At 46.3% G+C, this 121,896-nt stretch overlaps 6 protein-coding genes across 11 annotated transcripts in view; 4 read left to right on the top strand and 2 right to left on the bottom strand.

Moving 5' to 3' along the window:
- Positions 1–261: 261 nt before the first annotated feature.
- LOC309526171 (uncharacterized protein) lies at positions 262–37,932 on the bottom strand. Its single transcript, XM_082212086.1, has 14 exons — positions 37,460–37,932; positions 33,841–33,936; positions 32,629–32,859; positions 30,932–30,954; positions 28,943–29,055; positions 28,471–28,524; positions 24,077–24,590; positions 18,476–19,248; positions 11,658–12,718; positions 9,907–10,002; positions 8,894–9,124; positions 7,945–7,967; positions 4,237–4,364; positions 262–2,156 (listed from the first exon to the last, which is right to left on the bottom strand). The coding sequence occupies exons 1-14, from the start codon at positions 37,886–37,888 to the stop codon at positions 1,633–1,635; spliced, it is 4,296 nt and encodes a 1,431-aa protein (XP_082068212.1). The 5' UTR covers positions 37,889–37,932; the 3' UTR covers positions 262–1,632.
- LOC309525063 (uncharacterized protein) lies at positions 16,199–21,405 on the top strand. Of its 2 annotated transcripts, none has more exons than XM_082210419.1 (2): positions 16,199–16,329; positions 18,157–21,405. In XM_082210419.1, the coding sequence occupies exons 1-2, from the start codon at positions 16,320–16,322 to the stop codon at positions 19,272–19,274; spliced, it is 1,128 nt and encodes a 375-aa protein (XP_082066545.1). In that variant the 5' UTR covers positions 16,199–16,319; the 3' UTR covers positions 19,275–21,405. The 2 variants fall into 2 exon arrangements, with proteins under 2 accessions (XP_082066545.1, XP_082066546.1); XM_082210420.1 differs by lacking the exon at positions 16,199–16,329 and adding an exon at positions 16,355–17,073.
- Positions 37,933–46,258: 8,326 nt separating the features above from the next.
- On the bottom strand, positions 46,259–57,404 carry LOC309524924 (E3 ubiquitin-protein ligase TRIM39-like). Of its 2 annotated transcripts, none has more exons than XM_082210160.1 (7): positions 56,731–57,404; positions 54,333–54,428; positions 53,832–54,050; positions 52,139–52,161; positions 51,756–51,871; positions 48,215–48,334; positions 46,259–46,998 (listed from the first exon to the last, which is right to left on the bottom strand). In XM_082210160.1, the coding sequence occupies exons 1-7, from the start codon at positions 57,145–57,147 to the stop codon at positions 46,490–46,492; spliced, it is 1,500 nt and encodes a 499-aa protein (XP_082066286.1). In that variant the 5' UTR covers positions 57,148–57,404; the 3' UTR covers positions 46,259–46,489. The 2 variants fall into 2 exon arrangements, with proteins under 2 accessions (XP_082066286.1, XP_082066287.1); XM_082210161.1 differs by having other exon boundaries at positions 54,333–54,416.
- A 1,530-nt stretch (positions 57,405–58,934) lies between these two features.
- LOC309524961 (zinc finger protein RFP-like) lies at positions 58,935–70,766 on the top strand. 2 transcript variants are annotated; one of them, XM_082210227.1, is made up of 8 exons: positions 58,935–59,887; positions 62,627–62,722; positions 64,235–64,465; positions 64,926–64,948; positions 66,358–66,473; positions 67,684–67,716; positions 69,273–69,725; positions 70,513–70,766. In XM_082210227.1, the coding sequence occupies exons 1-8, from the start codon at positions 59,462–59,464 to the stop codon at positions 70,527–70,529; spliced, it is 1,395 nt and encodes a 464-aa protein (XP_082066353.1). In that variant the 5' UTR covers positions 58,935–59,461; the 3' UTR covers positions 70,530–70,766. The 2 variants fall into 2 exon arrangements, with proteins under 2 accessions (XP_082066353.1, XP_082066352.1); XM_082210226.1 differs by having other exon boundaries at positions 58,937–59,887; positions 69,273–70,766.
- Positions 70,767–72,643: 1,877 nt separating this feature from the next.
- On the top strand, positions 72,644–100,465 carry LOC309526170 (uncharacterized protein; the record flags this gene model as incomplete). Its single annotated transcript, XM_082212085.1, has 15 exons — positions 72,644–73,171; positions 76,186–76,281; positions 77,066–77,296; positions 80,251–80,273; positions 80,637–80,761; positions 82,510–82,566; positions 84,940–85,455; positions 90,457–91,466; positions 93,706–93,801; positions 94,802–95,032; positions 96,766–96,885; positions 97,121–97,143; positions 98,194–98,309; positions 99,224–99,280; positions 99,517–100,465. The coding sequence occupies 15 exons, from the start codon at positions 72,644–72,646 to the stop codon at positions 100,098–100,100; spliced, it is 3,813 nt and encodes a 1,270-aa protein (XP_082068211.1). The 3' UTR covers positions 100,101–100,465.
- Positions 100,466–104,534: 4,069 nt separating this feature from the next.
- The window catches only part of LOC309524893 (E3 ubiquitin-protein ligase TRIM7-like), a 254,550-nt gene continuing 237,188 nt past the window's right edge, over positions 104,535–121,896 (top strand). For 2 of the 3 annotated variants that reach the window (XR_014216028.1, XM_082210103.1), the window contains exons 1-2: positions 104,536–105,398; positions 114,662–114,757. Coding sequence is in view for 2 of the 3 variants with exons in the window: in XM_082210103.1 (XP_082066229.1) it covers positions 104,832–105,398; positions 114,662–114,757 (663 nt within the window). In the remaining variant the exon portion in view is untranslated. Of the gene's footprint in view, positions 105,399–114,661; positions 114,758–121,896 lie in introns of all 3 variants that reach the window. The other variant, XM_082210104.1, reaches the window with a different exon arrangement.

Here is a 121,896-nt window from a genome sequence, read left to right as displayed (position 1 = left end):
CGAGGTACCACTGTATAGACACTTCCTCCCTCCCTCCCTCTGTGTGTGTCAGAGAAAGAGAAAGAGAGAGAGAGAGAGAGAGAGAGAGAGAGAGAGAGAGAGGTGTTGCCATATTTCAAAAAGTAAAAAGCAGGATACTCCACGCTTTTCTTAGGAAGACCCAGAGGTTGTATGGCAGCCCTAAGAGAAAAAGAACACACTACACCTTGCCATTCCCCCCCCATCCATTTTCAATATTTGAACAGACCATAAACACAAGAGTTCACTTGTAGAATTGTATTTATTTACTCAACTTTTCCCAAAAAACTAGATCTCCATTGTAAGTCTTTTTTACATATATAGCGAAAAATAGTTCAAAAGGAGCTCTGTAATGCCAAAAAGAATTGAGGGGGCGGGGGAACCAACACATAACAGCTGGCACAGCTAAGGCCTCCAGTGTCTTGCAGTCAGGAGAGAAGAGACTCCACACTGCAGATCCTGGGGCGTGAGAGGAAAAAGCAATTAAAAATAAGTTAATTTAGTCCTACAAGGGTGAGGGGTGTGTGAGGCAGCAGTGATGAAGTTTGATCACCAAAGCTCCTAGTGGGATTACATTCATCCCAAGAGCCACAGCACTCCAGTGGTGCCCCAGAAAATAACAACCACCCCTGGACCTGTCATTTCTCCACCCCCTCCTCCAAAATGGCCGTTATATCTATCTTTCTATCTTACTAGTAGTATTGATGAATACCTCCCTCCAGGTATAAGAGATGGGGATAACATAAAGGAAAGAGGGACAAACAGGGGCATCCAAACCACACCTGGAACAGAGGGGCAAAACCGGCTCCTATGCGTTCCGTAAAAATAAAATGAAATCTGATGTGTGTGTAAACACTGGAAGATGCAAAACAGGAGATCATCAGGAGACAAGACACTGAGGAAGTTGAAGAAGGAACCATACCCGAACAGGAAACCAGGCTGGACGATTCTGTGTAGAGTTGAATTTAGATGTACTCACCACTATTAGGTGGTTTCAGGAGGTGACTGGTGCCTTGGGACGGCAAGGCAGGGGGACGGGGGGGGGGGGAGAGAGAACGAACTGATTCACAGCATGGACTGGATACAGCTCCAAGAACATGTTGGGACTAGCTATCTTGTTTGGGCACCAAAAGTTAACACAATCCACAAGACCTGAGGGCCTGGCGTAAGACAGTTCAAGTGTCTTTGGAATGTCAAAGATGAACCTCCGACTACTCAGCCACCACTGTCAGAGAACCACATGCCAAATGGGCCTCAGCTCGTCAGAGAAATCCAGGTCCCAGAGATCCTGGAGGACAGGAGGAAAGAGAACCCCGTGGGGGAAGAGAAAGAGATTCTTGCTAGGATGGAAGTGAGCCACAGGAAAGAAATAAAAATTTATCTGGCCGAGCACCAAAAAAAGGTTATCTGTGCAATAATAGATGTATGGAAGTGGGGGTGGGAATCCCTGCTCAGAGCGAACCCACAAGAAGACAGAAAGGTAAGGAATCCTCCAAGGTCCAACATTGAAACAGACCAGGGATCTTGTCAGGGTCAATCAGCTGTGACAGGAGGATTTATCGCTAGGGAGGGGGTTGCATTTAGCTACGTGCAAGAGAAACAGCAGCGACCGTATCAATTGCAGATTTTGATGCGGGTCCCCTTAGAAAGAATGCGGAAGAAGGGGAAGATGCGCTCGCGGAACGAGGCGTTGAAGGTATGGATATGGCCCATGCTCTCGGCATTGTAGAAGCTCAGCTGGCCCCGTTCATAGTCCAGGAAGACGCAGAAGCGGCGGAGCTTCTCAGATGGGGAAAGGGAGGTCTGCTCAGTGGTCGTCAGAGCCTGGTACTTCTTGCCGTTGGTCCCCACGCACCAGATCTCCCGTTTCTGGTGGGAGCCGCCGCCGGCGGACTTCTCTTTGCGCCGGGCCGATTCGCGGGCCACCCCCACAGCCCACCCCCGCCGGCCCCCCACCTCCACTTCCCAGTAGTGGCGGCCGTAGGTGAAACCCTGCAAGGCCAGAACGCAGTAGTCGGAGTCGAAGCGCTTGGGGCTGTCGGGCAGGTCCCGCCAGCGCTCTCCGAGCCGGACGCCGAGGCAGTCCGAGGAAACGGTGAGGCGCGGGTGGGCCGTCTCGGGGTCCAGAATCAATTCAGCTGCAGGAAAGAGAGTGAGGGAAAGAGATCAAGAAAACAAAACGCTTAAAAAAGGAGGTTGCGCATTTGGTTCCTTATACATTTAGTAGGTTCCAAGCATGGAATTCCTCCGATTCACAGCCTGCCTTATTCAAATGGGCAGGTTAATAGCAAAGTTACTCTCAAGAGTTGAATGGTTTTAATTCAGCAGTTTCTAGCCCACGTGGATGGCAATTACCGTTTTAGTTTATTATGCAAATACGCAAGAAGTCTTTAATACAGGCGTGGTCAAGTGGCAGCTCAAGATTTACACCCTATACAAAATTAAAATCTTTCATTTGCTCAATTACACACATGCAACATGACCGTGAAGACAGCTACTTCGGCCTTGGCATATTTTACACGACAGATTGGCCTCTGCTCATTCCCATACAATATAATGGATGTTTTAGGGTGGTGGGTGGCGCTGTAATCTAAACCACTGAGCCTCTTGGGCTTGCTGATCAGAAGACCAGCAGTTTGAATCCCTGCGACAGGATGAGCTTCCATTGCTCTGTCCCAGTTCCTGCCAACCTAGCAGAAAGTACACCAGTGCAAGTAGATAAATAGGCACTGCTGCAGCGGGAAGGTAAACAGTGTTTTCGTGCGCTCTGGTTTCTGTCACGGTGTCCCACCGCACCAGAAGCGGTTTAGTCCTGCTGGCCACATGACCCGGAAAGCTGTCAGTGGACCTTGGCCTGAAAGCGAGATGAGCACCGCAACCCCATAGTCGCCTTTGACTCGACTTAACTGTCCAGGGGTCCTTTACCTTTTTACCTTAATGGATGTATTATGAGAGCAGAATCACAGCGTAAAAAGTGGTTTTCCAAGCTCTAGAATTTCACCAGTTCATACAGAATGAGGAGGGGAAATCAATAAGGACATAGCCCTAGCACACCAGCCTAGTGGTCAGCTTCCCACTCAAGCCAACTCTGATATGTCAGTGTATGAAATTCTGATGGTGAGTGGAAAGAAGCTCCTATCTATATTGGTGTTCCCAAAGCTTTAACCATAAAGATGGTGAATCAGCACTGATATGATAGCAGATACAGAGCAGAAGCTTATGGAATAGTCATATGTCTCAGACTACTCAGTGAGCTAATGGTCATGGTGAAACTTCCTGGTTTTCAGTTCAGTCTCTTTACCACTGTGCTGCACTACCTCCAAAAGACAATCTCAATGCTTTTTGTCTTTTCATAGAACTGCAGAGTTGGAGGGGATGGGGGGGTCATCTAGTCCAATGAAGGAATATTTTGCCCAACGTGGGGCTCAAACTCACAACCCTGAGGGTAAGAGTCTCATGCTCTGTCAACACAGCTATACTGCAAAAGCGTTTTCTTTTGAAGCTTGCCACTGTTCTACCTCTCTCCCACACTATTATCCCGCCCCCCTCTTCCATTCCCACTTCCAAACTCCCATTACACAGCTTTATGCCTTGCAACAGCCACCGTCACCCCTTTTCACCAGAACTTTCTCCTCTCTTCAGTGCATCTGAATACGATACGATATGATACTCTTTATTGTCAGTCCCATACAGAACAATGAAATTGAAAAATCTCAGTAAGACATTCAAAACTCAACAAGCCTGCTATCCCAACCTGAATGAATGAATGTTTATCACTATGGCCAAACAGTCAGCACAGCAAAACTAGAATTTCAGCACAAACACCAAAATGGTCAAAGTGGAATTCACCAGACAACATGCCAATTAAAAAGATCTAAAGTATGTACTTCAGGACATCTTTCCCAGAACCTCCTTGTTCCGAGTCTCCCACTTACACCACAAACAGTTATTCCCCTATTCACACAGGTTGCTGATCATTCCCAGCCTCCCTCTTTTCTCCCCGCTCCACAGTCTATAAGCCCCTCTAGGTAAGGACATCTCTCCAGAATCAGCTGCTTCCTGCAATTTGTTAAGCCAACTGCACAAAAGCCAATTCCTAACCTCTATAAAGCGTGGGATAGAGAGCAGCCCTACATGAGGCACATCCCTTAAGCAGTTGCTTCAATTGACTACAGGAGCAGGAGACACAGCAGCCAGGAGGAGCCAGGAGCCTTTTACCTTGAGGGACTTGGCAGAAGATCTTCCCCATCTTCTTCATTAAGACGTCTATAAGGAAGTAGTTTCGAAATTTCTTTCCTGCATCCACTGGCACCATCTCCGGATCCTGGAACGTAATGTTCTCACACCTGGCAAGTTGATAATTTAGAGCACAAATACGTTAAGGGTGGGCTTGGCAGCCGGGGGATAAAGCATTGGGTCAGAAGAAAGGAACACGACCGCCCACACCACAATGGGACATGGGGCTATTCCTAGCTCGGCTCGTCCAACCTCCTCCATATTGCTGCAGCGGCACCTAACAGTCCACTTCAATCCTTTGCTTTTAACACAAGAACACTGCACACTGAGAGGGAACAGAAGCGAGGAGATTAAGCTAACAAAGAGGCGAGACGACAAGGTGGCTTTTCACACTTTTTGGTCCTCACCTTCAAAAACAAGGTTCAATGAATTCTGCCAAGATTCCAAGCTTACTTCTCGTACGCTGTGCTCTCCGCAACGAGCTCAAATATTGATCCATAGATTCGTGAACTTGTTAACAGTTTTGCAGTAAAAAAATGGGAACATAAGAAGAGCCCTTCTGGATCTGACCAAAGGCCCATCTAGTCCAGCATCTGGATGTCAGGACTGGTCGTTGTCCTCTTCAGATCCCCACACAAACGCTTCTTGTTCTTTTATAACTTTTATTGCGTAGTAACAAAACAATCTTATAAACGGTTCTTAAATATTATTCCTCAGTCACTTATTTCAGATACATTCTGAGCTCTGCTTCTCCGTGACCAGCCACTCTCAAAATGTCGAACATGCCCTTCCTTTTGTTTTTCCTGCTCTTTTTTCTAACCTCCTGGCTAGAGCTGGCTTGTATCTCCCCTCCTCCGAATCTGAGCTAGAACTGAACCCTCCCCTTTCCTGTGAACAGCTGGTCCCTCCCTGTTGTTCCCTTCTATTAGATTCACTGCTCTCCTTCCCCTCCTTGGGGAATGCTTTCTCCCTCTGAGAAACTGGAAACTTCTAACTCTTCCCTGACACTGGACATCACAGTGGACCATCAGATGTCCCAGGAAGGTCCACAAGCAGCACCTGAATGAAGCTCCTAGCAACTGGTATTCAGGGGCACACGGTCTTAGAGGTCAGGGGAGGGGAACCTCAGGTCTAGGGGAGCCAGACTGTTAGGCAAAGTACCAGGGTGGATTTGATTTAAATCACGATTTAAATCACTAGTCAGTAAGACTTGATCTAAATCCTTTTTTTTTACAGAAAGGCATTCCTGCTGGTATAATCTTAATATTTACAACGAGGTGAAGGTTTCATTTTTGGAATAATACATTTTCAGAGTAGTTTTTACAGTTATATCAAAAATTACTGATTTGGTTATACAGTGGTGCCTCGCAAGACGAAATTAATTCGTTCCGCAAGTCTCTTCGTCTTGCGGTTTTTTCATCTTGCGATGCACGGTTTCCCATAGGAATGCATTGAAAATCAATTAATGCGTTCCTAGGGAAACTGCCTTCAGAAGGCTGGGGGGGGGACAAGGGCTTTTCTTCCCACCCCCAGCATTTAAAAAACCCCGGGACAGCGGAGGACTTCTCCGCTGTCCGGGGGGATTTAAAAGCCCCTGGGAAGGCAGGCAGGGGGGACAAAGACTTTTGCCCCCCGCCAGCCTTCAGAAGAGGTCCTGGACCTCTTCTGAAGGCGGGCGGGGGGCGAAAGTCTTTGCTCCCCCCCCGCCTGCCTTCAAAAGGTGTCCCCGCGGCGGCGGGAGGTGTCCCCTGCCCCCCGCCCGGCTTCGGAGCACCGGGAGAAGCGATCTCCCTGCAGCCCCTTGCTGCAAAAGACGTCCGGGGGAAGCGGGGAAGAAGCGCTTCGCTTCCCCGCTTCCCCCGGACGTCTTTTGCAGCAAGGGGCTGGGGGGAGATAGCGATCTCCCTGCAGCCCCTTGCTTCAGAAGAGGTCCGGGGGAAGCGGGGAAGAAGCGCTCCGCTTCCCCGCTTCCCCCGGACGTCTTTTGCAGCAAGGGGCTGCAGGGAGATCACTATCTCCCTGCAGCCCCTTGCTTCAGAAGAGGTCCGGGGGAAGCAGGGAAGAAGCGCTTCGCTTCCCCGCTTCCCCCGGACGTCTTTTGCAGCAAGGGGCTGCAGGGAGATCGCTATCTCCCCGCAGCCCCTTGCTTCAAAAGAGAAGACCCGCTGTCCCCGGGGCAAGCTTCGTTTTGCGAAGCAAGCCCATAGGGAAATTCGTCTTGCGAGGCAACTCGAAAACGAAAAAACCTTTCGTTTTGCGAGTTTTTCGTCTCGCGAGGTACCACTGTACTATTAGAAATACATAGATAATTATGAAATTATTATGAGGTTTAATAAGTTAACTGTTTATATTTGGACAACTTTTCTGCTGTACTTTATTGGAAGGAGAAAAATAATCATTTATTTAACTAAATTTGTTTAACTAATTTAACCCAGCCAGATGGGTGGGGTATAAATAATAAATTGTTGTTGTTGTTGTTTAACTAAAGCAATAACATTATAGCATATGTATCCATGTTTGTTGACTGATGTGGTTAAACATTTTTATTTTATTTTTTTTAAAAACTTAGACTGAGTTTCAGCACACATGAAAAACTTAAAACAAATCCTTATTTTCTGATGGCCTTTGGACTATAATGTAACTTAAAGTAAAGAAATTTTACGAAACAAATAAATAAAACAATTTTTTAGCGGTGCCGGGAAATGTCATTTTTGATAGCTTACACAAACACCTGTCTGTTGACTCAAAGGAGAAATTGCTGGGTAAGATGTTACTATGTGTTTTAACAAAGCATCTTAATACCCACTCTGTAAACATTTAGCCTTTCAAGTTACTCTGCCTTCCCTTGATTTGGGAGAGTCAAACACAATTATAGACTTCAATTCAGTGTTAGAAACTGAGATATGAAAGCTAGGAGCTAAATGGTACATTAAACCTCGGTTATGGGTGCAGCAATTGAATGTCTAGGCATCCTTTTTTTATAACAATACAAAGCTGAAAATGAATGAACTGCAGCTAAAATATGAAGTTCATTTTTCACATGATCTATTCCTTCCCCCAATATTCTTAAGAGGGTCTCTTCTCCAGTCTTCAGAGAGTACCTGGAAGTGGGGAGGCAGAATAAGGTCCTCCTTTCCTTCCACTCTGCAGTTTTAATCTGAAATCTTGGGTGTAGTACTGCACCCGCAGCTCAGAAACTCCTCGAACTAATGAAATTCCCCGTCGCAAAATGCGATTAGAACAACGGGAGTTTCGAACACTGCTTCAATTAGACTCTGTGAAAAACGTTTTATGCGGATCTGGATTTTATGAAGCAGTAGCAACTATGCCACCATGCCTCGAAATACTGCAGCAATTCCAAAGGCTAACCAGCCCCAAACCTGCTTTGCTTCAGCAAGGTTGGTGCATGATGTGCCTTTAGACTATTCCCTCAAACGTATTTTTCCCTGGGGGTGGGCAGCTGATGGCAAAAATTGGAGAACCTCGGCTGACAAAGCAGAGGCTACCTTAAGATGGCCTTGAGACACCAGTGCCAGAGATTTATGGACTGTGGAAGCTGTAGATCTCTTATCATTCATGGAGTTTGATCAAATGAGCATATGGAAAACTACCAAGTATCTCAAGGCCTTTCAGATACACACAGGGTAACCGTCAAGGAGAAATTGAAAGCAAAAACCAAGATCAACCAACCTGACTAAAGTGCCTTTGAAGTCCTGGAAAAAAAGAAGAGACAAAAAAGTCAGGAAGACAGGCAAATGTGGGGAAAAACAAAATTTAAGAGTCTGTAGCCACTTAAGATGAAGATTTGATCTCATCCAGTCCTACTGAGAGGGAGCACGCAGCAGTGACTTCCTAGTACAAGGAAGGGCTGAATGTTCAGATGTAACCCTTAGGAGGACTGAATATAATGATTATTTGCCCAGGAAATTTATGAAGTCAACACCCTTAGAATCTCCAAATCTTCAACATTATTATTTCCTGCACAGGGTGGTCTTATTGGTGGTGGTGGTCTTACATTCTAGACTTTATGAGCAGAGAAAGAATAGTGTTATCTTCCATACATCACTGGACTCCATCTGCCTGCCAGCATGGCCAACAGTTCAGAAATGAGGGGAGTTGTACTCAAGCAACATATAAAAGGCCACAGATTCCCCACCCCTGCATTGGAATCGTCGAAGACAAGTCTGTCTCATGGAATTAGAGCAAGGGTAGGCAAACAAAGGCCTGGGGGCCGGATCTGGCCCAACTGCCTTCTAAATCCGGCCCGCGGACGGTCCGGGAATCAGAATGTTTTTAAATGAGTAGAATGTGTGCTTTTATTTAAAATGCATCTCTGGGTTATTTGTGGGGCATAGGAATTCGTTCATCCCCATCCCAAGATATAGTCCGGCCCCCGACAAGGTATGAGGAACAGTGGACTGGCCCACTACTGAAAAAGTTTGCTGACCCCTGAATTAGAGCTACTCGAATTCCATATAGCAAACTCACACTTAAAAAACCCCACAATCCTGCACTAAACTCTTTGTGTCCAGGATCTGTACCACTGTACCACTTGTAAATCACTGTGGCACCACAGCTGGGCAGATTCTTGGCCACTGGTCACCCTGAAGCCAGGCAAGTAGAAAAGGGATTCATTCACCTTGATCATCTGCAAGCCATCCTGCTTGCTCTTGTCCTCCGCTTCTGCAATGAGGCGGCTGAGGGCAGCAGCTTGCTCCTCGAGGTGGGAGATGTTGTTACTCTGGCTGGCAAGAAGCACCTCGTAGCGGTCCTCCAGCTGGTGCAGCATCAGCGCCTGCTCCCCAATGAGGAACTGGTGCAGCCGCTCAAAGTCCGCCTCAAAGTCTTTCATATCGAGCTTCATCTTGTTCTGCGGGAGGATAGGTAAGGGTGAGGAAAGCAAGCGCGAAGGTGGCTGGAGTAAAGGTTTCATGGCGAAGCAGAGTGGAATTATGCACCTCTTTTCTTAGCGGGTAAGCCCCTTTATGAGCGACGCGGGTGGTGCTGTGGGTTAAACCACAGAGCCTAGGACTTGCCGATCAGAAGGTCGGCGGTTCAAATCCCCGCGACGGGGTGAGCTCCCGTTGCTCGATCCCTGCTCCTGCCAACCTAGCAGTTCGAAAGCACGTCAAAGTGCAAGTAGATAAATAGGTACCACTCCGGCGGGAAGGTAAACAGTGTTTCCCTGCACTGCTCTGGTTCACCAGAAGCGGCTTAGTCATGCTGGCCACATGACCCGGAAGCTGTATGCCGGCTCTCTCAGCCAATAAAGCGAGATGAGTGCTGCAACCCCAGAGTTGGCCACGACTGGACCTAATGGTCAGGAGTCCCTTTAACCTTTACTTAAGCCCCTTTATAAGCTACAGAATTGACATTATAAGCACAGAATCTCAGTACTATCCATAGAAACAATGCAACCAATCCACAAACATTGATCAATAGGGAACATTTTTTAAAAAATATGAAATGTAATTTAGGAAATAATGGGGATGGGAGGTACCATCTTAGACATTTCCCCCTTTCTCTCGTGTAAGAAAATGCCTCTTCCAAGATTCCACCTGCTGCAACATGTGCATCCATCATCTGAAAAAAACCAAGCTCTCTCTTCTTTTCAGGTGGTTTGCAGGAGGATAAAATAAGCTTGTAACTTACCCTGAGATCTGCTATTTTCTCCTGTTCAACCGACTTCTGCTTCATAACAGTCTCCAGTTTCTTCTTCAGTGGATCCAAGTGGCCTTGAAGTTTGGCCTGAAAAATAAAATACTAGAACCTTGGAGAAACCGCCATTCAAGTTGCTTCAGTGTCTGAATTCTAAAGACACTGCTAATAGAATAAATGGTGCAATTACATTTTACAGAGCTTCCTGTTAATACATAAGGAGTAGGACAGGCATAGGCAAAATCCGCCCTTCCAGATGTTTGGGACTACAATTCCCATAATCCTTGACCACTGGTCCTGTTAGCTGGGAATGATGGGAATTGTAGTCCCAAACGGCTGGCGGGCCGGAGTTTGCCTATGCCTGGAGTAAGAGCTTGGGAATAAACTTCTTGTTACTCAAAGACATTTTCCCTTTTTTAAAAAAGTTTATATCATGCCTCCACTTTTCAGATCATTGCTTTCTGGCCACCCACTTGGCACACTTAGATGCAACTGGTATAAACAGTTGTAGCCTCCACACAACCACTTCCACAAATCCTGAAAATCTCAGCTATTGTTTAGAAAAGGGAGCACAAGTTTCTAGTCCCTATAGCTTAAGGATTCAGGGGGGTGGGGGTTAAACTATAAAAGTTTATTGCCTGTTTTTTTAATAAAGGATTTGAAATCAGATAGTGTCCAATGGAAAATATTTGCTTAATGTTATCTCTCATTCCTCTGTTCTGCCCCTCAGGGTTTTATTGACCTAGTTGCATGAAGAAATGCATACAAATACATCATCCTGAAGGAGATTGAGCTTTCTGTACTGCACATCAATGTTCACAGAGGGAAACCAAAGTGCAAAATTTAGATTCTAGTAGTAGTAATAAAACTAAAAAGAAGCTACATGCAGCATTTTTAAAAAAAGTTCAACACACATCTGCATGCCACTCACAAGTGGCATACCGAAGTTTGTGCCACTGGTGTGCATAAAGTGAAACATAAAATTCATGCATTCTTCATACAGGTTTTCTAGTTATATAACTGGATGTTAGGCACAAAATACAAATGAAATGCTTTGAAGAGTAATAGAAGTTAAACAATAGAGCTTTTATCCCTTTATTGTTTCTTACTGCATATCAGCAATTATCATACAGATCAACTGACTACAATTGTTAGAAAAGAAAACTCCTAAAGTCCTAATCCAAAAATAAAAGATTTTATGAATAGAAGGCTGCCTTAAACGGACACACCCTAAGTCCATCTAGTCCAATATTGTCAACTCTGACAACATGCAACTCAGTCAGTGGACTATCCTAGCTTTGCTACATAAAAGGCTTTCACTAGAAATGTTAGGATTTGAACCTGGGATGTTTTGCATAAGTTCTGGCACAGGGCTACGCCCCTTGCCTCTTTGCCAGTAGCAGGACACACACAACAGATGTTCCCCTAAGCAAGAGGACACATATAGTGGTACTTCAGGTTACAGACACTTCAGGTTACATACACTTCAGGTTACAGACTCCGCTAACCCAGAAATATTACCTCGGGTTATGAATTTTGCTTCAGGATGAGAACAGAAATTGTGTTCTGGTGGCACGGCGGCAGTAGGAGGCCCCATTAGCTAAAGTGGTGCTTCAGGTTAAGAACAGTTTCAGGTTAAGAACGGACCTCTGGAACAAATTAAGTACTTAACCCGAGGTACTACTGTACTATAGGTTCAGACTGTACAGTCCTAACATTCACATTGACCCCAGCCTCCTGCATACCTTGTATTCTTGCACAACCTCTTCCAGCGGCATGACGCTGTGGTGCTTATGGGCCCGCGATTCTCTGCACACAACACAGATGGGCTCTTCGTCTGCCTCACAGAAAAGCTTGAGGGGCTCCTGGTGCTTCTCGCACAGGGTTCGCTCAGCACTCAGAGCTCGTCCCGCCGCTAACACGGACGGCGATCCGGATGAATCCCCTGCTGCCGCCAGTTCCACGGCCTCCGTGGACACCGCCACGGAGTTGAACGGCTGCGGGTGCATCTGTCGGATAATCTGCACCATATTGGCCAGCTGGAGGTTGGGGCGGAAGCTGCGGCGAGGGAAGACCTTGCGGCACTGGGGGCAGCTGAAAGCCGGGCGCATCTGGGGGGTCGGCGGGGTCGGGGGCACAGTATACTCATCCTCCGGCTCCTCTTCCTCGTCCATCACCTCATCGTCGTCGTAGCTGTCGAACAGCAAGTCGTTCCCCATGTCATCGTCCCACATGTCATCGGACCCGGGGCGCTGGGCCCAGTACGCTCTCTCGTCTTCATCATCCCACACGTCGTCCTCTTCGTCGTCGAACTCCTCCTCCCGAGACACGGCCTCCTCCTCCTCCTCTTCCATGTCCCCGCCATCATCCAAGTACTCGTTGTCCTCCAGGTCGTCTTCGTCGGGGTCGGCGTCCTCCTCCGGCCCCAGGTCGTCGACCCCTCCGTCATCCGCGCCCGCGTCGGAGCCGGGCCCGTACCCTCCGTCCGAGCCGGAGGCGCCCGCGTCGTCCCCTTCCTCCGAGCCCGAGCCCCACAGCTGAGTGATGCACACGCGGCAGAAGTTGTGGCCGCAGCCGATGGACACCGGGTCGATGAAGTAGTCCAGGCAGATGGCGCACACCGCCTCCTCGTGGAGGGTCGCCACCGGGTTGGGGGCGGCCCGGGAGCCGCTACTGGCGGGCGCCGCCGCCGCCGCCATGGGGACCCCGAGTTCTTCCCAGTCGCTTCCCTCGCCTCCCCCCCCCCTGAAGGGAGGCGCCTTCCTCCCGCTCACAAGGCCGCTCCCCTCGGCCCTGCTGAGCCCTTCTCCTCACGGCGCCTCAGTTATGGGGGCGCCGCCCGAGGGGGACCCCCCTCCGCCCCCCCGCGGCTCACCTGGTCGCAGGTACAACCGCCCGAGGCCCTTCCGGGCTCCCCCCGCCCAGCCCTGAAACAAGAAGCCGCCTCGGCACGCGCTCCACTCCCGCCGCCCAACTGGCCACGCCGAGGCTCCGCCGCCACCGCCGCCGCCCGCGTCTCTATGGCGGTTAAGTGCGCCTCGGCGCCGGAAGAGAAGGGCGGGGGCTACGGCGCCGCTCTAGCAACCCACAAGGGGTTTCTATGATGCGGCGTGGGAGGGGGCCGGGGAGGCGGTGGCTGGTGGGGAGAACGGGGCCTTTCTACCCGCAGCCGAATCCTCTGGGCTACACCGAGTTCCCGGCTGGCTCGCAGCGCTTGTTTTACTGAAAGAACTCCAGGGTTAGAGAGACGCGAAGCCGCCGCGGCCGCTAAACAGGAAAGCCCTATTCCTTCGAGGAAATGCGCCGGAAACCGGAGGCCGCTCTACGTTGTTTGCGTCTCTATGGTCGCCTAGGGTGCCGCATCTGTGAGATGGGCGGGCGAGGCGGAGCTGCAGCCGGCCTGGAAGGGGAAGTGGGTGAAAGAGCCACCGAGCGGGTTTCTGGTCCCAGGAAAGGCTTGGGCTGCTTAGGCCCAGAAGGACCCATGCATTGGGGCTGGGCACCAGCTGGGCTCCTGGGATGGAATTGAATGCAGATTTCCAGAAGGAATTTCCTGAGTAGGGATGAAAAGTGCACCAGGCTTGCGATTATGGCTGCAACAGTTGCAAGGAAGGAAGGAAAGAAAACCAAGTATTTCAGGGTAGCTGAGCGGTGATCACGCAGCAGCAGATGCAAAATGCCAAAGATTTTACCAGCAAGGAAAAGAGTCGCATGCCAGAAAGAGCAGGCTCTTGTTTCGTGTGAAATAGTTAATTTTCAAATTTACAAAAACAACGCTGTCAGAATGCAGGATGCAGCCTGGGAGAGGCTTTTTAAGTGGACAGCTTGAGTAGAGTAGGCCTTTGTTGCCTGCAACCAGATCAGTGCTTTGTGTTGGGGGAGTTGTGGCTGCAGATTTAAGCCAACCCCTGACTTGTAACGTTTAAGCTGCTCTGCATCAGTCCAGCCTGCAACAGGGACAGAATATGACAGAACTACACTGCACTATAAACTACTGTCATCGACTAAGGCTCCACCAGAAAAATAGTATCACTTCCAGCATCAGCTTTCTCCTTCCTTCCTCTACCTGCCCGCCCCATTAAACCCTTCCACCAATGGATATAATTCACCATGCAATCCCACTATGGCTTTTTCAAACCAATGATGTCCAGTGAATTCAGGCAATTGATTCTCTTGGACAGCTTCTGATTTTGTGCTGAGCTTTCCATTCTCCATCCCTAAAATAACACTGTTCTTAGGGACATAATAACAAAGAGTCTTCTGTTACCTTAAACATGGGCTACAGACCATTTCATCTGATTAAATATTATCCCAGTATGCAAATTCACAATGTGTTTTTATTTCGCTACATGTGTTAATTGACTTACAAATGCCTGGATGTCTGTGTTATCAACACTTTTTCTGTGTCATTACCACTGCTAATGACAAAATGACCTCCCCACCCCATGTGAAAAATTGCAAAGCAACATAAGATCTCAGGCACTGATGCTTTTCACTTATGGTTTTTCTTCAGAACATTATGAAGCCCTTCTACTGATCAGCTTTGTTCCCATGGAAAGTTATGCAGCAGCAAAAAATTCAAAACCGTTTTTGTTCAGCCTTTCTTTCTATTTTCAGAGTATTGTAGTGTATATGAAAAGTTGCTACCCAGCTGGTTTCTGTAGTGTAGTGGTTATCACGTTCGCCTCACACGCGAAAGGTCCCCGGTTCGAAACCGGGCAGAAACAGCAGTCGGTTTTTTCCCCCCCAAAAGACCTCTTCTTTGTCTTTTTTTTTTTGCAGTTGCTAACACTGCGCACTTTATAAATAGCTTTTGCCGCAAAAATATTAATCTGGATACACACAATGGGAATATACGTAAATCACAGCCTTAAACGTGCAAATCTTCAAAATAAGGCGACGTTTGTAGCGGCAGTGAGAAATCTAATAGTGCTTTTTCTGGGGGGGGGACCGCACATTTTGTGAATCTTTGTACTTTTGTCCATTTATTGTATTTATTTTTCCTGATGTGAACTGTAAAATGATGATTTTCTTGAGTCAAAATGAGAGTACCCCTAAAGGTTTTTTAAAGAAAAAAAGCACTGCTAATAGTTAATAATAAATTGTGAGTACATGATAAAAAACAACGGAAAAGAATTTGGGATGCTTTGAGAAACGGGGCTTTACTATTTTCTATGAGAGGCAACTCGTTTACTTTTTATTTTTAAACCACCAAACAACGCGTTGGCACTGTGTCATGCGCATAATTGAGGCATGGCTCAATTCCTGCACACTAGAGTAATATGCTAAGCTAGTACTGCATTGACTATATGATTCACACTGAGCAACATATTTACGGTAATTCTATGTTGGAAAAGTTCCGAGAAGGCAATAATTGCATATTAACTAGAGTACTTGCAGCCAAAAGCATCAGCCGCCCGGCTAGCTCAGTCGGTAGAGCATGAGACTCTTAATCTCAGGGTCGTGGGTTCGAGCCCCACGTTGGGCGCATGCTTTTGCTTTTTCAGTTCTCCCGTTCTTGCTGTATTTCGTTAGGAGCAAATCCCCAAAATGACCAGTGGCCTCGGCAGTTGTGACAGATGCAAAAACACCACTCCCCCGAAAACGCGTTTCTTAAATCTATACATGCAAGTGGAGTTTACAATTGGAAGGAAACGCAAAACACCCAGCTTTTCGCTCCTAAATTGCTATTACTATTTTTCACTATGGAGCTCATACAAGAAAGTTCACGTGCCTATGTTTTCCCATCTGCAAATCATATGCACGGGGTTTTTTGTGTGTCTTTTGCTAAGTGAAGAGGAGGTGATCAAGAGGGGCGCTCTCCCTGGCCCCCATTTTTGCATTTTTCTTTTGCATGCCATCTCAGTTTTTCCAGCTCTTGTTTCAGTCGGTTTCCACCAGGTTTTTGCATTATTTGCCCGAGCCGAAGATGGAGGCATATGCGTAACCACGCAGGCTTGGAGCATGCGAACAATAGAGAAGAGTGCCCTTTAAGCATGTGCAGAGTGCATCTCGAACACCGAGCAGCACTCGCACTCAGGGCCCACGGGAAAGTGAGTTCAGGTGCAGGTCTGCTCCCTACAAAAGTGTTGGATCTTCTTCCCACATTTCCCCCACCCGTTTCAATTAAGCACCACTTTCCAACGAGTCTGCAAAGCGACGAGCCGGGGGGAAGAGTCCAGTCCGAGCCGAACTTCAATTCCCAGAATGCCTCGAGAGCGATGCGTCCCCCTCTTTGCCCACCAGGACTACATTTCCCATGGTGCTTAGCGGGGGCCGTACAAAAGGCCACAGGAATGCGGTCACAGTCTGGCTCCGGGTTGGGTGTTCGCTCCGCTGCGCTGCACCCCTGCTTCTCCCCAGGATAAAACCCAGGCAGACGCATATATACATATATACATATAGGAATGGACCCCGGTAAGTGCCTGAGGCAAGTTTGTGGGTACCCCCCCGGCCAAAAAAGAAAAAAGAAAACTGATGGTGATCCGGTTATTGCTGGAGTATTTTTGCAGGCGACTCTTGAGGCTGCAGGGCCGGCCAAGGGTTGCAGATTTAACATCAAGGGCAAACACAGAACCCCGCATCTTAAAACCTCTACCGGGAGACTTAAAATGCACGTCATTTGACATCTTTCCTTGCCCAGCCTTTGCTGGTCTTTTGATGCCCCAGGAACGCCTCCTGTGACCACGCTGTTGAGATGTTTTTACTTTAATTTTGAGTTTATCTTTGCCTACTCTCAAGACCCATGCTTGCAATTAATTTGGACTAAGGATCCTTCCGTGGCTGTGCCATTGGTGATGTGTACCTGGGTTAGAATCCTTTCTTCACCTATAGATGTGTTAGGATAATGAATACGCAGCCTTGTTATTCATCACATTAGAAAAAGTACGCTGATCCCACTAGTGATTTTCAAGGGACAAGGCAGTTTGGAGGGCGTGCCTCTGACAGCGCAGCCTTAGACGTGTCTGCTCAGAAGTAAGTCCAACTTAGTTCCTTGGGGCTTGTTCTAGGTGGGTATAGGATTGCAGCCTAAAAGCAGAAAATAGTTAAGGAGGCTATTGGACTAATCAAAAGTGGGCAAGCTTTCTGAGTAACGCAAAGCTCCTCATCAGGCAGAACAAAAAGTGGCACAGTGAGCGTCTGAACTAAATGTGTCAGCAGGTAAGAAGTTTCCAAAATGGGAGTTGTAAGTAAACTATGTTTAAGATTCCCTTTTTCATCCAAAAGGGCACATTGGGGAGAGTCAAGAAGGGCTGCGCTTGCAGCTGGTTATCTGAGGATACTTGCTGGAGACAGGCCTTTTGAGTGCCTCGAGAGCAGAGGACACTTCATTGGGAATTCACACTAGAGCATCAGCACGGGGCACTTGTCAGGCTTCTCATTAGGAACTAGAGAGTCCACTTTCAAAGCACTTGAAAAAATATTATCTGGGTCTCTTAAAAATGAAAAGCAAATCACAATATGCATCACACTAGTGATGCTTACATCTGGAAAGTGTAGTTAGGTCAAAGTATAATTAACCGAGGCAGAGCCCTCTGCTTCCGCTAGGTATCCTCCTGCCCCATCCCTTTCCCCCCCTCTGTCAACTGGCCCTCTTCTTGTTTCCCTACCATTGACTCCCTTAACTCAGTTCAGGGGATGCAGGGAGACGTGACTTCAAATCACCGCAAATAGCTTGCAGAGAGCTCCGTGAGGTGCTTTGGAAGCTTGAACTCCCTGCCCATCAGCTGGTATGTGGGAAGTTCATGTCCGACTTCTGCAGGGATGGGATGTGCGCATGAGTTCCCTGCGAGGAGCTCATGTGCACAGCCGAACCGAGCAGGCTTGCATTGGCTGCCCATCAGCTTGTAGGCAGGGCAGTTCAAGCCTGGGCTTTGCAGGGATTGGCAGACTTTTTTATCTGGCTGGCCAAATTTGGCCTGCAAACCGGAGGATTCCCACCCCACTTGTGGTGGTGATGATTTGCTGTGTTGGGGGGAAGGCAAGATGGGAGATTTAATCGTGTATCTAGAAACCAAGGTGCAAGGAGTAAAAAAATAAGTTTCTGTGCAAGAGAGAGTTTTTTATACAGGTAAAATCTGACTATTTCCTAGTGGCCCTAGAGTTGGGCACGTCAGCAAAATCTTGACCTCTCAAGTCCTCCTTGAAAGTTCACTATCTTTTCCAGTTTGTAACACCCTTTCCTCCCAGTACCTTGTGGCTGCATTGTGGAGAGGGAATGACTGATGGTAATCTTTCTTCCAGCCGGCGAAGACTGGATCAAGAGAGAAAATGAGGAACCACCTCCCGGGCGAGCGGATGCTGAACAATTGCACGAGACGTTATCAGAAGGGAGCGAGGATTTTCCCGACTCTGAGCAGCCTGAAGCCCGTAAGAGGGGCCTGGAAGCCCGCCGGGACACGTTTGCAGAAGACCTTTGTTTCGACTACGAGAACGGCCCCCCGAGGATGCGCGCGAACGACCGGCCGTTCAAATGCGACGTGTGCGAGAAAAGCTTCCGCCACAGCTCCAGCCTGCTGACCCACCGGAGGCTCCACACAGGGGAGAAGCCGTACAAATGCACCGACTGCGGGAAGAGCTTCAACACCAGTTCGGCGCTCATCGTGCACCGCCGGACGCACACCGGGGAGAAGTCCTACGTCTGCTCGGACTGCGGCAGGTGCTTCAGCGAAGGCTCGGTGCTCATCAAGCACTGGCGCATCCACACGGGGGAGAAGCCCTACAAGTGCGCCATCTGCGGCAGGGGCTTCCGGCAGAGCTCGCAGCTGCGTGCCCATGAGAGGACGCACACGGGCGAGAAGCCCTACGCGTGCCGGGACTGCGGCAAGTGCTTTAGCACCAGCTCCAACCTCTCGGCCCACCAGAGGACGCACACGGGCGAGAAGCCCTACATCTGCGCCGAGTGCGACCGGCGCTTCGGCCACAAGTCCCACCTCATCTCCCACCAGAAGACGCACACGGAGAAGCTGCACGCTTGCCCCGACTGCCCCGCCAGCTTCCGCATGACCCACCAGCTGCTGGTCCACCGCAAGTCCCACCAGGAAGACCGGCGCTACAAGTGCCTCCTCTGCGGGAAGACCTTCAGCTACAGCTCGGCTCTGCTGGCGCACCAGCGCATGCACACGGGAGACAGGCCCTTCAAGTGCCTCGAGTGCGGCAGGAGCTTCATCCGCAACTCGGACTTGAACAAGCACCAGAGGATCCACACGGGCGAGAAGCCGTACGAGTGCCCAGAGTGCGGGAAGAGGTTCAACCAGAGCTCGCACCTGGTCAGCCACCGGAGGGTCCACTTCAAAAGCGCCGCCAAAAACCCGGGCGTGAACGTCGGCGCTCCGGCTGAGCAGGAAGTTGAGTCTTCTTGAAGGCCACTTTCCGCAAGGAACTCCTTCTGTAAGTTATGAAGGCCGCCATCTGGCTTTCTTCTGAAAGAGGTTTGCACGGAGGGACTGTCAAGGAACTTTGTGTGCCGGAAAAACGAAAGTTTCTGCACCAAGGCAGCTGAGAGCCTTCGCCGAGGAAAGCAGAGTTCTGCGGCATTGGGTACCTTATGGTTGACGTGGTTAAGAGTGGTGGTCTCGTAATCTGGGGAACCGGGTTCGCTTCCCCGCTCCTCCACATGCAGCTGCTGGGTGACCTTGGGCCAGTCACACTTCTCTGAAGTCTCTCAGCCCCACTCACCTTACAGAGTAAGGGAAGGGAAAGGAGAATGTTAGCCACTTTGAGACTCCTTCAGGTAGTAATAAAGCGGGATATCAAATCCAAACTCTTCTTGTATAACTATTTTGCAGGTCATAGAAAAGGGCAGAGAGAGATGCAGGACGCAGAGGCTTATGCCCTCTGGCCCTTGGAAATCTTGCTCGGCCCTTCTGCCTTCTGGAAACGTGTGGGCAGTGTCTGTCTTTGCTGTCTTAAGGACTAGAAACTTGGGCATGCGGTGCTTTTTAAAAATGGAATGTGGCTGAAATCGGTGCGCTGGCCTGTGTCCTTGTGTGAGTGCAGAATATACTCTAGAAGTGAGGAATCCTATTTTTCTTCTAACCCAAGGGTTATGCTCCCTCCTCTGCAGTCTGTCAGGAACCCCATGCTGGTGGTGGGCGGAGCCAGAGGAAAGAGTGGGCGGAGCCACAGGTGTGCCCTCTGGCATTGGTGCAGTAGGCTACCTTGCAGGAATGCAAAAGTCAGAGGTTTTTACATACATGCAGCCCATGCCCATCTCCTCCTCCAGCTAGATAGATGAGAGGCATTTTCACAGTTCAGGGACCCACTTGAACCCTCAACACTCGAGGAGTGCATGGCGCAGGATTGGTGTGGAGGTTCCCACTCAATTCAAGAGAACTGCAGTAGAACAGTGGGACTGTAACTAAACTTAAATTAGCCATGCTTTAGTCCCATTGAAATCCATGGGGCAGGTTAGCCGTGGCATCATTTAGTTTGGATGCCAACTCAGCCTTTGAAATTTCTTGGTGGTGGGGGAAGAGAAGGGAAAGTTGACCTTCAGACCCCAGGGGGTACACAGAAACCAAAAGAGCTTTTTTACACTGCAATGAGCTCCTTTTCTCTGTGGTTCCTCTGTCTGATGTTGGTAATGCTAGGCAGTTGCTTATGAGACAGGACATGCTCCAACCAGCTTCTAATTGCCACCTTCCATTGTCTTGTATCTTAAGAGAGGAGGAGTACAGTAGTCTAACAAGGAAGAGGAACTGTACGTTTAAACAAAAGAAATGAATGGCTATGTTTTGTTACTCGGTCATGAAATAAAAGGGATGACTAGATGACCCCTGGGTCCCTTCCAACTCTGGTTCTATGACTTAGAAAGTAGGAAACAAATAATCGCCCACCCGCCCCAAGAGACTATGGCTATCGCTTAATAATTCCTGTAGAGAGAGAGTGTGTGTGTCTTTATCTATATATACAGCCATGGGACATGGGTGGCGCTGTGAGTTAAACCACAGAGCCTAGGACTTGCCGATCAGAAGGTTGGCGGTTTGAATCTCCGCGACAGGGTGAGCTCCCGTTGCTCGGTCCCTGCTCCTGCCAACCTAGCAGTTCGAAAGCACATCAAAGTGCAAGTAGATAAATAGGTACCACTCCGGCGGGAAGGTAAACGGCGTTTCCGTGCACTGCTCTGGTTTGCCAGAAATGGCTTAGTCATGCTGGCCACATGACCCGGAAGCTGTACGCCGGCTCCCTTGGCCAGTAAAGTGAGATGAGTGCCGCAACCCCAGAGTCGTCCGCGACTAGACCTAATGGTCAGGGGTCCCTTTGCCTTTATATATACAGCCGGATTCAACTAACCTGTTCACTAGCAGACACCAGCACAAGGAACGGCTAGCGCAAGGAAACTTTCCCCCCGACACACCCCAAGGGTCAGGGGCACCCCCAGAACAGCGTGCAAGGTTTTTAAAAAATCTTCTCTGGCACAGTTAGTAAAGTAAGCCAAAACTTTTGTTCTTGTATTACTCTGCTTAATAAATTTTTTTAAATAGTTTAAAATATTTTCGCACACCTTTCCTTGCTCTTAAGAACTGGACTACAGGGACTCTGCTTATCAGTCTGTTTTAAAACACAGAGTTATGTCCTTACAAAAGCACACGTTTAGAGATACGGTATTGGGGTACAGCAAGCTTTCTAAAGCAGGGATGGGAAACTTGTGGCCCTCAAAACGCTGGCAGGACTGTTAACTCTCATCATCCCTGCTCATTTGCCACGGTGGCTAGGGCCGATGTGAGTTGGGAGTCCAACAACATGGTATGTGGTTGTCAAATATCTGAAGGGCTGTTACACTGATGATGAAGCAAGCCTTCTCCTGCTCCAGAGGGTAGGACCCAAAGCAATGGGTCCATGTGGCAAGAAAGGAATTCCGATTCATCATTAGGAATAAGTTTTCTGACAGTAACAGTTGTTCAAAAGTGGAGTGGGCTTCCTCAGAAGGTTGAGGAGTCGCCTTCAAGGTTTTTAAGCAGAGGTTGGATGGCCATCTGTAAGGGATTCTTTAGCTGTGATTTCTGCATTTAAGTGGCTTAAAAAAAACCGTGAACAGAAATATTGCTGAGAGCTTCTCAAAGCATTTAGCTGCGTTGGAAGCAAGGCTTTTATTCTACAAAAAAGGGGGCAGGGACAGATCAAAGGCTTGGCACAATTTACATGAGGCTCAGAGCCTCTTGCCCAACCCTTAACAATGCCCCCCTGCCAGCAGTTACTATTCCTAGGGTAGCCACCCCCCAAACTCGGCCCTCCAGCTGTTTTGGGACTACAAATCCCATCATCCCTGACCACTGGCCCTGTTAGCTAGGGATGATGGGAGTTGTAGTCCCAAAACAGCTGGAGGGCCGGGTTTAGGGGTGCCCGTTCCAGGGTACCTTTCTAGGGTGAAGGTGCTTCATCTACATTCTTTCAGTAATTCAGTATTCCTCTTTTAGAAAGGTCGAGGGATAGCAGCTTGCGGAAGGACCAAGCTCCTGGCCTGCGCTCTCTGAACTTTTGAGCTCAGCGCTCTTGCGCTGCATCCAGCTAAGAACAGACCCATTGAAATCCATGTGCCACCGCACATACCGCTGGGTATGGGCTCACAACTGTATGGTTTTATAAGCTGCACACTTGAGGACCAATTTGCAACTGCATTCAACAAGAAGTCTGAACAGCAAGAGAAGTCTGAAATGGGACATGGGCTTGGATTCTCACGTGCCTACTCTGAGTAAAGCCAACTTCATGCTTCCTTGCAATGTACGTGAATGCTGGAGAAGCCAAAATTCCCACCAGTTCCAACACTGAAATAAGCCCCTCCCGTTATAATAAACCCCGGCTCCCTTTTCCACTTGACCATAACCCACACTTTTCTCTTAATACCTTCTATGGACACATACACGCTACTGACAAGAACGTTATAACCATTTATTTTCTGTTATGAATTGTTAATTCACTTTAACAGGACACGGTAAAGATTTGGTTGCAGAAACCCTACCCGGCTGCCCTGCTTTCGTTCTCCTCTAACCCCTCAATTGTAAAGAACCCTACAAATCTCCCTTAACGTGCTAAATCCAACCAAACAGAACATCTTTCAGAAGGTCCATGCTACGTTACTGTCACTGCATTACAGCCGAGGTTTAAACTCTTCGCCGAATCTCACACAGAAGCAAACTGGGAGTACAGGCCTTAGTGAGCTATTTCATCCTCATGGCTCAGTATCTTACATCTAGTAATTTATTTCCTAGATGGGATGTGGTGCTCCCCTTTCCCATTTGCTCTCCCCCAATTTTTGTATGCACTATTTTTTAACAGCAAGATCTGCCCTGCTTTCATTCTCCTCAAACCCCTCAATTGTAAAGAACCCTACAAATCTCCCTTAACGTGCTAAATCCAACCAAACAGAACATCTTTCAGAAGGTCCATGCTACGTTATTGTCACTGCATTACAGCCGAGGTTTAAACTCTTCGCCGAATCTCACACAGAAGCAAACTGGGAGCACAGGCCTTAGTGAGCTATTTCATCCTCATGGCTCAGTATCTTACATCTAGTAATTTATTTCCTAGATGGGATGTGGTGCTCCCCTTTCCCATTTGCTCTCCCCCAATTTTTGTATGCACTATTTTTTAACAGCAAGATCTACTTTAGTCTGGGGCTGTGTTAAAGTACAAAAGCTGTCCCTCTGGTGCAGGCTAGTTGCAAGAAGTCCACTGTTCCCAGCCAAGCTAGCAATACTAAGTATTTGAAGCAGCCTCCATAAACCTGGCTCCCTCCATACGCTTTGGACTACAATTCCCATAAGCCCCAGGGAGCTGATATATGGAGGGTTTCATGCTGGCAAAGGCTGGCCCAGAATACATGGGAATGTGTAGTATAATCCACACAAAAAACCACACCCGCCACCACCCTGTTCCCTTCCTGTGTGGGTAACATTATCCTATTCTACGCCTAACAAAAACTTCCAATAATTTTATAGCTTTTCAGATGGCCAGTAAATTCTTGTGCAATTTTTCCAGTAGTTGAAACACAAGCTGTGTTCACATTGAAACTGGAGTCTCTCACCAGTGTCTGGAAAAATACAGATTTGCAATTCATTTCATTGGGAGGGGGCAAGGAAGTGAATGAGCCTAATATGCTTTTTCTCCGCTCGCAGGCCAAACAACATCAACTTCCATTACTCCAAAGTGCATGTAAAGTTAGGGACACAGTCTGAGCCGGGACCGGAGCCCTACCCACATCCAGGGATGAATTATATCCCCCGCAAAGCGGCTGGATGGGAAGGCGAAGATCAAGTCTTCATTCTCTGCATCAAAAAAGGTCACCTGACCTGCTTCGTAGTCTAGATGCACTTGGATTCTTTTGTAGGCCTTTTTTAGGGGCAGCGGGGTTGGAGGGGATGTCAAAGCTCTGTAATGATTGGCTCCCAAATGCTCCAAAGCCCAGACCCCCTGTTCAGGCTGGAAGTTGATTTTCTTCTTCCTTTTCACAGACTCTTGAGCTACACCTACAGCCCAACTTCCGCCTGACTCCACCTCAACCACCCAGGAGTGCTTCCCCGAGGCAAACCCTTCGCAGCCCAGCACACAGGGGTACAAGTTAAACCGGCCCCGAGAGCTGGGACGTTTCTGACGGGTGTCACTCAACCACACACTTTTCCCGTCGTCCGAAAGGATGAGGTAGGGGCCCGCTGTGCCCGGATCCAGGGTCACACTGGCTGTAAATTGAGGAGAGAGGAACAGAAAGTTAAGGCTTGCCACTAACATCTCCTGTTTACCTAAAGGCGGCACATGAGACTTACGGTGACTGTTCTGAAACACTTGCCCAAAGGAATGCTCATGGGAGCGGCTGGGCGCAGGTATACCATGGGTAGGCAAACTAAGGCCCAGGGGCTGGATCCGGCCCAATCGCCTTCTAAATCCGGCCCCCAGACGGTCTGGGAATCAGCATGTTTTTACATGAGTAGAATGTGCCCTTTTATTTAAAATGCACCTCTGGGTTATTTGTGGGGCCTGTCTGGTGTTTTTACATGAGGAGAATGTGTGCTTTTATTTAAAATGCCTCTCTGGGTTATTTGTGGGGCATAGGAATTCGTTCATTTCCCCCCCCCCAAAAAAAAAAAATATAGTCTGGCTCCCCACAAGGTCTGAGGGACAGTGGACCAGCCCTCTGCTGAAAAAGTTCGCTGACACCTGAGGTATACTGAAGGATGCCAAAAACACCAGAGTGAGAAAATACAATTACGATTTACCGAGTTGGCAGGGATCACGAGGGTCACCTAGTCCAACCCCCTGCAAAGCAGTAATTTTTTGCCCAATGTGAGGCTCGACTATGACCCTGAGATTAAGAGGCTCATGCTCTACCGACTGAGCTATCCCTCTGTATGTTCAGTCCCAGTTCAGTCCCACCTTTTATTTTAAAAAAAGGTGTAAACTTAAAGTCTGCCAGGTCTCCTAGCCGTTAGACATTTGGGGTGGACACCACAGCGAGGAGATGGCTTGTCTGCACCCAAGCAAACACGCATACACTCTTTATACACTTTGTCTAGGACTTGCCAACGCTTCGCCTGCCCAGATGAGGGCATACGTGGCAAATACTCAGGTTTTACAGATTGTTCCCCTGTTCTGGGCTCAGAGCCCAGCACCCCAAGCTTCCCAGATAAGGGTAACGAATCAAAGCAAGTCTATTAGCTCATATCAATGCAAGTGAATATATGGGCTCATTGCTACAGCGACTACAGATTAGTTGTGGGTTATCCTGACTGCCAAGACGGCGTAAGCAAAACTTCCGGAACAGTTCCCCTTTGGGTTCAACACAGTGGCTTCCAGGCTCAGCTAACCTCCCTGGCCAATCCACCATTGTGGGGGAAAGAATCGGGATTCAGAACTGCAGTGGGTGAGGCTGAACAGGTAAGAGAGACCAGCTCAATATTGCAACTAGAATGAACTGAAGGCTGAGGCGCAGTAACTGGACTGTGGATAAAGAATCAAGGCAACTAGGGAAACAAGAAGAGTTCCTTCCATGCAGCTGTATCACTGTGTGCACAGAATGACTTCTGGGAGTGCAGCAGAACTTCCCGTCTCTCTCCACCCCTCACAGCACCCCAAAATCTGCTCTGTAGCGTTGGTGAAAACTCAGAGCAAGTTGGGGTATGTGTCAAAGGGTAAAGGGAAGCTCTGCTGCGCTTGTGGCAACTGTTCTGTACCTGCAGTGATTTAGTTAGCTAGAACCAGAAAAACTAGCCGCACATCACAGTATGTTACAAACAACATCTTGCAATGCTTTGCAGCCCACCTGCAAAGAGTTCCTGACCCAGAACTCTTTGTTTACCCACAATAAATGTCAAAACAAACGTCACTTTGGCACCTCCCCCAGTCTTGTGGCGTCAGCACTCGCCGGGCCAGGAAACAATGCCTTATCAGCCAAGGCCTCGTGCACCTGCGCAGCCTTCTCTGTACAGCCAAGATTTCACAATGCTTTCCGCTGCCGTCACCCATCACAGCTCATCCTGGGGTTCACTGAACCCTGCAGTCTTTCGGGCCTGGCAGACACAAGACTGACAGGAGCCACATTTAATCTGACTGCACCCACTGGCCATTCAAAGCTAGGAACCAGCCTGGCAGGGGTGGGGAATCCCAGGCCCCGGCCCCAAATGCAGGCCTACAAACCTCTCTGCCTGGCCTTTGCGACTCTTCCCCAAGCCCCTGGCCTTGCTTTGGGTTTATACTTTGAAAATATATCAGTGCGAGTGGCGAGCAAAGTAGCTGAGGTGGCAGCCATCTTGTTTTTAATGCCACGGGGCCCTAACATCTTGTACAGTGGTGCCTCGCAAGACGAAATTAATTCGTTCCACAAGTTTTTTCTTCTTGCGAGTTTTTCGTCTTGCGAAGCACGGTTTCCCATAGGAATGCATTGAAAATCAATTAATGCGTTCCTATGGAAACCGCTTGCCAGGCTGGCGGTGCGGAGAAGGGCTTTTCTCCCCACCGCAAGCCTTCAGGACAGGTACGGGAACAGATGGGAAGGGGCGCAGCGCTTCTCCTCTATTCCCGGGGCTTGCGGTGGGAGGAGGGTTTTTCCTCCCCACCGCCAACATTCAGAACAGCATTCTGAATGTTGGCAGTGGGAAGGAAAACCCTCCTCCCACCGCAAGTCTTCAGGACAGCCATTCGAAGGCTGGCGCGGAGAGAAGCTCTCTCCGCCCCACTGCCAGCCTTCGGAGCAGCCTTCTGAAGGCTGGCGGTGGGGCAGAGAGCTCTCCGCCCCATGGCCAGCCTTCGGAAGGCTGCTCCGAAGGCTGGTGGCGGGAGGAGGGCTCCCCGCCACACCGCCAGCCTTCGGAAGGCTGCCCCGAAGGCTGGCGGCGGGAGGAGGGCTCCCCGCCCCACCGCCAGCCTTCAGAAGGCTGCCCCAAGGCTGGCGACGGGAGGAGGGCTCCCCGCCCCACCGCCAGCCTTCGGAAGGCTGCCCTGAAGGCTGGCGGCGGGAGGAGGGCTCCCTGCCCCGCCGCCAGCCTTCAGAAGGCTGCCCCGAAGGCTGGCGGCAGGAGGAGAGCCCTCCTCCCACCACCAGCCTTCAGAGGAGGTCCGAGGACAGTGGGGAAGACGCGCTGCGCTTCCCCGCTGTCCCGGAGATTTCCCTATGGGCTTTCGTCTTGCGAAGGAAGCCCATAGGGAAATTCATTTTGCGAAGCGCCTCCAAAACGGAAAACCCTTTCGTCTAGCGGGTTTTCCGTCTTGCGAGGTGTTTGTCTTGCGGGGTACCACTGTACTTGAGCTTTGTCGAGTGCCCCTGCTCATACCCGCCAACGTTTCTCTGATGAAAATAGGGACGTCCTATCCTATCACAGTGGACGCTCGGGTTACGAACGTGATCCGTGCGGGATGCACATTTGCAACCTGCAGCGTTCGCAACCTTTGGCCAGGGCACAGCCTGACTCCCTCCCTCGGCAATCTTCGCGGAGCTCTGGCCCAATGGTTGCCAGTGGTTTAATTTGAATTAATTTTATAAGGAATGATTTTAGAGTGTTGGTTATGCTGTACTTTTGTACTGTTTTATTGTTGTTAGCCGCCGTGAGCCCGGCTTCGGCTGGGGAGGGCGGGATATAAATAAAACTTCTTCTTATTATTATTATGACTGTGTGACTGAACAAAAGCTAGCTGCATGCAACCCCATAACCTTTTTTTGGGGCAGAGAACAGATTAACATGGGGGAAGCTCTTCTTTCTTTAAACCAAGTATTTTTATACCATTTTGCTTTGGTTTTACTGGTTTTTTATTCCACGGGCCACCACACAGATTATACAGTGGTACCTCGGGTTAAGAACTTAATTCGTTCTGGAGGTCTGTTATTAACCTGAAACTGTTCTTAACCTGAAGCACCACTTTAGCTAATGGGGCCTCCCGCTGCCACCATGCAATTTCTGTTCTCACCCTGAAGCAAAGTTCTTATCCTGAGGTACTATTTCTGGGTTAGCGGAGTCTGCAACCTGAAGTGTATGTAACCTGAAGTGTATGTAACCCGAGGTACCACTGTATTTTATTTTTATATAATTGGATCATTCATATTATTGTTTTCTGAATTGTTTTTCTACACACCTATTTCTAAAGACTTATCGTCTTCTTTCTCTTGGAGTTCAAGTAACAAAGACTCTGGAAAAAAAGGGGGGGAAATAATATGACATAAGGCTTCCAATTTCATACTAAATATTCGAGAAAGAAGCTGAAGTTCAGAGACAGAAGGAGAGTCTAGAATCCTACATGTCAAATACCAGGGACTGAGGGGCAGAATCAATGTGCAAAATTATTATTCTCCCTTTGCCTAAGGTTCCTGATGTAAAACAGATTTATCTGTACTGTTTAATATTGATACTCAAGTATAGGTTTAGGAGAGTCTTTTCTGCATACTTCTCTCAGCTCTTTAATCTCCCCACTGACAAAACCAGATACATTCCGAATACACTGAAGGAGGAAAAGTGTAGGACCGTCAGGAGAAAAACCCAGCAAGAAAGTTGGAAAGCCCACAGCAAGAAATGATGGAGAAACAGGACTTTGGCCAATTGTCTTTTACCTTTGACTCTTTTCAGGGTTTCTGCTAGGGAAATGTTTTTCTGAGAAAATGCACTGAGTTTCTCTCTTAGGTCTGGAGTAACCTCCTCCAAAGGAAATGGTCTCTTCTTAGACCTAGTGAGAGGAAAACTCACTGAAATTATTCTGGAAGGCATTCTGTGGCAAGATAACTTTGGATTAAGGAGCAGACACAGCCTAGGAACTAGGTTTTCTATAGGCTTCCTTTGCTGCACCTTATCAAAATGCTTTCTAACATCCAATGCTCTTTTGATCAGACTTCTTACCATCAATCCCGTTTCCACTCTCTCGATCGGTTCCTCTGATCTGTTCTTGTCATCTCCCACATTTCTTCCCTTTTCTGCTCTCTGCATTGACTCTTAGGGCTCATCCACACTTAACTTTCTCTGCTCTTTCCAGGCACAGTTTGAGCTTTAAAGCTCCATGTCTGAACAACCTTTTTCTTTTTTGTTCCACAGCTTTCCCCACAAAAAAATGGTCTTTAGTGTTTCTTTTTAATTATTTTTCTATTATTTTCTATTATCTTAATTATGTCTCCTTTGTTCTTTTTTCCTCTTTATATTTTTTAATAATTGTGTTTTGTAAGGATCATGAGTACAGTGGTACCTCGGGTTAAGTACTTAATTCGTTCCGGAGGTTCTGTTCTTAACCTGAAACTTCTTAACCTGAAGCACGCCTTTAGCTAATGGGGCCTCCTGCTGCCGCCGGAGCACGATTTCTGTTCTCATCCTGAAGCAAAGTTCTTAACCTGAGGTACTATTTCTGGGTTAGCAGAGTCTGTAACCTGAAGCGTATGTAACCCGAGGTACCACTATATTTTCTTTCTCTTTATTCTTCTTTGATATAATGCGTTTTATTATCTTTTTATAAACATGTTTGGATTCAGAGCTCAGTGTGTTTAAAACATTCAATAAAATCATTAAAAAGGTTTTTTAGCTTCTCAACAACTCTCTCTTTCACTCTTTTAAATCATTTCCTATTCCTTTTTCTCTATATCATCCTTTCTCTCTCTCGCTCGCTCTTATTTCCTTTCTCCTATTTCCTTTCTCTTTTTTGCCTTTAATGTTTCAGTTGGGACAAAAAAGATATTCGATAGTAATCTTTGTATTTTTATTTTTAAACCTTAATAAAAATCTATTTGGAAAAAAGAAAACCCACTCTTTAAAGTTCACTTGGAACAAACAGCAATCCACGGAAAGCCCAAATTGACATTTGCTCCAACTGAGAGCTAAAGAGTGGTTTTCATAGAGGAAACTCCAGCACAAAAAAGGAAAAATGCTTGGACCCAGAGCTTTTAAGCAGAGCCCTGAGCCTGGAAAGTGTGGATAAGCCCTTACTTCACACATCCTGTTTATTTAAACAAATCCTGGCACTGCGGAACTGAAAGCTGAAGAACACCAGAGCAAGAGATGACCAGCCTGGCTCCAATCACTGGTCACAAAAGAAGTTGCTGCAGGGAGTTTACTTCCCATCCTGCCGGAAATCTACTCAGCTCTGGGACTGCAGAGCCGAAGAGGAGCCTATTCTTCCACCATCCATCAACCAGGGGACTCAGGACTGCTAGATTCTGTGGGTTTGTGCATAAGTATCACCATCTATTGTAAGCAACCTTTAGGATCATTTCACGCTGGGCCCCAACTCCAGCCTGATCTTAGCTGATTCGCCACCATTTCAAGTCTTTACCGACCAACATCCAAACAGCTGCTTTGGTTTTCAGCAGAGCCAATGCACACATTTAGCTGAAAGTTATCATGCATTCAGTGCTCAGATGATGGACCTAGAATTATAGCATTGCAGAGCTGGAAGGGAGGGTCATCCCCGCAATGTAGGAATCTTTCTGCCCGAGGCGGGGCTTGAACCCAGAGATGGTCTCATGCTCTTCTACCAACTCAGCTATCCTAGGACATTCACATATGAAGTCAGTCCTCAGACCCTTTACAAAAGGAGGAGATGGAAAGGACCGCATACATACCTGCTCAAGGTGTCCTTGACATTCTAGAAGGGTGAAAAAGCAGAGGAAAATGAAATTCACATTATGGACATACAATCCTTTCCAAGACCATTCTGCTTCCTTCAGCTAATCTTAAGAGCAGACATGTTGAGGATTGCCAAATCCATTATTTAAGCAACCCCTTTATCAGGCTAACCCAAACATCACATGGTAGCATGCAAGCTTTCAAGGTCTCCAGAACTCTTCATCGGGCTACATGGCAAAACATAGCAAGGGGGAAGCGTGAGAAGGGAGTGGCCGGTGGTGAAGCCATGAATATGGAAGAAACCTTCCAAGATGAAACGTGGAAGGTAGTTAAAGGTAAAAGTAAAGGGACCCCTGACCATTAGGTCCAGTTGTGACCGACTCTGGGGTTGCGGCGCTCATCTCGCTTTACTGGCCGAGGGAGCCGGCATACAGCTTCTGGGTCATGTGGCCAGCATGACTAAGCCACTTCTGGCGAACCAGAGCAGCGCACAGAAATGCCGTTTACCTTCCCGCCGGAGCAGTACCTATTGATCTACTTGCACTTTGACGTGCTTTTGAACTGCTAGGTTGGCAGGAGCCGAGCAACGGGAGCTCACCCCGTTGCGGGGATTCGAACCACCGACCTTCTGATCAGCAAGTCCTAAGCTCTGTGGTTTAACCCACAGCGCCACCCGCGTCGCCACCCGGAAGATAGTTGGAGACGTGCAAATGAGGCTCTCTGAGAAGTGCTAAATGGGTTTAGGGTTATACCAAGGCCCTCCGGGAAGGAAATTCATTTTGTCAGGTTTTTTTATGGACCAATATGGCTATGTTTACTTTTTCCATACTCTTGAAACAGAGAACCTAGCAATCTATTAACCAGAGCCATGTTAGCAGCAGTGGCTAGCATATACTTGGCAATGCTGCCATATAACACTAATTCTAAAAGAACCAAATTTTGAACTGAAACAGTATCTTGCAGCATCTTAAAGACAACGTGAAACAGTTTAATTAGAATTCTTCAAGAAGTTTAATACCATCACTTGTGGATTTAATCAAGACAAAGGTTTGCTACCACACAATATGTGTTACTAGCTTTCCAGTGCTAACCTGTATCTGTGCTATCCGTGACTTTCTTGTGAATGGCTCCCTAAGTACAGGCGGCAAAACAGTAATTCAGCAATAATCACCAATCTACTGTTGTAAAAGTTTTAAACTGTGCCCATTTAACATAAGTGGTACCTCGGGTTAAGAACGTAATTCGTTCTGGAGGTCCGTTCTTAACCCGAAACTATTCTTAACCTGAGGTACCACTTTAGCTAATGGGGCTTTCTGTTCTCATCCTGAAGCAAAGTTCTTAACCTGAGCTACTATTTCTGGGTTAGCGGAGTCTGTAACCTGAAGCGTCTGTAACCTGAGGTACCTCTGTATTTAAGCTCTCATTATCACTGACTGTAAATTTTGCACCTCACTGCCATTTCACTTCCAATTTTCTCATTTATATACCTGCTAACTAAGATTTCACTTCACACCTCTGATGACGTCTGCAAAAGCTTATGCCCCAATATATTTGTTCAGCCATTAAGGCTTCACAAAATTCTCTGCCTATAAAATAACCCACGGATTCTATTATCACCGCCAAATCCAGGACTTGCAGGACTCCACATATTTTAGTCTTCAGTCAAAACCTCTTGACAAATTCATGTTCTCACCTGCAGGAATTCCTTATCCGGCTGCCTACACTTCTCCTCCATCTCATTGATCAGGTCCTCAAGGACAGAAACTGCCTTAGAGTATTTGGCAACGTTTTCCTCCTGCCCATTCTTAATCTCCAGCTCCAGCTCATTCAGTTGATCCAGAATGGGCTGTTCCAGTTCTTCAAGAAATTGATGCAGCAGCTCAAATGCAGATGCAACTTTCCTCCTTTCAGCACCCAACTTTTCCTGTAATTAAAGGGTAAAGTAAGAAGGGTAAAGTACTAACAATGCAATCCTGTAAACACTTAGGCCTGGATAGAATGGACTGTATGCGGACTTTTGAATGTGCCCCTATATAAAATACTTCATGTCACATACACGTACAGTGGTACCTCGGGTTAAGAACTTAACCTGAAACTGTTCTTAACCTGAAGCACCACTTTAGCTAATGGGGCCTCCCGCTGCTGCACAATTTCTGTTCTCATCCTGAAGCAAAGTTCTTAACCCAAGGTAATATTTCTGGGTTAGCAGAGTCTGTAACCTGAAGCGTATGTAACCCGAGGTACCACTGTACAGTACATTGATTACTGTTTTCATTTTATGGATCAATGGTCTCCTAAAATAGTAAAATTCATGTTAAATTGCTGTTTTAGGTGGGGGTTTTTTAAAAAAGGCTGGAACGGATTAATCCGTTTTGCATTACTTTCTATGGGAAAGAGCGCCTTGGTTTTGGAACGCTTTGGTTTTGGCATGAACCTCCAGAACAGATTAAGTTTGAGAACCAAGGGATCACTGTATTGCTATGTGGCTAGAAATACTGTAATAACGTATGTGAGCCATTTAGGAAAAATGCTACATAAATGCCAGATTTTCTTATATATTTCTAATGTTGTTCAAGGTACAGAATGAGGGATGGGATGGGGTTTTTTGGCACCAAATACTTCTGTGTATAAGATGTGACCATTTGTATGTTGCAACAGCAGTCAGAATAGGCCGCACTGGTAAATAAGGACTCCTACACATCACAAGAGACTGCAGGGTCAGAACTATAGTAATTAAAAAATCACTTAGTCCCAGAGCAGTTTGTGAACGAACGCAGGAAGATAATGAAAATCATCATCAATCCTCCCAGTGGATATTATTCATTCCACAAATAACTTTCAAGATTGTTCTTACAACCCCCGCCCCACAAAGTTTGGGTTAGCGCTAATTAAAAGAGGGACTTACAAGATTTTCTTCAGTTGTCCTTTTACCGGCCTGTTTAAGCTCCTCCAGTTTCTCTCTCTCTTGCTTAAGACTCTGTGATTCAGTCTGAATTTGTTCCTGGGGAGGGAAAAATACTTATTTTTGCTAGGACAGACAAATCAGATGCTATTCATACAATTAACAACGGTATGAATGTTTTATTTTAAAAAGTAAATCCCCTGCCAGTCTGTATTACTATTAGTGGTAAGTGGCTTTTGCACTTGCAGTTTACAGACCTGATGCATCTGCTGACTGTATACACCTTTAAAGCACATTCAAAGCATATTCATTCCTTCAAAATTCTGTAGTTTGTTTAGGGCTGCTGGAAATTGTAACTCTGTGATTGGTAAACTACACTACCCAGAATTCTTTGAGGGAAAGGATGCAGACGCTGTACATCTGTAGCACACTCCTTCCCTCAGAGCTTCAGCTCTTAATAAACTACAGTGGTACCTTGGGTTAAGTACTTAATTCGTTCCGGAGGTCCGTACTTAACCTGAAACTGTTCTTAACCTGAAGCACCACTTTAGCTAATGGGGCCTCCTGCTGCTGCTACGCCGCAGGAGCACGATTTCTGTTCTCATCCTGAAGCAAAGTTCTTAACCTGAAGCACTATTTCTGGGTTAGCGGAGTCTGTAACCTGAAGCATCTGTAACCCGAGGTACCACTATACAACGGTCAAGAGATTTTAGAGGGAGCATGCATGCTTTAAAGGCACACACCCAAAGTTATTGCCCAATTCTTCACAAGGAACTGCTTCACTAAAAGGACAGGCGAACTCAAACTGGCTTATGTCACAGTGCTCCTGGCTGGAAGTTGCTTGGAAAAGTCCCACCAAAAGAAAACCTACAGAGAGACTCTAAAATAATTCGGCAGAAGTCAGCTTTCTCAGTGAGGAAATGCAAAGCAGAGGGGGAAAGCCTCACCAACTCCAAGCTCATTCAAGCCCAGCTGATGAATTAATTAGCCTCTCCCAGAAACAGCTGGGAAGGGAGAAGAGGGGTCTAGGGATTTTTAAAAATTAGTTTTTAAAGTTGTGTGTCTTTGTTTCTCAATTTGCATGGTTTTGTATGTATTGCGGTGTTTTCTGCGTTGTGCCTTGCAGTTATTTTCATTGATCATAGTTTGCTCATTATTTATTGCAACTGTTAAGAAGGAATTTCTGCTTAATTATCACTTGCTGGTGTTTTAAATGTTATTGTGTGCCATTATATTCTAATAGATTGTTGAATATTACTTTATTTGGTATTATTATCATTAAATTTGTATACCGCCCTATACCCACAGCTCCCAGGGCAGTTACAACGTAAAATCACAAGATAAAAACAAAAACCCAGTTAACTGCCCCCCTGCGACACATTGAAAACGGGCATTGAATGTCGTTCCATTTTAAAGTTATGCTTTATTATGATTTTTTTTTTTGCATGGGATCAGATTATTGTAAGGTGTGTTCTTTGTTGTGCAGTTTGTTGTTGCAAACCACCTTGTGTACAGTAACATAGAAAAATGGTATACAAATTAAAAGCGACATGAAAATGAGCGTATGGTTTTGGACTCTCTCTGTGGAATCGACTCTTTTCATACTAAATCCCATGGTATTTCTGCTGCATGCATTTTCCAGCAGTAACTGTGTACAAACCATGCATATACAGCACATCCTGTCCCTAGACCTTAAGGACAGTGGTTTGTAGCTCCTTAAAGTGCAAACCACAGTCCCCAAGATTTGGGTGTGGGTGGGTATGGTTTAAATATATAGCATGTGCACAATCCAGTTTGCCACCAACACTGTCACAGTCAGAGACGTTAGCTGCCAGTACAGTGGTGCCCCGCAAGACGAATGCCTCGCAAGACGAAAAACTCGCTAGACAAAAGAGTTTTCCGTTTTTTGAGTCGTTCCGCAAGACGAATTTCCCTAAGGGCTTGCTTCGCAAGATGATACGTCTTGCGAGTTCTTGCGAGTTTGTTTCCTTTTTCTTAAAGCCGCTAAGTCGTTAATAGCCGCTAAGCCGCTAATAGCCGTGCTTCGCAAGACGAAAAAACCGCAAGACAAAGTGACTCGCGGAACGGATTAATTTCGTCTTGCGAGGCACCACTGTACAAATCTAAATGAAACCTGCATCACGGACAGGGGAATAAATACCAAGGAATCTAAAGAGACTGTTTATGTACGCTACCATGGCTGCTAGAACGTTATTTGCCCAAAAGTGGAAAGAAGAAGGCGTACCAACAAAGGAAGAAAGGATAATCAAGATGATAAGAGCATGCCAAAATGGCAAAACTTACTGTGAAGATCAGGCATCAAGACGAGAAGAAATGTAAGCAAGATTGGGGGGGAAAGTATGTTAAGGAACACTGTAAATGTGTTAAAACATTAGCAGGATTGATGTAGCATTTTGTGCCGGATTTACGTATAAGCTAAACAACCTATAGCTTAGGACCCCACTCTCTTGCGGGCCCCCCCCCAAAAAAATTAAAGAAAAACCTGGATGTACATTTCCAAAATGTAAGATGAAAAACAAATAAAATAAAACCTACATACGGCAACAGTGGTTTGTGTTGTGTAGGCTCCTAGGATGTAATGGCCTGCTAGCCTGCTCCCTAAAATATCACTGGTTTGCTCATTTCTATGTATAGTGTGCCTACATTCTGCACGAACTGGTTGCATGGTAACTTGTGCAAATGGCTTTAGATACCTATTAGGTCCATAAATTACCAGATAGCATACAATGGTACCTCGGGTTACATACACTTCAGGTTACATACGCTTCAGGTTACAGACTCCGCTAACCCAGAAATAGTACCTTGGGTTAAGAACTTTGCTTTAGGATGAGAACAGAAACCGTGCAGCAGCAGCGGGAGGCCCTATTAGCTAAAGTGGTGCTTCAGGTTAAGAACAGTTTCAGGTTAAGAACAGACCTCCAGAACAAATTAAGTACGCAACCAGAGGTACCACCATTTGTTGTTGACAAAGGGCAGCTGGACATACTGTACAAAGGGCCCCATTCCCTTCAGTAGCTTAGGGCCTCATCAAACCTAAATCCGGCTGGGAGCATTCATGAAGTATTTTGATAATTTAGCTAAAAATAAGAACTGGAAATGAATTGGACAAAAGTAATTATATGCAATAATAGTAATAATTTCTTTTTTGTACCCCGCCCATCTGGCTGGGCTTCCCCAGCCACTCTGGGCGGTTTCCAGCCAAGATTAAAAAATACATTAAAATGTCACACATTAAAAACTTCCCTGAACAGGGCTGCCTTCAGATGTCTTCTAAATGTCAGGTAGTTGTTTATGAAAGAGAAAATAAATGTGAAACTTGGAAACGTGGGGGTGGGGGATGGGGAGTCAGACAAGATGAATTTGGTGTTAAGATGAATGGGAAAAAATGTTGTTGATTGAAAAACATCTTGGAAAATATTTAAATACATATAAAAGCAAGATACCTGGGTCTCTATAAGGATAGAGGGGTCTCTGTAGTATAGTGCATTTTAAAATGGGGTTTCAGAGTTTTTAGGGGTTTTGAATGTTTTATGTAGGTTTTTCAGTTTCATTGTTCTGCTTGGGACAATGACAATAAAGATTATATCAACTGCCTTCTTACCTTATAGTCCAGGGCTGCCTCCTTGGCAGGGACCACTGCATGAGTTTTGTGCTCCTTGGACCTGTCGCAGGCCACGCAGATCAGGCTCTGGTCATCTTGGCAGAAGAGTTTCAGAGGCTCCCGGTGCTTCTGGCACCTGCCCATCCTCTCTCCCGGCGCTTCTTCCACCTGGCTCTTGAACCGCTTGGCGATCTCCACCATCTCCGCCAGCTCCCGGTTCGGCCTGAAATCTTTCTTGCAAGACCTCCTGCGGCAGTGAGGGCAGGAGAAGCGGGTCCGGGCGTCGTCGCAGCACTGGGCGATGCAGGCCTGGCAGAAGTTGTGCCCGCAGTCTATGGACACCGGGTCTTGGAAATATTCCAGGCAGATGGAGCAAAGGGCAGCCTTTTGCAGGCCTCGCATGGGGTCCTCCTCCTCCTCGGCATCCATTGGGAGGTGGGAGCCAAGTTGTGAGTCTTTGCCTGGGCCCCTGCCTGCAGGATCAAAGGGAGCAACTTCCTTCTCCAATCCGATTGGCTGTGGTGCAAAGGGGCAGCTTTTTATTTATTTATTTTTTTTAAAAAATATTTTCATTAAAAGAGTTTCTTGGTTTACAAAAGCCTTGCTCTTTTTTTCAGGTTGTGCAGTCCTTCTTACAAATCGGTTACATTTGTTGTGAGAGCTTAGTGTTGAGTACAGTATAAAGTTGGGGAAAAAGGGAGGAGAGGAGGGGTGGGGTGGGGTAGTGAGGCTTATATTTTTATATAGTGTAGGTGTTGGGTTTTGTTGCATATGTGTGTGTGTGTGTGTCTATCTATATCTATCTATCTATCTATCATCTATCAAATCAAATATATCCTTTATTAGGCATAGCAAACCACACATTCTCAAACAGACATCGTATACAAATTGTGCAAATTACGAGCTCAACAAAACAAGGTTTGTCCCAGTCGGATCTTTAACACCAGAAAAAAATCAATTTGCATAAATTATCTATCTATCTATCATCTATCTATCTATCTATCTATCTATCGTGTGTTTGTGTATATATGTGTGTGTATATAAATAATTTTAATTAAATTTTCTGTTTTCCAATTTAAAATACACATTTTGCATCATCCTTAAGATATCAATGACTTCCCTTCTTCTCTTTCCGTGGTTCATTTTACATATCATAAATCCCTGCACATTTTGCAAAAGCTATACCATTCAGTATTCCATTATTGCATCCATCAAAACTTGTTTACACTGTTGAATTTATCTTAATGCTGCCAGCGTTTTCAGCTGTACATAGTTATTTCCCATATATTCAATAAACATTTTCCCATCTTCTTTAAACCTATATTCTTCTTGAAACAAAATAAAAAAAATTCCTTCCAGTAGCACCTTTGTTGTTGTTGTTTAGTCGTTTAGTCGTGTCCGACTCTTCGTGACCCCATGGACCAGAGCACGCCAGGCACTTCTGTCCTCCACTGCCTCCCGCAGTTTGATCAAACTCATGCTAGTAGCTTCAAGAACACCATCCAACCATCTCATTCTCTGTCGTCCCCTTCTCCTTGTGCCCTCCATCTTTCCCAACATCAGGGTCTTTTCCAGGGAGTCCTCTCTTCTCATGAGGTGGCCAAAGTATTGGAGCCTCAGCTTCACGATCTGTCCTTCCAGTGAGCACTCAGGGCTGATTTCCTTCAGAATGGAGAGGTTTGATCTTCTTGCAGTCCATGGGACTCTCAAGAGTCTCCTCCAGCACCATAATTCAAAAGCATCAATTCTTCGGCGATCAGCCTTCTTTATGGTCCAGCTCTCACTTCCATACATCACTACTGGGAAAACCATGGCTTTTACTATACGGACCTTTGTTGGCAAGGTGATGTCTCTGCTTTTTAAGATGTTGTCTAGGTTTGCCATCGCCTTTCTCCCAAGGAGCAGGCGTCTTTTAATTTCGTGACTGCTGTCACCATCTGCACTGATCATGGAGCCCAAGAAAGTAAAATCTCTCACTGCCTCCATTTCTTCCCCATCTATTTGCCAGGAGGTGATGGGCCCAGTGGCCATGATCTTCGTTTTTTTGATGTTGAGCTTCAGACCATATTTTGCGCTCTCCTCTTTCACCCTCATTAAAAGGTTCTTTAATTCCTCTTCACTTTCTGCCATCAAGGTTGTGTCATCTGCATATCTGAGGTTGTTGATATTTCTTCCGGCAATCTTAATTCCGGCTTGGGATTCATCCAGCCCAGCCTTTCGCATGATGAATTCTGCATATAAGTTAAATAAGCAGGGAGACAATATACAGCCTTGCCGTACTCCTTTCCCAATTTGGAACCAATCAGTTGTTCCATATCCAGTTCTAACTGTAGCTTCTTGTCCCACATAGAGATTTCGCAGGAGACAGATGAGGTGATCAGGCACTCCCATTTCTTTAAGAACTTGCCATAGTTTGCTGTGGTCAACACAGTCAAAGGCTTTTGCATAGTCAATGAAGCAGAAGTAGATGTCTTTCTGGAACTCTCTGGCTTTCTCCATAATCCAGCGCATGTTTGCAATTTGGTCTCTGGTTCCTCTGCCTCTTCTAAATCCAGCTTGCACTTCTGGGAGTTCTCGGTCCACATACTGCTTGAGCCTTCCTTGTAGAATTTTAAGCATAACCTTGCTAGCATGTGAAATGAGTGAAATTGTGCGGTAGTTGGAGCATTCTTTGGCACTGCCTTTCTTTGGGATTGGAATGTAGACTGATCTTCTCCAATCCTCTGGCCACTGCTGAGTTTTCCAAACTTGCTGGCATATTGAGTGTAGCACCTTAACAGCATCATCTTTTAAAATTTTAAACAGTTCAGCTGGAATACCATCACTTCCACTGGCCTTGTTATTTGCAGTGCTTTCTAAGGCCCATTTGACTTCACTCTCCAGGATGTCTGGCTCAAGGTCAGCAACCACACTACCTGGGGTGTACGAGACATCCATATCTTTCTGGTATAATTCCTCTGTGTATTCTTGCCACCTCTTCTTGATGTCTTCTGCTTCAGTTAGATCTTTACCACTTTTGTCCTTTATTATGGTAATCTTTGTACGAAATGTTCCTTTCATATTTCCGATTTTCTTGAACAGATCTCTGGTTCTTCCCATTCTGTTGCTTTCCTCTATTTCTTTGCATTGCTCGTTTAAGAAGGCCTTCTTGTCTCTCCTTGCTGTTCTTTGGAAATCTGCATTCAATTTCCTGTATCTTTCACTATCTCCCTTGCATTTTGCTTGCCTTCTCTCCTCCGCTATTTGTAAGGCCTCGTTGGACAGCCACTTTGCTTTCTTGCATTTCTTTTTCATTGGGATGGTTTTAGTTGCTGCCTCCTGTATAATGTTGCGAGCCTCCATCCATAGTTCTTCAGGCACTCTGTCCAGCAAATCTAAATCCTTAAACCTGTTCCTCACTTCCACTGTGTATTCATAAGGGATTTGGTTTAGATTGTATCTTACCTGTCCAGTGGTTTTTCCTACTTTCTTCAGTTTAAGCTTGAATTTTGCTATAAGGAGCTGATGATCTGAGCCACAGTCAGCTCCAGGTCTTGTAAGTAGCACCTTAGAGACCAGCTAAGTTTGTTATTGGTGTGAGATATCTGAAGGTATCTGAAGAAGTGTGCATGCACGCGAAAGCTCATAATAACAAACTTAGTTGGTCTCTAAGGTGCTACTAGAAGGAATTTTTTTATTTTGTTTCGACTGTGGCAGACCAACACGGCTACCTACCTGTAACTAGAACTATGTTCTTCTTGTTCTCTTCTAAGTCTGCAAGTTTTGCATATTCTGTCAACTTAAATTGCCATTCTTTGGTTGGGACCTCTCTCGTTTTCCATTTTGGGGCTTACATGTGGGGTTTTGTCTCAGCGCCAACTGGGTAGGTTCTTTTTCTGTTCGTTCATCACATTGCAAAGGGCAGCATTGTGGGGCTGTAACTCGCAGGAACTCCCTGGCTTGCAATAGTTTTTGCGAAGAGGCAGGTCAGAACATCAAAAGCAGCGTGCAATTCTAGTGCAGACAATTCTGTAACAGAACATTTGAAATGGCTGCAAGGGTAGTTTGCACGACACTTGAATTTTCTTTGGTGCACTCGATGGCTTCTGTAGAGAAAGGAGATTTTTATTTACTGCTGCGCAGAGAGGGGCGCGAACAGTTAAGAGTAACGGAACATGCAAATCACCTCCATCAGTTGGCTGCTTCCACCCAAGCTCATGTATGGATCTGCACAGCAACAGCAACATACGCTGCTCAATCGCTGTATTATTCCTCCAGCCCTGCCAAATGAATTATTTTATTTATTTATTCCATTTTTAAATATATCATATTTTTTTTCCTCCAGGGAGCTGATGCTCCCCCCCTTCCTTATTTAATTCCCACAGCAACTCCATGAGGTAGGTTAGGCTGCGAGTCAGTGACTGGCCGACTAGAGATTTGAACCCTGATCTCTCTAGGTCCTAGTCCAACACTCTAACCACTACACCACACTGGTTCATGGGCGTAGCAAGTTTTTTTGGCGGGGGGCAGAACCGATGTGATTAGTCAGCTAGTTAAGTATTTTTATTGTTTTCTTAATCTGGGGGGGGGGTGCAGCTGCCCCCCCGGCTACGCCCATGCACTGGTTCAGGAGAAAAAAACCCAAAATTTCTCTAGTACATGAGGAAGAACGCCAGGCTGCAAACCTCCTCTAACATCTAGCTTTCTCTATGCAGGAAATTTTATTTTATTTTTTATTTATTTTATTTGCTATAGCTATAGTCTATTAAGAACTTGGATGGGAGATCTCCTGGAGATATGTGACCTTAGGCTTTATGATGGAAGAAAGGTGGGGTATAAATGTAGGGGAATAAATTAAGGTGAGCTCCCAGCTCATTAAGAAACCAATTTCCCCCATGCCTGTGAGGGTAATATCACTTTAAGTGAATTATATGAGCCTGGAACAGGCCTTGGGGGTAGGAGAATGATTCAGCAATAGAGAAGCTATGGCTTCCTTTAAACAGAGATGACCCTTTTATTATTATTTATTTATTTTTAAACAGTTTCATAAAATTTGTCTTATGTTATGGACATCTGGACTTCTGCAATATGAGAATAGCAGTGTGCTTGCTGCTCTTGAGAGCCAGGTCAAAGACAGAGAGTGCAAGCCTGGACAAAAGTGTTTATGGCGTAACTCTAGAACCATCAGAATCAAGTTTATTTCTGTGCTGTTTTTCCAAATTCTGCTCCAAGCAGCTCACGACAACCGTCACGGAAGAGGCAGAGGCACTTGTAAAGGGACCTGCAACACCTCACTGTTTTTATTAGGCAACAATCCCCATAGCACACTATTTAGGACCGCCGGTGAATGTCGAGATAGTATACCACTGAAAATGCATTTCCGTCTTGTTGCCTCTCGTTTTCTAATCAGCTTAAGTAAAGCATGCCAAGGGCAGACTGACCTTCGTCAGAAGACTGGGGGCTGGCTTCAAAGCCACCAGAACAATAATTTCATTGTACACTCAGACATTCTTCATGTAGCAAGATAACACTGGCAGAGAAGTGCAATATTCTGCTTGGGACAAATTGATAACTTTGCTTAAAGATATCTCTTGCTATGGCTTTGCGTAGTACATAGGAGCATGTTTTGAGAAAGCATAGAGGCAGCCAGTGAGGATGGTTTAAGTTTCTGTCACAATTGCATTCCTTCCTGTAATATTATTAAAGCTGTGTGTACCTAGACAGCATCTTAAAAAGCAGACACATCACCTTGCCAACAAAGGTTGGTATAGTTAAAGCCATGGTTTTCCCAGTAGTGATGTATGGAAGTGAGAGCTGGACCATCAAGAAGGCTTGTTTCCTGCTTGGCAGGGGGTTGGACTCGATGGCCCTTGTGGTCTCTTCCAACTCTATGATTCTATGATTCTATGATTCTAAGGCTGATCGCCAAAGAATTGATGCTTTTGAATTATGGTGCTGGAGGAGACTCTTGAGAGTCCCATGGACTGCAAGAAGATCAAACCTCTCCATTCTGAAGGAAATCAGCCCTGAGTGCTCACTGGAAGGACAGATCCTGAAGCTGAGGCTGCAATACTTTGGCCACCTCAGGAGAAGAGAAGACTCCCTGGAAAAGACCCTGATGTTGGGAAAGATGGAGGGCACAAGGAGAAGGGGATGACAGAGGATGAGATGGTTGACAGTGTTCTCGAAGCTACGAACATGAGTTTGACCAAACTGCGGGAGGCAGTGGAAGACAGGGGTGCCTGGCATGCGCTGGTCCATGGGGTCACGAAGAGTCAGACACGACTAAACGACTAAAGAACAACAACAACCCTTTGTTTGGGGGTTCCAGCTTTTCGGAGATATCCACTGTGGTCTCTAGATTTACTCTTCAGCAATAAATTTGAACTCTTTCCACACGCTGAGTTTCTCTTCTTTTGGCTGAAGGGTCATCGTTCTTATGCCACCGTCCTTTGTAGGGTAACACAAGTTCAAAAGAGGTTTTAGCAGGTCTCATTTTTATATGTAACCCGCCTTGAGTCCCACCAGGAAAAAGGCAGGGTATATATCAGGCATAGGCAAACTCCGGCCCTCCAGATGTTTGGGACTACAATTCCCATCATCCCTGACCACTGGTTCTGTTAGCTAGGGATGATGGGAATGGTAGTCCCAAACATCTGGAGGGCCAGAGTTTGCCTATGCCTTGTATATATAAATACTGTTGTGAGTTAGGGTGTGTGTGTGTTAGGCTATATGGGGCCTGAGTCCCTTCCAATTCCTGGATCCAGTGAGGATTACATTGCTGGCATAGCCAGGCTAGCTTCCTGGTGTGGTCGTGGCTTAAGTACGAGTCCTTAAAATAACATAGGAAGTGGTTCTGTGTCAGAGGACAAATGGTGGGCCCCCCTCCTCACCTGGCTGGTATTTCAGAAGGACCAAATAATGGGTAGGCAAACTAAGGCCCAGGGACCGGATCCGGCCCAATCACCTTCTAAATTTGGCCCGCAGACGGTCCAGGAATCAGCATGTTTTTACGTGAGTAGAATGTGCGCTTTTATTTAAAATGCATCTCTGGGTTATTTGTGGGGCATAGGAATTTGTTCATCCCCCCCCATATAGTCCGCCCCCCCAAGCACTGAGGGACAGTGGACCGGCCACCTGCTGAAAAAGTTTGCTGACCCCTGGACTAAAGACACTGTTGTATGAGTTGGAAGCTAGGAGGAGGCAGGCTGAAGCCCGTGATGGAGAGACATGCTTGATTTCTGCTGGAATCCAAGGCTGTGGTTATAGGAGAAGCAAGACTTTATGGGGCGTTAATGCTGTGAGACCTGCAGAACTCAAAGTAGCAGGGTTGCCCAAAACCAAGTTTTTGTGTAAAAACGTAATCAGTCCACAGCCTCGGCCCCCACTGCATCACTGAGAGTGAGTGTTTAGTGTGCAGAACAAGAGATTTGAATGTAATGCAAGGGTAGCCACAGTATGGGGTGTGTCTGTGTGTGGAATAAGTGTGTCTGCTCAACCCCATTGCCAAAGGTGGGTGGAGATGGAGACAACCCGAAAAGCAGACTATTTAGAATAGGAAGAATGAATGGGAAAACACAGGTTTTCAGGGGTCTTTCCCCAAGTAAAACCAAAGGCAAAAAGTACCCGTGGAAATGGCCAACGCTGGACCAAACTAAAAATGGAACAACTAGGTCCAGACTTAATGTGGATCAGCCCCAATTTTTCATTTTCCCACGATCAGCCTGGCAGCAGATCATTTTATTTTCCCATTTCCTAACTGGCCAGTCCATCAATCAATCTCTACCTTTCAGGAAGGTTTTTAAAAGCAGCTTAGCCTGCAGGCATAAGAAAATGATTGGCTTCTGCTCACCTCCATGCTATGAAAAGCTTCTCACGGCTGCAGATCAAGCTGTTCATTGCACAGGAAGGCAAACTGGATTAAGATAAAATACACCCAAACTTGAATGAAAACAGGTGTCACTCTGCCTTTCTCTTTGTATGTTGAGCAGAGTTATCCTTCCACATATTGCATTGATTCATATTGTTTATTCTGAATAAAATCAGAACGACGTGAAAAAATCTTGCGCTTCGATAGCATCCATTTCCAAGTTCTTGAGGGAGTCTGTCATTCCACCACCGATTTCTACACGCAGCCACAGTCCAGTTTGCTCACTCTTTCCTCCATCCACCCAGTTAACAGGCCATGTGTAAGGGAAAGAACCCTGGTAAAAAGTTGGGGAGGGGAGATATGGGGTCCTCCCCACCCCAGAAAAATTAGAAAGAGGGGAAGGTGTATTTCTCACACTGCCTGCTTGCTTGGTCTTCCCTCATTTTGTCCTTTCCTTGCCAGCCAGCCAGCCATCAGCAGCATTCTCTGTGACATCTGTGACATCCTCGCATCTTTTTACAGGCACCTGCCGGTCTTCTTCATGTGGGGCCCAGAGGCATCCTGCAGAATTAAATGGGTGGAGAGCTTTGCTCTGGCTGCATTGTGCTCATGGTGAAGGACTGCTGTTGTTTTTTAAAGGAAGGTTTTGTGGGTGCTGTCTGATGGCGCCAGCCATCCGCAGTGAGGGGCAGGGGATGTGCCCAGCAGTCCAGGCCTAACGGTGCCGCTCCTTTAATATGAAACTTCCAGATGTTGTTGTACTACAACTCCCATCAGCCTCTGCTAGCGGTCAGGGATGATGGGAGTTGTAGTCTAGCAACATCTAGATAGCACCATGTTGGCTATCTCGACCTGATATGATGTATGTATTCTTATAACATCAGCTGTGTTTAAAAGAGCTGAAATCAGCACAAAGTTTGTGTAATTTAGAACTGATATGCACAATACAATTTGCTAGTGTTTTGTTTTTTATTGGCACAAAATGTGGGTTTTTGCTGAAGGAAATTTGGGATTTGTTTCACAACAGGATCCTTGCCTTGCAAGTGGGACATGGCCTGTAAAGCCACTCTTCCCGTGCCGTCGAGAAGATAGCTACCCAAACCTAGACAAGTGATATTTTTGCATGTGTGTTACTCAGCCTCGCTGCAGTTAGCCCAATACACTAACATCAAAACTCGCTGCTAAATCCTCAGCTTGGTTCCAGGCCAGACCCAGAGCCAAGGGAAGATTCTTTCCTGACCGAACATCGCTGATGAGAAAACGTAGATTAACACTGATGTATCGGCATCAAAAAATGCCACTCGTTCCTCTTCATAGTCCAGAAATACCCAGACTCTCCTGGGGCAGTTGCCCGACGGCAAAATAGTCGGGGGATAGGTTAGAGCTTCAAGGAGATCCCCACTTTGTTGTAGAGCCCATATCTGCTCCTCGGGGCTAGGGGTGATCTGCCCTTTCCTTTTAACAGATTCTTTTGCAAAGCCCACGGCCCAGTGCTTCCCACTGGCCACTTCAACTTCCCAATAATGCCTCCCCGACGTGAGTCCCTCGCAGCCCAGCACACAGGGGTAAGGATCAAATCTCTCAGGGTTGTCAGCTACATCCTGCCATGCATCTCCGAGTCTCACACTCTTCTGATCCGCCGAGAGGACGAGGAAGGGGTTTGCGGTGTCTCCATCCAGCGTCACGTTCACTTGGAAGGGAGGGAGGAAAAAGAGAGAGTGTATGTTACAGACAACCTATCCATTCTGAAGGAAATCAGCCCTGAGGGCTCACTGGAAGGACAGATCCTGAAGCTGAGGCTCCAATACTTTGGCCACCTCATGAGAAGAGAAGACTCCCTGGAAAAGACCCTGATGCTGGGAAAGATCACAAGGAGAAGGGGACAACAGAGGAGGAGATGGTTGGACAGTGTTCTCGAAGCTACCAGCATGAGTTTGACTAAACTGCAGGAGGCCGTGGAAGACAGGAGTGCCTGGTGTGCTCTGGTCCATGGGGTCATGAAGAGTCGGACACGACTAAACAACAACAACATGTTACAGACAGAACTGGTTCCCTATTACAATGCATCTGTGTATGTTATGTTCTCTAATACTGTATTTTGATGCACGCTTTCCCTGAATATACGTATTTTTGTGATGCATTATTTGTTGCTACGGAGAACCGCACTGCAACATTAAAAGAAGGAGTTTCAAAGGGTGGCTGTTTTGATTTGTCCGGAAAAATTTACACATCACTTGGGAAGACAGGCAAACTAATGCCAGTGTACTGGAAGATGCAAAGATCACCAGTGTCGAAGCAATGATTCTTCAACATCAACTTCGTTGGACTAGTCATGTTGTGCGGATGCCTGATTATCGTCTTCCAAAGCAACTACTCTATTCTGAACTTAAAAATGGAAAGCATCATGCTGGTGGTCAACAAAAGAGGTTTAAAGACTCTTCTCAAGGGAAATCTAAAAAAAAATGTAGTATAAACACCGACAACTGGGAAACACTGGCCTGCGAGTGCTCCAATTGGAGGACAGCCTTTACCAAAGGTGTCATGGACTTTGAAGACGCTTGAACTCAAGACGAAAGGGAGAAACATGCTAAGAGGAAGGCACGCTTGGCAAACCCTCACCGTGATCAACTCCCACCCGGAAACCAATGTCCCCACTGTGGAAGGACGTGTGGATCCAGAATTGGCCACCACAGTCACTTATGGACTCATTGTTCAAACCGTGTTTATGGAAGACAACCTTACTCGGCTACGAGTGATCGCCAAAGAAGAAGAAGAAGAATTCCAGAAAGTGCTAATTAAGTAGATTTGCCTTTCCCTGGGAACTGAATTAAAAATCTCCCCTGCCCCTACTACTGCCAACATACCCAGAAAGTGTGCAACCGCTACTGAGCACAAAAACTACTCACCTCTTGTGCCTCTTTTTTTCACTTCGGCATAAGGCAACTCAAATAATCTTGTCCTGCCTTTCCGGACTCCTAGTTCCTCTTTTGACAAAGATATGCTCTCCAGTTCAACTGACACAGCAGCTGGAGGAAGAGAGGAGAAAAATGGGGATTAGATTCCACAAAGATGGTGCACTTGGGCCAGTGGTTTTCAGAATTATACATTCAAGGAACTCTTTCCCCTTCAATTTATATAATGAGGAGCTCTGATCTAGAAACATGATCTAGAGCAGGGGTGGGCAGCAGGTAGACAGGGCACTGGTAGAGCTCAGGGTATTTTGAAGTGGATCAGCAAGAGTTGTTTTTTGATTCCAGATTGTCCATATTTTGCAGGAGGGATTCAAGAGCATATGGGAAAATTTAGCTTTACAAAATTATTTATTATTATTATTAATTAAATTTGCATGCTGCCCTATATCCCGTAGACCTCAGGGCAGTTTACATTAAATTATAACATGAAAAACACAAAATACATAAAGTGGATCTGTTGCCCTGGTGCTCCAAATTCACTTCAAAAGAAAAGACTTTTTGCAGTTAGGAAAGTAATGAGGAAACACATAGAGAAGTATGGGATGGACAAATACCCTGCCAGGCTGGCTCTGCCAGCGTGCCCACATAGCTCCAACCTCTCCACTCCCCTGACTCATCACTGCACTGTCCAGGTATAAAGCAGCAATACTGCCATCAAAAGGGTGGTATCACGGCCTTGCTCCACCATGCTGGCCACTCCTGATCACCAGCTGGGGACCCAATGTCAGTGGCGAACTTTGGGCTTTCAAATTTCAGCGCACCCTGTGCGGCACCAAAATCCCCTCCCTCCCTTCTTCCTTGTTGTGGCGCCTCCTGCAACACCCTCTTGGCTTGGCACCCAGGGCAGGTGAACCGGTCACACTACCCTAAATCACCCTCTGCAATAATCCGGGAGCACAACTTATCTTGTCGTTAAGTTGCTTTGAGACTAGATAGATGATAGATAGATAGATGGATGATAGATGATAGATAGAGAGATAGATAGATAGATAGATAGATAGATAGATAGATAGATAGAGATATAGATATGGGACGCGGGTGGCGCTGTGGGTTAAACCACAGAGCCTAGGACTTGCCGATCAGACTTCATTCAATGAATGAAGTTAAGCGGTTTCTAGCTGTAATGATATAAAAGAATATGGAAAAATTGGATTTTTAAATAGGTAAAAATTTAATGTTATAATATATTAAGATCAAAGATCAGGATAAAAGGAGGGAAAGAAATTGCTGAATTAATTAATTGAACTGGAATACAAAAAAGGGAGGTATGAGGAGGTCAGGGAAACAAGGATATGAATGTAAGATATGGAAAGGTTGATTTTTTATTTTTTATCTTTTTTCTGTAAGTGTACTTATTTTGTATTTTTCTTGTATTTTTATTTTTGTCTTTTATTCTTGTATTTGTTTATTTTATGTAATTCCTTTTTCTGAAACTCTAATAAATATTTTATATATAGAAAAAAAGGACTTGCCGATCAGAAGGTCGGCGGTTTGAATCCCCATGACGGGGTGAGCTCCCGTTGTCCGGTCCCTGCTCCTGCCAACCTAGCAGTTCGAAAGCACTTCAAAGTGCAAGTAGATAAATAGGTACCACTCTGGCAGGAAGGTAAACGGCATTTCCGTGAGCTGCTCTGGTTCGCCAGAAGCGGCTTAGTCATGCTGGCCACATGACCTGGAAGCTGTACGCAGGCTCCCTCGGCCAGTAAAGTGAGATGAGCGCCACAACCCCAGAGTCAGTCACGACTGGACCTAATGGTCAGGGGTCCCTTTACCTATATATACCGTATTTTTCGCACTATAGGACGCACTTTTTCCCCTCCAAAAATGAAGGGGAAATGTGTGTGCGTCCTATGGTGCGAATGCAGGCTTTTGCTGAAGCCTGGAGAGCGAGAGGGGTCCGTGCGCACCGACCCCTCTCGCTCTCCAGGCTTCAGGAAGCTATCCCAAGTCTTGCAAGCCCGGCGGGATGTCCCGCGGGCTCGCAAGGCTTGCGAGCAGCAGCCTGCACCCAAAAGCTGGGGACAGCGGGGAGGCGCAGAGCCGCCACCCCGCTATTCCCCGACCTGATCTGGAGGCTGGCGGGGGGAGAAGCAAGCCTGCTTCTCCCCCCCACCATCCCCACAACCTCCAGATCAGGTCGGGGAAAAGCAGGATGGCGGCGCTCCGCCATCCCGCTATTCCCCGACCTGATCTGGAGGCTGGGGGAGGGAGAAGCAAGCCTGCTTCTCCCCCCCACCATCCCCACAACCTCCAGATCAGGTCGGGGAAAAGCGGGATGGCGGCGCTCCGCCATCCCGCTATTCCCCGACCTGATCTGGAGGCTGGGGGAGGGAGAAGCAAGCCTGCTTCTCCCCCCCACCATCCCCACAACCTCCAGATCAGGTCGGGGAAAAGCGGGATGGCGGCGCTCCGCCATCCCGCTGTTCCCCGACCTGATCTGGAGGCTGGGGGAGGGAGAAGCAAGCCTGCTTCTCCCCCCCCACCATCCCCACAACCTCCAGATCAGGTCGGGGAAAAGCGGGATGGCGGCGCTCCGCCATCCCGCTGTTCCCCGACCTGATCTGGAGGCTGGGGGAGGGAGAAGCAAGCCTGCTTCTCCCCCCCCCACCATCCCCACAACCTCCAGATCAGGTCGGGGAAAAGCGGGATGGCGGCGCTCCGCCATCCCGCTATTCCCCGACCTGATCTGGAGGCTGGGGGGGGGGGAGCCTCCAGGCTTCAGGAGAGCCCCACCGCCAGCCCCACAAGCTCGGGGGACAGCGGGAGAGGCGCAGCGCGCCCTTCCCGCTGTCCCCCGACTTGTCTAGAAGGCTGGCGGGGGGAGAAGCCTGCTCTTCCCCGTCGCCAGCCCCGCAAACTCGGGGGACAGCGGGAGAGGCGCAGCGCGCCTTTGCCGCTGTCCCCCGACTTGTCTAGAAGACTGGCGGGGGGAGAAGCCTGCTCCTCCCCATCGCCAGCCCCGCAAACTCGGGGGACAGCGGGAGAGCGCAGCGCGCCTTTGCCGCTGTCCCCCGACTTGTCTAGAAGGCTGGCGGGGGAAGAAGCCTGCTCCTCCCCGTCGCCAGCCCTGCAAACTCGGGGGACAGCGGGAGAGGCGCAGCGCGCCATCCCGCTGTCTCCCGACATGGTTTGGAGGCTGGCGGAAGGCTTCCTCCTCCCTCAGCTCCGCAAGTTCCCAGAGCGATGCCAAAGCTGCGCGCAGCTTCGGCATGGCTCTGGGTCCCGTTCTGGGGGAGGGGGAAGCTCGGGCTTCCCCGCCCCAGCCCCGCGCCTGGCGGGGGGGGGGATAAATTTTTTTTGCCTTTATTTCCCCCCCCCCCAAATCTAGGTGCGTCCTATGGACCGGTGCGTCCAATAGTCCGAAAAATACGGTATGTACGGTATATATATAGTGACATATGAATGTTAAAAATTACTATTTTACTATTTCTAGTAATAATAATTCCTCCCTTCCCTCCCACCCCCACCTTGGCACCTTTGAATTTCTTTAAGATATCTTCCAGATGCATCCTTTTTTCGGAAAATGCATCCAGCCTCTTCTCCAGATCTTCAGAGCAACCCACTGGTTTCTGGGTCTTCTGATCCTCGCATCTGGAAGGGGAAAAGGCTCTCCTTAACCACGGACTTGGGAATTCTCAAACCCATGTTCCTTGCCTCTGCCTCCAGCTTGGGAGTTAGTGATTCCCAGAATAAGCGTATTCCCCACCACCACCTCCGAACCAGTGATTGTGTGTAAAGTGGATCAAGGCCACCCTTGGAGAAGGAAGCAGCGTCAATGAGACACTTGCACTCCAGCACAGATCCTGCAGCCCTCAGGCTTGTCTGTAGTACTGGTCTGAACGCATGAGAGAACCGTACCTGCTCAAGGTGTTTTTGAGATCCTAGAGATGGGAGAGAGAACACAAAGTGAGATCATGCTAATCAGACATCCATCGCTCATTGTTCCACATTGTTAAAGTTCCATATTCCTGCATTGCAGGCGGTTGGGCAATATTGTCAGGCGCTCAGCCTACACTCGAGTAGGACCGTGGCAGAGACACATGCCCGACTGGCATGTTCCCTCCCTCCTGGCTGATTGTTCGGGAGCTTCAAAAGCTTTCTTCTGCCCGAACATCACAGCGACCGATGCCAACCGACACCGGCACACTTAGGGATCAGCAAAGTCTTCGCAGCTTGTGTGACAGACCTCAGCAACTCAGCATTTTGGCTAATCTACTTTATTTACATATAAACACACACGGAGCACTGCAACATAGCTCCCTCTCTCTCCAGAATCAGACAGCAAAGTGAAAAAACAAAGGACAATAGTGCCACTTCATGGAACACAGTAACACAAACATCCTGTCTCCGTCATTTCCCACTCTGTGGAGTCAAAACATACACCGTCATGTGATAGACAACAATCCCATGACTGCAATCACGGAGGAGGAATTCTAACAAATATGACCTGCATGGTCCCTTCCAGCTTTACAATTCTCTGATTTTAAGTGTTTTTACTCTTATCTTCTCTCATTTGCAGCGTCTCTCCGGATACTTTGCCTGAAGCAGAGGGGCAACGCTTGCATCTTTTCTCTGCTTAAACGTCTTAATATTTATTCCCAGGTGAAAACACACTTTAAATACTTGTAAGGTCATTTGTTTGCAGTCGTTCCTTCTGCCCTGTCGGTCCTTTTCCTCCCATCTTCCTTTTGCTATTTCCCCCAAAGGCTTTTTTTTATTTTGAAAAGTAAATAAATAAAAGGTTTTCATCTGTTCAAACAATAGAGAGATAAAAGAAATAACAGCAGGTCCTAACCATCTCTCTCTCTTTGGCATGTTCATCAACTGGCCAAACTCTGACATCACTCTGATGGAAGGTGATTGACAAGTGGGTAGCCCCACCCACTTTTCATGCATCCTCCAGGGGTGTGGGGAAAATCATGATCCGGCCCACTGGACAGATCCCCTATTCCTGCTCTAGAGTGTTTCTGTAATATTTGCTTTTCTTACAAATGTACAGGAAGAGCCCAAAGGTGCTGCTGCTACACATCAGATCTGCAGAGACAGATCCTGCAACCGCAACATGCTTTCGGTCCCTCAACTGAAACTCTTAGAATCACAGAATCGTAGAATTGGAAGGAACCCCCGAGGGTCACCTAGTCCAACTCCCTGCAATGCCAGAAATCTCAGCACTTGGTTCCCCGTCCAATTTGAAACCATACCGGACCCTGCTTAACTTTGCAGATGTGCTAGCAGTTTCGCTGCTACGCCGCTGATTTGTCAGTGTTGTGTGACTAGCCCTTGAATTGGCTCCCTCCAGGAAATTCAAGCGAGAACACGAAGCCCCATGTGAAGACCAAAAAAAGCCAGGTTCACTGCTCCAGTCTAGATCATTAGACCTTTTCCAGCCCTGTACATGGCAGTGAGTTAGGTCCTGAATACAAGCAGGAGCCGTCCTCCAAATAAACACGTGGGAGGATAACTCACCCCATTGCTAAATCTAGATTTACCCCATGCCTGTCTAGATTTAGTAGCCCCAAGGCCCCAGAGGAAGGATCCCTGCTCTCCTTACCTGGAGGAATTCACTCGCAGGCTGCTTACATCTCTCTTCCACATCGTGGACGAGGTCACGAAGCTTGGAAATCTCTGATGTGGTGGTCTTCTCCTCCATTACCACTTCCTTCTGCAGCTGTTCTAGCCTGGCCAGCAGGAATTCTTCTTCACCTTCTAGAAACTGATAGAGCTGCTCAAATTCAGACACAATCTTCTTCCCTTCGGAGTCTAACCTTTCCTGCAAAGAGCAGGTCAAAAGGAAGGCAGGGAAGGTCAACAGAAAATGTTACAGTATAGAGTTGTGGCATTAACACCTGAACCACCGACTTTCCCCCATCACTCAGCATTCACGGTGGAAAAGCACCACTTGCTGATATTTTGTTTGTTATGCACCTCTTAAAGGCACAGAAGCCTGGTAGAAGGGGGGAAATGGGCAACTTGGACGGCTTTCATCCACCTGGCAGCCTTCCACATGTTTTAAACTCCAATCAGGTGTTACGTCTGAGAACTGCTGACTTACCAGACATTTCAAGCGTCTTCTCGCTTCAGCTAATTTCAGGGCCTGGAGTTCCTCGGTCTTTTGCTTCCAGATCTTCAGTTGCATCTGAAAGTGTTCCTTTTCAACAGAGAAATTATTAGCAGGCTTGTGGGGCATGGAGGTGGGGTGGGGAACCTTACCTATACAGTGGTACCTCGGGTTAAGTACTTAATTCGTTCCGGAGGTCCATTCTTAACCTGAAACTGTTCTTAACCTGAAGCACCACTTTAGCTAATGGGGCCTCCTGCTGATGCCACGCCGCCGGAGCACGATTTCTGTTCTCATCCTGAAGCAAAGTTCTTAACCTGAAGCACTATTTCTGGGTTAGCGGAGTCTGTAACCTGAAGTGTATGTAACCTGAAGCGTATGTAACCTGAAGCGTATGTAACCGAGGTACCACTGTACTAAGAAAGGAAGGGGAAAGTGCTTTATTATTATTATTATTATTATTATTATTATTATTATTATTATTATTATGTATTTTGTGTTTTTATGTTGTGAACTGCTCTGAGATCTATGGATGAAGGGTGCTATACAAATTTAATTAACAACAACAGGGAGGTAACTTATGAGAGTCTGAGCAACCTGTGTTTAAGTCACATAATTCTCACTTGAAATAATCAGCAAAAGGGATAGTGTGCTTGGTGCCAGTTCTACATATGGCAAGAGTCAACTCACTTAAATAACTAAGACCACATTCATGGCTTGTATTTAAATTGCTGTTATCACTTTAAACAGTCAAGGCTTCCCTGAAAGAATTATGGGAGCTGTAGTTTGTTAAAGGCACTGAGAGCTACCCTCGCAGAACTACACTTCCCAGAGCCACTGAAGAATCAGTCCCCCTTCACAGAGTGCTCTGGGGATTGTTGCTCTGTGAGGGAAATGGGTCTCCTCACACTTCTCAGCACCCTCAACAAACCACGTCTTCTAAAATTCTTCGGGGGAAGGTGTGACTGCTTAAAGCAGTGTCGTAGCACTTTAAATGTGTGGTATGAATGTGCGGGTGGCGCTGTGGTCTAAACCACTGAGCCTAGGGCTTGCCGATCGGAAGGTTGGTGGTTCGAATCCCTGCGACGGGGTGAGCTCCCGTTGCTCGGTCCCAGCTCCTGCCAACCTAGCAGTCTGAAAGTACACCAGTGCAAGTAGATAAATAGGCACTGCTGCAGCGGGAAGGTAAACAGCATTTTCGTGTGCTGCTCCGGTATCGTCAGAAGCGGCTTAGTCATACTGGCCACATGACCTGGAAAAACTGTCTGCAGACAAATGTCGACTCCCTTGGCCAGTAAAACGAGATGAGCACCGCAACCCCAGAGTTGTTCGTGCCTGGACATAACTGTCAGGGGTCCGTTACTTTACCTTTTATGAATGTGACCATAGTCATGCTCATTAATTTCAAGGGGTCTACCCTGAGTAAAACTGAGTTGAATACCACGTGTAAGAAGCTACCTTATACCAAGCCCATCTAGCTCTGTACAATGGTCCCACTGATTAAGAATTTACCGTATTTTTCGCTCTATAACACGCACCCGACCATAACACACACGTAGTTTTTAGAGGAGGAAAATCCGTAGGCATGCCACCCGTAGGCATTCCCTCCATAACAGGCACAGACATTTCCCCTTACTTTTTAGGAGGAAAAAAGTGAGTGTTATGGTGCAAAAAATATGGTGCAAAAAAATTCATTCTGGAGGTCCGTTCTTAACCTGAAACTGTTCTTAACCTGAGGTACCACTTTAGCTTATGGGGCCTCCCACTGCCACCGCACCGCTGCCACACAATTTCTGTTCTTATCCTGAAGCAAAGTTCTTAACCCGAGGTACTATTTCTGGGTTAGCAGAGTCTGTAACCTGAAGCGTCTGTAACCCGAGGTACCACTGTATTGTTCACATGAGCATTCCTCAACCTTATGCCCTTCCTATGTTGTTGGACTATAACTCCCATCATCCCTAGCTAAAAGGACCAGTGGTCAGGGATGATGGGACTTTTAGTCCAACAACAAGGTAGAGAAAGGCTGGTTTACACACCAACCAACCCCTAGCAGCTCCCCAAAGGCAGGAAACATTCCCTGTCTCCCCTAGAGAAACCAGGGATTGATCCATGAATGTTCTGCAAGCAGTCCAGATACTCTACCCTGCCTGAGCTACACCCCTTTCCCCTAAACTACAGTGATACCTTGGGTTAAGAACTTAATTTGTTCTGGAGGTCCGTTCTTAACCTGAGGTACCACTTTAACTAATGGGGCCTCCCGCTGCCAGCACACGATTTCTGTTCTCATCCTGAGGTAAAGTTCTTAACCCGAGGTACTATTTCTGGGTTAGCGGAGTCTGCAACCTGAAGCGTCTGTCACCTGAAGCGTCTGTAAGCCGAGGTACGACTGTACCTTGTAATCCTGAACAGCTTCTTCTATCGGAACGACAGCGTGATGTTGATGCTCGTTGGAAATAGTGCACACCAAGCAGATGGGCATCTTGTCGTCTTTGCAGAAGACCTTGAGGTCTTCCAAGTGCTTTTCACACACTTTCCCCTCTTCCAGTGCTTTGGCAGCTTCCAGATTCAAGCATTTGACGATTTCTACGATTCTCGCCAGATGCTGGTTCTCTCTGAAGCTCTTCTGGTGGCTGCTTTCCCCACACTGGGGGCAGGACACGCCAGTCTCCTGCCCCAACCAGCACTGGGCGATGCAGGCCTGGCAGAAGTTGTGCCCACAATGTACAGACACCGGCTCTTTGAAATACTCCAGGCAGATGGAGCAAGAAGCTTCCTTGCTCAGGTTTCCTAAGAGAGCGCTTGCATCCATGATTCTCTAGTCAGAAGTTAAGTTTCACTTTCCTCTGCTCGCTTGGACGTGTCATTAACTGGCTCCAGCTCCCGGATTGGCTGAGATGTCACCAGGCTGCCTTGGAAACAGTAAATTCCTGCGAACTGTAATGAGGAAGTCGGATTGACGTTGAGTCCAAGTTTTCTTCTGCCAAAACAAATTAAGGCTTAATACCGAAGGCAGGCCCCAAACAGCAGTGGAGTCCGCTTTTAATGTTTCAGTAAGGAGCTTCCAGAGCTTTCCGTTTGTTTGTTTTTAAGAAATTTTTTATTGGGTTTTCATAGTTTATATAGACATAACACAAACACACAAACACAAAAAACAAACACGCATAATTTCAAAACCTTACTTTCTTAACCACATTCCATGACTTCCCCACACCCCCCTTTTTGCATCCTAATTCCAATAATTAACTCAGCAAGTTCTTGTCCCCAGCTTTTACCCTATTAATATTAATAGGGCTTCCAGAGCTTTCCGATCAACATTTTTGGTTTGCGCTTGTGTCTGCAAGCTATTTTTCTTTGTTTTAATTAAAGCTTGAAAACACAAAGAAAACACAGTATACAGAAAGAAACATGCTTGGTATTTTATGTTTATTTCTGTATACTGTGTTTTCTGTGTGTGTGTTTTCAAGCTTTACGGTAATTAAAATAAATAAAAATAGCTTGCAGACACAAGCGCACACCAAAAACTTTTAAAACTAAAAAGTAGAAGAAAAGAGATAAAGGAAATTTTAAAACTTCTGCCCAGAGAGGAGTGCTAGGGTTGACCCCGCCAAAAAAAATTCGCGGCCAGGGCTATGGCATCCCCCATACCACAATATTTGTGCGTTAAGATTTTGCGAAAGAAGCTGAACAGCTTTGCCAACTTTTGTGTCCAGATTTTCACTTTTTGAAATATGGCAACCCCCTCCCCCTGCTCCTCCTATTATTTTCTGCCAGATGGTGCTCCTGGACTCTTCTTGAAAGAGCTTTAAGATCTGCTTGGTCTGTACTGTGAGTAGGTCAGAGCGGCCATTTCTGCCTCCAACTGTGGAGGCAGAAAACAGCCACTGTGGCTAGGAACCATCAACAACCATTGTGGAATGACACAACCATCTGGCTACTGTACATCCAACGACCCACAACTGGGATTACTTCAGTAATATTTCCCTTTTTGGTGATGCCTCTGTACCTGTTGCTATTATGTGTGTGTGTGTGTGTGTGCATTTTAAAAGTAGTTTTTATTGAAGTTATTTTTTATGATACAAACCAAACAAATAACCAAGGAAATCAATGTATGGCGTCCCCGCTTTCAAATCATAGTCTTTTTCATTGTTTGTTTGCATTTGGTATGAGACACTATACCAAGGGTTGGGGGTATACTATATAGGGTTGGGGGGATAATGATGGTTGTCAGGGCTGGGTTTAGGTTTGATGAGGCCCTAAGCCACTCACTGAAGGTAATGGGGCCCTTTATATGTCCAGCTGCCCTTTGTCAACAACAAATTGTTGCTGTTTTTTGTGTTGAATATATGCTATATGGCAATTTATGGACCTAATCTAAATCCATTTGCACATAACAAATAGGAGCCTACACAACACAAAACACTGTAGATTTTATTTTATTTGTTTTTTATCTTATATTTCGGAAATGTACATCCAAAATGTATGTAGGTTTTATTTTATTTGTTTTTTTGATCTTATATTTTGGAAATGTCCATCCAGGTTTTTCCCCCTTGATTTTTTTTTGGGGGCCCCCAAGAGAGTTGGGCCCTAAGGAGCTATAGCTTGTTCAGCTTACAGGTAAATCCGGCAATAACAACAATTTGTTGTTGGGTATTGTAGTCCGAAACGTCTGCAGGGCACCAGCTTGGCGGAGCGCAGAAGCGCAGATTTGTTGCTATTGTTGGCATTCTCTCCTTTTGATCTAATTGGTTTGAAACTGAAAATCAAGAAAACGCAAATGGGGGGGGGGCGGAGCCACCCACTTTTCAGGAGACGCAGAGAGAGGACTGGGCTGGAAACCCATAACGCAGCCTTCCCCAACCTGTCGCCCCGCAGACGTTTCGGACTACAGTACCCATCAGCCCCTGCCAGCGTGTACGCTGGCAGGGGCTGATGGGTACTGTAGTCCGAAACGTCTGCGGGGCACCAGGTTAGCGGAGCGCAGAAGCGCAGATGCTCCTGCGCTTCTTGGGCGCGCAGAGAGTTACGCTCCCTCGGTCCTAATCCTCTCCCTGGCTCGGCCTCTCCGCCTGAGCTACGGAGCGCCACTGAGCGCACTGCTGCCTTTTCTTGCTCTTGCCGCCGCCATGGAGAACCCGGTGGAGAGCCTGCACAAAGAAGCCACTTGCTCCATCTGCCTGGAGTACTTCCGCGACCCGGTCTCCATCCCTTGCGGCCACAGCTTCTGCAGGTCGTGCATCGCGCAGTGCTGGAAGGAGCGCAGCAGCGACTTCTCGTGCCCTCAGTGCCGGGTGGTGTCCCTGCAGAGGAATTTCAGGCCCAACCGCGAGCTGGGCAACGTGGTGGAGATCGCCAAGAGGCTGGGCTCCCTTGCCGAGCAGGAGGAGCCGGGCGGCGGCGGCGGCGGGAGGCAGCTGTGCCCGAAGCACCGCGAGGCGCTGAAGCTCTTCTGCAGCGAGGAGGAAGACCTCATCTGCTGCATCTGCCGGGAGTCCCGAGCGCACAGGAGCCACGCTGTGTTCCCCGTGGAGGAAGCGGCCCAGGATTATAAGGTGAAAAGTGGGGGCACACGCACGCGCACTTGACTGGGAACCAGGCAGAGGGGCCTTCTCGGTGGTGGCGCCAGCCCTGTGGAACGCCCTCCCATCAGATGTCAAAGAGATAAACAACTACCTGACATTCAGAAGACATCTTAAGGCAGCCCTGTTCAGGGAAGTTTTTAATGTGTGACATTTTAATGTAGTTTTAATCTTTGTTGGAAGCCGCCCTGAGTGGCTGGGGAAACCCACCCAGATGGGCAGGGTACAAATAATAAATTAATATTATTATTTGGCGCCCTTGAGGCACCCCCTCCTCAGAACGGTGGAACATAGGACGGTGCCTCCCACCCAGTGCCAGATTTACATATAAGCTAAACAAGCTATAGCTTAGGGCCCCACTCTCTTGGGACCCCCAAAAAATTCAAAGGGGAAAAAACCTGGATGTACATTTCCAAAATATAAGATAAAAAACAAATGAAATAAAACCTACATACAGCAACAGTGTTTTGTGTTGTGTGGGCTCCTCGGATGTAATAATGATAATGATAATGATGATGATGATAATAATAATAATAATAATAATAATAATAATAATAATAATAATAATTTATTATTATTATTATTATTATTATTTGTACCCCGCCCATCTGGCTGTGTAGCTTCCAACAAAGATTAAAAATACAACAAAACGTTACACATTAAAAACTTCCCTGAACAGGGCTGCCTTCAGATGTCTTCTAAAAGTCAGGTAGTTGTTTATTTCCTTGACATCTGATGGGAGGGCGTTCCACAGGGCGGGCGCCACTACCGAGAAGGCCCCCTGCCTGGTTTCCTGTAGCTTTGCTTCTCGCAGTGAGGGAACCACCAGAAGGCCCTTGGCATTGGACCTCAGCGTCCGGGCAGAACGATGGGGATGGAGACACTCCTTCAGTCATGGGCCCCACATGCTAGCCTGCTCCCTAAAATATCACTGGTTTGCTCATTTCTAGATATAGGGTGCCTACATTCTGCATGGACTGGTTGCACGGCAACATGTGCAAATGGCTTTAGATACCTATTAGGTCCATAAATTACCACACAGCATATATCCAACACAAAAAACAGCGACAATTTGTTGTTGACAAAGGACGGCTGGACATATAAAGGGCCCCATTTCCTTCAGTAGCTTAGGGCCTCATCAAACCTAAATCCGGCCCTGCTCCCACCAAGTCAGAAGCATTGGTCCATTTTGCTTGGTATAATGACAGTGATTCCCCAGGATTTCAGGAAGGAGTCTCGCCTAGGGCTGCCATATTTCAAAAAGTAAAAACCAGGACACCCTGAGCTGTTGACTCCCAAGTTGTTAATTTTTTAAAAAATGCCAAAACCCCACAATTTTATTATTATTGTTAGTCTTAGTTGAATTTATATACTGCCCTATACCCGGGGGTCTCAGGGCAGTTCACAGAATAAAATCAAGATACAGTGGTATCTCGGGTTACGTACGCTTCAGGTTACAGACTCCGCTAACCCAGAAATATTACCTCGGGTTAAGAACTTTGCTTCAGGATGAGAACAGAAATCGTGCTCCAGCGGCGCGGCAGCAGCAGGAGGCTCCATTAGCTAAAGTGGTGCTTCAGGTTAAGAACAGTTTCAGGTTAAGAACGGACCTCCAGAATGAATTAAGTATTTAACCCGGGGTAGGTAAAGGTAAAGGGACCCCTGACCATTAGGTCCAGTTGCGACTGACTCTGGGGTTGTGGCGCTCATCTCGCTTTATTGGCCAAGGAAGCCGGTGTACAGCTTCCGGGTCATAGGTACCGCTCTGGTGAACCGGAGCAGCACACGGAAACGCCGTTTACCTTCCCGCCAGAGCGGTACCTATTTATATACTTGCACTGTGACATGCTTTCGAACTGCTAGGTTGGCAGGAGTAACCCGAGGTACCACTGTACTAAATCAAATACATAATAAAAATAAAAACAACAACCCAATAGCTCCCCACTCCTTCCAAATTGAATTCTCTAAGATCCAGGACAGTGCACCGCCTTTCGGAAATTCCCCCAAACATCAGTTCTGCAGACGTATGGCAGCCCTAGTCTCAACCACACTTTACCATGGATGGCCATCCGTCATGAATGCTTTACTTGTGATTCCTGGAATAGATGACCCTTGGGGTCCACTCCAACTCTAGATTTGTATGATTCTGCCTGGAGACATCGGGGATTGAACTTGGGTCTTTCTGCTTTCAAGGCAGATGCTCTACCACCAAGCTACGGACAGGCCCATTCTTGTTGCGGTAGAACCTTGCACAGACACTGAAACTCAAAGGAAGGAAGCCGTTATTATCATAATAGTGAAAACGCTGATAATAATAATGCAACATTATGTTGTTGATGACGATGACATTGAGACCAACCTACCAATATTATTAGTGCTATTAGCAGCAGCAGCAGCAGCATTGTTCCTTCTCGTCTGAAGAATCTTGTTGGTTGGTTTCCCCCCCTTCTTGCCTTTGAAACTATGTGTGACGTTGAAAGTATGTTTGAAGTTGGAGAAATAAAATGCTGGGTTCATGCCATAATATTTTATTTCCACTGCTCCATAATCTGAGTGGGTTTCTTTTGTTCCCGTGTTGATTATGGAATATCAGTATTTTTGTGTGTCTCACTATAGTTTCAATTGGATGTAACCCGTTGCTTGTATGCGAGGCAGCAGGGGCATTAGTTACTAACGATAACACTATTTCAAAATAAGTTTCTCTTTGTTTAGAAAGAAATCCAGAGCCACCTGCAGAGCTTAAAGGAAGAGAAAGAGAAGCTCCTGGGGTTAAAACTGGCTGGAGAAAATAGACACCAGGAATATCTGGTCAGTATAGAATCCTGTGGTATAGCCTAGCAAGGAATGTGGGCATTAGTTTATCTTTATTTAATGTGCTTTTACATCCTGGGTCTTGAAGATATAATGCAGGGCTTTAATCAGCAGACCAAGGAAACAGTCATGACCACCAGCTTGGAAGGCTTTAAAAGTGGGCTAATAAAATTCACATAGGGTAAGACTATCAGTGGGACGTGGATGGCGCTGTGGGTTAAACCACAGAGCCTAGCACTTGCCAATCAGAAGGTTGGCGGTTTGAATCCCTGCGATGGGGTGAGCTCCCGTTGTTTGGTCCCTGCTCCTGCCAACCTAGCAGTTTAAAAGAATGTCAAAAGTGCAAGTAGATAAATAGGTACCACTCCGGTGGGAAGGTAAACGACATTTCCGTGCGCTGCTCAGGTTCGCCAGGAGTGGCTTAGTCATGCTGGCCACATGACCCGGAAGCTGTACGCCGGCTCCCTCGGCCAATAAAGTAAGATGAGCGCCGCAACCCCAGAGTCGGTCATGACTGGACCTAATGGTCAGGGGTCCCTTTACCTTTAAGACTATCAGTGGTTGGAGTCACCTGGGAACAGGGAGGATATATAGACCTTGTAGTGTTCCAAATGCAGCTCTTTTCCCATGGCAACATTTCACTATATAGGAAGAGCCTTGCTGGATCAAACAAAAGACCCATCTTTTCTCGCAGGCAGGTTCTCTGATGTTCTAGTTGCTTCTGAATTTTAGCTTTTTGTTTTGTTGCTTTGATTATACTTGCATTTTTATTTGTGCAATCCGCTGCCTCAAATGCAGATGACACCAAACTCAGAGGGGTAGTTAATGCCATGAAAGACAGAATCAGGGTTCAAGATGACCTTAACTAACCCAATGAATTTGAATAGGGACAAATTTAAGGTTTTACACTTAGGCAGAAAGAACCAGCTGCACAAATATAAGATGGGGGGACACCTGGCTTGCCAGTAGTACACGTGAAAAGGATTTAGGGGTCTTAGTAGACCACATGCTGAACATGAGTCAACAGTGTGATGCAACAGCAAAACAAACAAACCAAAAGCTAATGCTTTTCTATGCTGCATCAACAGAAGTATTATGTCCAGATCAAGGGAAGTAATCTCTGTTCTGCCTTGGTCAGACCACACCTTGAACAGAGTGTCCAGTTCTGGGTACCACAATTTAAAAGGGTTGTTGACAAGCTGGAACATGTGCAGAGGAGGGACAACCAAGAGGATCAAGGGTCTAGAAACCAGGCCTTATGAGGAACAGTTGAGGGAGTTGGGTATGTTTAGGCCTGGAAAAGAGGAGACTGAGAGGAGATATGATAGCCATCTTCAGATATCTAAGGCACTGTCACGTTGTGCTGCTGAATTTTAAAATCAAAACTTAGCATATTTTGGTTTTCCAAAAGAGTTCCAGTATTTCAGATTAATTTCTGCTTATTTGATTGGTTTTTGCTGATCTTCCCAACGCCCTGACCCATCTTTCTCCCTCTTTCCTATGCTACAGAAGCAAACAGAAGCCGAGAGGCAGAAATTGATGTCTGAATTTGAGCTGGTGCATCACTTTCTGGAGGAGCAAGAAAAACTCCTGCTGCTTCAGCTGAATGAGCTGGAGAAGGAGATTATGAAGCATCAGAAAGAACATGGGGGAAAGTTTTCTGATGAGATTGTCTCTCTCAGTGCCCTCATAGATGAGATAGAAGAGAAGTGTACACAGCCAGACAGCAAATTCTTGCAGGTGAGAAGAGGTGGTTGTTGGGTGGGGTAGAACTGAAAAAAGGACACATCAAACTGAAGAATAAGCCTAAAGCTGTCCTTAACATAACTGAATCCTTATACTTATTGCCCAGTAAGTAATACACAGGGTCCAGCTAAGTGTATGCAGACCAGAAAAGAGCTATATAAATAGCAAACACTATTGTTAGATGTATCTTTCTACCGCAATTGAAATGGCTTGCTCAGTAATGCCTGTCTCCCTGTCTCAGCAGATGAATGCATAATTTCATTCCAATTAACTCATTTCCCCCTGCCCTGCTTTCTTCTCCTAATGATTAGAAGGTGTGCAGTTTCTAAACTACGCTGTCTCTGTTTCTCAGATATTAGTGGCTATAATGAGAATCTCCTGTTATGCTCATGTTGATGCCGAGTTCCTGTCTTTCTCTTTCCTATCCACCTACGCTCCTCTTCTCTCTCTCTAGGATATCAGAAGCACCTTGGGCAGGTATGTGGCACTGACCCCCACTGAAGGCATACATGTGCATAAATATATGCCCTTAAGATTGCCCTGCTTCATTCTGGTTTGCAGATGGTTTGCTTTTCAAAATACTAAAACTGTGGTATACTGTGACAGACCGTCTTGCCCAGAGATGGGGAACCAGGTGTTGTTGGACACCAGCTCCCATCAGGCCCAGCCTGTGTACCTGTCAGGGATGATGGGAGTTGTAGTCCAGCACCATCTGCAGAACAACATGTTCCACCATGCCTGATCTAACCAGCACTGTCAACTCTGAATGTGAAGGATTATCCAGAATCTCAGGCAGAGTTCTTTCCTGCAATTGGTAGTTGTGATCCTATAAGTGAAGATGCCATGAGCTGGGCCGGGTCTTTTGTACATGTGGATCTCTGGCTCTTCCCACTTTTGTTAGCAGCTCCTCCCAGTCTCCAAGCTGAGATGGGCTTTCTGTTTCTTCCATATTCATACAATCACACTTTGGATACTCTTGGACTCTTGGTTTGTATTACTGTGACGCGGGTGGCGCTGTGGTCTATACCACTGAGCCTCTTGGTCTTGCCGATCGGAAGGTTGATGTTTCGAATCCCTGCGACGGGGTGAGCTCCCGTTGCTCTGTCCCAGCTGCTGCCAACCTAACAGAAAGCACGCCAGTGCAAGTAGATAAATAGGTACCACTGTGGCGGGAAGGTAAACGGTGTTTCTGTGAGCTCTGGTTTCCATAACAGTGTCCCGTTTCGCCAGAAGCGGTTTAATCCTGCTGGCCACATGACCTAGAAAGTGGACAAATGCTGGCTCTCTTGGCCTAAAAGTGAGATGAGCGTCACAACCCCATGATCGCCTTTCACTGGACCTACCCGTCCAGGGGTCCTTTTCCTTTTTTTACCTTGTGTGAGAGCTATTCTAGAATGCCTTTTTAAAAAATGGACAGAGACACTGTGCTCTTAACAGCTTCACAAAAAATTGTTCTGAGGAGCCCAGGATATGCTTTTCCTGGCATAGCAAAAATAACAAACAAAATGTGGGATTTAGTCTCTTTTGCAAAATCACATTTAACAGAATAGTCATAAGACCAATGAATGCACTGAAGAAAAACATTTCCCCAGCTACAAAATCCTGCAGTATCACTTATCAGAAAATAGGGTGCTTTTACAGAGAAACTGCAGTTATCTCACTGCTTCTCGCAGAGAGCTAAATGTATTCATACTGTACAGTTCCACCTCTGAGGGACACATGCTACTATTTCACCTGTTTTATCACAGTGCCACCTTCCAGGGCTGAATCTTGGACCAGCACCGACTCAGATTTAAGTACAACTTTTGCCTGTGAAACCAAGTGTCAAGCAGCCTTAATCGGGCATCTGCAGAATGGTGGGAAACTGACGCATTTCTTTTTCCAAGGTTTGACAAGGAGCCCTTTCAGCCACCTGAAGAGATGCCATCCAAGGTGGAAAAAAGACTTGGTGAATTATCTGAGAAAAACAGTGTGCTCACAGATATCCTGAATAACTTCAAAGGTACTGATGATCTGCTTTAAAAGTTGCAAGTAGAACTTGGGGCTAAAGGGTGCAATGTGAAGTGCTCCTGTTCAGGATTCCTGCCAGCCACGCTGTCTTCCAGAATACTCCAGGCTGCGCACACACACACACCCGTTTTCTGTCCCTCACAAAAAAAGACATTCAGCTTTCATGAGTACAATTCCTCCCTGGGCTGGTTTTTGGTGTGTTTTTTTTGGTGTGGGGGGGCCCCATTAGTTCACCTGCCCCCTCTCACTATCCCCTGAAACGTTGGATTTCCTCCTGATCTTGTTGATACCCCCCATATGTTTAGGGAAGCTTTCAACATTTTATTTATTTTAATATTCTGCTGGAAGCCGCCCAGAGTGGCTGGGGAAAGCCAGTCGGATGGGTGGGGTATAAATAATATATTATTATTATTATTTGTCACCTTATTTTGGTTGCAGTTCTGTCAGCTCTCGTCAGCTGAGTTTGCTACCAGAGTGAATGATCGGAAAAGTATACAGTGGTACCTTGGGTTACATACACCTCGGGTTACGGATACGTCAGGTTACAGACTCCGCTAACCTCGGGTTAAGAACTTTGCCCCAGGATGAGAACAGAAATCGTGTGCCGGCGGCGCAACGGCAGCAGGAGGCCCCATTAGCTAAAGTGGTGCTTCAGGTTAAGAACAGTTTCAGGTTAAGAACGGACCTCCAGAACGAATTAAGTTCGTAACCAGAGGTACCACTGTAAATCCATTCTCATTTGGAAGGTATTCTTGAAAAGTATTGCAAAGTGTCAAAAAGTGCATTCTGCATGCATATATATTTTTAGATCCTTTAATAATAATAATAATAATAATAATAATAATAATAATAATAATAAATTATTTATACCCCTCCTATCTGGCTGGGTTTCCACAGCCACTCTGGGCGGCTTCCAACAAAATACTAAAATACAGTCATCCGTCAAACATTAAAAGCTTCCCTTTCTGAGCTTTTGGAAGATACGACTGAGTTTATTATTCGGTCTCCCTTAATTTCACTTTTTCTGGCAATCCTGTCCATTCCCTTTCAACTACCTGCTAAGTGTTTGCAGGAGAAAATATACCTACTTGCAGCAAGGAGAGTGAGAGGAGATAATGAAACCCACTTTTCTGAGAATATATAAATGAAATTAGAAATTGATCGCTGTTTGAAAATCACGTATGTCTCCTCTCATCCCTTAGACACTCTGCCATCAGAACTGGGGACAGAATGGGGTAAGCAACTGATGAAAACATTTGCAAGAAAAGTTAGAATCATAGAATCATAGAATCATAGAATCATAGAATCATAGAGTTGGAAGAGACCACAAGGGCCATCGAGTCCAACCCCCTGCCAAGCAGGAAACACCATCAGAGCACTCCTGACATATGGTTGTCAAGCCTCTGCTTAAAGACCTCTAAAGAAGGAGACTCCACCACACTCCTTGGCAGCAAATTCCACTGTCGAACAGCTCTTACTGTCAGGAAGTTCTTCCGAATGTTTAGGTGGAATCTTCTTTCTTGTAGTTTGGATCCATTGCTCCGTGTCCGCTTCTCTGGAGCAGCAGAAAACAACCTTTCTCCCTCCTCTATGTGACATCCTTTTATATATTTGAACATGGCTATCATATCACCCCTTAACCTCCTCTTCTGCAGGCTAAACATGCCCAGCTCCCTTAGCCGTTCCTCATAAGGCATCGTTTCCAGGCCTTTGACCATTTTGGTTGCCCTCCTCTGGACACGTTCCAGTTTGTCAGTGTCCTTCTTGAATTGTGGTGCCCAGAACTGGACACAGTACTCCAGGTGTGGTCTGACCAGAGCAGAATACAGTGGCACTATTACTTCCCTTGATCTAGATGCTATACTCCTATTGATGCAGCCCAGAATTGCATTGGCTTTTTTAGCTGCCGCGTCACACTGTTGGCTCATGTCAAGTTTGTGGTCAACCCAGACTCCTAGATCCTTTTCACATGTACTGCTCTCAAGCCAGGTGAGCAGTAAAGTTAATTCATTTGTGTTTGGTTCTGGAAAGAAATAGTTGATACTGAACTTAATTGGATCAGTTTGATTGCGACAGATAAATCTTGAGGTGCCGTTGTTAATGTTGTCATCATCACCATTGTCAACATCATTAAATTTATTGCCTGCCCTTCACCAGCAGGTTCCATATAAAAAACAGCTTAAACAAAGGAATGGGCAGGGGTGGGGGGGGCTTCTGAAAGAACACATCTCATTTGTCAAATGAGCTCTGTACCACAGGCTCCTAAACTACAGCCAGTGTGGTGTAGTGGTTCAGAGTGGTGGACTCGTAATCTGGTGAACCGGGTTCGATTCCCCGCTCCTCCACATGCAGCTGCTGGGTGACCTTGGACCAGTCACACTTCTCTGAAGTCTCTCGGCCCCACTCACCTCACAGAGTGTTTGTTGTGGGGGAGGAAGGGAAAAGAGATTGTTAGCCGCTTTGAGACTCCTTAGGGTAGTGATAAAGTGGGATATCAAATCCAAATCCAATTTGGAATTAGCTGACAAAAATATACCGTATTTTTTGCATCATAACACTCACTTTTTTCCTCCTAGAAAGTAAGAGGAAATGTCTGTGCGTGTTATGGAGGGAATGCCTACGGGTGGCATGCCTACGGATTTTCCTCCTCTTAAAAACTACGTGCGTGTTATGGTCGGGTGCGTGTTATAGAGTGAAAAATACGGTAAACTGTTCCTTTATCCCACATATATTCTCATTCTCTCTCTCTCTCTCTCTCTCTCTCTCTCTCTCTCTCTCTCTCTCTCTGCAGTCAACATAACCCTTGACACAGACACAGCAAACCCCCAAATCATAATCTCCGAGGATCGAAAAAGCGCGAGATGGGACGTCACCAGGACAGATGTGCCCCATAACCCTAAGCGATTCAAGTCCTCTTGCTGTGTGCTGGGCTGCGAAGGATTCACTTCCGGGAGACATTACTGGGAAGTCAACGTGGAGGATGGGGGCATTTGGGCTGTGGGGGTAGCCCGGGCCTCTGTGAGGAGGAAGATAGAGCTCAAGCTGACCCCGGAGGAAGGGATCTGGGCCTTGCAAGGGGATTTTGGTCAGTACCAGGCTCTCACTACCCCTGTGACACCTCTGTCGCCCCTCTGCACCCCTAGGAGAATCCGAGTATTTCTGGACTATGAAAGGGGACAGGTGGAATTTCTTAATGCTGACACAAAGGACTCTGTCTTCATTTTCCCTTCGGCTTCATTCTCTGGTGAGAGAGTTTTCCCCTTTTTTAAGGTGCTGCTTGCCCAGCTGACACTCGATGGCTGATGGGTCCCTCACTCAAGATCACTTAAGGCAGAATAGTTCCTTCTTAATGCCGCTGTTCAAGTCCACTACATTGTACTCGAAATCAGGAGGGGTAAAAGTTGGAGTAGACGTCCCCTTCCAATGCATGCTTACGAACGGTTATGATTAATCCACACGAGTGGTTGCCAAGCACAGCACCATCACTTGGTAGTGCTCCTTGCTCCAGATTTAATTCACGGAGATCGCAAGGGTGCAATTTCTTTGCATGCGGCATTATACATGGATGGTGCCAAAGTAATGTTCAGGCTAGAGTGGGTTCAAAACACTGGGCTTCAATAAAATAGGAGGTCGCCGTTTGTGTGTGTGGATGCAGAGAGGGTCTTTGTCCAATCACTCAACGCAGCGCCAGTTCTTATCACAAAAGTCACTGTTGTAGCAAGAACTTGAGTTTGCCAACCAAGGCTGAGCCTGACTAACGCAATCAGACCACCTAGTATTGTCAACACGGACAGGCAGCTGCTCTCCTGAGTTTCAGGCACAGAGGACATTTCCAGCTTTATCTGGAAGTGCAAAGCAGCTGCTTTGCCAATGAACTATATAGCCCTTCTCTGAAACTACCTTCACCAAAGACACATTAAGTGGAGAATAGTTGGCTGCTTGGTTTTCCTATGTTGTGTTGTTGTTGTTGTTCATGACAATGTTGATGTTTCAATGTATTTAATTGTGTAAACCGCCTCCTATGCCCATAGACAGACGAGCGGGATAAAAATAATAAAGTCAAATGAAGTAGTAATGAAGAACAGAATACTTTCGATTCCAACTGGCTGAAGCCCCGCTCTGCCCCACACTTTCTTCTGCAAAGCATGCCTTTACTTTGCCCCCCAGGAACAGATTTTGAATGGTTTGTGTCATTGTGTAAAATGAGAATAAATACTGGTCTCTCGTCCATTATTGTTGTGAGGTAAATAAACAAGGACACCAATAAAATACCATGTGCAGCTAATGAGATTGAATCTTTTATTATTCTTTGGCGAAGAGTGGGAAGGTAGAGGAAAGAGGAAGTAATGGGTGCAATCCTGTTGTCATGCTGGAGGAATTGTCTTCAGAGGAGTGAACATTACAGAGGAACAGGTGGTCTGGTGAGACAGATCAGGGGCCTTCTGGAGTTGCTGCGCTCCAGCCTCTTACACGGAGACGGCCCTGGCTCAGAATTAGAGATGGAAGCTGAGCCATCGCCAAGCCCCAAAGAGTACCGGCTACTATGGGCGCAAGCCCATTCCACTGCCTGATGCCAGAGCGCCTGCCTGAAGGCCAAGGTCTCTGGAGGAGTAGAGGGCTATGCCTCATGAGTAGACAAAGCTCCTCAAACAACATAGAACGCTTGCTCCTGGGCTAAGGGTGATGCTCTTCAGCTCCAGACAGCGCTGGAACAACATGGTTAGAGGCTGAGAGTTGTTCGGAGGCCCCTATTCCCCTTACTGAGCTACAATTCTCAAAGTGGTTTAACAATCGAACTCTTCACAGGGAACTGTAGCTCTAGTCCAACCCCCTAAAATGCAGGAATCTTCTGTCCAGTGTTGGGGCTTGAACCCACAACCCTGAGATAAAGACATCCCTGCATTGCAGGGGGTTGGACTAGATGACCTAGGGGACCCTTTCCAACTCTACAATTCTACGAGTCTATTGTGTGATGATTCCAAGAGCCCCATGCTCTATGGACTGATTTGTGATGCAGTCAAGAACTTAAAAGTCGTCTTTGTCACCTATAAGCAGTGCTTTTTTTTCCTAAAAAAAAGTTTAGGGGGTACTCTATTTTTGACTCAAGGAAATCACCATGTTATAGTTCAAATCGGGGAAAATAAATACAGTAAATGGACAAAAGTACAAGGATTCAGAAAAAGTTTAGGGATATACGTCCCCCCAGAAAAAAGCACTGACTATAAGAACATGAGCTTTGATAGTCTCTTGAGCAGCCTGAGTCAGTTCAAAGCAGTTTCACAGAGGAACAGGGCTGGATTTAGGTTTGATGAGGCCCTAAGCTAATGAAGGTATTGGGGCTTTTTATATGTCCAGCTGTCCTTTGTCAACAACAAATTGTTGCTGTTCTTTGTGTTGGATATAGGCTGTGTGGTAATTTATGGACCTAATAGGTATACAGGTGAAACTCGGAAAATTAGAATATCATGGAAAAATTCAATTATTTCAGTAATTCAACTTAAAAGGTGAAACTAATATATGAGATAGACTCACGACATGCAAAGCAAGATATGTCAAGCCTTTATTTGTTATAATTGTGATGATCATGGCATACAGCTGATGAAAACCCCAAATTAACAACCTTTTAAGCTGAATTACTGAAATAAACGAACTTCTCCACGATACTCTAATTTTCCGAGTTTCACCTGTATAAAGAAATGAACAAACCAGTGATATTTTAGGGAGCAGGATAGCTACTTACACCCTAGGAGCCTACACAACACAAAACACTGCTGCTGTGTGGAGGTTTTATTTCCTTTGTTTTCTATCTTATATTTTGGAAATGCACATCTAGGTGTTTTTTCCCTTTAATTTTTTTTGTGGTCCCCCAAGAGAGTGGGGCCCTACGCTATATAGCTTGTTTAGCTGATACGTAAATTCGGCACCTTTGCAGAGGCGTAACCCGCGCATTTGCGCATTTTTGGAAAATTGCGCATTTTTAAAGTGCATTTGCTGAACTCCAGTTCCCATCAGCCCCTGCTCAGCACGGCCGATGCTCAGGGATGCTGGGAGTTGTGGTCCAGCATCCGAGTGCGGCGGAGGGAGGGGTGGAGGAGTCCTTTCCCCCTCCCCGCTCCATCCTTGCGCAATGTTTTGCCCGGGTCTCTGGCCCCCGCGCAGCCAATGCGGCTCCCGCAGGAAGCCACGTGGAGCCTCCCCAGCCTTCCCCCCCACGGGCCGCCCCCTTTCTCCTCCTCCTACTCCTCCTCCTCCTGCCATCGCCGGGCAGCCATGGCCACCGAGAGCCCCCTGGAAACTCTGCAGCGGGAGATCACCTGCTCCATCTGCCTGAGCTACTTCAAGGAGCCCGTGTCCATCGAGTGCGGCCACAACTTCTGCCAGGCCTGCATCGCGCAGTGCTGGGGCAAGGCGGACGCCGAGACCACCTCGTGCCCGCAGTGCCGCCGCTGGTCGCGCAAGAGGAGCTTCAGGCCCAACCGGGAGCTGGGCAACGTGGTGGAGGTGGCCAAGCGGCTCCGGCTGGACGCGGCCGCCACGCTGGCCGGCCAGCGGCTGTGCGAGAAGCACCAGGAGCCTCTCAAACTCTTCTGCGAGGAGGACGAGACGCCCGTCTGCGTCATCTGCAGGGAGTCCCGGGCGCACAAAGCCCACCCCATGCTCCCCATCGAGGAGGCGGCGCAGGACTACAAGGTGACGGCCAGCTGGGTGGATGGGAGGGGGGGCAGCAGAAATGGGGAGGCAACAGCAGCCCACCGCCCTGTTCCCCATAATAATAATAATAATACAGTGGTACCTCGGGTTAAGAACTTAATTGGAGGGAGAAATGGGGAGGCAAAAGCAGCCCACCGCCCTGTTCCCCATAATAATAATAATAATAATAATTAATAATACAGTGGTATCTCGGGTTAAGAATGGGCGGGGTATAAATAATAAATTATTATCATTATTAAAGGATCTAAAAATATATGCACACAGAATGCGCTTTTTGATACTTTGCAATACGTTTCAAAAATACCTTCCAAATGAGAATGGATTTACAGTGGTACCTCTTAACCTGAAACTGTTCTGAACCTGAGGTACCACTTTAGCTAATGGGGCCTCCCGCCGCCGCCGCCACGCGATTTCTGTTCTCATCCTGAAGTAAAGTTCTTAACCGGAGGTACTATTTCTGGGTTAGCAGAGTCTGTAACCTGAAGCGTATGTAACCCGAGGTACCACTGTAATATAATAATAATAATAATATACCCTGCTCATCTGGCTGGGTTTTCCCATCCACTCTGGGCGGCTTCCAACAAAATATTAAAATTCAATGATTATTCCGTTATTCCTGCATGGCACGGGGTTAGGCTAGATCAGGCATGTCCAAAGTCCATTTCGGGGGCCTAATCTGGCCCGCTGGTTGGTTTAATCCGCCCCCCCTCCCCGTGGCAGTTTATTTCCTGGGGTAAAATCCTTAAAAAACCTCAACAACTTAAATCCAACTTAAATGCTTTTTTGTTCTTACCGGAGCACCCAAGCTGTGCCAGCCACAGCTAGATGGGAAGGATATGCAGGTAAAAGTAAAGTTTCCGGGGTGGGGGGTGGGGAGCATGCTTGGATGTGTTGCAGAAAAACCAGGAAGGGTCTTGGGCGCCTGAAAGATGACCAAATTAATGACATTCATGACTTCTTGAAAACTATGGTCTGGGCCTGCTTGGTCAGGTCTGACCTCACAATCCCTCACTCGTCCATACACAGGACACGTGAGAATTTCTCTCTGGCCATCTGGTGACGTGGTCCACGAAAGCTTGTGAAATAATTAAGGCAGGCTTTGGGAACCTTTGGCCCTCCAGATGTTGCGGAATGGCAATCTATGGCTAGGGGAGATGGGAGCTGTAGTTCCGCAAACATCTGGAGGGCCATAGGTTCCCAAAACCTGTTTTAAGGTGCTATTAGATTCTTTGTCGTTCTTCGTTTCTGGATATGTTTTCCTGAGCGCTGACTTCTATCTTCTGACTTCTGTCGTGTGATCATATTATAAAGTAGTTGTGTTCTGTGATACAAATCAAGCACTGCTAGGAGTTGTTTCTTTTTTGTTTCCCAGTATATTTCTTACCAAATAGAAAATTAGGTGTGGTGTAAGGAAATTTTTATTCTGCAAGCGTGGCCCAGCGAAAAAGGTTTGAGAAGCCCAGCTGGGCTAGCAGTTTACTCTTGAGTCTCTGTGGCTCAAATCTGTCTCAGGCCTCTCTCACAGCAAGCAATTTCCAGTCTTCTCTTTCCCCTGGTAACATTATTATTCAGTGTTTTGCATTTGCAAGGGAAATCATCACCTTTCTCCCAGTTCTGTGTTCAGAGGAATGAGAGTGGGAGACTCACTTATCCAAGGATGTGATGAATCATCCTGGTACAAGATAAGAGAGATCACCAGCTGCAGCAGCTTCATTTGGGGGGGGGGGTGAGAGGAAGAGATAAATCCTTTTATGTCCAGCTTACACATAACAAACCATTTCCTTAACATGGACCCCTTCCAACTGAAAAACATGAAGGGGGTGGAAGATTCTCTAGACAGGATGCACAGCTCCCTCTGTAACGTTCAGTCTTCCCAGTCTTTGACAGATCCTCTGAAAGGGGTCAAGGAACAGAACATTTCAGGCCAAAGCCAGCTTCACTTCCCAGTTTGTTTCTTGCTGTTATGTCCTATTGCTTCTTCGTCTGGTGTACATACTTCAGTTCTGAGACTTAACGTGTGCAGTTAGTATGGGTTGTTTTGGTGCGTTAAACAGCTGATTACACGGTTTGATATCTTACATCTGTCTCCCCCCCCCCCTTTTATAAATTTTCTATACAGTGGTACCTCAGGTTAAGTACTTAATTCGTTCTGAAGGTCCATTCTTAAACTGAAACTGTTCTTAACCTGAAGCACCACTTTAGCTAATGGGGCCTCCTGCTGCTGCTGCTGCCGCACTGCCGGAGCACGATTTCTGTTCTCATCCTGAAGCAAAGTTCTTAACCTGAAGCACTATTTCTGGGTTAGCGGAGCTTGTAACCTGAAGCGTATGTAACCTGAGGTACCACTGTACAGCCTTGTCTGGTGGAAAGCTGAGCTGGAATTCTTTTCAAAAACTAATCCATTTTGAAAATAATTGACTAGTGATAAGCCTGAAATTTGTGTGTTTGGGGCAGATCAGTGACAGTTGGAGAATCAAACAGAACAAGCAAATACAGTCGTACCTTGGAAGTCCAACGGAATCCATTCCGGAACTCCTGTCGACTTCCGAAACGTTCGGAAACCAAAGCGTGGGTTCTGATGGGCTGCAGGAAGCTCCTGCAGCCAGTTAGAAGCCCCATCGGATGTTAGGCTTCCAAAAATAGTTCACGAACCATATTCACGAACCAGCATTCGGGAGCCAAAACATTTGAGAACTAAACTGTTTGAAAAGCAAGGCACAACTGTACATGACTTGCCTTATGACTTAGGCCATAATTTGAATAGCATTTAGAATGATCTTCCTAAAATGGAAATTGCAGAACGCCCCCCAAAAGTATACATTTCCTACAAGAGACACAAGACTTTCGATTTCCGAGTATGCTGAAGCCATCCCATAATTAAAAAAAAGTCTGGAGTACTCTGCGCTAGGGGCTAAGCAGAAAGTCAAGTGACTTATCACAACATACATGAGAAAAAGGGTATGCACATTACTTTCAGATTTCTCTTTTGTCAGAAACAAGTTGCCGCCCATGTGAAAGTTTTGACAGAACGGAGGGAGAAGCTGAAGGAATTAAAAGAAGACCTGGAGTGCAGAAGGCAGGCTGATCAGGTGAGAGCTTGTCTACAAGAAGGACCAGGAGGTGTGGGAAATTGTGATGAGGGTTTCCTAGAAAATTTTGAATTGCAAATTAGGGTAATTTGCATCAGAAGGTTTTCAGTCCACTGTGGAAATCCCAAGAGGGTGATCTAACTTAGCAAGTCTATTTCAGCTGTGTTTAGTAAACAAAGCTGAAAACTTTGAAACTTCCCAGGTTGCCTAATGTTTGTATTTGCAAATGGCACCCGTTCATTGTTACGAATGAACTTATGAAACAGATTTCTTTCCCCCCTGTGGTGAAAAAAGCACTGGGGAAAAAACTATTTTGGAGAAATTTCAAGGGAAATTTCTTTGCACCACATTACCGGAGAAAGAGAAGACTGTTTCTTCTGGTGCTGAAGGAGGCAGGTACCTTAATAAACTGGATCAAATTTCTCTTACATGTTGTGAACCATTATCTGTTCAGTCTGTTTGTACCTATGATTCAGTTAGACTGAACCTGTCATCTCCAGTGACTTTGTACACTTATCACAGTGGTACAGAAGGTCTTTCATCTCCAGTATGTCCCCTGGCTGAAATGCCAGAGACCCAACTGCTGGTCAGTGTGGACAATGTTGAGCTAGTCTCACCAATAGTCTGACTCTCTGAAACAATGGAAACTGCCTTACGTTATATTCCTTTGAGCAGGAACCCAACCCTGGTTAGGGTACCAATGTGAGAGCATCAGGGATATTTGTACGTCCGCTTCCTTGTGCTGTTTCACCATCCCAGCTGGCCCTTCTCCCGCTCCTTACAGGATGATGTACAAAGTGAGAAGCAGAAGGTGGAGTCTGAATTTAATCAGATCCACGAGTTCATGGAAAAAATTGAGCGCTTCCTGGTTATCATGCTGAAGAAGTTTGACAAGGAGATTGTGCATAGAAGAGACGTGGAATCCGGCAGGTTCTCAGGGGAGATTGATCGCCTCGATGCCTTGATCAGCGAAGTTGAGAACAAGTGCCAACAGCCTGCCAGTGAATTCCTGCAGGTGAGATTCTCTGGAGGACTTCTTGCCTTTCCTGGGTTTCAGCGCTAAAGCCAAAAATGCAGAAACAGCCACCTGAAAAGAAAAGAGGTGCCATACCTTGTTTCATTTGTGTTGCACTCACTGAAACTTCCTTGGTTTGTGACATTTGCTAGGAGAGGGATTTGAAGGAGTCCAACCCTGCTCATTCTCCTTTTTTTATATATTTATTTTTATTGATACAGCAAGAAAAAGAAAATCACAAATACCAAATTACACACAAGAATAACCATAGACACATAATTTTCTTAACAAACAATAAAACATACATTGGTCTTAACACTAAAGACCCAACCTCCTGTCTATTCCATATTTCGATTTCATATTACTTATTGCCAATGCACACTTTTATCATATTAACCTTTTTCTTAATATATCTAATTTCTTATATCTACCTTGCAACTATTACTGAAGTTCCTCGAATGCTGCAACAGAATTTAAACTACTATATTTATTTTTCAAATATTCTTTGAAAACCTCCCATTTTGAAACAAATTCCTGCTCATTATCCTTGATCGCTCAATGGTTTTTGGATACTGTTGACCATGGTATCCTTCTAGAGCCGTGGTTCCCACAAGGGGGCAATTTGATGTTTTGATTTTTTAATAATATTTTATTAAGTTTCCATTTCATAATATATAAACATATCCATATTGCTCACAATAAATTTTTGCTTGTTTGAGCTTTTCGAATCCCCCCCCCCCAGCCTTGTGGCTACCATAATTCCTATCTATTTCATTGCATTTGTACCTCTTCCTCCTTACAATTTCATCCATTTCAATTTTTTACATTTTAGATAAACATAAAAAGGTATAAATCACAAACATTACAAGTCTTCTTAAGTCAATCCTGCTAGTGTTGTTAATTGTTTGCAATTGTCTTTCAAATAATGTATAAATTTACTCCAGTCTTTTTGGATTTTCCTGGTCAGCTTCGCTAGTTGTGCATATTCCATTTTTAAGGGGGTAAATTTGATTTTTAAGGGGGGCAATTGGAGCTTGTTTAGACCAAGTTAATGGCCTTTTAGGCTTCCTTCATGTGAATAGGAGTTCGCTTTTTGAATACTAAGAATTATATGTCACCAGGGGGCGGGGTGGGCACTCGGGATTTTAGAGATGCCTAGGTGGGGCATGGCCAAAAAAAGGTTGGGAACCACTGAGTCTCGGGGAGGTCAGCATTTTGGGCAATGTGCTTAAGTGTTTCCACTCCTACCTCCAGAAAGTAGCCATGGGAGGCTGTTGTTCAGTGCCAGACATCAGCGCAACTCTGCGCACCTGCGACTCCCAGCAATTGGCACCCAGGGGCATGATGCCTCTGGCAGTGAAGGTCAAACACAGCCATCTTGGCTGGTAGGCATTGGTAGCCTTGTTCTCCGCAAATTTGTCTAATCTTCTTTTAACTCCATCACTGTGCCCTGTGGGAGGGAGTATATGGTTACCGGACGTCCCCCTTTCCTGGGGAAAGTCCCTGGATTTATAAATCGGTCCCCGGACAAAATCCGTCCCCAGATTTCATTTAATGTCTCCGCATTTATATTTTAAGTGTTGTAGATTGATTAGTAGGGAATGAATGTTGCCTGGTTGGTTCAATGGCACAAGACACATCATATGGGGAATTCCGGTGTGGAAAAATGGCAGGCGCCACGGCAGCAGGACGGTCCTGAAGCCAGCCAGAACCAACTGTGCTACCAGGCTGGCTCCGGGCTGCTGAGACTGCCGCTGCCGAGGGGGGGACTGGGGATGTCTGGCGCATCAACTAGGGGAACTGCTGACTCCCAAATCGAGCCGGGAGCGAGAGTGCCTTGCCACCCGGCCGACTGTCCAATGGTGCTCTGGGGCCAGGAAAACCCCAGAGCCCACGCAGGGAGGAGGAGGAGAGGAGAAGGAGAAGGAAGAGAGAGAGGCCTGGAAACAATGCCTTATGAGGAACGGCTAAGGGAGCTGGGCATGTTTAGCCTGGAGAAGAGGAGGTTAAGGGGTGATATGATAGCCATGTTCAAATATATAAAAGGATGTCACATAGAGGAGGGAGAAAGGTTGTTTTCTGCTGCTCCAGAGAAGCGGACACGGAGCAATGGATCCAAACTACAAGAAAGAAGATTCCACCTAAACATTAGGAAGAACTTCCTGACAGTAAGAGCTGTTTGACAGTGGAATTTGCTGCCAAGGAGTGTGGTGGAGTCTCCTCCTTTGGAGGTCTTTAAGCAGAGGCTTGACAACCATATGTCAGGAGTGCTCTGATGGTGTTTCCTGCTTGGCAGGGGGTTGGACTCGATGGCCCTTGTGGTCTCTTCCAACTCTATGATTCTATGATTCGATGAGAAAGAGGAAGGAGAAAAAAGAGGGGAGCCCTGACCTTGCTGCCCCGCTGCCGCCACCACCGCTGAGGAGAGGTAGGAGTGCACCAGGAGGGCAAGGGCACTTGACCGAGCCCAGGCCTGGCCTGAGCCTACTTCATGGCAGCTAGCGCTCCCAAGAGAGCAGGCCGGGGTCTAGAGGAAGGCTGCGCGACAGAGGAGAATATAGAAGAGAAGATATTGCTTCTTTTTTAAAAAATTCTTTGAAAAAAAGCTGGTAACCTTAAGGGGGTACCATTGTTTTCTATGAGCTGTGTGAAGAAGCCCTTCCTTTCCCCTGCCCTGCATTTTCATTTAATGCCCACAAGTTCCTCATTCAGCTTTACAACCTTGCAAGTTAAGTCCCTTTTTATTTGGCCAGGAGACTGAAACTCCGAGGTCTTAACAAGAATACCCAGTGACTCTTGTGGCAGAAGTGGATTTTAAATACTTATTCTATGACAAATATTTTCGGAGTCATGCTCTTTCCATTTGCTCCCTAATTTCTAAGCCTTTCAGCCAATATTTATAGCTTAATACATGTGAGAATGATCTTCTTTTTCTTGTCTTCCCTTGCCTCCAGGACATCAGGAACATTTTGAGCAGGTAGGTAACACTTTTGCAAATCTCACTTTTTATCGGCGTAGGAATCCATTCTAATCAAAACCTAGCTTATCCCTGCCTCTTTGGCCCTCCAAACACAGTAATTCCACATTTTCTCCCTCTTCCTGTCCCAGGGCCATATGTGCAAAGCTTACCCTTTTGTGGCATAGGGGTACTACATCAAAACAAGCTTTCCACATTCCCTAAGCGGTGGAACTTTCCCAGCAGAAGTTAGAATGTTTACAAACATTCTGTAACATCACAACATTGCAGTTTGGGAAAGGGGGCTTGCAGCTCTTAAATGTTCTCACCACATATGGAAAATGCTGGGACCACAATGTAATGCTTTCATGTTTCCCATTCTAGATGTAAAGAAGGACAGATTTCACAGATGGCGGAAATTGCTTCCTCTCCGACTGAGCTGGAAAAGAAACTTGGGCATTTCAGTCTGAAAAATATTGTTATCAAGGAGGCACTGGAGAAATGTCGAGGTACCGAGAAGGACAAAGGATAGCTTAGGACCGTGTAAAATACACGAGAATCTCCATACTTTGGGCTGAATTTCCGTACTGTGGGCTGCATCTAATGTTCTCTGTCCACTAGTGCAAATTGCATGATCTGTTCTGCAACACAGCTAACAGCAACCTGCTTGTGCATTCTGCTGGTGCGAAAGATTTCACCAGTGGAGCAAGTATACTTCTAAGTGACTTTAACTTAGTGCTATGTGGGATACAACTTCCTTTTTGTCTTCAGATCCAACAATGCAGTGCGCAGACATGTGGACATGAGCAGTGCGGCTTCTGCTTGAAAAAAAAGTACCAATTTTATGTCCAGTAAATATATGATTGGGACACGGGTGGCGCTGTGGGTTAAACCACTGAGCCTAGGACTTGCCGATCAGAAGGTCGGCGGTTCGAATCCCTGCGACGGGGTGAGCTCCCGTTACTTGGTTCCTGCTCCTGCCAACCTAGCAGTTCAAAAGCACCCCAAAAAGTGCAAGTAGATAAATAGGTACCACTCCGGCGGGAAGGTAAATGGTGTTTCCATGTGCTGCTCTGGTTTGCCAGAAGCGGCTTAGTCATGCTGGCCACATGACCCGGAAGCTGTACGCCGGTTCCCTTGGCCAATAAGGCGAGATGAGCGCCGCAACCCCAAAGTCTGTCACGACTGGACCTAATGGTCAGGGGTCCCTTTACCTTTAAATATATGATTGGTTGAAAGCAAGTAATGTGGTAGAAGTAAGAGCGGTGGAGAGGTGGGTGGAGAAGAAGAACAGAAATGGAGTTTTTAGGCAAGAGCCATGAAAGGGCTGTGCAGAGCACTTCAGCACTGTGTTGCTTATTACTCGCACCTTATCCCCCTTTCACAGCTCATATAACACAGGAGACCTTGTTTTGGGGCATACACAAGCTTGCCCCCTTGGCCAGATCACCTATCACTCTGCTTATAGCAGCTACACCGATTCACATTATTTAATGGATGCGGGTGGCGCTGTGGGTTAAACCACAGAGCCTAGGACTTGCTGATCAGATGGTTGGCAGTTCGAATCCCTACGATGGGGTGAGCTCCCGTTGCATGGCCCCTGCTCCTGCCAACCTAGCAGTTCGAAAGCATGCCAGTGCAAGTAGATAAATAGGTACCGCTCTGGCGGGAAGGTAAACAGCGTTTCTGTGCGTTGCTCTGGTTCGCCAGAAGCGGCTTAGTCATGCTGGCCACATGACCCGGAAGCTGTACGCTAGCTCCCTCGGCCAATAAAGCGAGATGAGCACCACAACCCCAGAGTCGGCCGCGACTGGACCTAATGGTCAGGGGTCCCTTTACCTTTACCTATAGAATACATTCTGTGATACACCTTTTTCCTCTCAGTAGCTAGAGCATGTCCATCAGAATTCTGTGGCAGGTCACCTTCTGCTGATTCACCTGCTTCGTGGTTTCTGACTTTTCACCAGAGCGCTACTGCATATTTCCCCTGAAGCAGTTGTCTTGCACCCATGAGGGCTAGAAACTTGAAAAAGAACTATGGCAATAGGCATGCTTAAGCACCTCTCTTAAGTACCACCTTCGGTAGCTCTCACAGCCTACCCAGTTTCCCCACTGTAGTGACATTATATAAAATAATTCCATCTCTTGTGCCACTGGCCTTTTCCTCCCCTCCTTACTGAGATCATATCTAATGCTTCACCTTTATTTAGTAGCAAGAGTAAACATTCCTGATTCTTAAACCCCTCTCTCTTTCTAGAAACAATGATATCTGAATTGGCAAAAGCAAGGACAATGGAAGCATCAGCTAAAAGGAGTAAGTTGTGTTTTTTTGGAAAAAAACGGGATAGTCACTTTCTAAGAAGCTGAGAGCAATGTTGATTTGGGGCCTCTTGTCCAACTCTGAGAAATGGCTTCACATGGTGAGGGATGGTGGTATTTATGGCTTCATCCTGTACAGCAATAATTTCACAGGAAAAGGGGAGGGCCTTGAACTGCTTCAGTCACCTAACCCTCTTTGCTCCCCCCTTCTTTCCTTGCCTTCAGAGGGTAGAAGGAATCTGTCACCATGACAACACACAGCCCAAGTCCTTATTTTGAGGGAAAGTAAACATAAGAAATTGTTGCTCTTGTCCATGACTTAAGACCAGGAGTTTGGGGGTGTAGTATGTATCTGGGGATCCCTGAGATTTTTCCTAGCCCCCCCCCTCAAATAAGTGGTCTTTCCACTTTAGAGTAGGAGAAAGTGAGGCTTTGTATTCTTGGGCTTCCCCATTGCTATTGCTGCTGCCACAATCCCATTAAAGGAGACTGCAGCTGGGCAGAAGATCATTTTCCAGACAAATGCTTCACTTACGGGATGCTGTACATGTCAAATTCAGTCCTAGGCGCCTCCAGTTATTAATATTGCTAATTATTCTTCGTTTGTTGCTTTGTTGCACTAATAATAATAATAATAATAATAAATTTTATTTATATCGCGCCCTCCCCAGCCGAAGCCGGGCTCAGGGCGGCTAACAACAATAAAACAGTACAAAAGTACAACATAAACAACATTCTAAAATCATTCATTATAAAAATTAATTAATTAATTAATCGCCCTGTGTCTCAGGGCGACTTGCCCAATAAAAATAGAAATAACAAACCAGGCACTAAAACAGCAATAAACAAAAGCTGAAATACATTTCAAGGGACAAATCGTGCCCACCCTACTTAAAGGATGAGTACAGGAAATGCCAACCATCCTCCCAGTTAAAAATCAAAAGCCTTGTCTAAAACCAGACATTGATGGTGCCAAGAGTGCTTCTCCAGGAAGAACATTTTAACTGGAAAGCCACCACAGAAAAGGCCCAGTTAAAAGATCAGGTAGCAAATGTTGCAAAAGCTCTTGGCCTGATTGCTGGTACCAGTCATGGTAGACAATATTGGTCTAGATATGCTGGCCCAAACTCTCTCAGCTTCATGGTTGAGCAAGGATTTGTACCAAAGCCTTCTCAGTCCTAATCTAACACTGGTTAATACAAGGCAGGGGAATGTGTTGCCCTCAAGATGTTCCTGGACTCCAGCTCCCATCAGTCTCAGCCAGCGTGGCCAACAGCCAGAGTTGCTGGGAGTTGTAGCCCAGCAATATTTGAAGAGCAACACCCACCCAAACCATTCTCTACCTGTGTTTCCCAAATTTGGGTCTCCAGCTGTTTTTGGACCACAACTCCCATCATCCCTAGCTAACAGGGCCAGTGGGCTGATGGGAATTGTAGTCCAAAAATAGCTGGAGACCCAAGTTTTGGAAACCCTTCTCTAACCATTACAATAGTCTGGCACTCTTTAATGGCCTGAAACTAGCCAGTTGACACAGGGCTTTTACCAGCTTCTTATTGTATGGAACTGGTAGTCATTCAGGTCAGTGGAGATTGGGGCCCAGATTGTAATAATAATAATAATAATAATAATAATAATTTTTTATTATTTGTACCCCGCCCATCTGGCTGGGTTTCCCCATCCACTCTGGGCGGCTTCCAACAAAGATGAAAAATACACTAAAATGTCACATATTAAAAACTTCCCTGACAACTTTGTTCTTGATTGATTGATTGATTGTTTGATTGATAATACCTCTAACAAGCCAGACTGGCTTAAGCAGTTTACAAGTATGAAATCAAATATCCACAGGTACAGTGATACCTCTGGTTAAGTACTTAATTCGTTCCGGAGGTCCATTCTTAACCTGAAACTGTTCTTAACCTGAAGCACCACTTTAGCTAATGGGGCCTCCCGTTGCTGCCACGCCGCCGGAGCACAATTTCTGTTCTCATCCTGAAGCAAAGTTCTTAACCCGAGGTACTATTTCTGGGTTAGCGGAGTCTGTAACCTGATGCATATGTAACCTGAAACGTATGTAACCCGAGGTACCATGTAATTAAAATGCACATTTAAAACAATTCCATCAAAATTTATTAAAAGCATCCATAATCAAACAAGCTCATTAAAAGGTGTAATCATTAAACCAGTTAAATGAGCAGCCAAAACAATTAGATCAAATGGTCTAAATTTTAATTCTTTTGTTTCCTTTTATTTCTTTTGAGACCCTGCTCGAGCTTGCATTGGGCTTTCCCGGATCTGATTGTAAAAACCTGTCTTTCCTTTTTGTCAAGCTCTTCTGATTGTTTTCCGTTTGTCTGTTTCTCCTCAGTAAGCGTTACTCTTGATCCCGACACAGCTCATCCCCTCCTTGTGGTGAGTGAAGACAGGAAAAGTGTGAAACGTGGAGACATGGTTCAGCCACTGCCCAACAACCCTGAGAGATTTGACTCCACTCTGATTCTCCTGGGCAGTGAGAGATTCTCCTCAGGGGTACATTACTGGGAGGTGGAGGTGGGTAATGGGCAAAACTGGGCCCTTGGCGTGGTCAAAGAGTCTGTGATAAGGAAGGGACCTGTTGTCACTTGCCCCAATGAAGGCGTCTGGGCTTTGGGACTCTGCGGGAATGAGTACAGGGCTTTCACTTTAGCCGAGACTCGTCTGACCCTTGATGAAGCCCCGGAGAAAATCCAGGTATTTGTGCATTATGAAAGGGGTTGGGTGGCATTTTTTGACGCTGGTTATATGTCCCTCCTTTTTATTTTCCAGTCAGCTAATTTCTGTGGGGAGAGAATTTGTCCTTTCTTTAAATTGTGGGGCCTAACTACAGAGCTTAGAATGTGCCCCTGAAAACAGCCTCTGCAATATGTCCAGCTTGTTTTTGCAATTCCATTCCATTCATAATTTTGTACAGAAACACAGAAATTGGCAAAGAATTTTCATTTTGAAAGGATTTTGACTTAACTCCATGAAGAGAAGGAGCCTTCATTTGTGGAAGAAGAGTTGCACCTTCCATGAGCGCAAGCTCCTTCTATTCACAGCTAAAAAGTTAGGCTCAAAATCCGTTTTTTTTTTAATAAGTAAAGGAGCAAGTTTCTTCCTGTCCCAAACCATTTTAATTTAAAAGAAAACAACTTCTAAGTTCACATAATTCTAGAGAGGGAGAAAGAGCATTTTGCATCATAAGAAACATTTAAGTGCAGGCTGAATATTATAAATACATTTCTATACACTTTTTATATTGTATTATCTCAGCTAGCATTCATATTTCTACTTAATTTGCATTCTCACCATCCTCCCCACTGATCTTATTGGCTGGGGCTGAAAGGAGTCAAAGTCGGACATCTCAAGGGCCATAGGTTCCCACTCTGGATTTAAGCTATGGTTTGCTTAACAAGCCATGAGTTAATTGCAAGTTGCTTCATAGACAGACAAACCATGGCTTATTTCTCCAGAGTTTGGTTTGCTTGCTAGTTGCTATTGCCTCATTCCTTTGAAGCTTGGCGAGTGTCTGGGGTGGAATGGCCAAACAGTTCACAGTTAAGGAAGACTGTACTGGGTTCACATTTAACAGGAAGCCATAGTCAAAACAAACCAAGTTTCATAAGCCATCAGCAAAGCTCTGCTTTTAGATTGTGGTTTGTTGACAGTAAACACACTATTAAGGCTTTCTGTAGGGTTCACACATAGTGCTCAGCCATGGTTTAATAAACGATAGTTTAGCCCGGTCATAAACCAGACCTTGCGTATGTATAGGAGTTTATTAAATACACACTTATTTGTTCCCTGCAATCCAGACATCTTCCCTCAGGGCAGTGTCTGTGCTGCAGGAATGCTTCCCCCCCCAACTCTCAGGCAGCAGTACTTCTGTCACTTGGGAAACAAGATGCTTTGCTCCAGCTAGCAAGTTTATGGTTAATAGAAGTGTGCTCTGTGGCGCTGGTCTTCAGCTGGTGGGTTGCGGCCCTATCTAAGGTGGGTCGCAAAAGGAGCACTACCTCCATGCTAATATACGGTTAAAGATTAAGAAGTGGGTCCCCGAATGTATGTTGCACTGAAAATTGGGTCCTGGGAATGAAAAGGTTGAAGATACCTGCTCTAAGGAACGTGGCTGTGTTTGACTTACCTGCACTGCATCCAGTGGGTGGCCACTCGCATCAGCAGTGGTGACCAATGCAACACTTGCTTCTCCCATGTCAACACTATCAGACAACCTTTCACATGCTTCTTATTACGAGCTTATGCAACAGATGCTGCTGTACCACTTCAACATATGAGCACTTATCCTACCCCATTTATTTTATTGTTATTTGTTTCTTAAAAAGGAAGGCTTTCCCTTTTTCCACGTCACTGGCATGCTGGAGATAATAGAATTGTAGTATTGCAATCTAGTCCAAGCCCCTGCAATGCAGGAATGTCAACTCAATCGTTCAAGACACAATGAGCACCCAAACTCTGCTTAATAGCCTCCAGGGAAGGAGAGTTCACCATCTCTTCTGGGAGTCTGTTCCACTGTCAAACCACTCTTCCTGCCAGAAAGTTATTCCCAATGTTTAGTCGGAATCTCCTTTCTTGGCAGCAAGTTAGCGGAAAGTGGTATGTATAACGCTTGCACCTTAGGAGCTTATGTAAATGAGTGCTTTGCTAATTACTGAAATCCCAGTCACTTGTCCCCCCTTGGTCTGGATTTGTGCGGGACATCCTGGCATCTTAGTTATGTTCAAAATTGATAACATACTGCATTGAAATAGAATGAAGACTTGAAAGATGCAAAAATTAAAACGCAGTAGGAGTTCCCTACCTTGATGGATAAACCCAGAAAAGTAAGGAGGAATGTACAGGGTAGTCCTCGGCTATATTTTCACTGCATAGTTAAATGGTTATGGCTTTCCAGGATCCCTGGAATTTGTAGATTTTCCACAACAGAATTTGGAAATATCCATTCCCACCATCGGGATTCCTTGTGAGAACAGCACAGTGGCTTATCTGGCCTAGCTCAGGTTTACCAAAGCAGCCACAGCTTCAATCCGTAAACCAGATAAACCGGAGTCTTTGCTTTTAGGTTGTTTTTATGTCCTTTGTTTTCACTGCGACAAACCAGGATTAAGGGGGATTTGCTGGATTATGGCTCCACTTCTTACACACTTACGTGGGAGTAACTCCTCTCGAGCATAAGACTTGCTTCTTAGTAATCATGTATAGGATTGCACTGTTAAGTGATTTATAAATGGCTCCCACGCTGACACATCGGCACTTTTGGAAGATGTGTTTCTTTTTTGTTAAGGTTCAACAGATTTGCATATATTTTGATCCAGAAAACTGTTGTGTCATTGCATTAAAATTCCTTTTGTGAACAGAGAAGATTCTTGTGTTTTTTGTTTGTTTCTTGTGCAATAGGTGTATTCCAGCTGCAAAAAGCCCTGTGTAATAGCTTTTAAATAACCACACTACCCCTTTCCTCAATCTACTTATCAACTAGATCAGAGCGGGGCGGGGGGGACGGGGACGGGGACCCGTGTGTCCCTCCAAATGTTGTTGGACAGCAACTCTCCTCATCCCTGATCATTGGCCATGGTGGCTGAGGCTGTGGGAGTTGTAGTTCAGCAACATCTCGAGGGCCACAGGTTTACTGCAGTGATCTCTGCTGTGAAATTGTTCTGGTGTATGGGTCATAATGTGTGATTATCATATGTGGGCCACTCCCCTATGAAAAAACGGTTCAGCATTTGGGGCTTTTCAATTCAGAGAATAGGAGAGTAAGAGGAGACATGATAGAGGTAGATAACACATTTTAAGTGGTGTTGAAGTAAATTATCTAAAAGTGAGAATAAATACATTGCACAAATACATAATTATTCATCTTTTTTTCCTTTCAGTTACCGTATTTTTCGCTCTATAACACGCACCTGACCATAACACACACATAGTTTTTAGAGGAGGAAAATCCGTAGGCATGCCACCCGTAGGCATTCCCTCCATAACACGCACAGACATTTCCCCTTACTTTTTAGGAGGAAAAAAGTGAGTGTTATGGTGCAAAAAATACGGTAATTCAAATAAAGAATAATTGTTTTTTAAAAATGTAATGTAAGTTTGTCAAAGTGTTCTGTTATATATTCCCTAATAATACAGTGGTACCTCTGGATGCGAACGGGATCTGTTCTGGAGCCCCGTTCGCATCCTGAGTAGAACGTAACACGCAACTGCGCGTCTGCACGGGTCGCGTTTCGCCGCTTCCGCGCATGTGCGTGATGTCATTTTGAGCGTCTGCACATGTGCGAGCGGCGAAACCCGGAAGTAACGCGCTCAGTTACTCCCGGGTCGCCGCGGAGCACAACCCAAAAATGCTTAACCTGAAGCTACTTCAACCCAAGGTATGACTGTACATGTGGATTGACCGGTTCTTGACTTTTATCATTCCTATACTTGATAAATAAGCTCTATTCACAATGTCCTACTTCAGCTGGCCTTCTCTTACCCTTATTGTTTGTCTGCTTAAGCCACTTCCCATACCTAAGAAAACCATGTCAATAGAACATGATCTGGGATTTTTTTCAATGTTTCCTAGCTGTCTTTATTAAATGAACTACAATTTTCAGGTCTTCCTCCAGTATTACACCTCTAAAATAATCCAACCATGATCATTAATGGGTCCTTTGGAAGATACCCAAGGATATGACTGGCCATTTCTGTGTCCTGGGTCATGCTACGGATTCTAAACCCTATTCACCAAAGCACCAGCACTACGCAAATTTGAAAGGATTGTCTGGAGACCGCTGAATGCAATAAACAAAAGACATTAAATCTTTTATCCATATACTGATCTTTGAGAATTGCTGGTAAAATATGGGATGACTTAAGAATGTAGACCTTGACTCTAGCGTGAGCAACTGCAAATGGCTTAATAACAGTTGCACTACTATGGAGCATCCAGAGAGTATTTGGCTGGCCAAGGAGTTGACCTTGAGTCTCCCAGGTCTAAGTCCAATTCTACTGCCAGTTTTGCTGACTTAACATTAAAGCCTCCGGCTAAAGTTCAGTTAAGAATGGAGGCTGATAGTGCATACTAAGAGTTGATCCTGATCTCTTCCTGTGCCATTCTCATGTGGTCCAACTGTCCTCATTTGCCAGGGGAAATCGCTATTTTCTGAAGCCTAATTCTCATAAAACAGTCTCTATTTTGCCTCTGGGTTTGTTTTTTATTAGGTTATATGATTTTGTTGTTCTTTAGAAGGGAGGGAAACTCAAAGTGTTTGTGCGCTTGTTTGCTTGCTTAACATTCCCCCTATTTTAAAAGTAACAGCAGCTGTCTGCGCCCCTCCAAGACTACAACCCCCCTGCCTGAGTATCAGGAAGAATGGATTAAATTTAATGATTACCTAGTTAAATATGTTAAGTTTAATTAATTGAAAACAGCTTGCAGATACTTAATTGGTTTAGTATTTTATTTATGTCAAGGGAGGAATTAATATGTTTAATTTCATAATGTGAAGATTTAAGGATGTTAATGTTTAAGTTAAATTTTTATTTATGTTAATGTTTAAGTTAAGTTTTAAGTTAAATTTTCAATAAGGCTATGATTTATGTTTGTTTGTCTTATGTGTTTGTTTATAATGTTATGAAAACCAATTAAAAAATGGGGGGGGGAAGACTACAACTCCCATCACCCCTGAGCATTCGCCATCCTGGCCTGGGGCTGATGGGAGTTGGAGGCCCGTATGACGTCGGCGCGCACGCTGCGCCAGCTTCTACAGCGGGCCGTTGCCTTTTCCCGCTTTGCCGCCTGGAGCCCAGCGCGCGAAGGGTTACGGCCGTAACGTCTCCCGGCTTCCCCCTCACTTCCGCTCAGCGCCTGTCGGCTCAGCCAATCGGGTCGCGCGTCCGCCGGAAGGGAGGCAGGCGCGTCGTCGGCGTCCTCGCGGGCAGGCAGGCAGGCTGGAGCTGGGCTGGGCTGGCGTCATGAGCGGCGGCGGGATGTCGGCGGAGCAGCAGCTCCAGCAGCGGCTCCTCCGCAGCCGCCTGAGGGGCGCTCAGCACCCGGGCCTGGCGGTGGGCGGCCCGCTGGCGCCGCCGCCGCCGCTCTTGCCTCCGCTGCCGTCCGTCCTGTCTCCGCCGTCGCCGCCGGACTCGCCTCCGCCCGGCACGACCCCGGCCGAGATCCCGGCGGGCCCGCGCTGCCCCAGCGAGACGTGGTGCTCGCTGTGCCGCGTCTACTGCCCGGACCCGGTGTGCCTGCCGTGCGGCCACAATTTCTGCACGGCCTGCATCGGGCAGCGCCTCGGCGAGCCCAAGATCAACATCTCCTGCCTGGAGTGCGGAGCCACCGCCCGCAAGAGGAACCTGAGGCCCATCAAGCCGCCGCCGCTCCTGGCCAGCCTGGTGGCGGACAGGCCCAAGAGGCAGAGGCTCGACTCCGGGCCCGGAGGGGCGGTCGCGCTGCCGGCGGCGCCCGTGGTGGTAGCGCCGCCGCCGCCGCTGCCCCAGCAGCACCAGCCGATGACAGTGGCCCCCGCAGTGTCTCCGGCGCCGGTATGCGCACCGACACCACCACCGGCAGCAGCGCCTCCGCCGCCCCCGCCGCTGCTGTCGCTGACGCCGCCCACCCCGCCGTCTCCCGTAGCGCCAGCGGCTCCTGCAGCACCGGCGGCAGACTTGTCGACGTCGCCCCCGCTGCCGAGAAGGTTGTCGGCAGGAGGATGCGGAGAGGGCGCCGGAGGGAAGCTGTGCGAGAAGCACCGGGACGTGCTGCAGTTCTTCTGCGAGGAGGACCAGGCGCCCATCTGCGCGCACTGCGATCGGTCCCAGGAGCACCGGGCGCACGCCGTCTTCCATGTCGAGAGGGCAGCCCGGGACTACAGGGTAAGGGAGGGAAGGGGGAAACAAGAAATCAGTGGCAAGCAAAGCAAGCAGTGGCAGGGTAGTCCTGGTGGCCCATTCAGCTCCTCCCCCCCAAAAAATCCGTTATTAGGGCAGTGTCGAGGTTAGCACAAACAAAACAGCACACGGGACGGGGTTATTGAATTCTCCTAGCAAAATGTTTATACCTCCGACTTCTTTGCATAGCAGTCAACTTTCAGATTTTAAAATAAGGGACCAGCAGCCTCACCTGTGCCGGGGACAGACTACGGGATATCTAACAATACGGGGAAGCAGTGGGAAACAGCGCTGGAATAAGGGAATTTCCCGCAAAAAAAAGCGAAGGTTGACAGCTATGCTTCTTTGGCTGTAGGAAAACATGTTGCTGCAATAATTTAACACTGCTGTTTTTTGGGTTGCTGTAATAAGCATAAGGTTTTTAATGATTGACTGCATCCTTCATGGGTTCAGAGAGCGCTTGAGTGATGCTTAAAAATGGCCAATTTATATTCTGTACTTGCTACTTTCTTTTTTCATCTTTCCTCATCTTTTAATAGGAGGGCATTTTTGTAAAATGAAGTAACAACAGCAGTAAAATAATAGTATTCATTGTTCTCTGGCTGTTTTATACCTGACGCCAGAAGTATCTCTTACTAAGCCATGTTTGGAAATTAATTTTCCTTCTTATAAGACAGGTTTATTCTGGATAAAGAATTATGCTTACATAGACCTTTAAACTTCCAACTTTCTGGTTACTTTTGTATCTTGAGTGAAAATTATGTTCAAGTATTGTTGGCTTGGGTCTTTTCTTGCAATAATGATCGCGTAGTTGTGAGTCTATGTAGTATTCCAAGCTGTGATCTTCTGAGAAAATGCTTGTCTGTAGGATGGAGAAATAATTGGGTTAGAGGGTATGTGGAGGGGTCTTAAGTCATCAGATTTCTAGCTTATTTTGGCATCTCTGGTTTCTACAGGACATCAAATCAGCTGGAAGAACTGTGGATCCTTAGCTTTATGTTGAAAACAGGTTTCCAAATCTAGGTGCCTAGCAACCTCCGAAAAAACCCGATGTCAATGCATTTATCAATAGAGGATTAGAGACCATTCAGCCTGATTCTTTTGTATTCACGAAAGTGTCAAGTTACCTGTTCCTTGTTTCTTATTCTTAAGGTCCAGTGCACTGACAATGGCCTGCCAACTGATGGAGGTTTCTGAATAGTAACTTTCCCCTCTTTGTGTCATATTCCCTGTTTATAGACCTAGAAGCTTGGATTACTTATGAATAATATCCACAAGAAGTGGACTCAGAAAAACAAACATTTCTAACTTTATTCCTTCTTATGCATTCTTCCTTGAAAATAAATTCCACTGATTTCCCCCCATCTTTTTTTGAGAGCTCTTCTCATATTTCCTCTTGTGCCATTTATCATATTGAGTTGAGAAAAGGTGGTGTTCTTGCCACAGTGTTGAGTTTCTTAGTTTGTGCTTCGGGGAATTCACATTAGTGAGCTTCTGATAACTCTTTTTTGCTGTCGGCTTCTTCACGCTCAAGAATTTTAACACCACAGATTATTCAATAAGTAATAGCTTCATCTTCGTGTGCACCTGCTCTCCGGCTGCCAAATTCTAAGAGAAAATTCTGTGTCCCAGATACCGAAAAACTGCCCCACCCAATTTTAAGTGATAGCTGGGCCAGCTAAGGAGAACTTGTTGGCCTCTAAGAGCCCAAGTATATTGTTAATGTTGATTTAGGTCTCAACATGCACATCTAGGTTTTAATACCTGCAGAATCAACATATTGAGGTTATTTTAAAGAACCAAGTATTTAGCCTTGTGGTTGAAAAGATAAATATGAAAATACATGGCCATTTATAAAGTATGGGATGCCACAGAGATGCCAGGCAGGACTCCTAGCTGTAAGGAAAGGAGTAGGGCGTCAGTATTTCTCTTCCCAAGACTAGCAGAAGTGTTAACAGTGCAATGCATTCAGCATGTGGATTTGATTTCTTTTTTCTTGCTATGGAGCGCACACAACCGTATGGGGCTATTGAAGAAACCCAACCTTCTTGTTCCTCAGATTGGGAAAAGGCTTCTGGGTCCAGGTTGCCTTCTCTTTCACTTGACAGAGTTACCTGAAGGCAAAAAAGCCTCTTGCCCAACTGAACTATACTAAAACAAACTCCTGTGCTCTTGATACCTCTAATTCCCTCCCTCCCATCTCAAGCCACTTCTGTTTTCTCAGGAGAGGGTTCTGGCACAACTAGAGATCCTGAAGCAGGAGAAGAACACGCTGTGGAGCCAGAAGCTGACTGGAGAGAGGAAAATTCAGGATTACATGGTAGGTACCTGTTGCCCTTGGTGATCAGGAACAGAGGCATTGGGTCTTGAGGGGTGGTTGTTGTTGTTTGGCCATATTACTCCCCGCTCCCAAATCCCATTTTTTTCTACAGGTTCATAAAAGGCAGTGCTAACTATCTTGTGTAATTAGCAAATTACGCTGTGTAAATGGGCCTAATTTGCATAGGATTCCCCCCCCCCAACACAAACCTTTCTAGAAAACCCACATCACAAAATGTGGCCAAGCTCAGCAATAACACAATACCTTGCTTCCCATTAAAAAAAATGTAGATATGTTGTTTCTGTTGTAAAAAAAACCCAAAACTTTTTATATCTGAGTGTTTGCCTGAAGAGGCAGTCACTATTTTGTTCTTGATGTTTGTCTCTTTTAGTGGCTTGTTGTGTAATAGCTAGCTGATGGTCCTAAATAAATATTTTGATTTCATCCTGCAGAGCAAGCTATCCATGGTTGGGTCCCATACGGTGGACAAGTGGGATGTTTGTCCTGGATAACAGTCCTCAGGCGGGCTGCTGAGCATTTTCCTGTTTCTGCTGCAGCCTCCTCTTGCAGCCTTATCCTCCAACCAGGCTGGCTATTTTGCCAAGTCCAGGGACTGAAGAAGCTGGGTTGCAGATGCTATACAACAGAACATGCTTCTCAACCCCTCCAGGTCCACCTGGAGGGAGAGGGAGGCCGTTCCAGGGGATGATGGGGTAGTGGTAGGGAGAAGGGAGGGAAGTGTTGCAGACACCTGCTGGTTTTAGATAATGCCTCCTTCCCCCGCCCCCCCCATCCCCAGCTACCCCCTGGTCATTTTTATGTTGCCTTCCTTGTCACAGTCTATTTTGGCCTCATATCTTCTGCGTCTGCACTGTCCCTTGCGCTGGTTTGTTATACAGTCTTGTTTGGTTGCTGTCTTCTTAGGGCTGTAATGACGGTCTTTTTATTGTGCACCCACAAAGGGCTCTCTTAACTCCCATTTTACCTGTGGTCATTACAGGAAACCGTCCAAGCAGAGAGACAGGAGATCATATCTGAATTTGAGCGCCTCCACCAGTTTCTCAAAGATGAGGAGCAGCACCTCCTCGCCCAGCTAGAAGAGCTCGATAAAGAGATAGAGAAGCGGAAGGACGAAATGGTTACCAAACTCTCGGAAGAGCTTTCCCGTCTCGGCGACGTGATCGCCGAGATGGAGGTGAAATGTAAGCAACCGGCAGCCGAATTTTTGCAGGTGAGATTTTGCAATCAACAGAGACCTCTTTCTCTGGCCTGGAGCGGAGACTAGCAGTGGGTTAAGGGCCCCAAGCATTGGGGGGCCCCGGCACTGGAGCTCCAGAGAGCCCGCAAGTATCTGAAAGCGGGAGTTGCCGCTTCCTTGCCACCGCAGGAGTTTGGGCCAGGCAGAGCTTGGACCTTCTCCCTGCTGGAACGGGCAGCAAACTGTTTTGTGTACAGGATGCTGGCGAGGCACAAGCCTCCCGGAGGCAGCAGCATATGTGCAGTATATGTTATCAGTGGCGTAGCGTGGGGGGTGCAGGGGGGGCCGGCCGCACCGGGCGCAACATCTGGGGGTTAGGGTTAGGGGGCGCAAATCCACTGGTTAGGGGGCGCAAATCCACGGGTTAGGGGGCACAAATTACTTGCCTTGCCCCGGGTGCTGACAACCCACACTACGCCACTGTATGTTATACTGGATTCGGGGTCTCTTTCCTAGGTGGACCCCCATCAGCTGTCCTGCATGCCCAAGTGCTGTGATTGTCCCCCCTGCGCAGGTGGCAAGGCTATTCCTTAGGAACCAAAGCCAGGTGGGAGGGGGAAGGAGGAGCTCCATGGTTCCAGCTTACGGAGAGCTGCAAAACGGCCATTCCGAAGGAGGGGGGGGAGCGTCCCTCTGATCTCGACTTGCCTTCTTTTAGAGCGCCCTTTGGCTTTTGCAAAGGACGGCTGGGACGCTGTAGCTCCTCCCCTTGCGGAAGGCCATGACACCAGAGCACTCTGCTGTTGGCAGATGTACTTCCAGGTCCCTCAGCCTGACCCTGAAGGCTGTTGAGAAGCTGGCCTGGATGACCTCATTCCTTCAGGTTCATGTCGGGACACATCGGGTATGGCTGCCATGCAGACCTCTAGTACGTACAGTCCTGTTCCTATGGGTTCTCTCTCTTAAGGGTGTTTTGGGGACTCAGGGCACTGCTGTGGCTGTGGGACTGGAACAAAGGTCACTCTGAGCTTTCAGTCTCTGGAATAATGCTGATGACTGCATGCCGCGGGGATACCGGGGGAGGGACGCCGCTTGTGTTTTTACGGCCAGCGAGTGGAGTTTATTTACTGACTCGTTTGGAGGAAAACAAAAGGGGCTTGTGGAGTGTGTGTGCCTGCAAAAAAGCCTGCATTTTCTGGGATCTCCTTAGGGTCTTCCTGTGGTCCACTCTGCGGTGAACGTCATTTGTAGCTATTCCAAGGATGTGAGGCTGGTTTGTTTTTTTAAAAAAACGAGCAGCAGCTCCTGCGCACTTGATCCCTTGGCACAGAATCTTTTTTTTTCTCCTTTAATTACTTTGAAACCAGCTCTCTGATCACAAGCAAGAAGGAGACGATTTTAGGTAACCTGTGGCGTGCAGAGAGTCACTACAGGTGATGGTGAAGAGTGCGACGCAGTGATCGCGGGTTGGGGAGATTGCGGAGGCTCTGCCGGGGCCTGTGCTCCTGGGAGCGGGGCGCCGTTGCCTCTGCCCAGGTGCACCCCCTCTCCAGCGGCGACGCGGTGCGCCTGTCGGGACAGCAGCGCACTTAGAGGTCGTGTGGGTGGCATGGCTGAGGGAAGGAGCCAGCGGCTCCAGGCGAAAGGCAGCCGGTGGGCAGGCCCCGGAGGGGGCGAGAAGCCAGCCTGTTCACCGGCAGGACGGGGTGGGAGGACAGTTCGGGAAGGAGAAGGCTGCTAAAAACTAGGGCAGCCCTTCTCCTCAGAGAAACAGTTGCAGCACCAGGGAGACCACCGTGCCGCGAAGGCTCCCGTGTGTAACCAGAGCACCCCCCACCTCTCCTGTCTTGGAGCTAACACCAGATGTTCCACCTCTAGGATCCCAGGTAAGAGCCTGAGGGCAACTGGGGGGGCAGGCTACTTACCCCCTGCCTTGTGAAGCAGCAGAGGCTAGAACAAAGCTTCCACCCTTCCTGCCTTTGATAGCACTCTCGGAAGTCCTCTGCAGCCTGAGATGGGGGGTGCAGAGGCAGGCTCCCCTTTTAGCTTATGACTCGCTCCTAGTGCAAAGCATTGTGGGACTTAGCTCCTTTCTCTCTCTCTCTCTTTCTCTCTCTCTAGGACATTAAAAAAACAATGAGCAGGTACGTGGCGATTTATTGTGTCTCCCCATCCCCCCCCAAAAAACCTCAAAAATGCCATTCCTAGTCCTCAAATTGCTGCTAGCTTGCAGACCAAGGAAAGTGGTGTGCCTGTTGCTCCTCCAGTCTTACAAGCACCAGGGCAGTAGAGCAGTATTCAAGGCAGCATTTAGATTCCTCTGCTTCCAGGGACTCAAAACGGCCGCTCAGCCTACCCTAGGAACATTTGCAACCGGAAGCAGCTCTATTTGTCACAGGTAGGGAATCTGTGGCCCTCCACATGGCTGTGGGATTCCAGCTTCTCTCTGCCTCTGCTTGTGTGGCCAGTGGGATGATGGGAGTTGCCGCTCATCAGCATCTGGGCAGCCACAGGTTCCCTATATGATAAGTGACGGAGCAGGATCAAAGCTTGGGAAGCGGGGGCGGCTTCACACATAAAACTGCACCCCTTCAGTCCCCAGACCAGCTCATGGCATGCTGGTCCCTGAAGTGGGAAATACAAATGACACACACATATATTAAAATGGAGCACAGCCTGTCATAAAATTATCCAGCACAAGCCTGGCAGATTCAGTCGGCAGCTGTGGCAGAGCTTACGCAGGAGAACTTTCTGATGTGAAGGAGGTTTGTCTCCTGCTCTGCTCCATTCACAGCACCCAAAATCTGCTGTTTGAGGCATTTGCCTCATTGCATATTTGAAACGGTCCTTTGCAAATGTTGAGACCAAAGACAAAGGTAAAAGAGAGATCTGGAATTGCAAAATTTCACACTGGTAGCATTTGATTTAGTGAGATATATTGCTTAATAATAGGTCTGCTTCGTTTCCTTGAACCAGCAAAAGTGTCACGTGGCCAGAAAAGACCAGCCTGTACATTGGATTCCAACTCCCTTCAGCCCCGGCCATCATGACCAATGGTCAGGGATGCTGGAAGCTGTAGTCCAAAACATTTGAAGGATGCCTAGTTGGGGAAGACCATTATGGCCTTTGAAGAGGAATGCAGGTCATGGTTGACGGGACTGTTTACACTAGGCGTTTTCTTTTTCAAAATGCAGATGTGCAGCAGGGCATTTCCAGCCATCCGAAGAAGCTTCTCCTAAGCTCGAAGAAAGGCTGGATAACTTCTCACGGAAAGGGAAGCTTCTGAAGGAAACTCTAAATAGATTCCAAGGTACAGGAAAAAAAGGCTGAAGAGAATGCAGAACTTCTAACACCTGGCTCTTTACCATCTGAAAATAACCTAAATTCTAATGAGTGTCTTCCGCTTTTCATTTTAAAAAATTGACACTGTGCATTGAAATCCAGTTCAGATAGAAGTCCTCACATAACTTTGGGAGGGAATGTGGCTCTGGATTTTGTAGAGGCACAAGGAAAGATGGGGTTTCACCAGGAGCTGTCTAAGGGCATTTAACTGTGAATTCATTGCATGGCTCTAAGCTGAACCACTTTTTCAGCCTTTGGACCTCATTCCCTCCAGTTGTTGCAGCTTAGCATTTAACGTGGTTTTGGTAAGGGTTGCTTACAGCAAAGACAAACCACTTTATAAATTGAGGTTCTTCTCTACAGTATTTGTACCATGATGTTGTTATGGCAAAATGGGAGCTCTGTATTCTTGCTGAGGTGTTGTGATCTCAGTCCTGGAAGGCAGTGATGGCAGAAAATGATAGGAAAAGACTGCAAGTTGTGTTTAATGGGAAGCTAACAAAAGAGAGAAAGGGAAGGTTCAATGATGGCAGACTGTTTTGCAGAAGCAGGATGTGGGAGTCACGTAGCCGCTAAATTCCATTCCATCTCTTAAAGCGGCAGTTCTCAACCTGTGGGTCCCCAGATGGTGTTAGACTACAACTCCCATCATCCCTGAGCTCTGGCCTTGCTAGGTAGGGCTGATGGGAGTTGTAGTTCAACAACATCTGGGGACCCACAGGTTGAGGAAGGCTGCCTTAAAGCAAGCTGCATCCACATTAGTAACCATAATCTGGAACGAAGTTTGAGTGCACTGACTTCTACCATGAGAAACCCAGGATGAGGTAGCCATCTAAGAAGAGACATTTTGCTGGGAGGAAAAACTACCTTTTCTTTCTCTAGATAATGTGACATCTGTTGTGGAGAAAGGAGAGACTGTGAAAACACTGAACGATAAAGGTGAGTTTTCATAGTGGTGGGCCTGAACCCTGTGCTCTTTGTTTGCCCGCCAGATGTTTGGGACTTCAGCTCCCATCGGATCTAGCCGTTATAGCAATAGAGATGTAGTAAAAATGAAGAGATGTGCAGCAAGAGGGAGGCGAGGGGCACCTCTACCTTGTGGAACAAATCTTGTTTGTGGGATGCTCCCACCCCTCACTTCCTCAGACTGAAAACGGCTTGCCTTATGCTTACAGCAGATGCTGCTCTCTATCCGGATGTACCAAGTGCTTTTCTCCCGTTGGACCGAAGGAACACAGGATGCGAAGAACTCCAGGAGAGGCTTCCCGCCTTAGACTACGTCCCCGATGCACCCAAACGATTGGATTCCAGAGCTTTGGTTCTGGGTTGTGATGGGTTTACCTCTGGGAGATACTTCTGGGAATTGGAAGTGGGCGATGGGGAATTCTGGGCAGTCGGGGTCACCCGAGACCCGTCAAAGAAGAAGGGCATGATGGGGTTCAGCCCAGAGGAGGGGATCTGGGCCGTGGGGTTGTGGAAGGGCCAACACTGGGCTCTCACGTCCCCTGTGACCGCCCTGTCCTTGAGCAAACCCCCAAGGAGGATCCGAGTGTCCCTGGACTACGTGGGGGAGTGTGTGACCTTTACGGATGCGGACACCGACAGCCCCATATTCACTTTCCCACCAGCCTCTTTTAATGGGGCGCGTACCCACCCCTTGCTGTGGGTGGTGGGGTTCCCCGCTCATTCTGTGTTTCTGAGGCACATGGGGGTGAAATACCCTGCAGGGGTCCATGAGATGGATATCCTGAGTCCATGATTTTAACTTCTTTCCATGGACCCGGTGTAAGGGGGGTGGGGAGATGTCTAACTGGCCAAAGCAGAGAACCAAGCTCTTTGGGAGCAAGAAAGTTTGTGTGTTTTACCTCTGTGTGATCTTTGGGAGAATAGGAGGAGGTGGCGGAACTGTTCTCCTTGCACCAAGGCCTTACGATGTTGCCCTATGGAATAGCACAAGGACTGTGAATGAAGAAGACTTGTAGGCCTTGAAAAATAGTATCGCTGTTAGGACATCCTTCATTATGCAAAGGATTGTCAAGACTCCTCTTCCTAGTGGTAGGTTCGAGCTTGTTCAGTTTTTTGGGGGAGAACTTGCAGATATTAAAAATGGAAATTTTAACTGCATTTTCAGCTGGTTCATATTTAACACATTTTTAATTAATTTATTTTCCTTTAAAAGCAACTGCATTTTAGCTTTAATACTTAGAAGCTGGTTTATATTTCATCGAAAGGGTTTGCTCAAAATGGAACACTTCATCCAGAAATTTTTTGCTTCCTCTGCGGGTGACCCTAGCGCAGAGGTGATGATCCTGGATTGGGCATCCTCAGATGTGGCAGATCTGTTTGTGGATAGCTTTTAATCCATTCTCTAGGGCAGATTGATCTCTTTCCTCCCACTGATTCATTCTGAAGCCCAATTTCACTCCTGCATTACTCAGTTGGTACAAATCCTCCACACAACAATGCTAAACCGGGTGTTCCAATTTTCCTGAAGGTGACAAATACATAGCGTCTAAACATTGTGCAAAGAATCATAGGACAGTAGTTGAGGTGGCTACTTTTAAAAAAAACACACACACCAAACATGTAGTGTTCTTCAAAGAATTTCACACGCTCTGCTTTTGGAATATCTCTCTTTTCTGAATGGGTGTTTCCCTTTGTGAACGTGGCACTTGCTGGACACAGCATGATTTTAGAGTGAATGGGATCCAGTTTGAAAGGAGTGCCATGCTTTTTTTTTGTATACCGCAGAAAAAAATAAGCCTGTTTTAATAAAGTTGCCTTCCCAGTAACAGGAAAACGGTGTGAAAATGATCCAAAGTAGCTTGATGTGTATATGTGGCTCTAAAAAAAAAAAGCATTTCAGCAATCCTTATTCCATCCTCCCCCTGCTGAGCATCAGGAGCGTAGAGGGCAAAATTAGGCATTGTAAAACTTCCATTCCATATATACTGAGGTAAAAGTTCTTTGCTGGTACCTTAGTTCTCGAATGGCTTAGTTGTCGAACAAATTGGCTCCCAAACGCCGCAAACCTGGAAGTCAGTGTTCTGGTTTGTGAACGTTTTTTGGAAGCCAAACGTCCGACGCGGCTTCCTACCCTACTGTTGGTTCTGTGGGTAACACTACAAATCTCTGCCTGGTTTGAGCACCCCAGGCACCAGCTCTCTAGTTTTTCCTCAGCAATTCTAATGTCCCTGGACTTCAGAAATGCTCTGGTGTAGCCTCCCAAAATAAACCCTCCACCTCTGCCAGGCTGTAGTGCCCTCGGACAACAGGGGACTCACTTGCAACATGATCTCCTACCTCAATGTTTGTGCATTGCTGCTGGTAAAGGTAAAGGACCCCAGGACGGTTAAGTCCAGTCAAAGGCAACTATGGGGTTGCGGCTATCATCTCGCTTTCAGGCCAAGGGAGCAGGCGTTTGTCCACAGCTTTCCAGGTCATGTGGCCAGCATGACTAAACCGCTTCTGGCGCAACGGGACACCGTGACGGAAACTAGAGCGCACAGAAACGCCGTTAACCTTCCCACCACAGCGGTACCTATTTATCTACTTGAACTGGCGTGCTTTTGAACTGCTGGGTTGGCAGGAGCTGGGACAGAGCAACGGGAGCTCACCCCATCGCGGAGATTCAAACCGCCGACCTTCGGATCGGCAAGCCCAAGAGACTCGGTGGTTTAGACCACAGCGTCACCCGCGTCCCCTGCTGGTGCTGATACTTCCACACTGGCCCTTGATTCCTGCCTTGCTGGCCAGTGTAATAGCAGTTGTTTCTTCAGAGGATGTACCTGAACGTGGAGGTGCTCTTGTCACTCGTTCACTTCTCTCTCTGCTGTCTCAACCCCTTGTGCAGACTCCTGTCACTCTGCCACTTATAGCTGTGGCGCCTTCTCATTGGGCCATCTGGATGGGAGAGGGACACAAAGTTCAGTGCTTTGAATTGCACTTGGAAACAAACATGTGACCAGTGGAGATGACTTAGCATAGGAATAATACTCATTCTGCTAACCTCAGACAATGGTCTGGTAGTTGTATTGGAAGGGGGAGCCCCTTGTAACACATTTTACATCATCCAATGTAGATGTTCCTAAGGGTTGAGGGATGGCTCAGTTGGTGGACCGTGAGGCTTTTAACCTCAGGGCAGGTTGTGGGTTCAAGCCCCACATTGGGCAAAAGGTCCCCACATTGCAAGGGCTTGGACTAGATCCTCATGGTCCTTTCCAACTGTGATTTGTAGGAAGGGGAGCAACTGAGTCCAACCTGCAGCTGGTGAAAGGTGCAACCAAGATGTGAATTTGTTGCTTAACAGGGAATGTGCACACAATTCTAACTTCTCAGGCCTCCCTCTTCCAGCTATGGGGCCTGCATTCAGTGCCATACTTGCACATGGCACTGCTGAAGGAGTTCCAAAGCGTTCTTCGAAATAGATGAAAATAGGTAGAGCTGGCTGGGTGTCACCCACCTACTGATAAAAACCAAGCCCAGTTCTCCAGGTAGCATGAAGTGGCTGGATGTGGCCGGGGAGGGCAGGATATAAATAAAATATTATTACTATTATTATCACCTTGCCAACAAAGGTCCGTATAGTTAAAGCCATGGTTTTCCCAGTAGTGATGTATGGAAGTGAGAGCTGGACCATAAAGAAGGCTGATCGCCAAAGAATTGATGCTTTTTAATTATGGTGCTGGAGGAGTCTCTTGAGAGTCCCATGGGCTGCAAGAGGATCAAACCTCTCCATTCTGAAGGAAATCAGCCCTGAGTGCTCACTGGAAGGACAGATCCTGAAGCTGAGGCTCCAATACTTTGGCCACCTCATGAGAAGAGAAGACTCCCTTGGTGGGGCTTACTTCTAAGTAGGCACGGGCAGGATCTCCACAAAGTTCACCTTTCCTGAAAGGGTTTATTAATACGGTGCTGGGGGGAAATGCTGTTTATAGGGTGCCACAGGGATCCATCTCCATTCCCACACTGTATAATAATAATAATAATAATAATAATAATAATAATAATAATAAGTTGTTGTTGTTTAGTCGTTTAGTTGTGTCCAACTCTTTGTGACCCCATGAACCAGTGCATGCCAGGCACTCCTGTCTTCCACTGCCTCCCGCAGTTTGGTCAAACTCATGCTGGTAGCTTCGAGAACACTATCCAACCATCCCGTCCTCTGTCGTCCCCTTCTCCTTGTGCCCTCCATCTTTCCCAACATCAGGGTCTTTTCCAAGGAGTCTTCTCTTCTCATGAGGTTTTCTTTAGACCACTGCAATTCTTTCTTGTTAGTCTTGCCTCCCCTCGCATTTCCAGTCAGCACAGAGTGCTAGTCATTACTCATTGAATCACTATGGAAAAAAACACAATTAAGGTGCCATGGGAGTAGGATTGTGGTGATTCTATGCTCCGAATGAACATACCCAATTCAGACACTACCCTCCAGGGCTCCATACCTCCAGGCAGGCTTTCCCAAACTTGGGTCCAAGTTTGGGCAAGCCTGCTCTAAGGCATCACTAAGTTATAATATTGAACTCAGTTTACAAGTACCAAAAATCACCTCCGAAACATGGGGAGCAGTAATAGAACTTGAGTTTCTACAAAATGGCAAACCTGTTGACGACTATTAACGACTGCAATTGGTCTTACAGGAAAAGGAAGTTGCTGAATTGCAACTTATTACCAAACTTAAAACCATGGAGAGACCTGGTCTGAATAGAGACATTGGATTCTTATCTCATTATACATGATAAAGCTATTTTTAGCCATCTCACCCCTTGTGGTAAACCTATTAACAGTCATCAACAGGTTTACCACACCTATCAGCCAATCACCCATTTTCACCACCCTTCCGAGTAACACTCCTCCCCACCCTCTCAACTATATATAAGGGTCTGGTGACTTCTGTTTCAGGAAGAAGTGTGCGTGCACATGAAAGCTCATATCAATAACAAACTTGGCTGGTTTCTAAGGTGCTACCGGAAGGAATTTTTTTATTTTGTTTTGACTACGGCAGACCAACATGGCTACCTACTGGAGTTTCTACAGAAGGCCTTTCCCACATGGCAATTTAAAACCAGGCTTATGATGATGATGATGATTTGTTAAAATCTGTATACTGCCCTATACCCGCAGATCTCGGGGCTGTTTACAATATAAAAACAAAATATTTGTGATTAAAAACAATAAAGCAACAACCCAATAACTCCCCCTTATACATCTGAGACTATCGAGGACAGCGTCCAGATGCAAAGGAATGACTATTCTGGCACAGGGGAGCCTCCTCGGCTCTAATGTTAGAAATGAATCATTATGCCCAACCCTGCTGAGGCAAACGAAATGCCACCCCTCACGTGGGCACGGGAAGCTTCTCTTCTGTGTCTGCAGCCCAAACGAGGCCTTCTGCTGCTCCTTTTCTCTCCCCTCTTGAAACTTTGAACAGGCCTACACAGTTTGCTTCCCTGTCCTGACTTGTTGCCAATTTAAGAAACCAGAAACTCCTGAGATGACCTCGGGCCACCAGCTGGTTTCTGGCTCGGGAAGGCCCGCCTTGTGTTTCGTGCCAAGCATTCGTTCCCTGTATGCAGTTAAAGGAGAAGAAGACGTCGGAGGAGGTAGAAGAGGCGACGGCACTCCAGCCGGCCAGGAAGGAGCCATGGCTGCCGTCTTCCTCCCGGGCAACCTTCAAGATGAAGCCACTTGCTCGGTCTGCCTGGAGTACTTCAAGGACCCCGTCTCCATCGAGTGCGGCCACAACTTCTGCCGCTCCTGCATCGCCAAGAGCTGGAAGAGCCTGGAGAGCGATTTCCCCTGCCCTCAGTGCAGGGAGGTTTTCAAGGAGAAGAGCTTCAGGCCCAACAGACAGTTGGCCAACATGTCGGAGATCATCAGCCAGTTCATCGTGCATGGTGGCAAGGGCCTGGAGGAGGACGGGCTCTGCGAGAAGCACAAAGAGGCCCTCAAGCTCTACTGCAAGGACGACCAGAAGACCATCTGCGTGGTGTGCGACCGGTCTCGGGACCACAGGCCGCACACCGTGGTGCCCATAGAGGAGGCTGCCCAGGAATACAAGGTAAGAGATCTGATGCGCTGGTGTTCTGCGCAGGTGTGGTGGGAGTGGCCCCTAGCTGGATTGCTCACAGGCCTTTAGACGGACATTGTTTGCTGCTAAGAAGACAACCCCTAAAGCTGAGAGGAAAGTTCTCTCCAGAATTTGCAGAAGGGGAGTGGAGGAGAGCGGAGGGGAAGGGATGACAGACCCTTGGATCTCAGGGTTCGACTGCCTTTGGTTTTTGCTTTTCCAGGAGGCCTAGAACAGGAGGCATTGGCACCTGTCACTCTCTGAGCCCCCTCAGGATGTTGTCATCATCACATAAGAGCCCACCCACCTGTCAGATTTGGCCCACAAGGGGTGCAGGAGTTTATGATCTGGCCCTCCGGCCAAAAAATATCCCCCCCTCCTGCCCCCATTACCATATGGCTAGATAGGACCCAGGCAGTATTCTCTCTCTCTCCCCTGACGCCCCTGGAAGGGCAGGGTATAAATATTATTTAAACTGTAAAAGTTCCATGTTGGACTTTGGTTAAAGGCATAGGAGAGAAACTGGTCTCAAAAGCTGAAAGCTGCACGTTTCAAGGATGTACACAGAGAATTTGATTCCGTTTGCATTTATAAGCAATCTCCCCAAATTTGCACGTCTCCAAATTTTGCAGCGCAGTTCTCCAGTCACGTAATGTGTACAGATATGCATGTACTAGAGTAAAGTGTGCATACAAGTGCATATATCAGTGAAAATACTATACAGGAATGCATTGTAGAAGGGAAATTGCTTTGCAGAAATGTGTATTTTATTCAAAAGTGCATACGAAGTTGTGTCATTGAGGGGAAATTTGCACTGAAATGCTGAGTTTTTCTAAGGATGTGGTTTTCGTTTGTTTACAAAAATGCACAAACTGATGTGGAATTGTGGAGGGCAGGCCTTGAGAATAGAAAAAAAAAATGAGAAGCTGAGAGAAAAATGGACAGGTGTGTCCATCCCTAGTCTGGATGTGGCGTCTTAGAATAGCCAAGCATGGCAGTGCCTGCCTAGATATCTCTGCTCCCTAGTTAGCCCCATTGAGCTCAATGGGACTGACTCCCAGGTACGGGTGCATAGATTGCAGCTTGAATTTCCCATGGGAGGGCAGGCGTAAGTCGCACCTGTGCTGTTTGTCCTTGTCAGGCAGGAAAAGGTTAAGCAAGTAACCAAATTCCCAATCTATTTCTGGGAGGGAGACTTCCCAAAGTGGGAATAAGGTCACAGGCTGACACTGTTTCTCTGGAGCGCAGGAGCCCAGCTTGCTCTTTGGCTGTGCAGTGCCAATAGCTACTTAAAATAGAATTTACAGCTGATGAAGGAGGGATGGCTGCAGGCTTAGAAAGGCTGGTCCATTGGCCCTGGAAGATTTTGGGGCAAGTTGTTCTGTGCTTGAGCTACGGGTCCTCCGCCAACTTCCCTTTACACAAGTGGTCTTTGCACTGGGGACCACATAACTCCGGTCCTGAGAGATCTGCATTGGCTCCTAGTACATTTCCGAGCACAATTCAAAGTGTTGGTGCTGACCTTTAAAACCCTAAATGGCCTCGGTCCAGTATACCTGAAGGAGCGTCTCCACCCCCATCATTCAGCCCGGATGCTGAGGTCCAGCTCTGAGGGCCTTCTGGTGGTTCCCTCATTGCGAGAAGTGAGGTTACAGGGAACCAGACAGAGGGCCTTCTCGGTAGTGGCCCCCACCCAGTGGAACACCCTCCCTTCAGATGTGAAGGAAATAAGCAGCTATTCTATCTTCAAAAGACATCTGAAGGCAGCCCTGTTCAGGGAGGTTTTTAATATTTAATGCTGTATTGTTTTTAACACTTGATTGGGAGCCGCTCAGAGTGGCTGGGGAGATTCAGCCAGATGGGCGGGGTATAAATAATAAATAAATTATTATTATTATTATTATTATTATTATTATTATTATTATTGGGAATCTAAAGCTGGGTCTCCTTTTTTTATAAAATATTTATTAAGATTTTCAAAAAATTACAAAACAAAAAGAAAAAAACAAAATAAAACAAAATAAAAATGGTTAAAAACAATTCAATCTTTCCGTCACATATTTTTCATTTACTTATTTCCCGGACCTGCTCCCGCCTCCCTTTTCTGTATTCCAGTTCAGATTGTTAGTTCAGCAAATCCCTCCCCTCTTTATTCATCTTAAACTTCAATTTTAAAATATTGTGACATTAAATTTTTACCTATTAATAACCATTTTCTCTTATTCCCTTATAACATTACAGCTAAAGACCACTTAGTTTCTATCCAACATCGTACTAATATTCATTAATTTTACAATATTTCTGTAGATAATCTTTAAACTTCTTCCAATCTTCTTCCACCAACTCTTCTCCCTGGTCTTGGATTCTGTCAGTCATTTCTGCCAATTCCATATAGTCCATCACCTTCATCTGTCAGTCCTTTTTTATTTTTAATACAGCTGCCATGAAGGGCTCCCAATTTACATAGGCACCCAAGGCTGTTGGAAAGCAGTTTCAGCGAAGGGCAGTGATTCAAATCAGGGCTATGGTCTGACTGCACATAACGTAGCAGTCTTGTTGAAGCTACGTTGTTCTGTCGTGGGAAGTTACAGGGGAACCCCAGGGTTAATGTGATCTGGTGCTTAGAGCAGGGATGGCCTACAACTCCCATCAGCCCCAGACAGCATGGCCAGTGGTCATGGAGGATGGGAGTTGTAGTCCAATGACACCAGGTTCCCCATCCCTAGGTTAAAGCCAGGTGTTGTGATAGGGCTGGTGAGTTGTGGATTCAAATCCCTGCTCGGCCACGGGGTTTACTGGGTGACCTTGGGACAGCCCCCATTCAGTCTTACCTGCTTTACATGGTGGTTGTGAGTTTAAAACAAACATGAGAGAAACCCTGGTGGGTCATTCTGTTCTGCATTCTGTTTGACCAGAATTTTCCCTCTGCTTATGGGAAGCCCACATGCAGGAACTGACGGCAGCAGCGCTCCATCTGTTGCTGCCAAATTACTGTTGCAGCCTGAAGGGTGTTGTCAGGGAACTGACATCGGAGCGAGAGGCTAAGGGGAGGCTCCCAGATGATGCTGGTGAAGGACCCAGCAGCAGGGGGAGAAACAGCTCAGGAGAGGGGGAAGCCAATCAGCGCAACACCAGGGATAAAGGGGGGCAGACGGGGGGAATTGGAGAGAGGGCTCCAGGACTCTTCACTGGACATCAGTGATGAGAGCCCAGGTCCTCCGCTACCCACGCCTTCCCTGCGCAGAAGACTCCCGCGCAGTGAGAGGAGGAGGAGACTGGGTGTCAAACAACTTTTATGTTGGAAGAGATTCAAGAAACGCCCACTGACGGATTCTGCCAGTGACTGAGGCAGCCACCATGAGAAGGGGCTGTGCAGTCAGAAAGGTTTAACAAGGCAAATTAACCGAGAAAGGCACCAGTTTACCCACGAGTAACTCATACCTATTACAGGTGTGTATGTGTTTTTGTGTCAAACCACGTGCCAATATGAGCTTTTTGGAAGAAAGTGAGATCTAAATGAAGCAAACTAAAGCTATGCCACTTTTAGTTTTGTTTGAAGGAAGGTTGGACGTAAATGTAATAAACAAAGAATAGATCAGTGAATCGTTTTTAATTGAATTTATTTCCTATCTTTCCTCCCCAAGGGTGGCAAACAGATACACATTAAAAAAACAACAACACTTATTGACAGCTGCACGAATTATTATAGCTAGGAAGTGGAAGGGGCAAGCAGAAAATAAAATGGAAGAATTGTATAAAGAGCTGTGGGATATAGCTATTAACGATACATTAACATGTACCTTTAAGGTAAGCTGGGGAATATGCAGGAGAAACGAGTCTGAGGAGATATGGAAAGTGTTTGTAGAATGTGTACTGTTAAAACGGAAAGGGGTCAAACCATCACAAGAGGTGTTGAAATTTTGGAAGGTTGGGTAGTTACATTGGAATGGTCTCGGTGGTGGGGTGCACATTTTTATTCCTATTTATGTATGATTATTACTTTGTCAAAATAAAATTTAAAATAAGACAAAAAGAAAAGGAAAACAAAGGAAAACATTCCAAAACAGATTAAAACATTCCAAAAACAATTTAAATTAAAAAAAAACCCAACAAGCAGTCACAGTAAAAAACTATTCTGTCCAATAACCTTGGGGTTGCCAGGAACAGTATTCAATAATAATAATAATAATAATAATAATAATAATAATAATAATAATAAAATTTATTATTTATACCCCACCCATCTGGCTGGGTCCCCCCAGCCACTCTGGGCGGCTTCCAACAAAACACTAAAATACAATAACCTATTAAACATTAAAAGCTTCCCTAAACAGGGCTGCCTTTAGATGTCTTCTAAAAGTTTGGTAGTTATTTTTCTCTTTGACATCTGGTGGGAGGGTGTTCCACAGGGCGGGCGCCACTACCGAGAAGGCCCTCTGCCTGGTTCCCTGTAACCTGGCTTCTCGCAGCGAGGGAACCGCCCGAAGGCCCTCAGCACTGGACCTCAGCGTCCAGGCAGAATGATGGAAGTGGAGATGCTCCTTCAGGTATACTGGACCACCAGATGCCTGGGAAAACGGGAATGTTTTCAAATTCCTCCTGAAAGTTAACAAAGGAGACAGGCACAGCTCACTAGGGGAGGGCATTCCACAGCCACCACTGAAAAATGGTGTGGAAGCAGGAATAACACAGCCAGTCCCAATGCCACTGTGCCATTGCTCTGGTCATTTTTGGAGTCCCCTGGCTAACTGCATTTATGTAAAGAAGAAACAAACATTGGGCGATCAAGTCACAGATCTCCTGGGCAATGTATATTTAGGCCTTCAGGTTAATTTAGCTAGAAGAGCTACCGCTCCATGCACGAATCACTGGTTAGTTCCAGGTATCACTTGCTAATAGGAATGTTGGGAGCTTGTCCACATGGGCCATCACTTAGCACGGGCAATGCAAACATAGCAAGGCTAAGCCTCCTGGCCCAGCTCTGAATGGGAGCCAAGTTGGGAGGTACTAAGGAACAGGGATCTGCCAGGACCTGCAGATAGCAGTGCAAATTGACCTCTAAACGACCTGTTTATTGAGGCTTACATAGAGGTTAGACTAGGTCTGATCTTTACTGAGCATTTGTTCTGATTTATTTGCAGGAAAGGTGACAATTCATCTTGATTTGCTTGTGCAGGTGTACATGTACAGCTTCACCCCATGTTTTTTCAATGCCTTTCCCCATCACTTTCCTAACTGCAAAAAGTCTGGTGTTTTTTTTAAAGTAGGCTAGTTGCACAAGGCTGGCAGACCGCTTTAACTGTGCAAACCTACATTTCCTGCAAAATGCAGTCTGGAGGCAACCTTAAAACATGGCTGCACATTAGTCATCATCTCTCCATGCCAGAGCACATTGAGAAGATGACCCTCCTTTTAATACTCCTTGATGTCTATTGTAGGTCAGCACATTAAAATGGTAAGCAGGACTTCATCCAAGCCAGGGATCACTAGGTTTGAACCTCATAATCTTTGTTCAGTATCCATCAGCATTAAGCATGTGAAATAACACAGAGCCAACTGTGGACTGCATCTCCCTTGTCAATCATCATTGTGACAGTGGCCTACGTGAGAATTGTTTCCCGTTCCTCCGAGTCTGAGACTGCAGCTTTGAGCCAGATCTGAGTCCAGAAGCATCTAATTTTAGAAATTAAACATGGGAGGTGTAATAAATCCTTGCCATGTGGGTATTAGTGCTGCCAGGTGGAACAGCAAGGCAAAAGCATCGCCTTTCTCTGCTTTCAGCTTCTGAGTGGAGGCAGGAACGCTGGCTTGAAACACCTGGCAACCCTAATGGGCACTGCCAGTTGCAACTCCACACACACACACACACTGTTATGTACCATTACGTGTAGTGCTGCATAAAGGAAACCATTATGATTGTAACTAACGCCTTATCTCAGTGGGGAGGGGTGTTATGTACTGAAGTTCTCACCCTGGGCCAGCAGGGGGATACTGTAGATAGTTTTTACTCAGGTCCACATATGCAAATAAGGGATCAAAAGTGACGTTCAGTGATTGGATAGTTATAGAAAGTGGTTACAGTTACGTTGTACTCGAGCTCTATATAAGTAGGCTGGCTGAACCCTTCAGTTCAGTTCTGTTCCAGCTTACAAATAAAGAGCTGTTTGAAGAACCGCTGTGTCATCTGATATGTTCACCCACAATTTCACACACACACACAGAGTGCCATAATTACGTATAAGCTAAACAAGCTATAGCTTAGGGCCCCACTCTCTTGGGGGCCCCCAAAAGAATTTAAAGGGGGGAAAACCCACTGGATGTACATTTCCAAAATATAAGATAAAAAACAAAATAAAATAAAACCTACTGACCTACTTAGGATGTAAGTCACGGGCCCCGCCTGCTAGCCTGCTCCCTAAAATATCATTGGTTTGCTCATTTCTGTATATAGGGTGCCTACATTCTGCATAGACTGGTGAAATGGCAACATGTGCAAATGGCTTTAGATACCTATTAGGTCCATCATTTACCAGATAGCATATATTCAACACAAAAAACAGTGACAATTTGTTTTTGACAAAGGACAGCTGGGCATATAAAGGGCCCCATTACCTCCAGTAGCTTAGGGCCTCATCAAACCTAAATCTGGCCCTGTGTGCGCGCACACACACACACACTTGTTGTTGTTTAGTCATGTCCGACTCGTTGTGACCCCCTGGACCAGAGCACGCCAGGCACTCTTGTCTTCCACTGCCTCCTGCAGTTTGGTCAAACTCATGCTGGTAGCTTTGAGAACACTGTCCAACCATCTCGTCCTCTGTCGTCCACTTCTCCTTGTGCCCTCCATCTTTCCCAACATCAGGGTCTTTTCCAAGGAGTCTTCTCTTCTCATGAGGTGGCCAAAGTATTGGAGCCTTGGCCAAAGTACTGGAGTGCACACACACACCTACTCAAATCCCTGCAAATATACAAGTTGCTGTCAGGAATGACGTGGTCCTGGGGGTCCAATGAATTCTGCATCAGCTGACATTCCTTTTGCCAATAGGATTTCCCACTTTTATCAGACTGGAGAGATCCTGGTTCAATTCCTCACTCACCAAGGAGCCCAAATGGGTGCCTATCATGATCTCTCGGCCTACTCTATTTCACAGGGCTGTTTTAGAAGGATAAGGTGGGTGGAATTATTGCAGAACAGCTTGAGCCCCCTGGAAGAAAGCTGTGATAAAAATGCAGTAAATGAACAGAATGCCGTAGTTGCTTGAGAAGCAGCAATTCCGGAGGTTAAGCCTTCTGCATAACTGTCCCTCCAAGATTTCTGTGCCTGGATTCCCACTTAACGCAACTCCTTCTCCTTAGTAGCATTGGACCCTGCCTTAAGGTGAGACAGACCATTGTCCATTATTGAAGGACCAGCCACATCTGCTATTGGGTCCCCGGAGCACAGATTCACACAAAGCGGCAAAACGTCCTTGCAGGTTATTAACAGGATTTTATTTGAAGTGCATATATGCAGAACAAAGGTACAGGGTGATAAGCAACCTGCACACCCAGTCAGGGTGCGCCCCCTTTTTATAGATTTGCAGAATACAATACCACCTGATTTCTTGTAAATCACCTGATTTCTTGTAAATCGAAACTTATAGTAAGTTCCTATTACCATGTAAGGTCTTGGCCTCCCTCTCTCTTTCCTGCAATCTCCCTCCTCCTGGGGTTACAATAAAATCCATTCAACCTTATTCTTTATCTCTATCCGCCCAACCAGACATTCCAGCGAGAGGCCCATTTATACTGTAACATTTAAGCAACAGAAAAAACCCTGTCCTGCTGGCTGGTGTGGAAACCTCCCCCCTTTGGGATAATATAGGACAATATTGTAATATGCCCCTTCATTATGGCCATATATATATATAGCCAGAGTCTTTCTCAGGAAGCAGGTCTTTCCCACCTCTACCAACTGGATGTTAAACTTGTAATATTCTGCATTCAAAACGCATGCCATTTTTATATGGATGGTGAACTGCAGCCTGATGCAGCAAAAATATGCGATGGGACCAACTGACTACCTTTAACGTTATCTCTCAGTTATCAGTATAAAACTTGTTTTGTGGCTCCAGGTATGGATTGCACTTTCTCCTGCAGAACAGATCCCAAAGTACACGAAAAATGCAGGAACTTTTATGTGTGTGTGTGTGTGTGTGTGTGTGTGTGTGTGTGTGTATATATATATATATGCAGGTTTTGGTGTCTTCGGGTGTCTTCCCGTGTAAGAGTCGGGGTGTCTGTGCGACGTTTCGACGAGGTCTCACTCGTCATCTTCAGGCTGGTGCTTTCGGCTTCTTGTTACTGGAACAGAGCAGAATCTGGTGTTTGAGTTCCTATAAATACTGTTGAGGGGTGTGGTGTATAGCCTCCAACGTTCTGGGCAGAGAGGAAGTTCCTAGATTAGTGTGCCTCTTCTTCTTTTGTTCCTTAATTACTTGAGGGATATCTTGAGTGATTTCATGAGTGATATTCTGAATACACGTCCCGCCTGCCAGACATCTGGAAATTAGCCCTCCCCACAAAAACCGACACCAGAACCAGAGGCACACAGAACGCCGTCACCAATCAACCACACCAGACCCAAACCCAGACCCTCTCCACAGACATATTACAGACTCCATCCAGTAGCCAAACTATAGTGGCACCTCCGGATGCTGCACCCCCCTGCAATCCCTACACAGATCTGGCTGGCACAAGGCACAAAACCACAGCTCGCCCCTATACACGAAGCCAAGCCAGAGCACAACTAAATGCAGCACAGCCATCTTCTCAGAAAAACTCTTCACAAGCTCAAGAGGTCAAGACACAAAAGCTTTAGCAACTAATCTACACTTAATGACCCACCCAGTGGTATTCAGAATATCACTCATGAAATCACTCAAGATATCCCTCAAGTAATTAAGGAACAAAAGAAGAAGAGGCACACTAATCTAGGAACTTCCTCTCTGCCCAGAACGTTGGAGGCTATACACCACACCCCTCAACAGTATTTATAGGAACTCAAACACCAGATTCTGCTCTGTTCCAGTAACAAGAAGCCGAAAGCACCAGCCTGAAGATGACGAGTGAGACCTCGTCGAAACGTCGCACAGACACCCCGACTCTTACACGGGAAGACACCCGAAGACACCAAAACCTGCATTCCTGTACCCGTGAAAATCTACGAAAGCATATATATATCTATATCTCAATTTTATGTTTTTGGATCTTAGGAACAAATTCAGACCCGTTTGGATTTCTTGAAGAAAGAGAGACAGGAGCTTCTGGAATTCAAAACACAGGACGACAAGAAAAGCCAAGACCTTTTGGTGGGTATCAGTGGTTACTTACAAGCTGGCAAATGGGTACAGCATTGACTCAGATGAGGGGGTATAATATAACAGAGCTGAAAAGGGTTGAATGGGTGGGGGCTGCCCTTTTGCCTTTCGTAGCAGCTTTGTAGCACCCTGCTTGTGGTTAACGCTTAGCTGGAATGAAATATTCAACGCAGCAATAGAGAAATTAAAATAATAATTTATTTGTCAGACAAATAAATGAGAGGCACAGTGGTATATGGTTACCAAGCTCTGGCCTGGGCTCCTGCCATTATGGCCAGCACTTATATTCCCTCAGCCCAGCCCCCTTGCTCCTCCTTTGGCTGCCTCTGTCCAATCAGCCTGGTTGAATTTCCTATTGGCTGATTGCTATAACCAATCCTAAAAGATACACCCATTTCCTATTGCCTTTTATGGGATACAAAAAGCTATATATTCTTCTATCTATAAATGACAAATAAGTAGTCATATATCTTACATTTGTCTCAACAAGGAACCTTAATTACCAGCTTACCTCTTGCCCTCCTTGCCCTATTGCCCTCCAAAACAGATGGTTAATAGTTTTAAATTTTTATCTTAGACAGATGTCAGAGATCTTGGGTTCACATTCTCATGCATCATCAATGAAAGATCTCCTTTTTGGAGGTCTTTAAACAATGGCCTGACAACCATATATCAGGAGTGCTAGATGGCGTCTCCTGTCTGGCAGGGGGCTGGGCTCGTTTGCCCCTCTGGTCTCCTACAGCAATATGACTCTATGAAATAAGAATTTAACATTTCTTTCTTTCTAGATCCTTTGCATAATTACATTTAAGCCAGTATATTTCATACATTATCATAGATAGCTTTTTAGAAGAATAAACCTTCTCAAAGTAAAAGGAAGGAATCAGTTTACAGCCTCAAAATAAAATAGGAAAAAAGCCTCTTCTGTTTACACTCCCCTTCTCCAGCCAGTTGCTTTCTTTTCCATTTGCTCTTGGCCTTTAACCTTAGGAAGATATGGCTCAAGTTTAATGGAGGCACATGGTTTTATTTTACTATTTACCAAACTCTTAATTATGTAGGGTCAGTGTAACCTTGCTCTTCAGCCTGTAATTCCCTTTTTACGACTTTGAGAATTGTTTTCTGCTATAAATCAGGGGGGGGGGCCCTTGTCCAGGAGGATAAACATCTTGCCAAAGTACTTAGGCAGCTGGTCTTCTGCCTGGCACAAAACATTTGAAAATCTTTAAGCTCATTTTAAAATACAGACCCTAATCAAACTATAAGCCTTGATAAAAATGCAGGCTATGATTAGATGCCTCAGCTTAATATTGTGATGAAGTGTGGAGCTGGTAAAGCAAAGACAAGCATTATCATGCACTGCCTATGTCTGCCCATGTAGCTCCTCTTGAAGGTGCAGAGCATGACAAGAATTTGAATTTGAAAATTTTGAATTTGAATTTGAAATCCCACAGTCAAGCATTGCTACACAGAGAACAGAGGTCTTTGGGCTACATCCTCACTCAAAAGAGAGAATATAAATGTGCTTTAACGTTGCTTCTGGGTTACATGACAGTAGAATACAAGGGGTATCTGGATGAGTTCCACAGCAACAGGTTCACAGCCAAAGACCTCTGTTCTGTGTGCCAATTGACTTCATGGGCAGGCCCCTTGGTTACGTGGCTGGTTAAAGCAGTTTCAACTCATAACAGACTCAGAGCACAAATTTATAGAGCAGATGACAAACTAGGTGAAAGGTTAGGAGTGTCCCTTGTTATTTTTGCAAATTATAACTCTGTTCCTTATCCTCTGCTGCCATCTATTGTTTGTACTTATTTATCATTACTCTCCTTCTACAGCCTTTGTGGAAGCGAAAAGATGCTTCCTGGGTGTTCCCCTTTTTGGGGGCAGGATTCAAATCACATACCGGCAAATTCAGGTTACACGATTAAAGTGGATTTGGAGCTTGTAAGCAACTAGCCTACATCCCATAAAGCTTTTTGCAATAAGGAAAGTGATGGCAACATGTATTGGAAAATGTAAGTTTGGCTGCCGTCCCAAAACACGCCAGTAGATGCCCTCACTTGTAATTTAAGGAGAGGCTCTTTTTAAAGGCAGAGTAACGGGTGGCGCTGTGGGTAAAACCTCAGCGCCTAGGACTTGCTGATCGCATGGTCAGCGGTTCGAATCCCCGTGGCGGGGTGTGCTCCCATTGTTCAGTCCAAGCTCCTGCCCACCTACCAGTTTGAAAGCACCCTTAAGTGCAAGTAGATAAATAGGTACCGCTTTATAGCGGGAAGGTAAACGGCGTTTCCGTGTGCTGCTCTGGTGCCAGTTCGCCAGAGCAGCTTCGTCACGCTTGCCACGTGACCCGGAAGTGTTTCCGGACAGCGCTGGCTCCTGGCCTCTAGAGTGAGATGAGCGCACAACCCTAGAGTCTGTCAAGACTGGCCCGTACAGGCAGGGGTACCTTTACCTTAACGGTTAGGTTACAGGTTTTAGGGGGTCAGTCTGGATGACACCCAGGGATCCCTTACAAACTTGTGATCCTGTGTAGATGAGGTTAGAATCTATAAGAGTCAAGCGACCAGACTTCCGGAGGCGGTGCGAAACGGGCAATGGCGGTCCTCTTCAGTCTCTGAAGAGGGGCTCCGCAGGAAAGGATCGTTCGCTACGGCACAGCGACGATCCATCAAGAAAAACCACGAGCAGAGTGAGCTCGTGGCCGTGGGACTCGGCGGGCACCTGGAGCGACCCCCAAAACGAAGAAGGGACCCCGTAAGGGGCTCCGGAAGCGCGGAGGGGAAGCGGTGCTGAGAGTACATCGCTCTTTCTGCGGGAGCGAAGCCGCGCGGCTGTTGCTGATGAGCGCCGACCTTTCTTCCTTAAGCATTGGACTCTAAATCATCTACTCGTGAGTAAGAAGAGTATTAATTCGGAATTGTAAATTGTAAATTTGGCTGAAAGCGGGAGACGAGAAAAAGGAAGTCCGTCTCCCGGTAGTGCTTAGAGATCAAAGGCAAAGGAACAGACAACCTGGAAGCAATAGAAAAAGATTTTAAAACGGGAAGCACCATGCGTCTGGTGGAACTAGCAATTGAAGGGAAAGGCAAGCTCTCTTTTTTCTTTCTGTTACTGTGCTGATTTAACTTGGAGACCTTCTCCCCTTGTGGATTTTAAAAACTTTAAAAAACCCAGTCCCGGGCTGGCAGGGGAAAAAGGGTTGCTTTGCGGATACATCTATAAAGTTGAAATGGATACATAGAGGCATTATTGGAAGATACAATTAAACAACTGTATCTTGCACCTTCAGATAGGACTATTGTGGTAACATTGAAAGGGCTCTGCCAGTGGAAAAAAGTTTTTAAGGACTATTGTTAACTTATTCAGCTGCAGGAACTTTAATGGCGACCAAAACTTTATTCCTTCTTTCCTGAACTGCAACAATACTCCCTCTAGTGGAGTTTGGGATTTACAAATTCCTGAGAACTAACTTTGTTTTGACTCTATGTGGTTTGGTTATCTACTTTGAGGCCTGTCTTTCCCATGGAACATTTGACAGTTTGACCTTGAATCCAAAGACAGGTGTGGAATGAGTGGCCCTCCAAAAACAAGAGCTGCGTCGAAAGCAGGGAAAGGCCAACTTGTACAAACAACTCTGATTTCTCAGGCTCGCAGATCTTCAGTCCCTGCTGTTTTACAGGGAGCTGTACCCTCAACAACAGCTCCATCTAAGGAAGCTGAACAGCCAACAACTGAGGATATGGCAGCAGGGGGATCTGGCACTCTTCTAGAGGAAATGCTACAACAATTTGCAATTTTGAATAAGAAGGTTGATGACCAAACAGCAAAAATTGACTTAGCCACATCTTCAATCACTAAACTATCTGAACAAGTGGCTAAGCATTCACAAGAAATTGGGAATTTAAAAGACGCCACATCTGAGAGTCGGAAATTGGCCGAGGCTGCAAACGAAAAAGCTGATCAGGCAATCCAGAAAGTGGATGAATTGAAAGGAGAGGTAAGGCCACTACATAAACATATCAGTGACCAGCAGGCCTATCTGTCTATGGTGGAACTGAGAAACAGGGAAAATAATTTAAGATTACGCTCTATCCCAGAGATTGAGAAAGAGGATTTGACCGGCTTTTTGACAACAGAATTCTCTAAATTCTGGGGTATAAAGGAAGACACAGACTTTAAAATAACAACTGCATTCAGACTGGGAAGAATTGCCAGGAAGGACAGGCCCAGAGATTGTTTGATCATCTTAAGGACCAAGCAGGAGAGAGACAAATTACTTGACCTACACTTCAATAAAGCACTTGAGATTCAGGACAGAAGAGCAGAAATTTACAAGGATATCCCTAAACAATTACTGGATCTCAGATCTAACTACACTGATCTAGCTGGACTTCTGAGAAGTAGCGGAATACCTTACAGGTGGGAGTTTCCACAAGGCCTATCATTCACCTACAAAGGAAAGAAGATTAAAATCAAAACGAAAGAGGATAGCCAGAAGTTTCTACACGATCACGGAGAAGACCTGCAGAAGGGAGTAGCAGCCCTTTGGCCTCCACCAGAGTCTGGAAAAGAGCCAGTACCCTCGGATTTGGACAAAAAAGAAGACGCCCCATAAAGAGCAACAACAGATTGATACAGGATGTCTCTACAGCTGTATAGTTGGAATATTAATGGCGCAAATTCCCCGGAAAAACGCAAAAGGATTTTCCATATTTTGAAGAAAGAACATTTGGATATAATCTGTCTGCAAGAAACTCATGTGACCAGGCTCCATAGGAAAGTGTTAATAAACAAAAGATTAGGCCAAGAATTTATTTCATCAGACAGAGTTAAAAAGAGAGGCGTGGTGATCTACGCAAAGGAGAATTTATCACCAAAATTTTTGTTTAAAGACGAACAAGGAAGAATCCTGGCAATTGAAATACAAACCCAAGGAGAAAAAGTTTTGATACTAGGAATCTACGCACCAAATGAGGGGAAATCAGAATTTTACAAGAAGCTACATGAGACATTACTGGACTATCTGGACTATTCTAACATCATTATGATGGGAGACATGAATGGGGTCGTCTCTACCTATATGGATAAGTCACAGAACCAGAACTTGACCAAGGATGGAAGACTACCAAAAACTTTTTTCGAACTAACTGACAATATGGATTTGATTGATTTATGGAGGACGAGAAACCCCCTAGGTAAAGAAGGAACTTTCTTTTCTGAGGCCCACCTGTCATGGACAAGAATCGACCAAATTTGGACAACTAGAGGGCTGGCACCTAAGACTACAAGAGTAGAAATCTGCCCAAAGACCTGCTCCGACCACAACGCTCTGAAAATGGAAATGAGATTTACTACTGCCGATTCCTTCAGATGGAAAATGAATGACAATCTGCTAAGAGATCAAGAGATTGTAAAGAAGGCCCAAAAAGCTTTAAAGGACTATTTTGAAATTAACTTGAACACCTCGGTGGAAAAAAGAATAATCTGGGACGCAAGTAAAGCTGTTATGAGAGGGTTTCTGATACAACAGAATACGATTAAGAAAAATTTTTGGAATGGGAAAAAGGATAAGATACTAGAGAAGATAAGAGATGGAGAGAAAAAATTAAGATTGAATCCAAAATCAAAAGAGACTTTAAGAGAAATTAAATTCCACCAGTCACAATATACGAAATTGATCAACCAAGAAGTGGAATGGAAAATCAAACAAATGAAACAAAGATCTTTTGAATCTGCGAATAAATGTGGGAAACTGCTAGCTTGGCAGTTGAAAAAGAGACAAAAACTAAATTATGTTACCAACCTAGAAGTTGAAGGGAAAAATATTCAGAAACCGGGAGAAATTAGAAAGTGTTTCCAGAAATATTTTAAAAAACTGTACACACAAGGGTCCGAGGAAGTGACTGAGATAGAACAATTTTTGAAAGACAATGGCCTACCAGAACTATCTCAAGAGAAGAGATCAATCTTGAATTGTAAAATAACACAACAGGAAATCGAGGATGCCATTCAGAATATGCAGCTAGGCAAATCTCCAGGCCCTGATGGACTTACCTCCAAGTATTACAGGATGTTAAAAGACTACTTGATACAACCATTAATGGAGGTTTGCAACCAGATTATGGGGGGAGGGAGGGCACCAGAAACGTGGAAAGAAGCATTCATCACACTGATACCTAAAGTGGAAACTGAAAAGACTCAACTTAAGAACTACCGTCCCATCTCACTCCTAAATGTGGATTACAAAATATTTGCAGATATTTTGGCAAATAGATTTAAAAAAGTACTAAATGAAGTAATTCATAAGGACCAAGCAGGCTTTCTCCCAGGTAGACATTTGTTTGATAACACTAGGAATATTATCGACATTCTGGAACTTTTACAAACAAATATTAACACTAAGGCAGTGTTAATTTTTATTGATGCGGAGAAGGCCTTTGACAACATTTCTTGGAAATTTATGAAGAAAAACTTGGAAGGGATGGGAGTGGGAAGGGGGTTTGAGAATGGAATAGAAGCAATCTATTCAGAACAAAAAGCTAAGTTGATAGTGAACAATGTAGTGACAGAAGAACTTCATATTGAAAAAGGAACACGTCAGGGGTGCCCCCTTTCCCCTTTATTGTTTATTTCAGTCCTGGAGGTGTTGCTGAACATGATAAGGAAGGATCGGCAGGTACAAAGAATACGGGTCGGAGCGAAACAATATAAACTGAAAGCATTTGCAGATGACTTGGTTTTAACACTACAGGAGCCAGAATCTAGCACAAAAAGAGTTTTGGAATTGATTCAGAAATTTGGTCGGGTGGCGGGTTTTAAGCTGAACAAACAAAAAACCAAGGTGTTAGGGAAAAACTTGACAGTTACTGAAACAGAGGGGTTTCAGAAGGAAACAGAACTAAATATTGTTAAAAAAGTGAAATACCTGGGGGTCAATCTGTCTTCCAAGAACTTGAACTTATTTAAAGATAATTATGAGAAATGTTGGTCAGAAGTTAAAAAAGATCTAGAAATCTGGTCAAGACTGAAACTATCCTTGTTAGGCCAAATTGCAGCTATAAAAATGAACGTTTTGCCAAAAATGTTGTTTTTGTTTCAAGCCTTGCAGATTGTGGACAGAGTGGAAT

Source organism: Podarcis vaucheri (genome assembly GCF_965113315.1).
Source record: "Podarcis vaucheri genome assembly, chromosome: 2".
NCBI classification, from domain to species: Eukaryota; Metazoa; Chordata; class Lepidosauria; order Squamata; family Lacertidae; genus Podarcis; species Podarcis vaucheri.
This window is presented reverse-complemented; position numbering and strand designations above follow the sequence as displayed.

Excerpts from the sequence above, each read along its gene's own strand:
- LOC309524961 (XM_082210226.1), top strand. The coding sequence starts at position 59,462 with ATGGAGAACCCGGTGGAGAGCCTGCACAAAGAAGCCACTTGCTCCATC. Across the intron at positions 59,888-62,626 it reads AAGCGGCCCAGGATTATAAG|AAAGAAATCCAGAGCCACCT; the intron begins GTGAAAAGTGGG and ends CTCTTTGTTTAG. Across the intron at positions 64,466-64,925 it reads CAGACAGCAAATTCTTGCAG|GATATCAGAAGCACCTTGGG; the intron begins GTGAGAAGAGGT and ends CTCTCTCTCTAG.
- LOC309526171 (XM_082212086.1), bottom strand. The coding sequence starts at position 37,888 with ATGGATGCCGAGGAGGAGGAGGACCCCATGCGAGGCCTGCAAAAGGCT. Across the intron at positions 29,056-30,931 it reads GTCAAGGACACCTTGAGCAG|GTCTAAGAAGAGACCATTTC; the intron begins GTATGTATGCGG and ends TCCTCTCACTAG. Across the intron at positions 12,719-18,475 it reads TGAAGCTCTTCCCGCAGTCG|AAGGGCTCAGCAGGGCCGAG; the intron begins GTGCATTTGTAC and ends CGCCGTGAGGAG.
- LOC309524924 (XM_082210160.1), bottom strand. The coding sequence starts at position 57,147 with ATGGATGCAAGCGCTCTCTTAGGAAACCTGAGCAAGGAAGCTTCTTGC. Across the intron at positions 52,162-53,831 it reads CTGCGAGTGAATTCCTCCAG|GATCTCAAAAACACCTTGAG; the intron begins GTAAGGAGAGCA and ends TCCCATCTCTAG. Across the intron at positions 46,999-48,214 it reads GAAAAAAAGAGGCACAAGAG|TGAACGTGACGCTGGATGGA; the intron begins GTGAGTAGTTTT and ends CTCCCTTCCAAG.